The sequence below is a fragment of the Eschscholzia californica genome, unplaced genomic scaffold, assembly GCF_041429995.1.
Source record: "Eschscholzia californica isolate CP2 unplaced genomic scaffold, dmEscCali1.0.p SCAF_6, whole genome shotgun sequence".
NCBI classification, from domain to species: Eukaryota; Viridiplantae; Streptophyta; class Magnoliopsida; order Ranunculales; family Papaveraceae; genus Eschscholzia; species Eschscholzia californica.
Window position 1 is genome coordinate 6,209,127 of NW_028238483.1, and position 141,804 is coordinate 6,350,930.

Sequence of the window (141,804 nt, forward strand, 5' to 3'; positions counted from 1 at the left end):
AACTTACTGCGTGTTTGGATTTGGGATATCCAAAGCAGGATCTGTGAAAAAAAAAGTAGGATTTGTTTATTTTGCAACTTTAAATTCACAGATTCTTAAATTCTATAGATTTTTAAATTGTACAGATCCATGAATCTAAATTTTGTATAAAATCAAAATCTTAGTCTACTTTGTTAGATTTCCAAAATTTTGGATTGTTTTTTTTAGGGAACCCAAATACATACTCCCTCCGTCCCAAATTAATAGTCCCACTTTGAAAATACAATTGTTTTCACAAGTTTTGCTTTTCCATTTTTACCCATATTAATTTAGTAAATCCTTTTTGGAATTCAAGGAATTATGGTAGGGTATTATTTCTCTCACTTCACTTACCATAAGTGACCAACTATTGAAAATAAAATGAAGCACTAAATTAGAAACACAATAAAATGTGATAATCTTAAAATTTAAAATTAGTAGCAAATGTTGGCAGTATTTTTTTTTCTTAATTAATCTCATACCCAAATAATGTTGATTTTAAGCCATTATGGAAAGTCAGATACTTTATTAGGGAATGAGCTAGATTTTGGTGTTATTCTATTAAGAAATATTCTAATTAGCTAATAATAACTCTAAAATCCAATACAAGGGTATACTTGGAAAAGGTAGGGATTAAATATGATATAAAAAGAAATGAGACTCTTAATTTGGGACGGACCAAAAAGGAATACGGGATTCTTAATTTGGGACGGAGGGAGTATAAAACTTAAGGATACAAAGTTTAGTACAAGAAAGACTAAAAGGAAACCCTAATGTCCCACAAGGACTAACTAAGTAAAACAGTTAACATCAGGGGGTAAAAGTAAACACTTTCGCATTTGGAATGTTGACGCGGCCAAGTTATGTGCCACCGAGTTGCTTTCTCTGAGACAGTGTGAGAGTGTGATGTGAAAACAGGAGGCGAGTGCACGTGTCTATTCGAGATCTACCGATAGTTGCCAAGGGACCGTTGGATGTTCATCCTTAAGGTACGCAATTAGGGTTTTGGCATCCGACTCGAGTATAAGGAAACAAGTCCCCCTTTTCCTCAGCCAGAATTATCCCTAAATTTAAACCTTGTATTTCGTTGTGGAGCGGCGATTTAGGTGTGAAAGTTGAGATTTTTGAATGGATGATTGTACCAATTTCATCCCTTGCTACTGCTGCCGCCGAAGCCCCTTGAACTCGATATGAACCATCGTTGTTGATCTTGATTTGATTACTTGGAGGAGGTAACCAAACTCTGACCTGCATGTTAGTGGAAGTAGAAGAAGAGTTAAGTGGTTCAGAGACATACCTGAGCTCATTGGAAGTTGTCCACCAACATCTCCTTAGATCGAGCTTTTGGCCGTTGGTGATGTAGTTATTGTGAGTCTTCCACCATTCCCGGAGAAGGCAAGAGTATCTAAACCAGATTTTATTTGCTCGTTCTCCTTTCTTAAGCAACATTGAAAGATTTGTGACTGGATTTGGACCTAGCTGTTGCAGATCTGTATCTCCAGTGATTCTTATGAGGTCTTTGAAACATTTGCATTCTCCAAATAAGTGTTGAGTCGTTTCTAACTCACTGGTGTGACAAAGTCGACATGTCTGAGTTATGTGAGGGATTCATCTTCCAATGTTAGTTAAAGTCGCATTTCCATAATGTATAAGCTTCCAAATAAATAATTGGATTTTGGGACACATGGTGTTTTTCTGCCAAAAATTTTTCCATCAGAATTCTGTTAGAATATTTAACCTTATACGTGCATATAGTCAAATAGAAAACCACCATATAGTATGCCATGTATAATATAAATTAGAAATATTCTCCACAAGATTCAAAAAGATTAAACTTAATCACGGAAGCATACCTTGATCCATTGCTTGTATTTGGTGTGATGGGTTGATCTTCCACTTGGTTCTTCTTCTCTTTAGAATCTCTCTTGTGATGGAGGGATTTCACACTTAACCAAAATTGTAGAGATTCGGGAAGCAGCCCAAATGGGGACCATAACCCCTATTTATAGACTTTTATTTCTAATTTGGCCCCTCATCAAATTAGAAATCACTTTATGGTCTCTACACGTTTATTACATGACACTTTGATACCTACTGGTCAAGTCAATCCATATTAGACCACTTTACGACTTGACAATTTACTGAGATAGCCATACACATGTCTATACATATGTGAGCCCACATATGTTGAAATTTCTTCCAACAATCTCCCACTTGGGCCACATATGCTATTTAGAAATGTGTACATCCTTATGAGCTCAAAATGTGCTATCAATGATTAGGTATCCCAAACAATCTGGTCCATCAGTTGTGCTGCTACGAGATCAATCGTCACTAAATCCATCAGTAGTCACACATACCAACATAACCAAATGACATAGATCAATCATGAACACGTAGCATGGAAATTACATGCCATGTGATCTTACCATTCCTATTTCCATTTGGTCCACCCTTACCTTTAGCGAGATCGACCTTAACATAATATCACAGAGTGTAAAATAACTGAATACCTTATTTCTGCAGAAAATATTCAAAATATAGAGCAATGTCTAAATAACACCAAACCATATGTGTACAAACTCCCACTAAACCTTATTACCATATAGTGATATAACACCAATAAGAACAATGTTCTCATTAAACACCTTCGGTGTTAATCCCTCAGTTAGCGGATCCACAATAATGGAGTTTGTCTTAATATGCTCTATAAGAAACCCACTCTATGTTCTTTTATTCACAACCGAGAACTTTATATTTTAGTTCTCATTGTTGTTCATATGAAACAGATGCAAAATAATTGTCACAATATGACTTTAATGGTATTTTAATACCCTTAGAATGGCATTTTTAGTGAAAAAATACTGCAATCCTAATCCAAAATTGGATGTCTTAAAACTGCTACAAGTTCTATTACATGATTCAAAAGAAGCTATGAATGTTTAAGTAACACTCTTCCTAACATAGATCTTTTAGTAAATAGACGAATGTAGTCTTATACTGATTTTGTAATTATTTGCATCCACTATAGTCAGAATCAAATGCTTTATGATCTCCCAGAGGATCCGACTTCTTGTATGTGAGCATATAATCTTTATTTCTCTGTTAGTATCTGAAAACTCTTTTGGCTGCTTTCCAGTGATCCATTCCAGGATTACTCAAACATTTTCCTAACATACCGACAATGAATACTATATCTGGACGTGTACAAACTTGAGCATACATCAGACTCCCAACTGCTGAAACTTGAGGAATCTGTTGCATTTCTTTAATTTCTAAATTGGGTTGAGGGCACTGATTTAGACTAAATTTGTCTCCTTAAGCGATTGGGGTGTCTCCTGGTTTCGACATACAAAACCAGGAATACAAAACTACTCCCACTGAACATGTGATACACACAATCCTCAACAATATTTGTCTCAAAACCAAATGAGACTACAACTTGATGAAATTTGTAGTACCACTGATGGGAAGCCTGCTTGAGCCCATAGATGGATTTCTTTAATTTGCAAACTATATTCTTTGGATCACCATATACAAAGTTTTCGGGTTGCACCATATATATTGTTTCATCTATGTCTCCATTGAGAAACACCGTTTTGACATCCATTTGATGTAGCTCAAGATCAAAATGTGCTAGAAGTGCCATAATTATCCTAAAAGAGTCTTTTGAAGAAACTGAAGAGAAAGTCTCTTTATAGTCCACGCCTTCCTTTTGAGTGAAACCTTTAACCACAAGACGAGCCTTATATCTCCCCACATTACCTTTCGAATCTGTTTTGGTTTTAAAAATCCATTTGCAACCAATGGGTTTCTTACCTTCAGGTAATGGGACAAGATCCCAAACTTGATTGTCTTGCATTGAGTATACTACGTAATCATCTGAAATAACACTTCTCCTCTCTCTGTTGGATCTCCATAATGACACTTCCTCTTGAGGTTGTTGTGTTTGTCCTTCAGGAACAACTTCCTGAAGTGGAGTGGGGAGTTGTTCAACATTGTCTTTTAAGGGTTCCAAATCTCCTTCTTCGACAATCGCACGCATAAAAATTGGTACATTGTCAGAAGTAGTAGTAGGGATCACAATTGATTCCTCCTCAAAGACAATGTCTCTAACCTTATTTCTCCCCCCAAACTCAACATCCTCAAAAAATACTGCAGTTCCCGTCTAAAAAAAATAGACTTTCTTGTGGGATCGTAAAGTTTGTAGCCCCTAGATCGCTCTGAGTATCCAATAAAATAGCTGCTTATTGTTTTGGAGTCTAACTTCTTTGTCGTTTGACCTATAAAGCCTTGCCTCAGATGGACATCCCCAAATATGTAGATGCTTTAGACTTGGCTTTCGCCCTGTCGAAAGTTCATAAGGTGTTTTAGCTACTACTTTAGATTGTACTCTATTAAGGATGTAAGTTGTTGTCTTTAATGCTTCTCCCCAGAGTGACTCTGGTAAGGTGGAATGACTGATCATACTCCTTACCATATCTTTAAAAGTGTGATTTCACCGTTCAGCTACACCATTCATGCTAGGACATGGTGTATTGTGGGACGATTCCGCATTCCTCTAGGAAGTTAGCAAATGGCTCTTGACGTTGTTCTCCTGAACCGTCATATCTGTCATAGTATTCACCACCATGATCAGATCTAACGACTTTTATTTTTGCATTGAGTTGATTTTCAACTTCAGCTTTAAAAGCTCTGAACACATCTAAGGACTCAAATTTTTCATGAATGAGATATAAGTACCCATATCGAGAGAAATCGTCTATGAAGGATATGAAATATCGTTGACCATTCCAAGAAGCCGAAGGGAATGGTCCACATATATCAGTATGAATCAATTCTAAGACGCTTGAAGTCTGAGAAGTCAAGTAAATCCAAAATACCTTCTGACACCAGTTCTTTGAGTCTATTTTTGGATATATGACCTAAACGTTTATGCCATAATTTTGCAGAATTCACTTCAGTAATTTTCTTTTTCGTTCCCCGTGTTTCCACGTGCAAGGTTTCATCATAGGATTCAATAGTGTCAAGCAAGTATGGGTTATCATAAGCACTTAGCAAACCAGTACCACACTTATTTGAACTTAAAGAAACACTAAATTGATTGTTTCCAAATGAATAATGATAACCAGATTTGTCCAAAACTGAAACTGAAACCAAATTCCGTCTGAATGACGGTACAACAAAAGTGTCTTTCAAATCCAAATCAAAACAAGTTCCTAATAATATCATGTGATGACCTATTGCCTCGACCTCTACCGCCTGCTCATCTGCCACATAGATGTATCTTTCACCATCAATTAGCTCTCGGTAGCTCAGACAATCCTGCGTAGAAACACTAATGTAAGTAGATGCACCTGAATCTAATCACCACGTGTTTCTAGGTACTGAGATAAATTAACTTCAGAATAGACCAAAGTAAAGAACATACCCTTCTTGGCACGCCAAGTAGCATACTCGGTGCATTCTTTCTTCATATGCCCAGGTTTTCCACAAAAGAAACAACAGTTTTCTTCCTTAGGTTTCTTTTGCTCTGGACCCTTAGCAACTTCATTATCCTTATTCCTTTTCTTGCCTCTCCCTTTTGAGATACTGGCCAAATGAGCACTTTCAGAATTCTCATGCTTCACTTTTTCCTCTTCTTGCACACAGTTTGAAATGAGCTCATTAAGAGTCCACTTCTCCTTCTGACAGTTGTAACTGACCTTAAATTGACCAAATTGTGCAGGAAGAGAGTTCATTACCAAATACACGAGTAAGTCCTCAGACAGCTCGAGCTTTAGTGCCTTAAGTTTGGAAGCTATATGAGACATCTTCATGATGTACTCCCTTATGTTTCCCTTGCCTTTATACCTCATAGAAGTCAGGTTCGCCAAAAGCGTTCCTGTTTCTGCCTTATCGTTCTTTTCATACCTTTTTTCAATTTCGACAAGGTAATCAATGGCCTTAGTTACCTCATCAGAGATTGCGCCTCGAAAAGCTTCTGGAATGCCGTGCTTAATGATCATGAGACTCTTGCGATTGAAGCGATCCCACCTCTCATAGTGTCTCCTTTCATCAGGAGAACTATCATCCGTAAGAGGGGGCAGGTTGCTCCACCCTAAGTGCAAGATCCAGATCCATGCAACCATAACGAACAAAATGCTCTCTTTCCAGTCCTTAAAGTTATTCCCATTGAGAATGGGAATGTTGTAGCATTCATTGGTATATTTGCAGCAACTACACAGAAAATAGATATAATAAATTTACATGTTCACATCATAGCTATACTAAAGTGAGATTTAAAATTTAAACAATAACGAGATACGTAGCAGAATACCGAGCACAACATTAATATCAAGTCTTTGGACAGTAATACTAATTTGTAAGTGGTATCTCTGTTGCAGTAATCAAACATAGACGATAAATCCTGTCAAACAATAAGTCTATCTTTGGACCAACTCATTATTCACATGGACACCTTACAATCATCTCACATTTATCACCACATGTGTATATGTAGTTCGGCCAAATATTAAACTACCTTTGGGTCGACTTAATACCCGCATGAATTTACATACATACGACCTACTCCAACATTGTCATTGAACTAATCTACATAAAAGAGATGTCTGATATTATTTGAGGGATGTATCAGTTATTCATTGTTTAAATTTTATAAAGTAAATGTCAAAAGAAAAAACCTTTAATTTGGTATGTAATTGACCCAGTCAGATCAATCTGACTCAATAAGTCTGATCGGTCTGATTCAATAAGTCAGACGGATCTAACACACTAAATGATCTGTCTGACTCGACCGAGTTAGATCTGAGTCAGAACTGTCTGACTTGGTCGAGTCAGATCTGAGTCAGAACTGTCTGACTCGATCGAGTCAGATGTGACTGACTCGTCCGAGTCAGATTTCAGGCTGACCAGTCAGTTGGTCTGGTCAGACCAACTGACTGGACTGCCCACGTTCCAATTAATAAGGAACGTGGGCACTCCCCATCCCCACTTTAAAGTAGGGCGTTACAACAGTAACCCCACTTTAAAGTTAACGTAATGTGGGATGATGTTTCATTCCCCACATTAAGTGGGGAATTAAAAACTAACTCCTGTTTTTTTTCTTTTTTTTTTTCTTAAAATAAAAAAAACAGGAACTTGACCCATATATAAAAAAAATTTGATCCATATATAAAAAAAAACTTTATCCCCAATTTTGACAAATAATTTGTTTGAATAAATAGGTTTCTACAAAATTTTGATAACTTAAAGATTTAACTCAATATCAAAATTTTAATCACATAAGTTTATACTCAGTTCAAAAAACTAATTTTACCTAAGATTAATATGACTCAATTTATATCAAAACTTTGATTCTTAAATATTGAAATGGAACCGAATCACATGATATAAATATTTATATGTCAAGATAACCTATCTACAAGTTATCCGAACTTAATTTTTATGGAAGATCATGATAACCCCAAGTTTTAGACATAACAAATCCTTCATATATGTTCATAAGATAAATTAAATACCATAGACTTCTAAATTTCTCAATGAATCTTAAAATTGGAGTGACTCTTGATACCAATTGTTAGAATATTTAACCTTATACATGCATATAGTCAAATATATAACCACCATATAATATGCCATGTATAATATAAACTAGACATGCTCTCCACAAGATTCAAATAGATTAAACTTAATCACGGAAACGTACCTTGATCCATAGCTTGTATTTGGTGTGACGGGTTAATCTTTCACTTGGTTTTTTTTCTCTTTACAAACTCTCTTATGATGAAGGGATTTCACACTTAACCAAAATTGTAGAGATTCGGGAAGCAGCCCAAATGCGGACCATAACCCATATTTATAGACTTTTAGTTCTAATTTGACCCCTCATCAAATTAGAAATCACTCAATGGTCTCTACACATTTATTCCATGACACTTTGATACCTATTGGTCAAGTCAATCCATATTAGACCACTTTACGACTTGACAATTTACTGAGATAACCATACACATGTCTATACATATGTGAGCCCACATATGTTGGAATTTCTTCCAATAAATTCATGGGTTGTTTCAGAGAAACTCCCATGCTCAGTAGGTAGCCACCTTAACTTATTTTGAATTGAGCTTTGATGTAGCCTTATTTCCATTATTGCTTGTAGTGTTGTGTCATCAAAATAATTTCTGGTCACTTTTATATTCCATATAGTTGGGTTTTGCAAAATAAGATTTGGTACCCAATAGATATTATGTGGAAGAGGTGAAGTTATGATTGGTAAATGTCCATTGATGTTAGTTATCCTGGGGTTGCAGGTGATCTTAATTTTTGAGCCCTCTCCCACTTGCCAAACTACATTTGGGAGTATAACCGATCTTGTCTTTAGAATAGATCCACAAAGAAGAAGAGCCTTGCTTTGCTGGAGTTGTCCAAAAATTATCATCGTTGAAATATTTTGACTTGAGTAACCCGACCCAGATAACGTTTGGGGTAATTAACATTCTCCATGTTAGTTTCACCATTAAAGCCTCATAAACTTCTTTCAGGGATCTTATTCCCAGACCAGCACTTTTATTTTGGGATGTAAATTATCTCTCAGTTGACGAAGTGTATTTTGTGTTCTGTTTGTACATGCCCCCGCTCAAATTTTTGTTACACTAACTTTCAAACTTAAAATAACTCCAAAATATCGCTTAACAACATATTTGTCCACAAAATGATTATTTTGAAAAGAATGTATTTTTTTATGAATCTTTTTTCCAAATAAGCGTTTTCACAGTGCTTTCGAGTATCGTTTTTTTCAAATGGTTTTTTTGTCAGAGATCGGTATTTACAAATTGTTATTTTCAAAACTGTTATTTTCGGAAACCCCTTTTAAAAAATGTCATTTTCAAAAACTTTTATATAAAAAAGACTGTTATTTTCAGAAACTGTTATAAAAAAAATGTTGTTTTCAAAAACCATTATTAAAAAAAACGTATGTTCCAATAAACAACTATTTTTTTTAAGAAACTGTAATGTTCATAAGGTGTTATTTAAGAAATACCATTTCGGAAGTTGTTATTGGAAAAAATCGTAATCTTTTTTTCAAAGACGGCTTTTTCCAAAAAACTTTTGTTTAACTATTTTTCCAAAAATCAATATTCTCGAAAAACAAAATTTAAATAACCATGAATCTTAGGATTTTGCTTGGTTACCAAATAGACCAAACAAAATCCTATGGGTTCACGAACATAGAATTAAGAGTTCATGATTTTTTTCATCCAAACATATAATTAGTTTTTTTCGACCAAACCCGGCAAAGATAATCGAAACAGAACTTGATGAACCCACGATCACAAAAACATAAGTGAAGGGGAACTGAGGTACGCATTGTACGCACTGTCCTGAAGACAAAAACGCCTTAAATACCGTGTTGAAATCGCTATGACGTGATGCCCAATGTCTCCTAAGATTTAATGATTCTAACGAAATATGAGTAGCACTCTCAATTCTTGACCGGGCAGATTCGGAAAGTTACAGAAGATAGAGGGCAAAAAAAGAAAAATAATCTTATTTCCTTGTGTGCGTTTTGTTGTGAAATGAAGTTCTATTTTTTTTTTTTTTTTGGTGTATGAAGGTCGCCATAGAAGAGAGGTGAGGTGGAGAGAGGGAGAGAAAAAAAAACTTTTGTTTAACTGTTATTCCAAAAATCAATTTTTTCGAAAAACAAAATTTAAATAACCATGAATTTTAGGATCTTGCTTGGTTACCAAATAGACCAAACAAAATCCCATGGGTTCACGAACATAGAATTAAGAGTCCATACAATTCATGAATCCTATGCATTCATGATTTTTTTCATCCAAACATATAATTAGTTTTTTTTCGACCAAAACCGATAAAGATAATCAAAACAGAACTTGATGAACCATGATCACAAAAACAGAAGTGAAGGGGAACCGAGGTACGTGTTGCACGCACTGTCCTGAAAACAAAAACGCCTTAAATACCGTGTTGAAATCGCTACGGCGTGAGGCCCACTGTCTCCTAAGATTTAATGATTCTAACGAAATATGAGTAGCAACCTCAATTCTTGATCGGGCAGATTTCGAAAGTTACAGAAGATAGAGGACAAAGAAGATAAATAATCTTATTTCCTTGTGTGTTTTTTGTTGCGAAATTAATGGAGTTCTATTTTTTTGGTGTTTGAAGGTCGCCAGAGAAGAGAGAGGTGAGGTGGAGAGAGAGAAAAAAAACTTAAGGATGAAGGTCGCCGAAAATTTTGACCGACCGACAACCTTATCAGAGAAGATGATGAGGTGGCGAGAGATGACGTGGCAGAGAGAGGTGACGAGAAGGAGGAGAGAGAGAGTTAACAAACATTTAACAACAACGAAAAAGGGGGCCATCTGGGTATTTTTGATAAAGTAGGGGGCTACACGTGAAGCTGGTCACAAAGTAGGGGCCCTTTCGGAAAACAACCCTTTTTTTCAGACTTGTTTTGAAGTCTGAAATTTATGGGGTCTTTTTCAGCCTGTTCAGGCAAAAATCAAATTTAGCCAAATTTTCAGATTGTCTTAAATAAAAAAAACAAACATTTAAAATTTGAATTAAAACTCAGTTTCAGATGTCAAACCTGAAAAAAAACAAACAACACCTTAGTTAACAACAAAACAAGGTATAAAATATACAATATTACTTAGAACAACATAACAAAAAAGAGTTGGAAAAGTCATTATTTAAATTACTTATTTTGAAAGGGAGGTTTTATAAGCAATGCCCAAGGTTGTTAAAGACAATTCCTAAAATATTTAAAAGCAATGTCTTGTAAAAGAGACAATGCCCCAACTAATGTTTGACCTAAAGGCACAATTAACACCGTTAGGTCTTCTCTGATCGGCGTCCTTAATAAAAAAAATATTCTCTCTTCCTCCATCTTCTTTCCTCTTTCCTTCTTCCCTCTCTAATATATCTCTCTATAACTTCAAGTCTAGTTCTCCAAAACTTCAAGTCTGGAAAATCAGACCTCCGGTGAAGGGGAGCCCTTCCGCAAGAGAGTAATAGAGAGAGTAGAGAGAAGAAGAAGAAGAAGAAGAAGAAGAAGAAGAAGAAGAAGAAGAAGAAGAAGAAAAAGGAAGAAGAATAAGGAAAAAGGAAGAAGGAAAAAAAAAGTGGGTAATAAACATCCTCAAGTTTACACATTGCCTTTAACCATACTTTCCCAACTTGTTTTGACCAAGTCATCGGTGAAAAATACATTTTCTTTAACAAGTTTGAACATTGCCCATAAAAGTTATTTATTTGAATTGAGTCGACGATTCGGGATGTTACCCCTTTGTGCAAGTAAAATTCAAGCAACGACGTTTCCAAAATAAAACAAATCACAAAATCTCTATCTCGATTAGTTTTTGCGTAAAAAAGTCTGAGAGAAAAGCTGATTACATTAATGTTGTCTTGCTTCTCTTTTCACATTCATCTCAATTTATAGTTTTTAGCCTATTGAATTGAGGGAGATATTATAGCAAAAATAAATTGTAATTAAAACTAATTAAAAATGTTTAATACAATATACTGTCTTTAACACAACATTAATAACTAATAACGACCCTTTTTTGTTGACTTTCTTTTGTGTAACAAAGTGTGAGAAAAGACATTTAAAACAAATATTTGTGCTCTTAGTGAAAAACTGAAAATTATTTTATTATCGATTCTTTTAGATATATATAATTTTCAACAATTCCCACTTATATTTAAAATAAAGAATTATTTCGAGCAAGACGGACTCGAATGGTGCACAAGCAAAGGTGTCCTTTGACTTGAACTTTTTTGCATAGCGTTAAACTCTCAGAATATAGAGTAACTAACGTCTTGAACTCTACTTCTAAGATATACCAAGATAACATAATGCACACAGTTGATACACAATTATAGATACACAATTATAGATACTATCCATGCATGAACCAACGACCCACTTTCCATGCATGAACCTTCAGATGTCAAAGGATTTGTCAGTGATAGAAGATACACAATTATAGATACTATCCTCCTAATGGCTATGAACACGTGGCTCCCATAAAAAATGGTGCCTTACCACTGCATCATCCTAATTGAGCATCACGACCAATCATACAATCTCATAGAATCATATCGGGTTTGCCCTAAAAGGGAGAGGGTTCCAATTCTAAACTCGGCGTGACAAACGCAACGGCGAGTATCTTTCTGAGTTTGAAGATGAAAACTGATCCAAAATCGGTTCCATGAGATAATAAAAATATGTCTGGATATTGTGTGGGTATATTGTTTTTCTTTGAAATGTCAACTACTTTAAGGGGTATGAGTCCATTCTCGAACTCTTGACCTAGAATGTGGAAACTATTGTTTCTCTGGTTAGAAATCGATAAGTCGATCTCTCTCTATCTTGTCTTGATTAAGACAAAGTTTTCTTTCTCTAATCTATTGAGAGATAAACAATAAGCGAATAATGATTAATCAATATTCCTTCTTTCAGATTAACCGAGTTAGACTAAAATTACTTGAGTCGATGCGAGAATAAATTCTCTTTCCTTAAGAAAATTTACACCACCGTAACAGTACCAACAGTTAGGGTGTATGCCTTCGGGATACAACAACTATCCTTTCAGAATTTAAGATGATACTTCTATATTCTGAAAGCAAACGAACCTACGTAAATAATATGAGCTCTTGGACTGAGGCGAATGGATCTTCTAGACGATTGAATGTTATAAATTCACTCGGTACTTCTCTTTTCAGAATTCCAGACACATACTAGATTACTTCTAAAATCAGATTTATATTCCAGACACATACCAGAATACTGATTTTTGAAGAGAAGACGAGAATGACTTGAATGATTTTTGGGATGAATTTGAGTTGTTTATATAGGAATCGAATCCACATTTAATTAGGGACACATCCATTGGTTTTTAGGACATAACTCTGAAAATGAGTTGCTTAAATAATTGGGAATTTCGGCTGCCTTCTGGGACGTTGGATTTTGCTAAAAATCTCTGAGAGAACGTGATCCATTGGATCAGTCCCGAGGTTAGCCCAACACCTGCAACAAAAGTCGTTAGATGAGATCTAGCGGTATCCCGAACACAACCCACCGCGTAGAGGACGCACACCGTTGGATCTCGCAGATACAACGCGTCTCGCAACGTCCCAACTCTATCCCGGAGCTTCTAATCGTGCCACACTTGGTTCTTTTCAAATCCCGCGGAGTGAACACGGACCGTCCAGATCTGGGCGTGTCCTCTTCGCTCAAATGGCCCTCGATATAACTTTGTCCATTTTGATGTTTTAGTCCCTAACTTAACTGATCTTCGTCCAAACTTTAAACTTGAATTTCTCATTCATCCGGAATTATATTTGAGTGATTCTTAGCTCTAAATTCAAGAGCTCGACGAGACGAACACAATGGTTCATTCCACAATTTGACTAGTCGGGTCGAGCCAAAATTGACTCCGACCAACAATTTCCCACATGAATGAAAATTCGAGGTTTACTATGATATATGCAGACATACTATATTGACAGACTGATACTAGCAGAGCTCATATACGTAACTTCGTTGCATCGGAAGAAGGTAGTCTTTTGACTTTGAACCTTTCTTAGTGAGTAACTGCAAGGTCTATAGGGACGGTAGTGAACTTTTCGTCTTGGGAATTGAAAACCAAAATAACTATCACACAACTAATCCCTTACTTACTTAGGTTCTCTGTTGTGTTCATTTCGGCCATGAACAATCCCAATTTGGTGTGCTTTACAGAAATTGGCCTAGACGACTTTCTCATAGAACCGACACCAGTTCACACACATATAAGGCTATCCGTAATAAGGTATCCTATTATACCTCACGTTAGAATCAAGTTCTAATTTTTCAGATTTATTTAAAGCTTTACGCTTAACCTCTCAATACAGGCAACACTGATTCATCCGAGGAATGGGTCAGGGATAAAAATCTCTCACAGTGTTACTATCGAGTCAAAATATAGCTTCAGCTGCCCATTGAACCTAGATCGTGGGATCTCCAGTCATCTAAGTAGGTTTTTATCATGCCTTTACTCATTTACTTTAGGAATTAGCCCCATTCCCCTTGATGATGGAACTGCTAACTCCTAGATAACCCTTTTGTAAATGGATTTGCTAGGTTATCTTTGGATCTTACATAGTTTATAGTTGTGACCCCTTTAGAGAGAATTTGTTTCACGGTATTATATGTTCGACGAATGTGTCGAGACTTACTGTTGTACGTCTTGCTATGTGCCTGTGCAATCGCTGCTTGGCTATCGCAGTGAATACTGATTACAAACACCGAATTTGCCCATATTGGAGTATCTTCAAGGAATTGTCGCAGCCATTCTGCCTCTTCCCCTACTTTATCTAGAGCAATGAATTCAGAGTCCATCACCGATCGAGCAATGCACGTTTGCTTCGAAGATTTCCAAGATATGGCAGCCCCTCCTAGTGTAAACACATATCCACTGGTAGACTTAGTGCCATCGGTATCATATATCCAATTTGCATCTGCATATCCCTCTAATAGTGCGGGATATGTGGTATAATGGAGTCTGTCTCCTTCGTCTTCCTTAGATACCGTAACACTCTCGTTATGGCGTTCCAATGTGTGTTATTCGAGTTACTCGTAAATCTACTTAGATTATTAACTGAGTAGGCTATGTCTGGTGGAGTACAGTTCATTAGGTGCACCAGACTTCGGATAATCCGGGAGTACTCTAATTGTCTTACTCCTTTACCTGTTTTCTTCATTAAGTGAATACTTGTATCTATCAGAGTATTCGCCACTTTTAGGTCATCTTTGTTGAATTTCTCTAAGATCTTCTCAATGTAATGCGTTTGGGATTAACTTATCCCTTCAGCTGTTTTGGTAACCTTAATTCCAAGAATGACCTCTACTTTCTCCAAATATTTCATGTCGAAAGTTTTCGAAAGCATCTTTTTAGTTGTATTAATGACATCTAAGTTATTTCCCATAATTAGCATGTCATCCACATACAAACATAAAATAAAATATCCTTTAGCAGTGGGTTTTGCATAGACACATTTATCACATTCGTTGATCTTGAATCTGTTTGATATTAATGTGTTATCAAACTTTAAGTGTCGCTGCTTTAGAGCGGTTCTCACATCCATCTGTTTTCAATTTTTTCTTCGAGTTGTCCGTTTAAGAAAACGATTTTCACATCCATCTGGTGAATCTGCAGATTATATAAGGATGTTATAGCTAACACTCTTATTAAGGTGATTCGACTAACTGGAGAATAGGTGTCAAAATAATCTAACCCTTCTTTTTGTATGAATCCCTTTTCGACAAGTCTCGCTTTATACTTGTCTATAGATCCATCTGTTTTCAATTTCTTTTTGAAAATTCATTTGCAGTCTAGAGGCTTACAACCCGGTGGGAGGTCTACTAGCTCCCATGTGTGATTTTGCATGATGGGTTCTATTTCACCATTGACAGCTTCTTTCCAGAATGGAGCTTCTGGAGTAGCCATTGTTTAGTGAAAGTCTGAGGTTCATTTTCTACCATATAGGTTAGAAAATCAGGACCAAAAATTCTTAGCTATCCTTATCCTTTTGCCTCTTCGAGGTTCAAGTGTTGTTTCCTCGGTTTTCATATCATCTCCTTTAGATGTTTCTGTATTTTACTCCTCCTCATCTCTTACACGTATTTTACTTTCATATGATACTTCTCAATTTTGTTTGAAAGGAAAAATGTGTTCAAAGAACTTAGCATATCTCGATTCCAGAATGGTATTTACGTGTACATTTTTCTATTTCAGGCTTATGTACTAAAAATCTATAGGCGCCCCTATTTATTGCAGGCCCTATGTATACACAACCCACAGTCATAGTTCCTATCTTTACCCGTTTAGGAGGAGAAACTAATACCTTCGCTAGGCACCCCTAATCTTTCGTGTATTTAAAGGATGGCATCCTCCTTTCCATAGTCCATATGATGGGGTAACTTATTTAATAAGTGACTAGCCGATAGTATTGCCCCCCTCCCCCCCACAAGTTTTGAGGTAAACCAGAACTAATTAATAGAGTGTTCATCATTTCTATTAACGTTCTGCTTTTCCACTCTGCTACACCATTTTGTTGAGGTGTATAAGGAGTTGTTGTTTGATGAACTATGCCATTCTTGACACATATCTCGACAAAATGAGATTCATGCTCTCCTCCTCGATCACTTCTCAAAGCCTTAATCTTTTTATTAAGTTGAGTTTCAACTCTGGTTTTACAAAACTCGAACTTTTCGATTGCTTCATCCTACTCCTTAGTAAGTAAACATAACAAAACCGAGTGGAGTCATCGATAAAGGTGATGAAGTATTTTTTACCACCCCTGATTTGAACCATCTTTAAGTCACAAAGATCGTTTTGCATTAAGTCTAGAGGTTTTGTGTCTCGTTCTATTGATTTGAACGACGCCTTAGTCATTTTTTACTCTACACATGTTTGACATGCTCGTCTTGAGTCAATTTTGAATTTCGCAATTAACTCCAAGGTCATTAATTTCTTTAATGACCTATTATTCACATGTCCTAGTCTTTCATGTCAAGTATTAGAGGGCTCAACAACATAAACATAATTATTAGTTTTATTAGTAATAATAGACGCCTTTGGCGTTACAGAGGTGACATTTAGTTTAAATAACGCCCCACATAAGTATCCTTCCCAACATACATCCCATTCTTAGACATGACAAAGTTATTTGACTCAAAGACTAGTTTGAACCCGTTCTAGCTTAGAAGAGAACCATAAACCAAATTCTTTTGGATGTCTAGAGCATGGAGTACATCATTCAAACTCACTTCCTTTCTGATGTGACACGAAAATGTCACATTTGGAGAGCCTAACTAAGCCTATTTAGTTCGTTTTGAGTATTATAAATAATATTTTATGTGTTTTTAATGTTAGGTACCTATTTTGGAGTTAAACATGTAAATCGGAATAAAGGGAACGAATTCTCACTATCATTTCATGTGTCGAAAACGAGAGAAAAAGACTTCAAACAAATCAAAATACAAGTGGAGGCAATGGCGAGTCCAACGGTGAAGACGGAAGTCAATTCCGAGTTCGGACGAGAAAGTTGTGAAAGATAGAAGCCAAGGTCTTTCCATTAAGGCACCCCCCTTTGGTTGTAATTGTAGAGGCTAGATTAAGGCACTCCCTTGGTCTTTAATTCAAAGCCCAACATCTAAGCCCAAGTTCAAGAATACCCAAAGAAGAAGGAAGGTGAAGAGATTTTATGAGCACCCACTTTTGGGCCCAAGTCAAAGTAGTCTAAAGACTTAGTCAAGTTGACTAAGTCTAGGTTTGAATCAAGTTAGGTTACTATTCATCTTCTTCTTCATTCATCAACTAAGCAACCAAGAAGGAGGAGAGAGAAGGAGGCTAGGGCTTGAAGTTTCTAGGGTTTATTGTTCTTGAACCTTTAGGGTTTTGGAAAGAGCTAGAGAGAAAAAGAGAGCAAGAAGGAGGAGTGCCGGCCAAAGCAAGGCTGACCAAGCTCAAGGTCGACCTAGCCTTGGCCGGCAGCAGCTCGGGCTGCACGGCAGCAGCTCGGGAAGGCCGCAGTTGCAGCTGTTCTGCCCGGAACAGCAAAAAGCTTGCAGCAGCTCGGGTTTACTAGAGATGCTGCTCAGGGACGCGCAAGGGAGCAAGGGAAGCACGAACCTTGCATGGGATGTGCGGTTGCGGCTCGGATTAGCTACTTTGGCCGGGAACTCCATGATTTCGGCCGGATCTTGAAGCTTCTTTGGCCGGATTTGTTATGGTGTTTCGGCCACTTTCTTGGCCGGAAACCTTAGGGCTTTTACTCCTCATGTCCTTGGCTAACTTTCCATATGGTTTGATTTGATTTTGGGTTAGAAATTGCTAGAGAGAGAAAGCTAGGGTTAGCTTTAATGGAGTTTGAGTAAAAATGGAGAAGATGATGGTGGTCGCTATGGGGAACCCAAAAAATTGCTAAGGGGAGATCGGCTGCAACTAAAAACTTATATTTTCCGACGATCTTAGCCTCGAACCACATCGAAAAAGGGGGATTCTCTCATCATTTTCCTTCCATTTCTTATTCAATCACCATGTTTAGCTAACTTTAGTATGTCGATTATATGAGATGAAATGTGATGAATTCGTGATTATGTTTAACATGATTTGATGTTTTGATTACAAATTGATGTTTTTTTTTTTTCGATTATCGTTTCGATCGTATTTTCATGTGTCTTGTTAATCACTTCGCATAGTTAATAGACGAAACGAAGTATTCGATATCGATCGTAGTCTAAGTCATAATTTCATGTGTCTTGTCATGCACTTCACATAGTTAGGCGACTAGACGACACTTTCGATGACTCGGGATTAACCGAATTAGGAGTCGAACATCGATTATACTTCGACACATTAGATTGGATCATACGTAGTCGTAGGTTTATCATTATGGATTCCCGGACTTCGACACCTCTCTCGCTTATTTGTTGCCCGAATCGAGTCTTACCGTCTCCCGACTCTTGTTCCTCTGACACTTCTCTCGAATCTCTCTCGCCCATTTACATTAGATTATCTAGTTAGCTTTACTTGTTTTCTTCTCTTATTACTTATTCATACTAAAACCCCCCATTTACCATTGTTCTTTTCTTTTTAGTCTAAGTTAGCTTTTAATATCTAGACTGAGGGATAAGACCCTTCGATATCCAAACTACCTTCCTATCCTTGGATCGATCCTGGCTTTACCGGATTACTACTTGATACCTCCGCTTGGCTGTGCAACCTTTTCGGGTGCATCACTTTCTTGGAGTGAATTTTTGTATGATCTTCCCCTTTCCTTTGACCTTAGTGGTTGAGTCATTTCCCATGAACAGGGTCTCTCTTTCGGCAAGTTCCTTATAGGAATGGAAGAGGTTTTGTTACCACAGATGTGACGAGTTGCTCCGGTGTCGACCCACCACTCTCTCTGGTTGTTAACCATGCTAACTTCAGATACCACTGCACAGACTGCACATAGGTTCATATTCTGAAGTTTCTCATACACTTCTTTGACTTTAGTACGTAATCATAGCATATAGATTCTGTTTTCAGTGTCTTTTACTAGCGAGGCTTGGTCATTCGCATTTTTATGTCGTTTGCCGGTTTTGGAGCGGCAATCTTTAGCTAGATGGCCCCGTTTTCCACAGTTGTATCATTGGTTGTCGAACTTGTTCCTTTTCTCCGGCTTTCCTCCGTTCTTAGACGGATGCTTACGCTTCGAATTTTTACTTGGACCGGTATCTACGACATTCACATTAGAGAGCTTTTTAGATTTCTGCTCGGCAATGTGACTGTCTTCTTCAATTCGAAGCTTAAGGATGAGTTCTTCAAGACTCATATCCTTATTCTTGTGGCGGAGATAATTTTTGAAGTCTTTCCACCCGTGGGTAAGTTTTCGGTCAAAGCTCGGACTTGGGAAGCTTCATTAGTTATTATATTCTTTGCTTGTAGTTCTTGCAGGAGATTCTGCAACCCTTAGACTTGGGACATTATTGGTTTTGAATCAATCATCTTGTAGCCTAAGAATCATCCTACGACAAAGTTTTTGACACCCGCCTTCTCAATTTTGTATTTATTAATTAGAGTGTCTCACAGTTATGTAGACGTTTCTATAACCGAATATAGATTATAGAGTTCGTCATCTATACTGTTCAACTAATAGTTCTTGCACAAGAAATCTTCTTGTTCTCTACATCTATTGCAGTGGTACGTTGCGCTTCATCTTCTTGATTAGGTGTCTTTTGCAGAGTTAAGTGTAAAAACGGTAAAAAAAAAAAAATGAGAAAACAATGCATGAAGGGTATTTTGGTCATTTGGAGTCAAGGACATTCTGATAATTTGGTCAAGGTCAGTGCATGGATGAAAAGCAGAGTCCGAGACGAGCCCGTAGGAGATAATTGAAGTCAATTCGAAGTCTGGACGAGGAAATTATGCAAAGTCAAAGGTTAAGTCAAACAAAGTTGACTATCGGGATAACGTCGGGCATGGTTCTGGCGCGCGGTATAAAAGAAGAAACGTGGCGCGTTGTGGAGGCCGGCGTATCCAAATCCCGCACTTGCGCTAAGCATTGAAATGAACCCTGAGTGCATGATCCTGTACAACACGTCCCAGCTTAGTTCGGTGGTCCCAATCCCACGTTTTAATCATAGTCGTTCTGTGTTTTCAAGATCGTGCGGCCGGCGTGCGTCTCCTTTATTCCTGTTCCGTGTTACCCGAAGCTGCTTATTAAGGTAGTCCCGATAACGTGTATTTCTACTGACCGTCCAGTTCCGTGCGCTCTCCATCCAATGGTTGTTGATTGCTGCTTCACATTAACTCATTAGTCGAGAAGCACCTAAGTGTCCGAACTTCCAAACCTAACGGCCAGATTGCTTTCACTCTCTTCTCATGCGACAAGTGTCCACCTCTTTCTCTCTTTTTGAAAGTGAGACAAACCCTAGCCGTCTGGGTACTCCCTTATTTTAGGGGTTTTATATTTTAAACCATATAATCCCACAAATATCCCCATATTCTCCCACTTTTTACCATTTAACGCAATAAAAACCCTAACCCCATCTGTAAGTAAATCTCTTTCTCCTCCATTAAGCTCTAGACTTGAACAACCCTCTCATTCTCATTCTATATCCATCTTTCTCTACTCCTCTTTTAGCCTCCCTTTCTCTCTACATCTTCTAAACTAAAAACCCTAACCTCCATTCTTTTCTTTTACTACCCATTCCACCATAATTTCTTTCCAATTTCTCTTCTTATCTTCCTTTCCAATCTCGCTCTTCTTTTCTAATTTCTTCACCTCTTCTCTACAATTTCTTTCTACTTCTAATTTCTTCATCTAAACTTCTAATTTCTCCATAACTTCTTGTCTAAATCTCTTCTTCTTCTATCATCAACTAAAGTGCTATTATTTGGATTTGGAGCATAACTTGGACCATACTTGGAAATCAATTGGAGCAAGGATTTGGGTGACTTCTTTTCTTTATCTTATTTATTTCCATGTATTTTGCTTTATCATGTATATGTCTCTAAATTTAATGAGTAGCTAATCTTGTATTTAGGGTGTAGAGGAAACCCATACTTGGGCTTATTTCAAGATATGTTATTAATTAGTAAATCGTTCTATTGAGCTTCAATGTTTATTAGTTGTCATTTCATATTGATTCTATGATCTTTTCATCATTCATGCGTTATAATTAGATATTTCATGCTTTTGTTAAGTTATTAGATGATATATGCTTTTTAGATAATGAATGATAGTTTAGGAATTTAGTTTTATATGATAGTCAATCAAATATATATGATTTTGAATTGAGTTATTATAGAATATCTTCCGAAATCTAAATAGTTTATTATGTTAGATTTTGAGTTATACATGAAAAAAGGGATTTGTTAATTTAATGCATGTTTTAAATAGTCCATTTATGTGGTGGAATCAAGAACCCTAGATTTCTTTCCCACCTTGATTTCTTCTTTGTTAGTCTATTAGTATTGTTTTATTTTTAAATTAGTTTTCAAAAACCAACCAAAATCAACGAAAGGGGTTTTAATTTGAGATTTAGGTGAAATTGCTTGTCCCTTGGAACGATTCTCGGACTTATTAGAAATACTATAACTTGATCCCTACAGTTGACCTTTATAGGCTTATCAGGTGGGACTCTCTTCGGTTAAGTATTTAACCAGACCCAATGTCATCAGGTAGAACATCATCTTCAACTTCCATCGGTTGAAGTTAGTTCCCTTGAACTTCTCTAGTTTTTCTCCGTTTGAGGTGTTAGGTGGATGAACCCGTAGAGTTGTTCTTGCTATTTTTCTAAAACACACAGAAAATAAACCAAATTAAAATCTTATAACTAAAGAAATAATCATTATACATAAAATGTCTTCAGATTGTTGTTTCTCTAGTTAGAAATCGATAAGTCGATCTGTCTCTGTCTTGTCTTGATTAAGACAGAGTCCTTTCTCTAATTTATAGAGGGATGGGACCATAAACGAATAATGATTTATCAATATTATTTCTTAACAGAGTTAGACTAAAAGTAATGGAGTCGATGCGAAAATAAATTTTCTTTCCTTAAGACATTTTACACACCCATAACAGTACCAACAGTTAGGGTGTATGCCTTTGGAATACAACGACTATCCTTTCAGAATTTAAGATGGTACCTCTATATTTTGAAAGTGAACGAACCTACGTAAATAATATGAGCTCTTGGACTGACGCGCAGTGGCGAGGCCAGAAAATTATACCAATGGGGGCACTTTTTAGTCATAGTTCTTCCGAAATAATCAAATATACTTACTCGAAAATATACATCTAGTGGTTCATCCAACCAATACATATTTACAATCGTACAAGACGAATCTACATCATTATAATAGTTATCAAATTATTATATCATTCTCATCATAAGCGCAAGTTAGCATTCATCTATACATTTATTATTCAATACCGTAGTTAGTTTTTGACAATGTTCATATCTGGTGGATCTATGATATATAAATATGAAATACCTAGAGTAACAAATAAATACTTTTATTTATACCACATCAACGTAGCTGAAGCGCAAACTAAATTTGAAAGAAAGGCGACCGACACACAGATATTTAAACAAAAGAGTAGGTACGGTAGAAAATTTGAAATAAATATTTTACGCTAAATTGTTAATAAGCACTAAAAGCCTAAGTGGATCATTTTAAGTTAAGTTAAGAATTATGAAGAAAGAAGGGAAAAAGTTTTGAAGGGCCGAGTTTCGAACCTTGATGTATCATTTTAGGTTAACAAAAAGAACTTAAAAAAAAACAAGGTTAACAAAAAAGAAAAATTGAGGTCTCAGGTTTTGAACCCAAGACCTAGTGTTCTAAATATACCAGGTCCTCCCATCCTACCAACTAAGTTGCAGTGCTCATTTGAATTGAAAGTTGCGCCAATAAGTATATATTCAGTGTATCTGGGTAAATAAACAGTAAAAGCCACAGGGGTTGTGGGGGCACGCGCCCCCACATGCCCCTATGTGGCATCGCCCCTGCTGACGCGTATGGATTTTCTAGACGCTTGAATGTTATAACTTCAATCGCTACTTCTCTCTTCAGAATTCCAGATACATGCCTGAATACTTCTAAAATCAGATTTATATTCCAGACATACACCAGAAAACTGATTTTAAAAGAGAAGTGAAGTGAAGAAGAGAATGAATCGAATGATTTTTGGAAGGAATTTGGTTATTTATAGAGGGATCCAATGGCATTTAATTAGGAACACATCCATTGGTTTTTGGGTCACAACTCTTTGAAAATGAGTTGGTTAAATAACTGGGAATTTCGGCTGCCTTCTGAGACATTGGATTTTGCTTCTCAGAGCGAACGTGATTTATTGGATCAGTCCCGAGGTTGGCCCAACCCGTGCAACAGAAGCCGTCAGATGAGATCTAACAGAATCCCGAACATAGCCCACCGCGTAAAGGACGCGCACCGTTGGATCTCGCAGATCCAACGCGTCTCGCAATGTCCTAACTCTATCCCGAAGCTCCAAATCGTGCCACCGTTAGATCTTTTCAAATCCTGCGGAGTGAATGCAAATCGTCCAGATCCGGACGTGTTCTCTTCGCTCAAATGACCGTCGATATAACTTTGTCCATTTTGATGTTTTAGTCCCCTAACCTAGTTGATCTTCGTTCAAACTTTAAACTTGAATTTCTCATTTATCCGCAACCAGATTTGAGTGATTCTTGGCTGTAAATTCAAGCGCTCGACGAGACGAATGCAATGGTGCATTCCGTTTCTAAGTTTGACGAGTCGGGTCGAGCCAAAATCGGCTCCGATTCCAACAGAAACCAACTCAGTAACCACCCTAACCAAAAGGTTGTCGACATGTGGGTATAATCTTGTCTGTCACTCTGAGGATGTAAGGTCTTAACAACTGGGCTATAAGGCCCATGTATAAACTCCTCATCTGTGTACAGGATTTAATGGGTAAAACTGATATTTGAGTTGCTCACGTCACTATTTTGGGTGTTTCAGTCAATATCTCAATTGTGTTCTTATGGGTACTATGGAGCTTATCAATCATTTTATTTTGAGTTGCAGTTAAGAAAGAAACAGAGCTAAAGAAATACACAATCCAAATGAAAAAGAAGAGTTTAAGAAGAAGGTATTCATGAGAATGCAAATCAAAGGAAATCACACCACAATATTGGTCTCAATAGTCTGAAACATGAAGGAAGAAAAATGAAATACCGTAAATGTAAGAATAGCACCATTCGGAGCTAGAAGAAAATGGTGGTGAATGTGTACTGGTGGAAAACAACAAGCAATCGTACAACTTATGTCAACGAGTCTACTAGGTCCTCTTGGCGAATGCCCTGAAATAAGGAAAGGAAACAAAAGGGTTACAATATCCAAACAATAGATGCATAGTTGATAAAAGAACATTATGACAAGAAAGAAAAAGATTGCAACTTTTTATCAGTATATGAGCAAGAAAATAGACCATTGCAAGCCCAAACATATCTAGTCTACCTCATCAATCAATATATTGGATAGTATTAAGTTTGTATGCTTCCAACTAAGGAATAATTCACTATCGGACTGATCTCAACAGATATGAAGGAATCTGATCTGTTGACGCGATGGAAAACAGAAGTGCCGTTGTAGACTAGTAAGATGATAGAAGTTTAAGTGGCTGTTTATCTTTTTACATTTATTCCAGGCTAACGTTGAAGTGAAAGAAACCCAAAGAGCTTGATGTGATCTAAACCTCGAACAATATAAGAAAGATAAATCTGCATCTTTTAAAGTAAAAAAGATAACAAAAATGTTGTTACTTCAAACGAAAAAAAAAAAATTAGAAATCCGACCCAACCATGGGCTAGTGATTTCTCATTGTTGGTCTTGTTTAATCTCTGGGAGCGTTAAGAAATTATTTTGATTATAGTTGTTTTGTGCATTAAGGATAGTCACTAGAGGAATAATCACATAGCAGCATACCGCATAGCAGTACCTGTACCATGTACTGAGCGATCGGCTTCCCAGGTAACATTGGTTCAGAATGGAATTAAGTACTTGATTTAATATAAAAGAGTGGTTACGCTATCTTTTTTCTTCTGTGTAGTTTATGCTCTTCTTTATCGTTTGAGGGAATACATATGCGACGTTGTTATTCTATTCTACTACTTGAGGGGGTAATAGAGCAACTCTTGGCGAATATGTAATATATCAGTTTGAACGTGAGATAAGTGCTAGAATAAGTTCGGACTGCCTATGAACCTATCCTAGTCAACGAAGATCTGTTCAAAGAGGTTTGAGGAAACAGAGATTATATTAGTTGATAATACAACAAAGTTGCGGTGAAATGGTTGGGTCCATCAGAGCATAAGTGCTAAAAAATAATCGCTCCAAGTGAGTTTCAGGTAAGTGCTATGCGATCTTAACCGCTCTTACTTTCTTTTTTTTTTCCTCGTGCGAGGATCTGCATATTATATCCATTTTTATATCACCATTCTACATCAGAATGGAAGTTAATTTGGCTAATAATTTGGTTCAACTTTAACTCATCCTTCGTACTTGTAGAAGAAATGAAATTCTTACACGAAGTCAAGATGACTCTGATTACAGGAATGGTGGAATGCTTTTATGAAACATTAGTTCTAGGAAAATCAAAAATGATTTACGGGAGGACTCTACCTCAATAATGATGATTACTGCATGGTTTCTATGTTTGTTTTCTTTTTTTGAAACTTCGAAAGAATATATTGATTAAAAAATATTGGTTATTGGTCATAGAACATGTTACGACACCCATGCCTCCCAATTAACCACTACATGTATTAAAAATACATGTTTGTTTAATGATCCTGATTGTGAATCATCTATGACATTGGAGAAGCATAACCAACTCAGATTGCTTTAGAACTGCTCACTAGCAATTAGGTCCCAGGTTTTGCCATTCAACAATTTTAAAAACCTTCGACAGTGGTATCATGGAGAACATCAATTCATGCAAAGGTCTAGACCAAACAATTATTAAATTAAAATGCCAGAAAAACTTACCTCTCTTCATGATCTTTTGCGCTTCGGCGTCAAATGCAATTGCTCCAGTATATACGCGATGACCTCCTTCAGTGTAGCTTTTCTCCCTTCTCCGAAATTCCATATCTCTGGAACTATATACCGCCCGCTAGGGTTGTACTCATTCATCTCCTTCAAGGCTGTCGTAACAGCCTCGTAAACCTCATTTCCATACTCTTTCTTTAGATCTCGTAATTTATCATCTTCTTCATCTATTATTTCCTAGACAACCCACAGAATTGCATCGACTAATTTATCAATGTGGCAACAAGTAATTTAGCGAGAAAATGTATGTTATCCTTTACATGACTAACATATAGGAGGATCTGAATGGTTTTCAGTAACCCAAGTGTTAATTTTCCAATATAAACTTCAACTATTTTGAAAACAGTAAATATTGGCGTACAACTGATGTACTTATAAGGATGGCATATATATATATATATGTGCTTATAAGGATGGCATATATATATGTGTGTGTGTGTGTGTGTGTGTGTGTGTGTGTGTGTGTGTGTGTGTGTGTGTGTGTGTGTGTGCGTGCATATATATGTGTGTGTGTGTGTGTGTGCGTGCATATATATGTGTGTGCGTGCATATATGTGTGTGTGTGTGCGTGCATATATGTGTGTGTGTGTGTGTGTGTGTGTGTGTGTGTGTGTGTCTGTGTGTGTCTGTGTGTCTGTGTGTCTGTGTGTGCATATATATGTGTGTGTGTGTGCGTGCATATGTGTGTGTGTGTGTGCATGTGTGTGTGTGCGCGTGTGTGTGCGTCTATATGTGTGTGTGCGTATATATGTGTGTGTGCGTATATATATATATATATGTGTGTATGTGCATATATATGTGTGTGTGCATATATATGTGTGTTTTCCTACCTAACATGAATCAGGCGCCCTGTTACTGATATCTGTATCCGACACCAGTAAGGCAGTGTACATATTTTCTTGTCGTAGATATTATGTCATCGATTATCCTTGGAACTTTTAAAGCCAATCAAACAAGACATTAACCTAGAGCGCTTATGGTCCTAAAATGAAAGTTTGAAGTACAAGATGCTATATAAATTCTCATACTATACCCACTTATCTGTGTTATCCTACAAGTTTATCCAAGTATCCGACATGACAAAGAACCCCCAAAAGGAGTATCCATGTAAACATGTTATCCATATTCAGCTATTCAAGGCCACCAATGTACTTGTGCAGATAGAGATATTCAAGTCCTTAGTCCTGATTGTTAAAGAAAACTCGGGACAACAGATAAACAATGAGAATAGATACTACAAAACAGAAAGAGAAGAAGAATACTAAACGTACTTCAGATACTTCATCTTCAACTTTAACTTTAAATGGATGCCAATCTGGTCTCTTAAGATACTCTTCCCACAAGGAACACAACTGAGCAGCTCTATATGATGCTTCCACAGTTGAAAATCTTTCCTTGCATGCATTTAGAAATGGTTTTTCATCAAGCTCTCCCATTCTCTTTATTCCAATCACTGTACGACCGCTCAACATGTCAGATAAACCCTGCAATCAAGTAGTAATCTCTGATCAGTTACCGTCAACGCGTTTAAATATGTATTATAAATCGTCATTAGTAGATAATAAGGTGTTCTGAGTCTCATTAAAGCTCTAAACCAGAACGCTTCTAAGGGTTAACCAAATTACTCTGACTTTTTTATCTTAATTGAAAAGTTAAATCTGAGGTCTAAATGTGCCGAATCCAATGTTATATAGTAAACGATAAGAAATACATCTACAGAGGAACTGCATTTCCAACATTTGGTGGCTCTACAGGCTAGCAAGAAACACATTGATATAGTGATCCCAAATCCACATCTATGTTATTCAAGAGATAGAGAAAAACAAGTTTTAAGGAATCTAAAAGAAAGAACTACATATCTCCCACATCCCGCATAAAAAATTATCAATTTCTCGTCTAGGGAAATTTGAGTAGGACCATTAAGTGGGGAACATCCTTGGGATTAGGCCTTTCATGTGTCTGTGGGTCTTACACGAAGAACCATTTTCTTTAAAGACAATTACTCGGTCTGTGGAACATATACACGTGTAAGTTTTAAGGGCGAATTTGTTAAGGAAGATATAGATTAAAACGGAGAAAAAAATCCGTACGACAATTAGTTCTTTGCGAGCTTCCTGTAGCTCATCATTGCTCTGCCGCTCTTTGTTTATAAGAGTTTGATTAAGAGACTGCATATCATTCATTTCATCCTTTTTTTCATCCAATTCTTTAAGCATCTCTAGTATCTTTTGCTTAACTGCTGCATCATCTTCTCCTCCCATATGCTTCAGCACCTGTATTGTCCCTTTCAGCTCCTCGATTTCCAACTCCAATTTCTGCTTCACATCCAATTGCTTCTCAAGTTGAAGAATTTTATTTAGAGCGTCCTCTTTCTCCCTCTGTGTAGTTTATATCAAAATTAGACAAGTTCAAAGTTAATGAGCTGAAAGTTATTGTGGAAGAACAATGCTTGATCAAGGAACAAAAAGTAGCAGACCTTCTGCACTTCAATCAGCCTCAAGACATTTTCATCAGCTTTCTTCTGCTCCAGAGATGCCATGTTTAGCGAATTGTTTTTGACATCGTTCTGAGAGGGCATGGTACAATATTAATATCTAGAATCATTGATAGTGGTTCACATGAGGCAAGGGCATCATAGAAAAAAGCTAAAAAGAACAGCTTTGTGGATAGGTTTGACACTGAACTGTAGTTGTATCAGTTGATTTATAATGGGAAACAAGATGAGATATTAAATATATAAAAAGGTATTGTCTGTTGACATGTCCTGAAAGAGAAGGCTAGATCGCCTTCCACCTGAAGAAAAAGTTTCTTAAGAACGTTCCCTACTAATTATTTAGAGCAGTTAAAAGCTTTCTCACAAGTGTAGTTCATATCTGGACATCGAACTGTATCACCTTACTCTTCGCCTCGTCAAGTTTCCTTCTCTCGATCTCAGTTAATGCTTCTTGTTTGTTGAGTTCCTTGGAACGCCGCTCAAGTTCTTTTCTCTGAGAGTCTAAATCATCTTTCAGTTTGTCATTCTCACCTAGAACCCTTCTAGTATGTTCTCGTGCAGTACGTTGCATTTTCCTCATCTCTGGTGAAGAAATGAAGATGCAAGCATTATAAGCAACATCATGCAAATAAAAACAAGTGTATATTTCTTAAATATATAGGGAAAGATTCCAACATTTTCTACATTTAAAGCTTTAAAGTAACACATGATAGTTGAGCTGATAGTTGAGCCAACAGACCACAGAGATTTACCCTGGCTCGTCCCAGATGCTAATCTCAACATATCACTTCTGGAGATCATAATATCCAGGCTGTTCACTTTTTATTAGTTGTGACCTTTAGGACAAAAACCAATGTGCCGGTCTTGGTTAAAATACATGTCAATACTTATTTAGGCTTGGGCTCCATGTTCAATATTTTTTAGGCTTAAGCTCCCTCTGCAAACATGTGCATACCTACGCAAACCCGAGCTAATCTTACCTTCTTGAGAAAAGAAAATTTGGCCTAGTGACCAACTTTCCCCAAACAGAAACAAAATATGACTAGCATATAGAATTTAGTAGAGTTAATTGATTATGTTTGATGGTTTAGGTACATGAAATCCACAATTATGAGCTTATCTTCATCAATAATTAGCTTTTGGAGTTAATTTCATGCGGTTATGAGATCAATTCCAACTTTAGATGTCACAAACAAACCAAAACTTCGGTTAACAAAACTTTATGCTTTAGGATAAGGGAAATTTGGTCAAAACTCCATATAAATTTTTTGTTTTGGTGAAAAAGGATTAATCAATCTTTTTTAGTCTTCAGCTCCCAAGTTACTTTTTTAATTTGCAACAGCTTTGCAACACCTTACGACAGTTTTGCAACAGCATCGCGACACCTTGCGATAGCTTTGCAATATCTTGCGACAGCTTTGCAACAACTTGCTACAACTTTGCAAAAAATATTGGGTTTTTGACCAAACAAAATACAAATATTTGGGTTTTTTACCAAAAAAAATACAAATGTTGGGTTTTTAACCAAAAAAATACAAATGTTGGGTTTTTAACCAAAAAATATAACTTGTCTTTTTAATTTATAAAAGTTTAAAAATGGGTCTTCGGCCCAATTTCCTGTTAGGATAATCTCCATACCATTTAATTCATCTTCATAAGAATCCAACCAGTTCTAAGGCTAAATGTGGATCACATGGTAATCTATTTCGTCTAAGTTTCACTTAAACCTGTTAATAGCGAGACCGAAACTGGAAGCCGGCCGTGTAGTGCCAATATAAAAACGTTCTACCAAAGAAGAGTCCTTTGCAGTGTGAAGATTAACTTCTCATGGAAGTTACCGTCCTCCTAAAAGTCAAACCACTCTGAAATTTCTACCATTTAGCTTCTACGATAATGGTGAGTGGAGAACGTGGAAGGTCAGAACTTTAATCCCAGTTTTAGCCAAGTTAGAGATTTAAGAATGGCTGCTTTTCATCAATCAGGTTGATCTTCATAATGAGACGTTTAACTTGGGAAAAATAAGAAACAGACCAAACCAAGATGTGGGCCCAATTATTACAGTACAGTGTGAATGGTCTAAAAGGTCCCACGTAGTGCCTTGCTGCATAAACAAGATATGCGGGGAAAGAGGCCACGTCCACGAATTTTAACCCAGGCAGTACTAAATAAGATGATAAGGTTTGGTTTGGTAACGCTGTGAGTTTTTAAAATCTTTGCTTCTTCAGCTTTGAAATAAAGCAGTACTTAGAATAAAACCTAACATGTTTCCTGGAATCTACTTTGAAACGTGCTGCCTTACAAAAAAAAAAAGCACTTTCTTACACTTAACCGAGCATTTGACATGAAAAATCATGAAAAGAAAACTTAACAACAAAAAAAAAAAAAAAATCAATTGAGTTCTAACTGAATTATATGCTGTAACCAATACATGCACAAGCACATGATAGGAGAAGTAAAAAGTATATATATAAGGAAGTTAAGTAAGTACCTTCATTGTAAGCAAACTGGAGTCTGTCCTTATCCTCAATCATTCTATTTAATGATCTACTTATTTCGTTGTACTTAATTTCCCGTTCATTCAAATCTTCATTTTTAACATCAATTGCATTGGTTAAGTCCTCCACGATGTTTTGTTTTTCCTGTCTAGCTTCCTCCACTATATCAGATATGGTTTTTAAGTTTCCATTCTTGCGGAGATAATCCCCAATTAGTCCTTCAGAATTATAATCACCGGAGCGTGCACACCACCCATAAACACTTGAAATGGAACTCTGCCCACGTTCATTCCAATCCTTTTTACCCCGTCGATCAGCTTCAAAAGATGTCTCAAATGCCATCGCATCTTTGAAACCTGTCCAATCTCTACTAAAATCAATTATGGCATATTCAGTATCATCTCCTTCATTCCATAAATTATGAACTTCTTGAGGTCTATATTTTGAATACTCTTTCATAAGAAATCGTACATTTTCATCCTTTGACTTGGCAGGAAGATTGACAATGATGCCTTTCCAAGGCCAAACAAACAGATCATCTTGCTCAGGTGGCTTATTATTTGGTTCTGCCTGAACCATTGGCTGTGTCTGCTCTACCACAGTACCCAAATCTATTTCCAAGTATTTTGCCAAGGCAAGATGGTTTGCCTTTTGGAGAGCGCTTCTATTTGCTGAACCCTTACCAACTCCAGAGGAATGCTGCAGGAGATCCTTGTATTTGTAATCTTGTTTTTTCTTACCTTTACAAAAAGGGCATCTGAAGATCTCATTTGGGTAGCTTACTCTGTGCCTTCCAGCCTTCAGTTCTCCGTACGGCTTTTCTACGTAATTGTCGATCTCAGAATCACTAATATCTGAATCTTCATCTGAGCTGCGATCCATGGAACCTGCAACCAAGTGAACTGGAGCAAACAAAGAGATCCATTATCATATAAGTCAAGTATTTATGGTAATGCAGCACTAAAAGAATGCTCATTTTTAAGCCCTAAATAAAATGGATAGGGTTACGATGATCTGTTTCAGATGATGAAGAACATAGTAACTTATTTCTTGGTCAGTATGAACATTAACTTACTTCTTGAAGTTTCTTATGTGGTTTCGACATAATTACGACAGAGAAGCTCTGACACCGGTGAATAGTCCGGCGAAATCCCGCTGAAATAGGAAGTTTTTCGCGAGACCACAAGAAACCTAACCACAGCTAAGGCTAAGGCCATTTCACAGAAATTGCCTTCCGGTATAGCTTGATTAGGTGACTTGAAAGCTTGTTTGCGAGAACAAAATCTGTATAACTGGATAAGCCTTAGTTTTGAAAACTCAAACAGTGCTGCAACTAAGTTTCGGCTTGGTCTTAGCGCTGCTGAGCAGACTACAACTGAGGCTTGCGTATTCGCCAGACTGATTAACCCTACGGGTGGGATGATTCTGTGAAAAACAAAAAATACTACCTAGTCAACTTAAGGAGTGGCCGGTATATCATTTTGGAAAAGGATTATTACCAGGAATGGGCTGCAAATCTTCCTCAGGAGCCTATACGTACTTAGCCAACTTCCTGGCAAAATGGTCATAGATTGAAACAAAAACGACAAAGGAAGGAAAATGAACAGATACAGAGATGGCAACAGTCTGTGGTTATTGGAAAGTACGGAAAATGATCAAGGTGAATATATCTGGGGCACAGGGTCGGAGAAGGGGACAACTACAAAGAATCCATTTGCTTTCCGGCGAGAAAGGCATACAAGGGTTGGACAAGAATGGCACCTATTTTGGACAACTTTTCTTTAGGCACGCTGGATAAAAGGAATCAACAGGAGTGAAAGAATTGAAACTAATGCACGGGGGAAGAGCATTAATGAAGATCAACACCACTCAAAACACTCAGCCGTCACCTACCCCTCACCCCATCACCAAACAGACTAGACCCCCGTACCAGTCAAATCTAGGGGTTGGGCCCAAAAAATACGGCTTCTACCCACCCAAGCTGCATATTTATATGCCTCAAACAGCAAAAGAAGGACAATCTTCTTCAAGCTCTTCTATGACAGTTTCAGCTTTGCGTGTGATAAACTGGGAGAAAATGGTGGTCTTTGAAATGACTCCACCTTCTAATAACTGGCATGGATGGAGGCAGGGGCGGAGCCAGGATTTTATTCGAGGCAGGGCTGGCTTAAGTGAATTTTTTATATAAATTTTTTATCTAACAAATTATTTGCATATGATGAGGATATTTTTTGCTCGATTACAATTGATTCATATTTTTATCATTTTAGTAATAAAATTTACTTTTCTACCATCCGACATACTTAAATTTGCGTAGAGAGAAGAAAAATACTAAGATTGGAGGGTCAATCGACAACTTTTACAAACAATTGACGACATTCTAATAAATAATAACGAGATTATCGAGTGGAGGAAAGATAAACCAATAAGACAAGAAAAAGAAAAAAAATGTGCTCACAAAATAATTGAAGTACAACATATAAAAAAAATTATTGAAAAACAAAACACAATGAATGGGAAAACAACATGAAATAGAGGAAAGAAGTTTGGACACTATTGGGTGGAAAAAAGAAACAAGAGAAAACTTAATTAGTTGGGCACTTGGGTGTCACAACTTCTTTAGTACTTTGATATCCAAGATTAATAGCTGAAATAAAAAGGTTGGCAGAGGATTTGAACCCATGATCTAAGGCTGCTTAATCAAGGGATGCAACCATCTGGGCTATGACTTCATACTGATTATACTTTTATCTAAAACTATGTGAAGCTACCCCAGGCTATAGCCTGGGGTAGTCTTCACATAGCTCCGCCCCTGGATGGAGGGAAGCAATAGCAGCCGTCTTTAACTCAGAGAAAATGGACACCCTCCCTCTCAAAACAGGTCTAGCTATCTTGCGAACCACTGCCCGTACTGGACATCCTCTGGAAGACAGAATCAATAAGTTGGGGGGGGGGGGGGGGGGGGGGATGGGGATGAAACGATTGTGATTAATCCTCTTGAAATCTCAGTCAAACTGTTTGGTGTTCCTTTCCACTTATGGAATGACAAAATCATTGACAGCCTAGTGGAAGACGCGGGAGAAATGTTTGAAATTCGTGAAAATACTGTAGAAAAGACCAATTTGAGGTATGCTCTGGCACATGTCCAATGCAAGCCGGACGGATAAAAGCAAAATTCTCGCCCTCATAGAGATGATGGGATCAAGTTGAATAGTGAGGAAAACAAACAGAAAGAAGACAATAAGCCACTATTGGTTAAACCAATTTGAGGTATGCTATGGTGCATGTCCAATGCAAGCCGGACGGATAAAAGCAAAATTCTCGCCCTGATATAGATGAGGGGATCGAGTTGAATAGTGAGGAAAACAAACAGAAAGAAAACAACGAGCCACTATTGGTTGAACCACTAGCTATGATGGCACCTGGATTTTTCTTTTATTTCTCCATTGTACATACATTTGTTTCAATCAATATTATTTTAAACTTAAAAAAGAAAAACACCTGGATCAGTTAATATCTACTTTCCAGAGAAGCTTTGCTGCAGGGAGGCAAATACTCGATGGAGTCTTAGCGCCGAATTAACTTATAGATTCTAGAAGCAAACAAGGAACTAAAGGGCTTTTAATCAAAGCTGAGTTGGAAAAAGCTTATAATAGAGTCAGTTGGGACTTCATCTCCCAAACTACGGAAAAGATGGAATTTGGATAGAAGTGGAGATCTTGGATGTATGAACGCATTTCTTTAGCAACCTTCTCGGTCTTTATCACCGGGAGGCCCTCTCATGTCTTTTAAAGCTCAAGAGGGATACGCCGCCGAGGTGAAAAGGGTGAATCAGAGGCTTCAAGACGAATCCATCACGACCCCAGTCAATCATCTACAATTTGTTGATGTTTCACTTTTTTTATCGACGAAGATCCCAATTCCCAACCAACTTAGAAGGCTAAAGCACGTCTTAATCTGGTATGAGCAGGCCTTGGGCCTTACGGTAAACTACTCTAAATCCTTCTTTTTTGATGTTCGTAAGCACAATGCATTGAACCCGATCTAGCAAACATCAATGTCTTTGGTTGCCAGTGGGCGAGGCTTCCAACTACATATCTTGGTCTTCCCTTGGAAAAAGGGTACAGGAACAAAAGTTTATGTGACCAAGTGTTGGAAATGATTAACAGGAAACTCACAGCATGGAAAGCAAGAACCTTATCGAGAGGGGGAAGCTTACACTTATTAAGGTAGTATTTCAGCTATGCCATACTTATTACCTCTCTCTCTCTCTCTCTCCATGATATTCCCGTAGCAGTTTTAAGCAAGGAATGAAACTTCCCGAAATTTCACCGAAATTTCGCGAAGCGTTTCCTAAAATGAGATTAGGTGCACGAAATAACACTTACAACTATTTCCTGCATAGTTTCCACCGACATGATCGAAATTCCACCGAAGTTGTGGGAAATATCGAAATTCCACCGACATGATGGAAATTTCGACCGACATAGTAGAAATCTAGCAAAAAAACCGGAGAAACTAATACTAGAAACATATCCATTTCTTCGTCTTTTTCATCTTCATTTCTCTTAGATCTTTCTTGATTTTTATGTTATGTTTTCCATGGTCTTAAATCTATTTGAATGATTTACGCCTTGACTTAACTGCCTAAATTGATTTTATCTTAGTAACGCCTCTAATATAACTGTGTAATTGACGATACCTTCTCAAACTAACATAGTTTGTTAATTATTATCAGTAAGAATGTTATCTTTTGGGTGTTATAGCCAAAAAATTATTCACTTTACCCCCAGAAGTATCTGTGTAATTGTTAATACTCCCTCAAACTAATAGATAATGTTAAACATCATTTTTATGCTTCATTATGGTTTAATAATCTTGACCTTGTTATATATAATTGCATCATATTTCTATCATTTTTGTAGATTTGTAAGATTTCCACACTGACCGAAACATTTCCACGAAATGTTTCCACTTTTGGACCGACCGAAGTTTCCACCAAAACCGAAATTTCATTCCTTGGTTTTAAGACCATTGACAAAAAGATGTGTGATTTCCTGTGGAATGACGAGGAAGAAGGAAGGTGTGAGCATTGGGTGGCATGGGACATAATTTGTAAAGACCTGAGGCAAGGGGGCCTAGGTGTCAAAAATCTGAAAACCATGAACAAAGCTTTTATCTCGAAATGGATATGGAGATTTGCACAAGGAAGGACAACCTTATGGGAAAACACTATAGCAAGTAAGTATGGGGAGTCAAAAGCGAATTGGATTAGAGGCAAAAGCAGACAATCTAGAGTGGGTGTGGAGTTTGGGGAGGCATCCAAAATAAGGTGGTGGGTTTCATTAGGATCACCAAGTGGAAGCTAGGGAACGGCTAGAAGATAAAATTCTGGAATGATATTTGGTGCTCAACCATAAGCCTAAAGGATAGATACCCAGCTATCCACTTCCTCTCAAACTCTAAAGACCATTCATTGGTCAAATGTTTAACTCAAACCAGAGTTGTTGGGAACTTGAGCTTAGAAAGGAATGATCGGGAGATGCATATCTTCACTGAGCTAATGGAAGTGTTAGAAGGAAACAGACCAAATGAGAACGAAGACATAAGAGTGTGGAAAGAAGCGGAGGAGGACCATTTATTCGTCAAAAATCTGTATCAAAGAACAATCAGGGGTGATCCAGACAGTGAGCTTACTATGAACAATCGATTATGGAAAAAAAACCATTCCCCCAAGAGTGTGCTTTACCATTTTGGCAGCTTGTCTATAAAAATCCTAACAGTCAATCACCTGAACCCCAGGAGTTTCCAATTGGTTATCATATACATTATGTGTAAAAATGCAGCAGAATCAACAGGCCATCTCTTTATACACTGCAAAATTGCATCAGACATATGCAATTACTTTATTCACACCGGTAAGATCAGCTGATACGCTTCGAACTCCATCAATCAAACCGTAGAACAATGGGAGGCGTTAAAAAAACCGAAACAAGGAAAACCTATCTGGCATTTGATACCAAAAGCCATCATATGATGCATATGAATGGAAAGATAGGAATAACAAGATTCTCAAAGAGAATAACTATGAGAGGAATTTAGTCAGAAACGACGTTAAAGGAATTATGTTCACTTGGAGCAGAAATATAAAACAACATTAATTCAAATTCTCAAAAAGAAAATTACCAAAAAGAACTTAAACCATTAACAAACTCTCTTTCAAGTTTCAAGCTAACACATCTATGTACTTATCTTAGATCTTCCATATTTGAACAATTATAAGAAAATAAAAATCAATTAAATGCCACAAATAGAAGCTCAAATGGGAGGGTTTCATCATGAATCTCTATTTTTTCATTTTCATACATCTATAAATAAGAACTTAATAATCAAAACAAAACAACCTAAAATGTAAAATGTATATAGCTCATTTAGAGACGAAATTAAATCTAAAAAATTAAAGATTACCTCGACCAAAAAGAGAGAGAGAGAGAGAGAGAGAGAGAGAGAGAGAGAGAGAAATAGATCACAAAGAAAACCCTGAAAAGGTAATTAGGGAAAGAGAAAGAAAATACCTTATGGAGCTTATACAACAAGAGCTGATTATTGATGAGAGAGATCAAAGAATTGGTTTATGTAAGACTAAGAAATTAGAGAGAGAAACAGCTCTAGAGGAGGAGCTGCTGCTGCTGCATGTTGGGGGAACAGAGGGGTTGAAGAAGTAAAGAGGAGGAGGAGAACATCGAAACATCCGTCAAATTCATACACGGAAATCGTGCAATTTCTTTAAGGCATTAATTCCACATCTTATTTTTTGAGTCCTCTTTTGACTGACTCTCACTCTCTCTCTCTCTAAAAACGAGAATGAAGACTGTAAATATCTTTTACTTTCCTTTTTTACTGTGAGATTTATTACAAGCAGTTTTAATTAGGTAGTAGATATTTTTTACAGTTTCAGTCTTCTGAAAATAGTACACCAATTATAAGTCTACGGACTCTGACTGTGTCTAGATAAGATTCCGTTACTTTACTTTCCTCCTCTTGTACTATTACAGCTCACATGAAATTCTGGAGGCAACCCATTTGGGGAAACCAAAAACATTTGGGGACACAATGTTTCGTTCTCCCAAGTCTCTACCATGAGTCCATGAGAGTCCTGGGTAAGAGGGTGGAGTGGCACATGGGCCACTTTTAGCCAAGAGGCCCATTTTATTAACTAATGGTTAAAATGACAAAAAGTTATTAGGCATTGTCAATAGTTGTGTACGTGTGGTTCATAAGGAAGAGAGACATTTTAATTATCCACTAGTCATTACTCTCGAGAAAGTTGAAATAATGAAATGACATTTGAAATGTCAAATCTAGGAATCACCTTTTCGAAGAGCTCATTTTATTGACTACTAGTTAAAATGACAAAAAGATAAGGGGGTTAAACTCAAAAAACCCAAAGATAGTTAAGTATTGTCATTCTTGTGGTTCACTGGAAAGAGAGACATTTTAATTATCCAATAGTCATTACTCTTGAGAGAAATTGAAATATTGAAATGACATTTGAAATGCCTAATTGAGGGAGGTAGGTTTTTTTTTTTGTCTTCTTTCTCACTCTGTTTTTCAACTTCATAAATAAACAATTTTCTCTCTCTACTATTACATTATTAGGTGTTGTAATTTACAAAATTTCCATACTTATTCCACTACCAAATTTAAATTGAACCAAGTTAATAATTGTAGATTTTCAAATTCAATATATAGAAATAAATTAGAAGAGGACAAAATCATCCTCAACATTTCAAAGTTCTCCGTAAATTCTCTATTTATTTTTCCCCTAATTTCATTATTTTCTTTTTTCAAATTTGTGTGATTTATTATTCAGTTATCTAGTAATTTTTGTTATTTATTTCAATATATATCGAGTTTGGGTGGATTAACAATTTAATATCATTGTTGCCTATCAGTTACGCCCCTGATAGGCACCGGACCCACAGAATTCAGTCACGACCCTATCTACCATCACTTGTGTTCGAGCAGGTTTAACCGTTTTAGGTTAAAGCTAAAAGTTTCTAATAAGACATTGACACAAAATACAATCAAACAAATACATTTGACATGACACAATGTTTGGCGTAGTTGTTGAAGAGAATATCAAGAGCGACCCTGACCCAAAACAACCAAAACTTCCCCTACATGATAAATATGCGCATATTTTGGATTTTGTATTTTAATTATGAAATAATAATTATATTCAAAACAAACTTGTAACATAAGTTAAGGTGTAGCTTAGTCGTTAAGTGTTTAAATCATAAGCAAGAGGAGAAAAGTTCAAATTTGCCCGTAAGCATCATTGGAAAGTTTATTAAATTTTTTTTCTAACATCACTATATAACGTGCCAATTTTTAATTTCGCTTAGAGCCTCTTAAATATTTTGGCCGACCCTGTAGGGTGTACATGCCTTGCTGGACAGAGGGTCGCGTCCCTTCACACAATCTTTATTGTATTCTAAAATTTTTAGTAGTTTGCTTTGGCCCGTTTTTTATTTTGGGAAATTTTATGCCCTTCTGTTTGCCTATATTTTCTAGTAAATTTTCTTTTGGCCTCTTTTTGTGGCAAATATATGGACAATCATGTGGACAACAATTTTATGTGGACAAATCATAAAATTAAAAATCATATATGAACAATTTTTAAGGGGACATAACTCTTATATATTTCTCTTATGCACTCTAAAACTTAGAATTTATAATTTAGATCCTCCCGCTTTTCTACCTTCTTCTTTCATAAATCCAGGCACCTTCTTCTTCATCACCGACAACTAAATTTCTAGATTGAAAAATTAATCATCTTCCACTACTCATTAATAGAAACTTCAGCTATGTAACATTGGCCACATCCTCAATTAACTTTATTCTTCTTTTTCTTCTTCTGAGATTAATCCAAACTTCTAATAACTCTAATCAACCTCCTTCCACGTAATGATTCCTCTTCATCTTTAGGGCACTTGATGGTGCAAAAAAGTTTGAAAGGCCATAGGATAATACAAAAAGTATACTCAACTCGCCTCTTGGTGCTGATGTCAAAAATTGCCCTTCTGTTAGATCAGCATGAAAAAGGGAATTGATGCATGATAGCCTCTGCTACGTATGAATCCTCCGTTATGTAGGGGGTTGATTAGCCCGACGTTCCTGCTTTTCAACTCTGCTTCCTGCTCTGCTTCTCTTTATTCCAACTTCTGGCTCCTGCTCCTTGCTCCCTGCTTCAGCTCCTTGCGCCTGTTCGTCTGTTCCCGAGTGGGGAAAACCTGCAAAGGGTTCGAAAACCGCTCCGACGCTCAAGCCAGTCAGGATGCTCTTTGCAGTAAAAGAATGAATATTGATTGATCCTTTTGAGGGGCGAGTTATGAGAACTCTGAGTTTCTTCCGATCTTTTTGGGGTAAAGAGATCGTGTCATGTGAAGGACGATGTCGGGGGCCTTTTATAGGCGATGTTAGGCCGACTGTGATTAGTGGCGGTGGTGAGGCGGTTGCCGTCAAACCGAAGGGGAAGTTTCCTCTTTTGAGTATCTAGGGTTTCTCTTAGAGTCTATCCCGGATCTTTGATAAGTGGAAGTTTCAAAGTTTAAGGATCGCTTGGCGCTGCTGCTTCCCCAGTTTTGGGCGTAAGACACTGGTCGAACTTGTGCGGACCCTCCTTTATTCCTTTGCAGACCCCAGGGATGATCTGTCCATGTCAAGGGCATCATAGATCTTTTCTAGAAAGAGAGAGAAAAGAAAAAAATAGAGAGAGAGAGAGAAAAAAAGTTTATGTTTGAAGGTCGCCGGCCGGAAAATTGGTCGGCCGACGACTTTCGCCGGAGAAGATGATGAGGTGTCGAGAAGATGAAGTGGCAGACAGAGGTGATGAGATGGAGGAGCCTTTTTTATAGCATCTTCTAAAATTAAAAGCCCCTTAGCAATAAAAAGAAACATAAAAAGTCAATCTTATTTGACTAGTTTTAAGAAAAGTCTTTATTCCCCGGAGAATTTTCTTTATTCCCCAAAGTCGCGGCCATTCCGAAACTCTAGGTTGTTTCGTCTACAAATTTCTTGATTATTTACTTACTCATTGTTTAAGTAGTTTAGTTACTTTATTATTTCATCACAAAATCAAAATCGAAAAAAATCCAAGTTAGTTTTAGGTTTAAGAGTGAGTTTAACTTAGTCTCTGTGGATCGACTCCGGTCTTACCGGGTTTTGCTACTTGACACCCGTATACTTGCGGGTATAGACCTTTTAGGGTAACGAACCCCTCTCCAAAATCTTAATCTAAACTGGTTGGTAATCAATCCCTACGAAAGAAAACGAATCTAAATCTAAACGGGTCCAAGTCTTGAAGAAATTTTTGATCAGTGCAGTTGCGTTCTTGAAGAAAACCTAAACCCCTAAAATCAAGATCTAAACAGTTGTGTTTCTTGAGTCTGGAAAGTTAAAGTAGAGAGAGAGAGAAAAGGGAGAGAATTGAGGAGAAATAAAGGCGTAAAGTGAGAAGTGGGTAGATAAACAAGCTTGAAGGGTGTTTAGAGTATAATACAAATTTAATTATCATGTTCCACATAATATAGAATACATCATGAGTTGAATGAGCACAATAACCACCAAATTAAAACATCTTGTGCTCTTTTTAAAAGCCATATAAAAATGCTTAAGACCAGCATCAGAAGGCCTCAAAGCCCATCTATTCCTCTATTATATATGTTGTCTTAAAAATCATATTTAACCATATTGAATATCATTCGACTTCTTAAAAACATTATTTTGCCCATTTAAAACACTATGTTTCCCACTGTAGATTGTATCCTTATATATTATTTTGTGACCAATCGAAGAATAGTTGGAGATTTTAATTTTTCAAAAAAAAAACTCGTCCTATTACTGAATGGGCCTGATCTCGGGCATGATATTTTATATAAGCATATTAATGGATATCAAAATATTCGACATTCGATCCGTATCTGTATTCGAATTTAAAAAAAAATCTGAAATTTCAGATATGATTTAGATATTCCTTATCGGATACGGAGACACCAATATCCAATCCGATAAATATCTGTATCTGCTAAATAATATAAAAAATAATAAAAATATAAATTTTATTAGTAATAATATATAAAACAGGACAATTCTAAAAGCACTCCCATTTCTAATGTCGAAGTTGCCCTTAGAATCTTAGCTTGTGAAGCTTTGCAAACTAGTTTGCACTGCTTTGCAATCTGATTTACAGAGCTTTGCAAACTGGTTTGCACTGCTTTGCAATCTGGTTTACAGAGCTTTGCAAACTGGTTTGCACTGCTTTGCAATCTGGTTTGCAGAGCTTTGCAATCCCGTTTCCATTGCTTTGCAATCTGGTTTTGCCTTGCAATGACTTTGCACACACTTTGCAATCTGGTTTGCAGAGCTTTGCAAACTAGTTTGCACTACTTTGCAATTTGATTTGTCTTGCAAAGCTTTGCGATCTGATTTGCAGAGCTTTACAAACTAGTTTGCAATCTCGTTTGCAAACTGGTTTGCAATCTGGTTTGCAATAAGGTCAGTTTCGTCTTTTCCGTATATTAAATTATTTACAAAAATGCCATAGGGAGCTAAGCCTATAAAAAGTTGATAAATCATTTTTAACCAAAACTCAAATGTTTTAGGGAGTTTTGGCCAAATTCCCCTATATTGGTTGAGATTTATTATTTAGATCTAATGGTTAAGAACTTCATCTTAAAATATAAAATTTTGTTTTTGGTTCAGATATCGGAAATTATTCGATATCTATTAATATTATCGTAGTTGAATTCAGATATTGAATAATTACCAGATATCAGATAATTTATCACATATCGGATACAGAAATGTTTATATTTGATAAGCTATCGTTTACAAGCCTAATTTCCTATACTACGCGGGGCACTTGTGTTTGGGGGGCAGGCCGCTCAGCCCCCTAGTTGACACCACTATCAATTCGTCATGTAATTATTGATTAGTGAATCAATTGTGAAGCATCAGCGTTAGTAGTGTGAAAATCAATAACAATAATCATAGAGAAGAAGGAAGAGGAGAAACATTGTGGAGGCTATGAATCTCATTCCTATTTAAACTAGGGTTACAACTTAACAAATATATACTAATGATAAAAGACTAAAAGCCCTTAAAGGGCAAATTACTAAACAACCCATAACTATTATATATATTATTCTAACACCCTCCCTCAAACTCACGATGCGATTTTGAAAAGTATCGAGAGTTTGCTAACTAAGCAACGAAAGCGTGGAACCGAGTGTGACTTGGTGAACAAGTCACTGCTAAACCAAATACTGCTAAACTGCTAAACCAAAATCCAATATCCGATACTGCCAACCAAAGTCCAAAAACTCGATGTTGCCAACCAAAATCCAATATCCAATACCCAATACTGCAAACCAAAATCTAATACTGCTAAACCAAAATCCGATACTACGAACCAAAATTCAATACTGCAAATTACTGCCAAACTGCAAACGGAGAAGATGCAATCGTTGGACAGAAGAAGATGCAAATGCAATATTGCCCAAAGGAGGAAGAAGATTCAAATGCAATATTGCCCAAAGAGGAGAAGAAGATGCAAATGCAATATTGCCGACATTCAAATGCAATATTGCCAAAGGAGGAGGAGAAGATTCAAATGCAATATTGCTCAAAGAGGATAAGAAGATGCAAATGCAATATTGCCCAAAGGAAGAGGAAGAAGATGCAAATGCAATATTGCCCAAAGGAAGAGGAAGAAGATGCAAATGCAATATTGCTAAACATTCCAAATGCAATACTGCCAACATTCAAATGCAGTATTGCCCAAAATTCAAATGCCATTTTCAAATATTTCAATACCACCACCTCCTCCAAATTCCAAAACCAACTTACCCAAAAACCACTCAAATCAAATCTCAGCCAAAACTATCATTCAATACCTCTTAAACCATTCAATACTACCATTCAATGCCCACTCAAAACTACCAATCAAATCAAAACTCCCACTCAATACCATTCCACCTTCTCTTATATTCAAAAATTTTGTGAAGAGTAACGAAACTAAGCAAACCAACCACCTTTTTTTTTACACCAAAGATCAAAACAATACCAAACAAACTAGCTAAAGAAATACGAAGAAAAAGTGCGAAGTAACAATACCACATCTGCAACGAGAAAATAACTTTTCTGCGGAAGCCAAACGATCCCTTGAGAAAAAATAATCCTCCAGCTAACGAAACAACTCCAAACACATCCTTCTTCTCCAACAATGAAACTACCCAAAACAAAACCTCTTTTCAAACTCTCTAAAACCGCCTCCTTATCCCCATGAAAACAACCAACAAATCCCACTTTATAAACCACCATCAAATCCCCTTCTTCCTGATTTTTCAAAACCTCTTTCAAAACTACTTTCTCTTACCTCCAACAGAACAAAACTATTACCTAAATCAAATCCCAAACTAGGCTTCCAACAAAACTACCCATCTACTTTAAAATCCCAAAGAAAACAACTCAGACATACTACCCGATAAATCAAAACCACCTCCTTTAATACCAAACTAAATCAAAACTACTACTTTACCAAACCGCCTAAATCACCTTACCATTGATTAAAACCAGATTCTTTAAAATCCCACCAAAATCACCTTACCAAACCGCCCAAATTACCTTGAGATTAACCAGTTCCTTTTAAAAACCCAAACCAAATTTTCAAAACTACCAACAAATCAAACTCTTGAAAAAAAAAACACCAACAAAAATCAAAACTACTAAACCTTCTTCAAATCTGAAACGAGGCCAACAAATTCACTAATAAGACCAAACCAAAACCACCTTCATCTTCTAACTCAAACCATAGAAAAACTCCATTAACCATGCTCTGATGCCATGTGAAAATCAATAACAATAATCATAGAGAAGAAGGAAGAGGAGAAACATTGTGGAGGCTATGAATCTCATTCCTATTTAAACTAGAGTTGCAACTTAACAAATATATACTAATGATAAAAGACTAAAAGCCCTTAAAGGGCAAATTACTAAACAACCCATAACTATTAGGGAGATTTTATATATATTATTCTAACAAGTAGAAGAGGGAGAGGGGAAATTAGGAGAGGCACCGGAAACAACCATGTCAGTAGAAGAGGTAGTAAGGGTTAAAACAGCAACCCTTCCTACTGCCGTTCATCGACTTCAATCAATCTTAACCAGTACTTGCTACAAGGTGACTTTCCAATTAACTTCATTCTTTCCCCCTTTTATTCGTTTAATCTCATTTATTTAAATTTTATTTTTTCTAGATTGAAACTGGAGATTTTCATCAATCCGAAACTGCACCTATTGAACTCATCGAATTCCTTAATTCTGTCTTCGAAGATGTTGTTTCGAATCCAGACAATGAAACTTCAAAGAAAAACGCATTTTTGGTTCTTGCAGAGCTTCATAAATTTCTTTCTTCAACTTGTTTGGATCATCAGGTACATTTTAAAGATTCAACTGCAAACCCTAATTTTCTTCCTTTTTTTTGAACTTCAATTGAACTCATTTTGTTGTTATTTTTTTTTTCTGGTTATGGCAGAATGTACTAGATGTTCTTTCGTTTGAGCTTCCAAAGACAGTAGCAAAGTTAGCAATTGTTTCAGATGAATGTAGAGAGACTGTGGAAAATATTATAACTCACATTATATCAAACTGTAATCCGCGGGATATGCTTTCAGTTCTATGTGAGGTAAATTTTGAAATTAACTAATTGATATTTGTTAGCTAGCAGATTTGAACCTTTATGCACTAGTACTTTCACTTATGCACACAATACATTGTCGCGTACAACTTGTTCTTGAAAAAGAAAATGTGCCTTAAGAGTATGTTGTTTGTGACACCCACATCCTCAATCTCAATCTCAAGCCTGTCGTCTTGAAATCCAAGATTGAGACATCCAAACTGGATTTTTCGCATCGCCCACCACAAAAACCAACTACAAGGTTGCCTTTCCAGCTTGCAATGGCTTGGAAAAAAGTAGATATATAGGTTAATACCTAACAGAAATATTTTCACGAATCTAAGGCATGGGTAGGCAAGCTCAATTTATAACTTTAAAAGGTAGGAGATTTTCCAAAACTACTACAGTATTAGCAATTGACAAAGCAATTAGAATTGATGCTAAGGAAGTAACAATAATAGCAAATTATGCAACTTGTACATCACCCTATGTTCTTTAATATATAGGTTTTCGAGTCTCATAACTCTGTCCTTCAAAACTAGCCCCTATGTGGTCCATGGATTGTCTTATCTGAAGAATGACAACACAATAACAATTGTCTTCACATAATCACATTTCATTAACCAGTACCACATCTTTTTTATAACAACGAAAAAAATAGAATATTGATGTTCAAGTGTACTATATTATAAAGTGGAATCCGAATATGGAATTTGAGTACCAAAAGATAATATGAATAATATGATTTTGTTATGCCAAATTCTTGTTTGGTCACCAAGGACTAATTGTCCAACTGAAAATACCTCTAACAAAAATGTCCAACTGAAAGAAAACTGTGAACAAATGAAAATACCTCTAACTTACGTCTAACATGCTATGCCTTGGATAGCCAGAAAGTATGTTTTCCTTGCATTTATTTGCTTATTCCTATATAAGATTTACACTAGTATATCTATCGGAGCCCAACACGGGTGATAGGCCATCCACGAGACCAATACACTTGATGTCTTAGTTATCATGTATTTATGTGCTTGCGTTCTATTCGTGATTCTTTTTTTTTTCTTTCTTTTGGATCTACCGTTGTTACATATTTTAACAAGCCATCAACGAAATATAGTTTAATGGTCTAAAATATTTAGTACACGAGATATACACACAAAAATTTAGTACCTTTAGAAGTTCGCAAGGGTCGGAATCGTGTGTCCTGCGCTAAGTCAGCAAAACACGAAGACAAAGTCCCTATGTTATATCATAGCCTATTTCTGTAATTCCTTGTTCGACTCTCTCATTTGGGGTGCTATTCTTTCATTGATTCTGATGATATTGCTAACAACTGGAACAGGCACTAGACTCTCCTGTTACAATGTTTGAGAAACCTGCTTATTTTGCTCCACTTTTGAGTGGGCTTGAAAAAGGTATAATTATCAATAAGGTGCAGAACAGTTTTGCTATTGTATACATTTGAATCTGATGGACCTAGATACATGTACTCATTGCTTGTGTTTTTTTGGGGGCTAGATATGGTGAAAGTTCTTTTTGAATGTTCACTAGGTGCATCAGAATTTTCATTCAATTGGGATAGAAGGCGAGACAATGAGATTATTTTAGTGCACATTTCAGTTTTATACTTTTATGTTTATATATCGAAATTTTAGTTAAGAATCTATATGGAAGACAAAAATACCATTCTCTGAAGCAGTTCAAAATTTCCAATTCTTTGGTAGAATGAATGTTTTGGGTTTCCTGCAAAAACTCCGTTAGCTTTTTTGCAATGATTTTTGGGAAACAAGAAAATTTTCCGTGGTACGAAATTTCATTTGGAAAATTTTGGCGAATTTTTTGTTTCCTCGAAGCCCCCCACCACCATTTCTTCTCCACGTCGGTAAGGGTCACCGACAATCTACCATTTCTAATGACCTTCAGTTTTTTGTCTTCTGATCTTTTTCTCTCATCTCTCTTGTCTCCCCCCTCTTTCTCACTTTTTCCTCCCTCTCTTTCTTTCTCTCTGTTAATTCTCTCTCTCTATGAAACCTTAACTCTCTTTTCTCTCTAGCTTTACTGCCTCGGCGAAGGAAAGGGGTTCCCTTCCCCGAAAGCCCCTGCTTCTTAGATGAAGGGGAATCAGGCGAAACCCTAAAACTCTCGAGAAAGGTTTCCACCCCTCTTCCTCGAGGGTATCAGACCCTCGATCGAAGGTTTCGTGGCAGGTTAACAATTAAATCAGCCAGAAACATCTTGTGGCCGACCAACCACGCCACATCTCGTGCTCACCTGAAACGGTACCTCTTCGTCTAAGAAGAAAGGTGTTCTGGTGAAGGGAACCCTTGCCTTCGCTGATATAGTGAGAATAAAAACAGAGAGTTAAAGTATTTTTGAGAGAGATGAGAGAGATTTAGCAGAGTAAAAAGCGGAGGAAAAGCAGAGAGAAAGAGAAAGAGGATGGTGGTGGTGGTCGTCGGAGGTGGTGGGAGGAGATGAGGAAGAAGGAAATGTTTTTGTTACTCTGGAGAATTTGATAAGACCCACACTTTCCCTTCAAATTTTATTTAGAAAGTTTTCTTGTTTCACCCAAGCGGCGGCCTTTTTTAGAAAAAAATTAAAGTAGTGCTTTAGTTTTATTTTATTATCCAGTATAACTGGTCAGAGTATCTGCTGATAATGCTGACTGGTTTCTTTTTCATTTGTCCTGCAGGTACTTGTTTCTATATTCCATGATTAAGATAATGTCTTATTAGCAAGGAGTAATTGTCATACATGTTTTTTTTCTTTTTAGTATTTCTTTCCCTACAGAGACGTCAATTCGAACAAATAAAAGAAGCAATACCTGCCGTTCTGCATGTGCTAAAGTTTGTATGTGCTGAGACAAATGACGAAGTTAAAAGTTCTATTAAGGACTTGATCGCCAGAACAGTAAGCATTGCAGCTTCCATCCGAGAAGTTTGCCAAAAGTTGGTTCGTGTCTCTTTTCATTCTTTCTGTTTCAGTTTTTTTGTTTTTTTGAAACTTCGAATCCATATGTTAGAAAGAGGATAGTTACAAACTGAGGAAAAAAAAGGATAAAAATTAAGAGGCTACTTTACATGTTGCGCATTCAAGCCTCCCAATTGTACACAAAATCTTTATAAGATAACGTTTGGTAGGTTTCTAGACCAATGAACATCACTCCTTTGACATCTTCCTCTGCCGAGTTGCTATTGCTATTTTCCTCCTTGAGTGTTTTGTTGTTTCTCTCTTTTCAGTTGCTCCAGATTATAGCTTTTGGGATCGTGTTCCAGATTTCTTTACCCCATCTGTTCTTCTTGAAGCCTTGCCATTGTTTTAAAGGTTGACTAACTGTCTTAGGCCTACACCAACTAACCTTGAGTGAGCTTATGAAGTAATTCCATATGTTTAAGGCTACATGATAAAGGATGAATATATGATTCCTTGAACGCCCTCGACCTCTAGATCACTATTAGCATTGCCCTCCTTGAAAGTTCTAATATTCCTAAATTTCCAAATGGACCAAATGAAAGGGACCAGAGATCTTTCCTATGCTTCTTGGCTCCCAGCCTATTCCATTGCTCCAAAATATCCTTGTGAGATCTCGAAGTGCACCACTGAATCCCAGAAGCCTTGGCAAAATAGTACCACAACTTGGTGGCTGTGCGCAGTGGATTAAAAGGTGGTCTGCTAATTTCCTCTTGACTTTAACAACAGATAAAGCTGCTCGGAATGATCATACCACCATCTGAGGTTGTTGAGGTTTACCTATCGAGGCCACCCATACACCAAAGCCAACTCTCGGGGGTATGGAGGGAGACAAAATGAGTTTGGCTATATATTTGCAATGTCGTTCCGGCTCTTTTGAGTTTAGTCTCTTGTAACATTGACTAACCGAGAGGCTGTCCTTTTCTTCTTGCGACCAAACCTTGCTATCCTCTTCATCTAAAGAAGGCTTGAAGGCATCCAGTAGCTAAAGGAGATTCCAGTAGATGGGTATCTCCCAGTCATTTAAGTGTCTCCTGCACACCAACTCCCAAACTTGGTGCTGCCAGTTGAAATTGTCAAGGACAGAAGCTTCTTTGTTCGAGGAAATATAGTAGATTGCTGGGAAATGATCCTTAAGGGTGATTGGATGGCACCAACTATCTTTCCAGAAGCTTAAGCGCCTGCCACTTCCTAGTTTCCACTTGGTAATATTGTTGAGTTCCTTTGCTTTTGTCGCGATGCCTTTCCAGACTGCAACCATAAGGCTCCTTGATTGTTTTTTTGGCTCCAACCTCCTTGTTCCACTCCATACTTGTGAGTGATGATCTACCTCCAAAGAGATGATCTGTCGTTCATATGTTTTAAGTTCTTAATACCCAACCCTCCTTCATTCAGATCTCTGCGTATGAACAGGCGACCCTCCATAATTACTCTTTGAGAATGAACTGAGGCATACTAAAGAGAGAAAGAAAGTACACTAGAAGAGCTAATAGATTTGCTTTGATTAGATTGAGCTTACCCCCTCTAGACAACGTTTTTGCCTTCCAAGCCGAAAGTTTCCTGTTCACCCTCTCTATCTGGGTCTCAAAGAAACTTGCATTTGTAAGATTACCCCGAGGGGAGGCCCAGATAGTTAGTTGGAAGAGCACCCTCTGAGCAGCCTAGAACCTCTAGATTAGCTTGCACTCCTTCATGAGTTCTATTTAGGACTGGAGAGACTGTAGACTTGGAGTAATTCACCTTCAGCCCTGATGAAAGTTCAAACAAAATGAGATATCTTTGAGCTTGCTGAGCTGATCAGTGGAGTCCTGTAAGAAGAATAAAGAGTGATTAGTAAACTGAAGATGGTTCACTTGGCTCCCATGATCTCGCATTTTGAACCCTTGAATCCAATTCTCCTCCTCAGCCTTGCACGTACTTACGTTTGCTTAAGACCTAGGCAACTAGCAGGAATAAGAGGGGTGACAGAGGATCACCTTGTCTGATCCCTCTAGAGCTCTGGAACGGTTTAGTGGGATTACCATTGAGCTCTGGAACGGTTCGATATCTTATCCTTCAAGAAAGTGAATATAGTCCCTTAAATTGATTATTTTCAATTTATTTCTTTAACAATTTGGACGGGCGCCTTTAGAATCAATAAAAACTGATTATTTTTTTTGTTTCTTTAACATTATTTTTTTAATTAACACCTAAACAATTTCTTAAGTGAATATAGTCCCTCAAACTAACAGAATGGTTAAAAATTAATCCAATTTACCCCCTGAACTAACTGTTATACTGCAGATTAGCTCCTAGCCTAACTGTTTTAGGGTAATTAGGGGTGAATAACTCAATTTAGTCCCTAACTTAACTATTTGATTGCATATTAGGCCACTAAGATACTAGCCTATCATACTAAACAGACGTTAATAAGGATACCAACATTTCTGCGGATTGGTAAAATTTCCACGGACGAAAATGTTTCCACGAAAAGTTTCCTCTTTTGGACCGACCGAGATTTCAATCGAAACCGAAATTCATTCCTTGAGTAACGCTCATGATCTAACTGTGTGCGAATACCATCACAAACTAACACAGTTTGTTAACTAATAACTATCATGAGTAGGAATGTTATCTTTTGGTTGATATTGCCAAAAAGTTATTCAACTTACCCCCGTAAGTGACTGTGTAATTGTTAATACCTCCTCAAACTAATAGATTGCTTTAATCTGTTTTATACATCATTTTATGCTTCATTATGGTTTAATAATCTTGTTATATACAATGGCATCGTAATTCGATTATTTCCATGGATTTGTAAAGAGCCAGATTAAGTAGTCCATTGCACAGAGTCTGTAGACTCTGGTAAAGAGCCAGATAAAGTCTTCCATTTTTGTTTTTCAGAACTAGAGATATACTCCCTCCATGGAAGCTTCCACAAATGGGATAGCCTCCTACTCACTAAAAGAGTTCCCTCAGACCCTTTAACTAAAGCAGCAGACGTTACTTCTGTTTTCGTCTCATGAAGGCATAACAAAGAACCACAAAAGTCCTTAACAACTTTTCTGACCGTAGCTGCTTGGTTGGACTGCGAAGACCTCTTACATTCCATAACAAAGAAACACAAAAGTCCTTAACAACGTTACTTTTGTTTCAGTAGCTTATTAAATTGTGTGTCTATACACACACACACACACACACACATATATATATATATATATATATATTTATATATGATCTTGAACCCTGGTTAATTTGATATCTTTTTAATGCTACAGGATGGCAAAAGAAAAGAACAGCTCCAAGCTCTACTTAGCTTATTTGTCCTAGAAACAATGGTTGGTATTATTTTGTGTTAAATATTTAAGTGGGTGTTCTCATTGTTATTGGGTTTGCAATTTTGTCATTGCCTGTCCATCTTCTTCTTTAATCTTTCGAATATCTTATTTTGTGGTAGCCTTTCACTACATGGTTCACTATTGATGTGCAGGTTCATATTTCATGTTATCTGGCAAATGAAATTTTAATCTGTAATTCTTTGCTGGTAGAAATGTCACGCTTCCTTCCATTTTGTGGTTTGTCATATCTTGGATTGATAACTGGAGGTGAAGTTGATACAGCTATCAATATCATCTCTGGAGGTATTAACACATGTTCTTATTCTTACCTAATGACCAACACTTAAAATTCTTTTCTGAAGTCAAAATAGTTATTCAACTGACTCTCAACATTCCAATGTAGAGGATGACGGCGATTACGTAAGCTGTTTTTCTTTTGTCAAGCAAGGAGCATGTATTGCAGGTTAGTCGGGACCTGTTTTTGTTTGATGTATACCTTTAGTTTCCACCATTACGGTTGGAACCCTGAACAGACTGTCGGTGATAATTCGCAGGAAGGTGAGGATGATGTCAAGCCATCATCCCCTTTTACACCCAAAAGAATCCTGTATTTGTTTGATGTAAACCTTAGTTTCCACCATTACGGTTGGAACCCTTAACAGACTGTTGGTGATAAGTCGCAGGAAGGCGAGGATGAAGTCAAACCATCATTCCCATTTATGCCTAAAACAACACACGTGTTATCTGCAATTCATTACTTTCTTCTATCAGCTCCTTTGCTATAGTGACGCCCAAATCCATAATATCAAGATTGCCCCCATGATCTAAGATACCTCCAATTATAATCAGGAGGAGCACATACCATGAACGCCTCAAAACTCAGAACAGATGATTCCCTGTACCTAAGATCTTGAAAAACTAATAACTAGTTGGGTTAAAAGCCAAGTAGATTCCTAGACCCTAAGACATTGGTAGCTAACCGAAAATTCAGTCACATGAGATGCAATATATAACAAAGTACGAAAAAGGCAAAAATTATATTTTACATGGACAGAACGTCCTCAAATGTGTTATTGGACCACTAAACCATTTTAATGGTTAGTATCTGTCAGGAATGATCCCTACGGGTACAGGCAGCTTACAAGATAAGGTTCCTCATATTACAAGTCTGATCTTGTTTTGAATAATTTGAATTAATATTAAGAGAAAAAAAGGGGAACTACAAGGACAGGACAAAAACTTAGAGCATAATCAACGCCACTGTCACAAAAATTACATCAAGACATCCTCCCATTTGGAGATGAAATCAAAACAAGAATTGTCTCTCGCCCAAGCTAATTGCCTACTCCAATGAAATAGAATGATAAGGACATCCTCAATCTCCAGACTAGAAACGCCATGGGATTCTTTGAAGGTTTGGTTGTTCCTATCCGTCCAAACAGCCCAAACTATAGCGAAAGGAACAAGTGCCCAAAGGTCCCTCATGATCCGGTTAGCACACAATCCATTCCATTGCTCCAAAATCTGGTCGATAGACTTTGGACTGCACCAGTTGCTACCGCAAGACGAGACAAAGAAATCCCAAATAGGATTGGCTTTCGGACAATGAATGAGTAGGTGGTCCACTGTTTCGCTATCCTCCTTGCATCGGATACATCTATTTGGCCACGGCATACCTCTCTTTTGGAGCTGCTCGATCATTGGAAGCTTTCCCAAGACAGCAGCCCACACCACGAAGCTAACTCTAGGAGGCACTCTAGGCGACCACAGCGATATGAACTTGAAAGAGTAGGAGTAGGGGGCTGGACCCTTGATTCTTGTGTAGCACTGCTTAACTGATAGGGGGTCTTTCTCATTTCTGCACCAAATCTTATAATCATCCCCATCCTCTAAAAGCCGAAACCCTTGAAGGTGATCCATCAGGTGGATGAAAATTTGGATTTCCCAATCATTTAAATTCCTTCTAAGAGTGATATCCCAGACTTGGAGCTCTCGAGAATAAAATTGATGAACTGAACCCTCTTTAAGGACTGCAATGTGATAGATAGCCGGAAATCTGTCCTTGAGAGCTATCGGAAGGCACCAAATATCCTCCCAAAAGTGAATGGTCTTGCCATTTCCTAAGCTCCATTTTGTGATGCCATTAAGTACATCTGCCTTGGAAGCTATACCTCTCCAAACGCTACAGACATAAGGTTGCTTAACTTTCTCCTGACACCACCCACCTTTCACCATCCCACGCTACAGCCATAAGGTTGCTTAGCTATACCTCTCCAAGTCTGATCTAAGTAAAGCTTGGTGTCTAATTAAGATACAGATTATTTGTGTCTATTCGAATAACAAGCCTCTGTCCTCCCAAATCGGCGACATTACCAGAGCTATGGGTTGTTCAAACCATATGAAAATATGACCTACGATCATGCTCTATCATGAGCAATGTTGTACTAAGTCAAGCTATAGAAAGTAATAAAAAATCATAACAATTGAAAATTCAATTAATTGTGCAAATTAGGTTAATGCGACTACAAAATACTAAACTACGATCAAATTAGTTATTAAAAATTATCAGTCAACCATCTACTTTTCAAAATACTAAACAGTCAACCATCGTCATAAAACTTTCGTTAAGCGCGCGCGCACACACACACACACACACTAGGTATAACCTGTGCCATCATCACAAATGCTTTCGTTAAGCAATTTACCCATTAGATTTACCCATGAGAAGAGCTGGGTAACATATCTATATCTGGGTCTCCCCCTTGGTGCGTAGGGGAAGACTTAAATGTCATTAGATTCACCCATGAGAAGAGAAACGGGAGGAAAGTAACAACCAACATGAGAAACTTTGAGGGGGTGGATCTCAAGGAAGTATATTCTGGATCTACCACGTCGAAATTCATGAAGTCTTGCCTGATAGTTTTCCAAGTTCTGAGATAAAAACTGATAGGGAGTTTGTTCGGCCTCGGCGCCTTATCACCTGCCAGACCAGTGTTTACCCCTAAAGCCTTCTCTTTAAAAAGGGGCTTCAAGTATGTTAGAGGTTCCCGACACAATTAGACGTAGATTAATGCTGTTAATGTTTGGAATCCAGCTACACGGTCCCTCTTACAGGTTGCTGTAATAGTCAGTGATAGCCTTCTGTGTCAGGTTATCGTCTTCCGATCTGGTGTTGTTCACCGCAGTAAGCTTGATTTTGCTGCACCTGGCTCTGTAGTTTATGACCTCAAGGAATTTTTTTGAGTTTTTGTCCCCTGCCTGAAGCCACTGGAAGCTTGATTTCTGCCTCGGGCTAATTTCATTTGGACTCAATAACGATTCGAATGAGTTTTTTGCTGTTTTTCTCCTATCAATCTCCTCCTTATTAAGACTCTTTGTTCGTCCAGAAATTCTAGGTCATGAATCTCCATTTGATGTTTTCTCATGTTAAGGGTGAACGTTTAAACTTTTCGGCAGACCCCTCCTTCAAATGTTTCTGAATGAATGTAGTTTGTTCCGAAGTTTTCTTCCTTCCGTCTCCCCAGGGCTATATTGATCCCACCACTGCGAATTTTTGGGAGGAAATCAGAATGAAGTATCCATTTTTCCTCTAGCCGAAAAGGAGGCAGTTTGGTTTTAACATTCTCCGTGGTAAGCCAGACAGGGTTATGGTCGGAGGATGGCTTTGGCAGAATGGTCTGAGTAGCACCCGGGAAATTGAGCTCCCATTCTAAATTTATTCGGAAGGGGTCCAATTTACTCATTACCATTTACCAGAGAATCCTGGTGGTTTGACCAGGAGAACTCCATGCCGTTATTAGGCTGGTCAATTATATGATTTCTATTGACCCAATCATCGAAAGCCTTCATAATTGGAGAAATCTTAGTGTTGTTTCTAGTCTCATGGGAAAATCTGATGGCATTAGAGTCACCACAGATGCCCATAGATTCCTCCATTTGTCTGCTATATCATCGAGCTCACGCTGAAAATCAGTCTCAAATATCATCATGTGTAAACCTCTGTAATTGCTTCAGTGTACACTTTAACATAACTATGTTTTTCTTTCTCTCCCTAAGAAATCTGGGTTTCTCTCTACAACGAGATATGCATTAATTAGTTTTAAAGATCTATCCAAATTTGGTTTGGTTTAGGAAACCTAAGCAAAAGCTATTTAAGAAACTCTTTACACTTACGTAACACTTTAAAAAGTGCGCATCGTTGTAGGCTTGTAGCTATTTTTTACATCGCACTTTATTTCTTCATCTTCTATCCTCTTTTTATTTGCAGTCATTTGCGGCTATATGTACAATGAGGTTACAGTTGCTGCTAGGGAGGATTTCGCTGTCGTCCAGCATAAACTTCGGGGTGGTAGAAACAAGAGGTGGCAAGCCATAGGCATGTTAAAGTATGTACTTTCGTCCACTGATCAGCCATGGGTACTGAAGAAACAGGCGATCAAGTTCTTATTAAGCATGCTTGATGAAAATATCCATCAAACATGTGATGATGAAAAAGTCGATTGCTCGTTATACATGCCTACTCTTTTCGTTGCTCTGCAGGTACTCTTTTGCATATGCTTGTTTTTTTGAGTCATTATTGTTCCTTTTTTTTGCGTATGGACAAAAGGAAGCTTAGTCCAAAAGTAATGCAAAATGAGAACGCAAACCCGTAAATGAGGAAGAGGCCCCACTAATTTAATGTTACAATCGTACTAGGAGCTCTTTATAGAGAAGACAAAAAAGATCTTAGTTTAATTAAGTGAAAATCGTAATAAGAGCTTTTTATAAAGAAAACTTCATAAAAAAACTCCTAAACATGCTAAACTTTCGAAAACTTGTAACTTAGATTACATAAAAGTCATTTTAAATGTTAAATCGGGTTAATTCTTTTTGACCCCGAATTTGGGACCACCCGTTTTGGCCCCCAATTTTCCCCTCTTTTCCAATTTCTTCCTTCCATTATGTCATTAGTTTCTCTTATTATTTTCTAAGTCCGTTTTTCTTTCCCTCTCTTCCACTTCATCTCCCTCTCTTCCACTTCATCTCCTTCTCTTCCACTTCATTTCATTCATCTCCACTTTAGTCATTGCCTGCAGAGGGTCATCTGTTCGCCGGCATTCTGTCGGCGACTCTCTCTCTCTCCTATTACTCTCTCGACCATCACTCCCATCTTAATCCTTGAAATTTTCATAAAATTTGTCGAAAAACCCTCTCGACGCACAGAAGAAGCCAAGTCTAGTGGGTTCATTAGGTATCGTAATGGGGAATTAAATGGGTGGAGGGAGAAGGATAATACAGGTAAGTTGTGGCATATGGCACAATCTGAACTCTTTGTTTTTTGACGCCTTTGAACTTCAATGGTTCCATTGTAATGTCATGTGATGACTCTTAGAGCTTACTTCTTTGCACTCCTCAGGTGTAGGAGGTGCAATATGCATCTCAGTAGGAGGTTTCAAATATATATTATTTGATTATTGGGCAAAACTGTTACTTTGACCATTAGTTGTCTGATCTTAACCTTCACTGCCATAGTGCCATGAAATGACTCTTGTCATCAATTTGTCAAAATTTTTGGCCATACCAGATTGATCTAAACATTATGCTCAAACTTCAATAGAGGTTTACTCTTTAAAACAAAGATGCCTACGACCAGAGTTGTCTACATCAGAGTTGTCTACATCGTAGGCGAAACTCTTAAGTTCAGAACTCTTTAAATATGTAGTCGTTGAATTTAAGTTCAGAACTCTTTATATAAGATAGCTCTGTAAAAGAGACTCTAAGCACACTAAAACTCCCAAAACTTGCTACTGTGGATATCTTATAAGGTTATATCCTTGCGACTCTTTTTTGATATATAAGACACCCAATACAATAATTTATGACCTCTGAAAAGCTCTCTAAGACCTGTATTAAATTTATTGAATTAGAAACTTATCTAAATGGACACGTAATAAAGAAAATAGAAACGATTAATAAACGATCTACTGGGTTGGGGTCTTGGGGATCCCCTTAAAGGATCTTGATTCACATTATTATTTGTGTGTCTATAATTCAATACCCTTGAAACCTAAGTCGTCGAAGTAGAAAACTTTTAGGAGTTATAGCGCATGAGAAGAACGCTAACTTTATTTGATCAAGAAATCCTGAAGAGTGATTTTTATGACTTCGGAAATTGTTGTTTTCATATTCCGAATCGCCCAAATGTTTACCATAAGATTATCCTAAATGATTTTCTGACCAGAAAGAGCCCTCTAATCCCTGTCTCGACAACAGTTTCAAGTGACTTTTTCTTTCCACTGAATGCAATATTTCAGGCCATTGAGAAGGTGATTATATATGCTTCAAGTGCAGAGTTGCGTAAGAATGCCTTTTCAGCGTTGAAAAAGGTGAGTATCTGAAGTATATTCAAATATTTTGATGTGACTAATGCCCATTAGTATTTGGACAGTGGTACTTGTGTTTCTCTGTCTTTTTCTTTACTAAAATCCAATATTTCTTCTACTTTTGTTATTCATACCATACTGTACACTGTAGACAACTGAGCTGTAAATGATCTTTAATTATTGCTTTTAGCAAGTTTTATCTACATTCATCCATGTTCACGTGTGCTTTCGGGAGGATATTGTGGTTAAAATCATATATTTGCGTTGGTGTACTATTTTCCTTTGTCTATTGTTGCTTCATGGATTTTCTAATGTATTCAACAATTTGACAAGGTACTTGGCGACATTCCATATCACGAAAGGTTTGACATCTTTAAGGCTTTGATAACAAATAGCAGTTCCCCTTCCATGGTAATCCTGTTTATCCAGAACTGGTGTACATGTTCCTAGCATAATTATGTTTATAAATCATTATAATGAAGGGTTCCATTTGCATGGTTGTAAAAAGTGGAGTTGTTTTTGTACAGATTGCACTTCTTTTAGATCTTGTTAGAGGGGAACTAGTCGTGGAAAATTCTAGAAGAATAATCAACTCACGGGACGCTTCTCCTAGTTCACTGTTTTGGAGCTCCAGTGTCCTTGACTTGGTGGAGTTTGTTTTGAGGCCTCCAGACGGAGGGGCCCCGTGCCTTCCCGATCAGACAGACGCTGTATCTTCTATCTCCCGTCTTACTTCTATATGCTTTTGATTGTTCACATCTAAAAAAATGTTCAAGAGATTAATTGACTCCTAGCAGGCGGACGAGTTAATTCATGATGAGCTTTGTAGAAGAAAAATATAGAGAAGGAACTTTTTAAAGAACGTACAGAGCATTAGAAGTTACAATTAAGTAGCGAGATATTTTTAGGGGGCCATTTTAGGAAGCTGGTCATTTTTGGATGGCCATTCGGTGAAACTGGTCATATTTAGGGGGTGAAACGATTTGCCGAAGTTAATGAATTTGTTTAGGTCCCTACAATTTGCGTCTAATATCTCCCCCAGCCCTCTTCCATCTATCTTCTATTTTTATCTCCATGAAAATAAGTTGAGAAGAAAGTATTGCACCCGTTTGTTATATAGATATATCTTAACCACTTAACGTCTTTGCTTAAATCAAATCTGAACTGCTTAGTCAGGAAAGATAAAAAAAACCAAGCTATTTTATTATGTCGATTATATCTATAGTTCACGTAAAGACACTTGTGATAAGTTTTTGCGTCTCCACTTGTCACCTAACGTTTCTGCTACTTGCTGATATTCCTGCTTCCAGTATCTACTGGCGCATAATAACGTTTCATGCTTCTCTATTTTTATTTACAGTGCTTGGACTTCAGTGTGTCAAAACATATCTTGCGCACATTAATAATTTTTACATTATGGGGACCTGGAAGAAACACCTTTAAAACTAGAGATACTAGTTTCTGCACATTATCGTAGGGAAAGTCTGACATGTCTGAGCGCGAAAAACTTCTAAGACAGCTCTTGAGCTAATTCACTGTCTGACCTTAATATTGACATAAAATGAGTGAATGTTTTTTCCTATTAAACTGTGGTTGCCACTCTTTTATTTTTGATATAAAGATCAAAAGAGAGACACCTTTACTGCTTAAAAATTATAACTTGTCATTATTAATATAATAGTGTTAGTTAATTTTCGTACTCAATTGACATGTATCACATTATGTGCAGGTTTTATCTGCTCTCAATTTGTACAGATTTCTTCTCCTAACTGAATCAACAGGTAATCATTGTCGTTGAAGAAAGTAAAAAATTAGCAGGCTATTGACGTTCTTAAAACTCTGATATCTTTTGGTGCACATAATTCATTTCTTTCATTATTAACTCTTGTGTCTTCGTTATGATAAAAAGTTCTCAGTTGTTCGATGTAGCAACCTTTCGACTGTATGGATATAATGATTTTAGTTGACTTGTTGATTGATTCTCAATTTTGCAAACATGGCATATATACTGAAAGTGAATATTTAGTTTCGTGGGTTTTATTCTGACCACCCACCTCGCACCACTCAGCTCCCTTATAATAAATTATGTTGAGTGAGAGTATGTTTAATTACCCAATAATGGGTGCCTAAGCCCGACCTAGTCCAGCACAGCCATGAAGATGTCGTGTCTAAAGACTGTATGGCCTACCAGAAAAAGAAAAGATTGAAACTAGTGGTGGTATAATTTGGTCAGAGACTACTATGTGGTTAGTCGTCTTCTACATTTTTACATGATTACTGATTGCAGGGAAAACAAATTACACGGGAGTTTTGTCGAAAGGAACATTGCAGAAAGTTCATACAGAGTGGCTTCTGCCTCTTAGAACCCTAGTAACAAGGATGATGGTGGAAAACAAAGAAGATAGCAGTGAGATGGCAATGGACATAAATTGTTCCTTCAATCCAGTTGAGATGGTTTTGTACAGATGTATAGAACTTGTGGAAGACAAGTTAAGAAGTTTTTCATAGTTTCTCATCTTATGCTTTTGAAATTATGTTTACCTTTTTCAGGCTAGGTTCATAAATACAACAACAATGACTTGTTTTGAGTTCAGGCTCTTTACCAACTATCAGTGACAGGAAGATGAGCCTTATATTAGAGCTGCTGCTAGTGTTTGTTTTATTGTTGTATTCCCGAGATTTCTCTGCTAAATACTTGATAAACCCCAAAGGTTTGGTGGGTTTGAATGAGTTTTGGACATTAGAATTTTAAAAGTAACCCGTCAATAATCTTAATGGACATAGAATACCAAAGCTCGAACAACCCGACTTGACAAGGGAAGAAGACCATGAACAACTCATTCGGTCCGGTCCCCGGACCTAGTTTTAATCTTGATAACAAAAGCTATAGATAATAGAAGTGAAATTCTTGCTTCATTATAGAATATTAGTGGAGTTTTGGACTACAAACAAAGTTGCCCCTTAAATCAAATCTAATTAAACAGAGTGTTGAGGCAGTAGCTGGTCATGTTTGAGCAACTCAAGGTGTCAATAGATTGACTTGAGGGGCCTATGCCAGCTTAACCTGCACGTAAAAAGAACGAGCCTTTGATAAAGCTAGCAAAAAGGTGGACCCGTAACGTACCACTTAAGTCTTACTCTAACCAGAGAAACTGTAGGGAGTCCGATAGGATTCTCCTAGGCATCTTGAACTCTGTTATACTCTGGAGGCAAACAGAGCGGTAGATCAGAGTAAGCTTTGCCCTTGAATCCTCTCTGACCAGAGACAAAGCAGAGGGGCCTACGGAACACATGGTTCGTCGAAGGTGATCAATCGCTACCTCACAAACTTGTAAACATAACACACGAGAAAGGGATGGGAATCCAATCTTTACAATTCTATTGATTTCTCCATACCTTTACACTAAAAATGACTTGAGCGTCGAAGTGCCGTTACAAGTACCTGTCCCCCATGTCAAGTCTCTATTTCCACAAGAACAACAAATCAATCAAGGTTATAAGGTTATTATCCTATTGAAAATCGGGAAGCCGCTTTTTGATATTATCAGTTTGGCGCCAGAAAAAAGTGTTGACACTTCACCAGTCACCAATGTTTGTCGAAGAACCCTCAACATATACGTCATCATCATGTGTGGAAGCGATGCTCGATCAAGAAAAGGTGGGTATTGTCGTATTGACATGATACAACTCTCTGAGGTTACGGGAAGAGCTAGGCCAGATGACGAGACAGAAAAACCGAAGCAAGAAAAGAACCTCTCTAATATCTCATGAGGAATCTGTCCAGCACACCTAGTGTTCCTTCTTCTACTCCCTTCATTACTACGGACAGGGACTCAGGGAGCTAGAAGTAATATAAAAACTCGAAGTAGAAATAAAAAGAAACAACAAGAAAGAAGAGGAAAGACGAAATATAGCAAGAATTAGAAAGGCTTCAGAAGGAGCATAGTGTTGCAGAGATAGAAAGGCGAAGAACACCATCTGACCATCCATCATGTCTTGGAGGTAGAGCTTGGGAGGAAGAAGGACCCACATTCAACTCCTTGATGGTATAGCAGTTTTTTTTTTTTTTTTTTTTTGTTGAACTTTGATGGTATAGCAGTTGGTATGGATAAAGAAGAAGTTAGTTGAGAAGGAAACTGCAAAGCTACACAGATTGACACCGCCGCCGCCTTTCAGTAAAATATTATTTAATGGAAATAGTTCTCTGGCCTTCTAGTGCCTTGCTCTAGAGGCGTATGACGGGTCTGCTGACCCTTAGATATTTTTTAATGAATACATTACAATAATGAGTTTGACAACGACTGGTGAGCCTACTGTGTCCCGAGTCTTCTCTACTATTAAGAAGGTCATGAATGCGTTACCAGAGTCAGGCTCTTTCAGATCTTTCAAAGAACTATTCACAACTTTCTACACCGGTAAGATGTAAGAAATACCCACTATATCTTAGAGATGGCGAAGGAGAAGTTCATACCTTAGAAGACCTGGTGACCAGGGTCAGATCAGTAATAGTGGCAGAAGAAAAACTTTCAACGGTGGACAAGAGAGAAAGATACAAAAAGTCTTGCCCTGATTTCAAAAAATACAAGCCTCTGAATCTCACACGAAAAGAGATATGGGCTTAACAGACTGCCTTATTCTTGGGTTTTTGAGGTACCCTAATGCTATTAGCGGAACTTCAAATATCTAATTCCTAACACTACTTAAGACCACATGCACAAATTTAATATGAATTAAGTTAGAGGTTGTAGAAACATAAACTGTTAACGCTTTCCTTAATATGTTTCTTAGAATAGGAATATGAAAGCTCCTTTGAATTGAGATGTGATATTTCCAATAACAAGAGGTCCAATTGTATTTCCTTTACTTGAGACACACTAGCTAGAACGAGGGTCACCTCCGATTAGTTAGCTAGAACTTCAAGCGAGTCAAACTCATCTTTCGGTAGAAATGATTTCAACTTTATGTCATGGTCCTTGCTCGGGCCATGCCTTGACTGGACTTGGGTCCAACCCAAGTTTAATCCCACAGGTCTAGGTCTGATGACCCGGGTATGTTGCCTCTATCTGTTATCTTTATCCCCTTATTTAATTTGTTCAATCATTTGAGACACACTCGATCCTATTTAATTTGTTCAATCATTTGAGACACACTCGATCGTATCAAGCACAATGACTGTGTAACTTGGTGTAGGATTCAGTAGTTGTGAGAGGCGGTTTTGGGGTGTAGACGGTTTTGTGTTATGGCTATAGGCGGTTTGTTTATGGTCATTGGCGGTTTATTGCAATTGGCATAGGCGGTTTGTTTTTTGGTCATTGGCGGTTTGAATTGTCGGATGCAATTGACACCAAATATTTAGAAACCAAAGGCTTGTTAAGGTCGGTGGCTATGATATATAAATAAGGGGGTTTGGATGCTTGTATTACATCAACAACAACACAACACAGCAACAACTCAATCAAGAGTTAGAGAGTGTGAGCAAGTGACAGAAATTTTATTCATAGTTTTGAGCGGTGTTTAATTTCTCGGTCGTCGAAGATTTAGTATAGAAGGTTAATTTCTATACGGTACAATCTCGGGACGAACTTGCGGGCTGTGTGAGTCGTCTTCATCTATACTTCAATAAAGATTTCTTGTTCGCCCCGTGGACGTAGGCTTTAGGCAGAACCTCGTTAATTTTGTTCGCATATTTAGTTTTGGCAAGGCTTTTAGATTAATCTTCATAATCGGATCAATTTCTAGGATAGGTTCGATAGCTTCCGCGACTTTTAGTACAAACAATTGGTATCAGAGCCTTGTTGAGATTGAACGAAGAGAAGATGGGATCGAGAAGTGGTACGGTCAAATCAGGGAAATATGAGATAGAGAAGTTCAATGGGAAAAACGATTTTTCTTATTGGCGGATGCAGATGAAGAATTTGCTAATCTCGCAGAAATTACACAAGACGTTAACGGGAAAAAAACCAGGAGATATGTCAGATGAGGATTGGGAGGAGTTAGATCTCGAAGCACGGGCTACCATTATGTTGTGTCTTGAGAGGGACGTGGCGTTCCTAGTAGACGAAGAAAAAACGGCGGCGAGTGTGTGGTTAAAGTTAGAAAGTAGTTTCATGATGAAAACTTTAACGAATCGGGTCTACTTAAAATCCAAATTATTCACATGTAGAATGGAAGAGGGTTCTTCTATTCAGGAATATGTAAATAGGTTTGACAGGATTATCTCAGATTTGAAGGATATTGATGTTAAGGTTGAGGATGAGGACCAAGCCCTCATATTGTTACTTTCATTGCCTAAATCCTATGAAAACCTTGTTCAAACTTTGATGCTTGTTGGTGATAGTCTAAGCATGGAAGAGACGAGAAATTCGTTATTAGCGGATGACCTTCGTAAGCTTGCTACTAGCAGTATGACGTCCGGTGGAGTAGACAAGGATCAAGCACAAGGGTTGTTTGTAGCGAGGGGGAGGAATAATGAAAGGGGAAAGGGAAATGGCGGGAAATCTAGATCCAAATCTAGAGGCTCTTTCAAGAAAACGTGCTTTAGTTGTGGTGAGCTTGGCCACTTTAAAGCGGTTTGTCCAAAGAGAAAATTGAAGCAAAAGAACGAAGACTAGAAAGGGAAACAAGAGATGCAAGAGGCGGGATATGTGTCAGAAGACCCTGACGAATGTTTCTCGGTGACAGAGGTGTCTGAGAAGATCTCCGATAAGTGGATGCTTGATTCAGGGGCGTCACACCATATGTGTCCAAATAGGGAGTGGTTTACTACCTATAGGAGTATAGATGGTGGTACAGTTATACTGGGTGATGATAGTATATGTAAAACTGTGGGAGTCGGAACAATACGTATCAAGATGCAGGATGGAGTGGTGAGAACATTGACGGACGTAAGACACATACTCGAGTTGCGGAAAAATCTAATTTCCCTTGGTGTATTAGAGCGGAACGGCTGTAAGATAATTATAGATAATGGCTCCATAAAAATCGTTAAGGGTTCTTTGGTGGTAATGAGAGGTACTCATTACGGTAATTTACAAACTTTTGGGGACAACAATTATTGGAGATGTAGTGATGTGGCGTGAAAATGCCACATTTAGGTCACTTAACTTTGATGAGTCAGTTCTTTTCGAGTTTTATTTCTAATTATTTATGTGTTTTTATTGCTAGGTAGTTTATTTGGGGTTTGGCGTGTAATTCGGAATAAAGAGAGCGAATTATCACATTTTCATCTTATGCGGCAAAAAGGAATAAAAGAACACCAGGGGTATTTGGTCATTTTGGTCAAAGTCAGAAGTCAAACAACAAGTGAAGTCAATGACGAGTCCGACAGTGAAAACGGAAGTCGATTCGGAGTTCGAACGGAGAAGTTGTGAATGAAAAAAGCCGAGGTTCGGTCTTGAACCAAGGATTCTATGAAGGCACCCCCCTTGGTTCTAAATGTAGAGACACGATGAAGGCACTCCCCTGTTTTAGAAAGAAGCCCAACCCAAGAGCCCAAAGAAGAAGAGAATAATAGAGATTTTATAGGCATCCTTTTTGGTCCAAGTCAAGAGTCTTTAATGATGGACAAAGTCAAGGGTTTGAAGTAGTCTAAAGGGATCCTATTCTACTGTTCATCTTCATCACCAAGCTACCAAGCAAGAGAGAAAAAAGAGGCAAGAGGGTTTCAAGTGTTTGAGTTTTTGTTCAAGAGGTTGAAAGGGTTTGAAGAGAAGGGAAAAGAGAGAAGAGGAGCCGGCCAAGCTAGGCCGGCCAACACTAAGGCCGGCCAATACTAAGGCCGGCCGACACTAAGGCCGGCCATAGCTTGGCCGGAAAAATCGCGGAAGCAGCTGCTGCAAGAACCAGCAGCCACTCGGGAAAGCTGCTGCTAGAGCGGGAGCGGCCAGGGACGTGCACAGCAGCAGCTCCGGCACGGGCATAGACGTGCACAGCAGCAGCTCCGGCACAGGCTGAAGTCTTCACGGGACGCGTCTGCAGCCTTCACGGGATGCATCTGCAGCAGCACGGGCCGGAATCTCCATGCTCTCTTGGCCGGATTTCATGCTTTTTGGCCGGATTTGTTCTTATCTTTGGTCGGATTTTCAAGGGTTTTCCGGCTACCTTCTTAGCACGAAAACTTAGGGCTTTTACTCCCCTCATTAGTTGCTAGCTATCCCTTGTGTTTGATTTGGTTTTGGTGGTGAAATCTTATAGAGATAAACCTTGAGTTGAGCTTTAATGGTGGTGGGTTCTAAATGAAGAAGATGAGTCAGGTCTCTATGGGGAACCCAAAATTTTCTAAGGGGAGATCGGCTGCACCTTAAAGGCTTATTTTTTCCGACGATCTTAGCCTCGAACCACATCGAAAAAGGGAGATTTTCTCATCATTTTCTTTCCATTTCTTATTCAATCACCATGATTAGCTAACTTTAGTGTGTCGTTTATATGAGATGAAATGTGATGAATTCGAGATTATGTTCAATATGATTTGATGTTTTGATTATAAATTGATGTTCATTTATTTCGATTATCGTTTCGATCGTATTTTCATGTGTCTTGTCAAGCACTTCGCATAGTTAATAGACGAAACGAAGTATTCGATATCGATCGTAGTCTAAGTCATAATTTCATGTGTCTTGTCCTGCACTTCACATAGTTAGGCGACTAGACAACACCCTCGATGACTCGGGTTTAATCGTTTAGGAAGTTTGTTTGACTAAGTATTATCTCCGGACATACGTAGTGCTTATAAACGTCCACCTTAGGAATCGAGACTAGATTTACATCAATCCATTCGATTGGACCGTACATAGTTGTTAGTCCACCACATCGGATTCTCGGACTTCGACACCTATTGTTCCTCCGAACTCGTTGTTAGTCCACCACATCGGATTCCTAAGGTGGACGTTCATGAGCACTACGTATGTCCGGAGATAATACTTAGTCAAACAAACTTCCTAAACGATTAAACCCGAGTCATCGAGGGTGTTGTCTAGTCGCCTAACTATGTGAAGTGCATGACAAGACACATGAAATTATGACTGAGACTACGATCGATATCGAATACTTCGTTTCGTCTATTAACTACGCGAAGTGTTTGACAAGACACATGAAAATACGATCGAAACGATAATCGAAATAAATGAAGATCAATTTATAATCAAAACATCAAATCATATTAAACATAATCTCGAATTCATCACATTTCATCTCAAATAAACGACACACTAAAGTTAGCTAATCATGGTGATTGAATAAGAAATGGAAAGAAAATGATGAGAAAATCCCCCTTTTTCGATGTGGTTCGAGGCTAAGATCGTCGAAAAAATGAGCCTTTAAGGTGCAGCCGATCTCCCCTTAGCAAATTCTGGGTTCCCCATAGCGACTCGACTCATCTTCTTCATTTAGAACCCACCACCATTAAAGCTCAACTCAAGGTTTCTCTCTCTAAGATTTCACCACCAAAACCAAATCAAACACAAGGGATAGCTAGCAACTAGTGAGGGGAGTAAAAGCCCTAAGTTTTCGTGCCAAGAAGGTAGCCGGAAAACCCTTGAAAATCCGGCCAAAGATAAGAACAAATCCGGCCAAAAAGCATGAAATCCGGCCAAGAGAGCATGGAGATTCCGGCCCGTGCTGCTGCAGATGCATCCCGTGAAGGCTGCAGACGCGTCCCGTGAAGACTTCAGCCCATGCCGGCAGCTGCTGCTGTGGACGTCTCTGCCCGTGCCGGAGCTGCTGTTGTGCACGTCCCTGGCCGCTCCCGCTCTAGCAGCAGCTTTCCCGAGTGGCTGCTGGTTCTTGCAGCAGCTGCTTCCGCGATTTTTCCGGCCAAGCTATGGCCGGCCTTAGTGTTGGTCGGCCTAGCTTGGCCGGCCTTAGTGTTGGCCGGCCTAGCTTGGCCGGCTTCTCTTCTCTCTTTTCCCTTCTCTTCAAACCCTTTCAACCTCTCGAAAAAAAACTCAAACCCTAGAAACCCTCTTGCCTCTTTTTTTCTCTCTTGCTTGGTAGCTTGGTGATGAAGATGAATAGTAGAATAGGATCCCTTTAGACTACTTCAAATCCTTGACTTTGTCCATCATTAAAGACTCTTGACTTGGACCAAAAAGGGTGCCCATAAAATCTCTATTATTCTCTTCTTCTTTGGGCTCTTGGGTTGGGCTTATTTCTAAAGCAAGGGAGTGCCTTCATCTTGTCTCTACATTTAGAACCAAGGGGGGTGCCTTCATAGAATCCTTGTTTCAAGACCGAACCTCGGCTTCTTTCATTCACAACTTCTCCGTCTGAACTCCGAATCGACTTCCGTTTTCACTGTCGGACTCGTCATTGACTTCACTTGTTGTTTGACTTCTGACTTTGACCAAAATGACCAAAATACCCCTGGTGTTCTTTTCTTCCTTTTTGCCGCATAAGATGAAAATGTGATATTTCACTCTCTTTATTCCGAATTACACGCCAAACCCCAAATAAACTACCTAGCTATAAAAACACATAAATAATTAAAAATAAAACTCGAAAAGAACTGACTCATCAAAGTTAAGTGACCTAACTGTGGCATTTTCACGCCACATCATGTAGCAGTAGGAATCAGTGGAAGGGATCCAACGGCTAGTACGAGGCTTTGGCATATGCGCCTTGGGCATATGTCAGAAAAGGGTCTATCTTTGATGTGCGGGAAAGGCTTGTTGAAGGACATGAAGAAGCCTTGCATGGAGTTTTGTGAGCATTGTGTGTGTTCGGGAAGGCACACAGGGTGACGTTCTCTACAAGCAAGCACAGGAGCAAAGAGGTATTAGACTAGGTACATACCGATGTCTGGGGACCGGCAAAGTTACCTTCCAAGGGTGGTTCCAGGTATTTGTTACATTCGTTGATGATCATTCGAGATTTGTCTGGCTTTATTTTCTGAAGCATAAGAATGAGGTATTCAACACGTTCCTGGTGTGGAAAGCAATGGTTGAGAACAAAACTGGTCGAAAGCGGAAGACGTTAAGATCGGATAATGGGACCGAGTACACGAATGGGGCATTCAAGGAGTTTTGTAATCAGGAAGGCATTGTGAGGCACTGGACAGTAGTAAACACACCTCAGCAGAATGAAGGCGCAGAGAGATTGAACCGTACACTACTTGAAAAGGCTAGATGTATGCGCTCCAATTCGGGATTAGGCGTAGAATGGTGGGCAGAATCTGTTGCTATAGCTTGTTATATTGTGCACAGGTCTCCACATTCTTCTTTAGATGGCGGCATACCTTACGAGGTGTGGTCAGGTGAACATGAAGATTACGGGAGACTTAGGGTTTTCGGTTGTACGGCCTATTACCATGTTAAAGGTAACAAACTTGATAATAGAGCAAAGAAGACAATTTTCTTAGGATATGCTACAGGAGTCAAGGGTTATCGACTATGGTGTATGGAAGACAAGAAGTTTGTATTCAGCAAAGATGTGGTGTTTGATGAGTCATCTATTGTAGCTATGGTGAAAGCTACGGTGCCTAGTTGTGGTGATGTTGGGTCTACTAAAGCTTAAGTAGTGGAAGTAGAAGCCAAAGACCACCGGGTTTCTAGGAATCATGATCAGGTGGAGCATCAGGATAGTACTCAGGATGAGGAAATTGATGAACCCGGTCATGAGGAGGTTCAAGGGGAAGGTACACAAGTTTTACAACAGCAACAACAGGATGTTTCGGTACACACTAGGCCGAAACGGTTATATAAGCCGGTACAGAGGTTAGGTTCAAACAAACCTCTTAGGCATTACGGGCAAGCAAATGTGGTTGAATATGCACTCTCGGTTGAAGACGACGAGCCGGTCACCTTCAAACAAGCTATTACCGCGGAGGAAAGAGAGAGTTGGTTGGTCGCTATGCAAGAAGAGATGAAGTCTCTTCACAAGAACAAGACATGGGAGGTTGTCCCATTGCCCGAAGGTAAGTCTGTAATTGGTTGTAAATGGGTGTACAAGAAGAAAGAGGATTCTTCCGAAATCAAGGGTACTATGTATAAGGCAAGACTAGTGGCCAAGGGTTATGCACAGAAAGAAGGGGTCGACTACAATGAGATTTTCTCACCGGTCGTGAAACATACTTCTATTCGGGTGCTATTGAGTATTGTTGCTCACGATGATCTTGAGTTGGAACAACTCGATGTTAAAACTGCCTTCTTGCACGGTGATTTGGAAGAAGAAATGTATATGGCTCAACCTAAGGGATACAAGGTTGAGGGCAAAGAAAATCAAGTATGTCGTTTGAGGAAGTCTCTTTACGGATTGAAACAATCCCCTCGCCAATGGTACAAACGATTTGATTTTTTCATGCTAAAGCATGGTTTTCGCAGAAATGACTATGATTGTTGTGTATACATCAAGAAGCTTCGCGAAGGTGACTTTATTTATCTCCTTTTATATGTGGATGACATGCTTATTGCTTCTCGAAGCATGGTGGAGATAGATAAGTTGAAATCTCAACTCAGTCAGGAGTTTGAGATGAAAGACATGGGCGCTGCAAAGAAGATACTGAGAATGGAGATTAAGAGAAAGCGGTCAAGTAAGAAACTGTACTTGAATCAGAAAGGTTACATCGAACGAGTAGTTTCTCGATTTGGGATGTAGAATGCGAAGGCGGTATCAACACCTTTGGCACCACACTTCAGGCTCTCGGAAAAACAATCTCCCACTACTACGGTGGAGAAGGATCACATGGATCGTGTACCGTATGCTAGTGCAGTTGGCAGTATGATGTACGCTATGGTGTGTACTCGTCCGGATATTTCACAGGCGGTCAGTGTGGTTAGTAGGTTTATGGCAAACCCAGGGAAGACACATTGGGAAGCTGTGAAGTGGGTCTTGAGGTACTTGAAGGGTAATGTTAACACGGGTTTGTGCTTTGGTGGAGACACATGTCAAGTAAGCGGTTATGTTGACTCGGATTATGCTGGCGATCTAGATAGAAGACGATCTACTATTGGTTATGTATTTAGGGTACATGGTGCTCCAGTTAGTTGGCGATCGATGTTACAATCTACAGTTGCGTTATCTACTACGGAGGCCGAGTATATGGCTACGGCCGAGGGTGTGAAGGAAGCATTGTGGTTGTGGGGTCTTCTGGATGATTTAGGGATTAAGCAGGAGTGCGTAGATGTATGGTGTGATAGTCAAAGTGTAATCCACTTGGCGAAGAATTGAGTACATCATGCTCGTACTAAGCATATCGATGTCAGGTATCACTTTGTACGAGATGTCATAGAGGAAGGTGATGTTTCTCTCATGAAGGTACACACAGATGAGAATCCCGCGGACATGTTGACTAAAGTGGTGACGTGTAGCAAGTTTTAGCATTGCTTGGAATTCCTACAAATCGGCTCGTGTTAAGTTGCCCGAAAGGGTGACAAGGTTATCTTTATGTGAAGGATTGGTAGAACTACGGTAGGCTTGATCCTGTAAAAGGGTACGTAGGCAGCCAAGGTCATATGGCGCAGTCGGATGAAATTACAAGAAGCAGATATATCTTACAAGGAGTATCCTGGTGTTCGTCCAAAATTTGAAGAGTATCAAATTGTGTACGAGGTGGAGAATTGTGAGAGGCGGTTTTGGGATGTAGACGGTTTTGTGTTATGGCTATAGGCAGTTTGTTTATGGTCATTGGCGGTTTATCGCAATTGGCATAGGCGGTTTGTTTTTTGGTCATTGGCGGTTTGAATTATCGGTGGATGCAATTGGCACCAAATATTTAGAAACCAAAGGCTTGTAAAGGTCGGTGGCTATGATATATAAATAGGGGGGTTTGGATGCTTGTATTACATCAACAACAACACAACACAACAAAAACTCAATCAAGAGTTAGAGAGTGTGAGCAAGTGAGAGAAATTTTGTTCATAGTTTTGAGCGGTGTTTAATTTCTCGGTCGTCGAAGATTTTGTATAGAAGGTTAATTTCTATACGGTACAATCTTGGGACGAACTTGCGGGTTGTGTCAGTCGTCTTTATCTATCTTTCAATAAAGATTTCTTGTTCGCCCGAGGACGTAGGCTTTAGGCCGAACCTCGTTAATTCTGTTCGCATATTTAGTTTTGGCAAATCTTCATAATCGGATCAATTTCTAGGATAGGTTCGATAGCTTACGCGACTTTTAGTACTAACAGTAGTCTTTACTTGCGAGTCATACGATATGTCTCCATGATTGTAGTCGATTTCTAGCTAAACACTAGGACCCCTAAAGCGACTGAACCTGATGATCTTTATCATTCAGTTCTTCTGAAATTTTGATAGCATTCCCGCCTTGATCAAATGACATCTCCTTCAATCTCCGACTTGTCTTTGAACAAGTGTGGAATACTCCATTCGCCTATCACTTAATGTATAGAATCCTGATTAGGTAGATGGAACGTCATCCTCTTCCTTTAAGATATTTTCTATTCTGAGCTCAATTTTGAAACCAAATGTTTAGTTTCCTGGTTTCGATTTGTTTTAATTAGCAAGTCTTGGGTTATATATATTGTTGAGACATTCAAGAATACGTTATCAAATCAAAGTTGTAATTACTTCAAGTTCTTATTATGTTACTGTCTTCTTAGTTATTTATCTCCTTAATTCGTATATGATTACATCATATGGTATTAAGAGCTATCTTTCAGTTTGATTTTTTTATGATTCAATTCTTCTTATTTAGTTATTTATTTCGTGTATGTTTCCTATGTCGAACTAGTTCTTAGTTCTACATTACGGTAAAAAATTTTCCACTTCAGCGGGAGTTGTATGTATGAATTTTATACATGGATGCAAAACGAAATCACCTGTCTACAGTGAGATCCTAGTCGTGATGTAACTCAAATTTATGTAGAACGAAAAGATGATTGAAAAATCCATAAAATTTTTGAAATTCTGTTTTTCAGAGGACATTTCAATATAGTTTTTGGCTTTCAACATATAGAAGGTTTGATGAAAAATTAAAAGACAATGTGAAGAAGATAAAGCTTTTATTGTTGAACAACATCTATTAGAGGATAAAGCGGTTTCCAACTTACTTGGTCGTCTTTTCCCATGTTATCTTCTACACTCCTCCATATCAAGGATCGAGATGAATCAGCTTTTAGGTGTAACATTCAAGAATATGTTAGTTATTTCCAATAGGTTCGGGGGATCATGTTGTTTTTCTCATATAATTGATACACTGCAATCCCATAAAATACGATCTTCGACGCAATCATGTTTTCAATGGAAAGGAATATAATGCTCTTTGCTCCCTTACTTAGAAGGCCTATTAGAAGATGTAAAGGAGTTCTTCGACGCAATCATGTCTTCATCCTTTCTCTCGAGTTAACTCGCAAATGGCAAACTTTCTCATTATCCCAATGCATAATTCTAGGGCAGCTCATCTAGAGTACAATTGTTTATCAAACGGAAATAAAAACGAGTTAGATTCCCTTACAACTTGGTTCTCTTTTATAACGTTCCTAAGACAGGGCAGCTGATATAGCCCAATCGAGTGAACCTGATGGGACACATCTAATTGACCCACGCGGCCATTCTATGCCACAACCTTCTACAGGCACTCAAATAGGTAATTTATAATACTTTTAAAAAAGGCACTCCCCAATTTTTCAACAATTCTAGCAAAAGTTAAAAGTTTAATTTCTCATCAGGAAAAATGACTTTCTTTTCCATCAGAAAAAGTTGACTTTCTTTACCATCATTTCTCACATATCAAACGGACCCTTAATTTCACGGTTTCTATTTCCTTGTTCTATAGATATTTAGTTTCCTAGTTGTTTTTTTTTTTTAATTTGCTAGTCTTAGACTCTTAGGCTATAAACATGAGGGTTTAACTCATTGTAGAGCTATCTAAGAATGAATTATCAATCAAAGCTTGAATTGCTTCAAGTTCTTATTATTTAAAATCGTCTTCTTCGTTATTTAACTTCTTAATTCTTCTGCGACTACATCAAGAAATCTCCCAAGTTAGTTGGCAGGCACAAGAAGCGATCAATACCATAAAGGAACTCAAGAACACTTTGTCATGTATTACTTTTAGTTGGATTCCAAGGTGATGCAGACGCATAACATGTGGGCCCACGTCCACGCGTGCCCACATCCTATTCGGCCATAATAGTAGTCCTAGTTAGTATAGGATTAGGAAGTTACTTTAATTTGATATTTCGTTATTTTGAAGTTTCTATGTTTTGAGTATTTTATTATTTTAGGAATCCTAGTTTGAGTCTATCTAGGAAAGTTTGTTATCCTATAAAAGGAGGACTAGTCTATTTTATTATGGAGATTGAAGAGAAAAAACCTTTGAAGTTAATTAAGTTTTAGTTTATTTATCGTTTTCTTTACAGTTCTTCGTTTATTTTATTGTTCTTATTTTAATTCCGTTGCGTCTACATCAAGTGGTATTCAAAGCCATCAAAATTCTGGATTTTTTTGTACAAAAAAAAAATATCTATGGATACATCTCCTCTTGAATGTTGGAAATTTTTTCCACGTTTATCTTGGGATCCTATTCGAGATACAACTCAATTTTATATTGATCGAGAAGATGAAAGAAAAATTCATCAAATTTCTAAAATTCCACTCTTCGAAGGTCAATTTCATATAAATTTCTGGATTCAACACATGGAAGATTGGTTCAGAAATCAAGACGTTCCCGACGAAGATAAGGTTTTTTTGGTTGAGCAACATATGTCCGAAAGAATCTATGAACAATATAATGCCCTGCAATGGAGACTTATTGATCAAGGAAAATCGATCATTGATGATTGGGATACATTGAAAAGTATTTTCAGGTATGATTTTCTTCCTCTCGATGAATATTTTTCATATACAGAAACAAAGATTGAATCTGGAAGACAGTTCTCCGAAGTTACTTCAATCACTAAGATTGATAATATTGAAGGAGAGGTTCTTGATAAAAAAAATCATAGTTTTTCAATAATGGAGGAAGAAAATTTTGATGAGACAAATAAGGAAGAAGAGATCCAATTGGATAACACAATCTCCGACAATTTATTTGATCCGTATATAATTCCGGGAGAAGAATTAGTTGTTTCGAATCATAAAAATTTTCCGAATCAATTATGTCCCACATCGCCGCTTTCTCTATCAAATCTCTTCCTACAAAATGTTCTTCAAACAATTAAGAAAAAGAGGATCAATTTCCCAATTCTTACAATGAACCTATACTCAATGGTCAAAGATCACATACCAATTGAACAACTTCCATCTAGGTTTCACATATCAATTGAAGAAAACAAACAGTGGGCTCCAGGTATTGATCACGTTAGAGTACATAAACTACATGAAGATGAACTTGGAAAAGTCAATTTTGTGTGGCATATCTACACTACATGGTTCCATATCGATATCTTAGTTAGCGATGGTTATGCTTATACTTTGGCTATTGATGAAGTATTTTGGAAATTTGTTACAGTTACTCTTACTTCACACTTGCTCATAGTACTTCACACTTTCTTGAAGATTAAGTGGTTGAGCCTACCGTGGGAAGATGGCGAGATGAACATTATTTATTCACTAAGGTTAATTTTGCGAGAATCATTGGCATATGAGTTTGGGTACGAGGTTGATGATTACTTGCACATTAGTATCCTTCCATTCCAGTGCAAACTTCGTTCGAAGTGGGAATTACGGATCGCCATGACAAAGTTCATCGTCTGCGGGTGCATCAACTTGTTTTCTTCATCGAAATCGGTTCGCGAACCTTCTGGGGAACAGGGTGCTGATGCAGGCGCATAACATGTGGGCCCACGTCCACGCGTGCCCACATCCTATTCGGCCATAATAGTAGTCCTAGTTAGTATATGATTAGGAAGTTACTTTAATTTGATATTTCTTTATTTTGAAGTTTCTATGTTTTGAGTATTTTATTATTTTAGGAATCCTAGTTTGAGTCTATCTAGGAAAGTTTGTTATCCTATAAAAGGAGGTCTAGTCTATTTTATTATGGAGATTGAAGAGAAAAAACCTTTGAAGTTAATTAAGTTTTAATTTATTTATCGTTTTCTTTACAGTTCTTCGTTTATTTTATTGTTCTTATTTTAATTCCGCTGCGTCTACATCAAGTATGATGGAGACCATCTTCCTATTGGGCCTCACGGCCATGGTGATAGTGGGCCTCACGGTCAAGAAGCTACATTAGCGTAGTTTCTATAATTAAGTATTTAGGGTTTCCATAATTATGAGTCTTAGCAATCAAGGAAAGTATTATTAGTAGTTATCTTATTTCCTTATTTGAGTCTATCTAGGAAAGTACAATCTCTATATAAGAGAAGTCTAGTCTGTCTTTGTTAACCAGATCAGAGAATATTATCAACCAAATTTATTGTTTATCGTTATTTTATCAGTTTTATTTCGTTAGTTTAGTTTATTAATAATGGTGGATTCCATTACTTTTACGCTTCCGCAACAATCTACATCACAAGGAAATGTAATAGAGTCAGACGATTTCACCCACTTTCTTCCCTTTTTTTTTCTCCACCTTCAATGGAATTATTTCTCTGTTATCAAACACAACGTAAATGGATTACTTCCAACTTAACTATAGAGAAAGTAAGAAATGGAAAAATTAAGAATGAAAGAAAAAAGTAATCCATATATTTAATTGGCAGTTTTTACATATAGACTGAGAAAGTACTATTGCAAATTTATACATTCAATTTATACTCAACAACATGAGGTGCTAAACAAGTTTCTAAAGGCTTTAAGCTTGGATGAAATGCAACAACCTCCTGTGACTCCTTCTCCATGATCTTTCAAGTTCTCTGTTCGATACAGACATACTCGCAGCGTAAATGGAAAAAGAGCTTCGTCCCAAATATAACTTAACAGATCTTTCTGAAGCAGAGAAATCTGAGTTATCATTACTTCCATGAATGTCCCGAAATCTTGAGAGGAAGATATAGTAAGTAAATTGTTTTAGTAAAAAGAAAAAGAAAGCAATTATCTCTTCCCAAATCTCAAGCACTTATTATGTCTTGATTCAGTGATGGTTGAGTCTGAAGGAGGATTTTGTTTCGGTTGTTTGACTATTGAGAGCTTCTCCATTGCGTTCATGAACTTACGTAAATGTTTGATGAACTCGGGGTAAGTTTCTAAGTTGCAATGTCCACCGCCTTTGATCCATAGTGGCTCGTACTTTTCCTTTGACAGTTCCCATAATCGCTTCCCATGAGACCAATCCACAATATCATCACTTGTTCCCTGAAACCATTAGCGTAAAATTTCTTAAAAAAAAATTCAATCTTGAGTGAAGACAATGTAGGAGCAATAACTTCTTGTTTCTGGCAAAGAAATGTTTGCTCATTTTATTTTTATGATCCTCTTTGTATGGCCTTTCTATGATAATGAAGAGTGCAATCGTTTACAGTCAACAGACAGAAAGGAGACACCAATGGGTTACTATGGCTATAGGAGAACCATGTTGGTTTTATCAGCCGCTTAACCTTAAGAATTCTCATTTGCATGAGCAATGAAACAAGAAAACCTTGAGCACGTCGTAGTTAAAATAAATGAAGGAAAATAAAGTTGAAGTAATAAATCGCTTACATGTATAACAAGCACCGGGCAGCTAACATGCCGTATTTTGTCAATGTTCTGCAAATGAAGAGAATACGATGTCTTAACCAAATAAGAAAAACTTGAGAATCCTCGGAGACATTTTCTTTTTTATAATATCATTCACATCTTCTCTTAGGGTTCAAGCCGAGATGATTTTGGAATTGATTTCAGCAGTAAATATACTACCTACTACGCATATCATGTTTATAAAAGATCACATCATTCTACAACGTATATCATGTTCGATTTTTATTAACACAACTTCTATCATATTGAATCATATCTAATCCTTAATACCATTTGAAACATTTTCTTTATTTGAATGATGTGATTTTTAGTGAAGATGATCAAAATTGTCAGAAGACCACTTTCACATCTTTCGATCACCTTCATGTGAGTCCCGCATAACTGTGTAAAGAACGATATCAAAGCATACATAATCAAAGGCAAAGTAGAATAAACCATTGAATTGAAAACTCACTTTAAAAATGTCAAACCAGAAAGTCATCTTGACTGGGTACAAAACCCTTATTCCTGAAAGGATTGCACTATGAAGGATAACAGCCCTGAGTTGGGGTAGGCGTGAAGCCAAGTGCAGAGTTGGGCCACTTCCAACAGACTGCCCATATAGTATAATATCCTCTTGTTTAATTTGGTAGTCTTTCTTCAAACAGTTATAAACTGCTTCTATGTCATGGTAAGTGTTGAACTCAGACGGCTGCACCATTACAATCAAAACAAGTTAGACGAATGCTAATGAATCTAAACCAAAATTATCTTTCTCTCGCTTTTATACTTCAAATTTTCTCAATGCTGCTATTGGGCCCTAGTCGACCAAGAGGAATCTGGTATGGTTCATTCTAGAGACATGGTCTTTGGCCCGAAAATTGGGGCCAACCACAGCCTGAAAGCTGATGTGGCTGGCTCCCATTGATGAGACCGGCCACATTTCGGACTGTGGGCGGCCCCCATTTTTGGGCCAAATAGCATTTCTGTTCAATCTCATGGCCCTTTTAGGTTCTTGCTTTTTGTGTATCTACTAAAACAGAGTACCACATTGGATTTCCAACCGCTATGTTTTGGGTATTCGAACCTGTGAGGTTCGAATGATTTGTTTGAAAAGAATTTTCAAGAAGGAAATTTTAGGTAATGACATTCATAAATGAATTAGTTTAAAGTCTGGAAATAATCCTATTTCGAACATGTGCCATTTTTGTTTTTCTAGGAGTTGTAATATTATTTCCGGCCCCTAAACTAGTCCAATAGGACTAAAATGCTTATTTACCAGTCTTAAAGAGGTTTCCTTATGTAATTTAGTGTAGTTTTGTTTGTTCGTTAGAAACCAAACTAATTTCGATCCACACATCATAATCGAATAATTCTCTCGAAATTAGGTTATTTATTATTGTTTAACTCACCATGAACTATAATCTCATATCTTCAGATCCATAATTAAATTCGAAAAAGAAAAAAAAAAATCCTAAATAGAAGCAATAAAATATGTAATTGCGCACCTTGCCAGAGGAAGCTCCATATCCTGAGTAGTCATAACTGTGATTAAACAAAAGATTCTCTGTTAGCTATGACAATCTTCTTCTGATCTTCTCTATAGTTTATTCTAATTCCATCAGACACCAAACAAACTAAAGAATTTTTGACACCAATCAATGAAATAAATAATATTTTAAGTTTGGAATAGAAGGGGAATGTCAAATATATAAACAACTCAATATGAGTAATCCGTATCAGAATGGCGAACAAAAACCAGGAAAAATGTCACGGAATAGGTAAAACTAGGCAGAAATCTTATGTGGGTTGTCGTGATTCCTATGATTCTGATCAACTTAAATGCGAATCACGACAAGCCACATAAGAATTCCGCCCAGAGTCTATCTAGTTTGTTGTGATTCGTGCTTCCAATGATTCTGATCAATGGAACTGCGAAGCACAACCAACCGCGTATGAATTGTGCCTAGAGTCTGTCTAGTTTTTCTTGTTCCCTAGCATCACTCATAAAACCAGATAAGAGAAAGAGAGAGAGAGAGAGAGAGGGAGCACCACCTCATGATGTTAACACGGAGATGAGCTCTGAGTTCAATGAAGAGCTCTTGCATCTGGCCTAAATCAGCAGCATTACCATGAGAATACAAAATGGTGAATCTGGCAAAAGGGTGTTTCCAAAATGTAGCTACAATTTTGTTTCCATCTTTGGTATCAAGTAAATGAGGTTCCATGTTCTTATCAGCTGATACCCCTGAAAACAAAACTTTACCTTCCCCATCTTTAAACACATCATATGTTGCTGGTTCTGGTGGAAAAAATGCAAATTTTGCAGCAACATTTGAGGTTACATTTCCCATTAAACCTCAACCAAAACAACAACAACAACAATAACTCTCTCTCTCTCTCTCTATACCTCTCTCTCTCTTCCCTTTTTGGGTTCTAGAGAATCAACAATAATACAACATTTCTCAAAACTTCTCCCTTCAAAAGATCCATCAAATTAATTAACCAGAAAAGAAAAGGAGAAAAAAGATAGATGAGTTTTCTTTTTCTTGTTTTTTTTTTATTTTTGGGACAGTGGGTATCCAAGTGGCGACAGGAAAAAAAAAAACTCACATGAAGAAAGTAAAGGGATGGTAAGAAATGGATCCGATCAAAGTGGGGGTAAGCTGGAATTTTTGTTGGACGAGCAAAACCTCTCTCTCTCTCTACCAAATTCTATATGAGCATTCCCAAAAAACTAAGCTATGGTATTTGCTATTTCCCATATCTTTAAGAGAGTGAAAACTTTCTCTCCCTCCCATACATCTCAGATCTCAACTTCCACTTTTCTTCTCTAATATTAGCGGGCAAATAAGTTTTATTTATTTATTAGACCTTTAAATAAAAGTGTTTTTAATAATTAATCTTATATTTTATAAAAATTAGAATACAACACTAGATAAGAAAAATTATTGTCTTTTTCATTTCGAAGAAAGTTTCCATTAAAACCAATAACAAATAATACAATAACTTATGGCAAATGTGCACAACAAATATTAAGGGTTTAAAAGTTGATCCGCTAACTCGTGGGGGACCTCGTTGCAAAATCTGTTGCAATGAGAAATGAACACGTTTATGCTCCTTACATTTAGTCGTAACCTCTCGAGATTGTGTATAAGGAGCCACAGGCATTCATCTGGACCGTCCAGCATTAGGACAATCATAATTTGAGAATCACCTTCTAACTCGTAGCTGTATAAATTCAACCTTTCTGCTAGGATCTGCTAGGATAAACCCTAGATCGAAAGCCCTAAGTTCACTATGAATCGCTGAGAGCGGTGAAAAGATTGTTGCTTCTGATGCAGTGATCTCTCCTCTCTAATTTCTAGCTAGTGCAACAGTCGCTGCTCCCGTTGATCGCAAAGCACCGTCAACTTTTATCTTTATCCTCCCTATTGTTGGTGGTATCCAATTATTTACCAAGAAAGAAAAAGAGTTAACAGAAAAATCCATTAGATCTGGGTATTTACCTAATTCTTGTTTCGTTAACCACTAAATTCTATGAAGATCTACAATTGTCGACTGGAAATGAAGTTCGCTTCGATGCTTCCACCAAATCCAGAAGAGATAAGTATATCTGAACCAAATACCTTTAGTTTCTTCTCCTTTGTCTAGTAATTCCTTTAAGTTAAGTATTGATCTGTAGATAGGCTGAGTAGGTCTTGTTCATTTGAGATAACGATCAGATCTCTTAATTTGGAACAATTTCCAAATAGATGGAAGCATGTTTCGATCTCTTCTGCTTCACACATCTTACAATATTGATTCACCACTGAAACTTTGTGACCAATGTTGGAAAGAGTAGCTAACCCGTAGCTAGTAACCTCCATATAAAGATTTGAACTTTCGGATCCATGTGAGTCTGTTTCCAAAGCTTAGACCATGGGAAATTTGTCAGTTGAGAGTCCAAAACTGGTCTAGCTTTGATAGCCGAATAATAAGACTTCGTTGTGAATTTTCCCAAGTTCGTTTTGACCCAAATAAGTTTGTACCCTTGTGGAGATGAAGGAATAGTAAGATTTCTTATTGCTACTATTGTTCAGAGCTCAAATATGTTTGCAAGAGTATTATGTTGGGTTATTTCCCAAATAGCCCCTAACTTTGTGACCAACTTCCTGCCTAGCCCCTAACTTTATCAAAAATACCCATATGACCCCTTTTTTGAGTTACCGTTATAACACCGTTAACTAGTCATCATTTCACTCTCCTACAACTCATCATCTCTCTCTGCCAACTCATCTTCTCGCCACCTCATCATCTTCACCCGCGAAGGTCGTCGGTCGACCAATTTTCCGACCGACGACCTTGAAACCTAAGAAAAAAAAGAAAAATTCTCTTCTTCTTCCTCTCTCTTCTTCTTCTCTCTATCTTCTTCTTCTTCTCTCTCTCTCTCTCTCTCTCTCTCTTCATGAACAGAACAGAGGTCTATTTTGTTCGTGGAACAGAACAAAGATCTGTTCTGTTCTTTAACAGAACAGACCTATTTTGTACTTTAACAGAACAAAGATCTCTGTTCTGTTCTTTAACAGAACAGACCTATTTTGTTCTTTAACAGAACAAAGATCTCTGTTCTGTTCTTTAAAGAGAAAGGGATGTGAGAGAGAAAGAAAGAAGAAGAAAGAGAGAAAGAGATAGAGAGAGAAGAATAAGAGAGAAGGAGAGAAGAAGAAGAAGAGAGAGAGAAGAAGAAGAAGAAGAAGAAGAAGAAGAAGAAGAAGAGAGAAGAAGAAGAGAAATATATATTTTTTGTTTAATGTTTGAAGGTCGCCGGCTAGAAAATTTGCCGGTCGGCGACCCTCGCCGGTGAAGACGATGAAGTGGCGAGAAGATGAGGTGGCAGAGAGAGAAGATGAGATGGAGGAGAGAAGGTGATGGCTAGTTAACGGTGTGCTAACGGTAACTGAAAAAAGGGGCCATATGGGAATATTTGATAAAGTTAGGGGCTAGGCAGGAAGCTGGTCACAAAGTTAGGGGCTATTTGGGAAATAACCCTATTATGTTTCAAGATTTTGTTTCTGAGTCCATCAAATCTGTCACCCAATGTATATTAGAGGGGAGATTTTATATTAAAACATGTCTTTTATTCGGCATTTCAGGTAACCAATCATCTTCCATTATGCGTGAACTTGTTCCACCTCCAATAAGCCATAATGTATTCTCCTTCATCATCTGTCGTGTATGGAGCAATGATTTCTAGAAAGGCGAGGATGGCTTCATGTCGTCTGCTATCCAGAATTCATCTGACCTCATGTACTTTGAAGTTAATAATTTAACCCAAGTTACCTGCTTATTTGTCAAGAACCTCCATGCCATCTTAGCTATCAGCGATTCATTTGTTTTGCTTAAAGTGTGACTGCCTAAGCCACCAAACTTTTTTGCGCTACTGATAATCTTGCCAATTTATGAAATAAAACTTATGTTCTTCAGTGGCCCGACCAAAAATATCGTTCGTCCTTCTCAAGTTCTCTGATAATTGTGGTAGGAATTGGTTGGTAACTAAAAGGATAGGGGCAAAATGACCCTAAAATCAATTTAATTAGAATTGTACGACAAGCTTGAGAGACTAGGTTTTGTTTAAAACCCGCTAAAGTCTTCTTGAATTTTTCTTTAAGTCAATCATAACTTTTGATCTTATTTCCCAATTTAAGTATGAGAGCTCCAAGATATTATTTAGTATCTGACGTAGTTGTTGCATGAAGGATTGTTTCAAAGTGTATTCTGATTTCAGGGGATACTCCAGAGCTGAAGAAGATAGATGATTTGTTGAAGTTCACCGTCTGTCAGGAAAAGCTGGAGTGCACATTCATAAAATCTAGTATAACATTTAAATTATCGTTTGTAGCTCTGTCGAATATAAGTAAATCATCGACAAATAAGAGATGGGAGACAAAGGGGCTGGTGCTATTTATTTTGTAGCCTGTAAAAAGACTCCTGGACTCACAGTGACAAATCAGTAGTGATAGCGGCTGTGGATTAAGGATGAAAAGGTAGGGTGACAAATGACACCCTTACCTCAATCCTCGTGTCCCTCGAAAGCTACCATTAAGTTGGATATTAAATGTTGGGGTAGTTATGCATGCCATGATCAATTTTAATAGCTGGCTAGAAAGGCCAATAACTTTGAAAATGACCTCTAAAAAAGACCATCTCACCATATCGTAAGTTTTAGCCATATCCAATTTTAATGCGGAACCCCCTCGCTTGGCCTTAGACCCTTTCATAGTACGTAAACCCTCTTGAGTAATTACTATGTTGTCTAGAATTTGTCTGTTAAGCACAAAAGCATTCTGGGTCCACATTATATTCTCTTATAGGAAAGGCTTAATACGATTAACAATAATTTTAGCGATGAATTTGTAAATGGAATTGTAAAGTGAAATAAGGCAGAAAATTTGAGGATACTCGGACTTTTGACCTTAAGAATTAATGCGAGAGTAATATAATTGAGAGATGAGTCGATGGAACCTGATCGAAAAATGTCATGAATGTATTGGATCAGATCAACACCGATGACCTCCCAGTGATGTTGAAAATATATAAATAACAAACCGTCAAGGCTCGAGCTTTTGCTACGTCCCATCTCCATAATTTCCTCTGTTGTTGGAATTCCTGGGATGTAGCAAACATTATCCTCCAATATCACTTTATAAGCATTTAATATTTCCATTGATGGGTGAATCACTGGTTCAGCCGTAAACAAATTCTGAAAAAAGTTTACGACATCTTCTCAATGTCTTTTTCACTTGTACTCATAATGCCTGTTTGAAGTTTTAGTTGGTGGATTCGTTTCTTCTGCCGTCAGGTTGACATTGCTACATGAAAAGCTTTCATACTTATGTCCTCGTTTTAAACCCATTTGAGTTTGGCACACTGTTCAGATTTAGTTCGTTAAACATCTTCGAGAATAAATGATCTCTTCTTGGATAACACTTTCAAAACTTGAAGTTTCTGTTGTCATATTGTGATAACAAAATAAATTTTTTAATTATGTGAATAAAATAAAATATCTTAACACAAAATTAAAATTGTAACTATTAGTATAAATATCAAAATGTAAAAAATAAAATTTTGCTGATTGTTGTGGTGATTTTTTTAGTATGGGTGGTGGCAAGAACGGTATCATTGTTCAGTTGGTAATAAGGACGCAGTAGTGGTGACGGGGGAGTTGTGGCAGGGATGGTGTTAGTGTTGGTGCAATTATTAGTAGAGTTTTAACGGTGGAATGATGTTAAAGAAGGTGTGGTGGAAGTGGTCATGTGGTGAAACTGGTATTGACGATAAAAAAAATGGTCGTCAGTTGACTAAGGTCAATAAGTCAAGAAAAAGCCAAAAAGTCCAAAGGGCAACCCGTTTCAAGTCACTAAGGAAGTTGAGTCCAAAAGAACTCAATCACTTAGGCTCAGAATTGGGGGTTGGTACGAGCGTCCTACGAACCTAAGCCCTACGTTGGCTCAAATACAACTAGGTCTACCCATGAGATTACGAAAAAGACATGGGGGTCCGCGTAAGTAGGGTTGATATCTCAATCCCGTATTTTGGGTGGGGGGGGGGGGGGGGGGTGTAAGCGTGTCTAATGCTTTAGTGACTTAATTTTAAATCCTATCTATAGATCCCAGTCAGTGAGGAACTTAAGTAGTTATTAAACTTAATATACAAGAGTCCCGCGAGAAAGAAACTTTCACCACATAATCTTCAAGATCGAAAACTTAATCTATCCTAAATTATGAGTATCCTTGAGTAATGAAACTTACAGTTATCAAATATACAGGATTTTACCTCTGTGTGTTGTCCTTTATTGAGTCAGTTCCCTAACTATTTGAACATTAGTAATGTTGTTTTTAATTTTACAATGTATCTCATACATGTAGGACAAAGCCAAACAGGGTTACTCCCACTTACCTTCTTGTAAAATACGATTTTCTTCTTCAGTCCTTTTAGGAAATCAAATCGATTGGAAGATTCTGACTTCTACTTGCATGCTTCAATCTATCAATGAAGTTTGCATTCTTTATTAGCTTCATGAGTAAATAATCTTTTAAATTTCGATCTCCATGTGCTAGTGTGATCTTCATGGACTTATGCTTTGTGATAGTGACAAGGATTTTATTCGTAGTACTTTACCTATGAATCCGTAATATTTTTCCTTTCACTGGCTTTGGGCAACATCAACATTTCCATCCCTGTCTGTTTTTGCATGATAATTCCATTTATATCCAATATGAATTACCCCATTAGGCAAATAGATCAAGTTCCAAACTTGATTTCAGACATGGATTACAGGTCTTGGCGTTGCCCGAGACTAAGTCACAGGCTCAGATCGAGAGGGTCTTGAGGCTTGACCAAGGCTTGTCCCGGGCCATTTCGATATTGGTCTCGGATTGTAGACTGAGATTTTCGGGCCTCGTCTCGACTGGGAGTTTTTTGTTTTTTTCTCGAATTTTCTCCTGGTTCCACTGATGGGCCTAAAAAGTTACCTAAATAGGTCTACACCCGCAAGTGCACGGGTGTCAAGTTGTAGTTTCCGGTAAGACCGGTTCGTTCCTCGGAGACTAAGTTAAACTAAATTCTAACCTTAAAACTATAGAGATTTAAAAATTCGATTTTTGATTTTTTTACGATTAAATAGCAAAGTATTAAAATAACGTAAATAAGTAATAACGGAGAACGGATGAATGGAGAAAAGTCTAGGGTTTTGAATCTATTTTAATCATGCATAAACATCGATTTAAATCTATTACCTTTTGGTGACTAAACTAATAATCAATTCTTAAGGATTCTAACTATTATTTATCAACTATCAAGTATCCAATATTAAAGAACCTAATATAAATATAATGGATCAAGACTAACGAAGTATAAATAATGAAAGACTTAAGAGGAAATTGAAATATATCTAAGCACCTAAGTTGTCGAAATAATCATAATAATCATGCATAACACAAAAATGTCATCAAAACCCTAAACTAGGTGTTTAGCTACTTATCATAATCATGATGGGAGAGATAAAAAATTAATAAAATAAAGGAGAGATAAGGAATCGGCAAAGAAACAACCTTTTTCTCGCAATTTTTCCTCTGCGCAGCCAAACAGACCCTTAGGGAAGGGATTTTCCTTCTGGTTTAGCTGAATTCTGCCAAACAGACCCTTAAGGAAAATAATTTTCTCGTCTTCCTGGAAACGATTTCCTGGTGAGAAAATTATTTTCCTCACCTGGTTTTTCTCTCTCTCTACTGTTTTCTCCTTCTTTCTTCCCCTAGACTTTCTCTTTCTCTTTCTTTAACAATAATAAACTCTCTCTTTCTCTCTATAATCGAACCAGCAAAGGGAGAAGAAGATAAAGAGATGTACAAATTGATTTTTATTAATAAGAAATCTCTCTCTCTCTCTTTACAGTATCTCTCCTAACTCTCTCTTTCTAATCTTATCTCTCTCACAAAGATAATAATCAGAAGAAGAAGAGGAAAAAGAAACAAAACTTCAACTCCCAAAAACTCTCTTTCTCTCTCTAGCTCTAGCTCTCGGTTTCTCCCTCTAAACTTCACTCTCTGTTATGTTTTAGCCGTGGAGAGATGCTTCTCTGTTCCTTCCTCTTTAGTTTTTGTAGAGAGAAACCGACACCCCATTGATTTCTTTCCTTATCTCCCTTTCCTTTCTTTTAAAAACATTCCATTTCTATCAGTCTCTCTCTCTTCAACAGCTCCCGGTCTTTATCTCTCCTAACTTTCCTTTTCTCTCTCGGTTTCTATAGAGAAACTTTCTCTGTTTAATTTCTTTCTCTTTCTTTTTTTTTTTTTTTTTTTTTTTTTTGAATAGAGAGAATATACGGGAGAAAGGAGACGTTAAGTTGCTGATGTGTTGGCTGGAACTGATTACGTGCTTCGCGGCAAGATAGACATAAGATATAGCTGTACTCACGATGAGGCCACGTGGTCTGGAAGACTTTCGGTCGTTGGATTCACACGGTTCCACGGTGGTAAGTTGCGCTCAGGTGCGTGGAGTGAAAGACTCTTGAAAATCCCGAGCTCTCTTCCTGCTTATCCCACCAGTATACCGAAAAATCCTCATCTCACCATTCTGTTTGCGCCACGCGTTCCTTGGGAAATTCGTGTTAACTGATTTGGTCAACTAGTTTTGACCCAAACTTTGACTTTGTCTAATTCTTCCATCCGGACTCCGATTTGACTTCCGTCTTCGCCGTTCGACTCGTCTTGTACTCTACTTTCACATGAGCACTAATATTGACCAGAATACCTTTGTTATTAAAATGACCAAAATGCCCCTCAAGTATGTCTTTATCACAATGTTTTCGCATCGAACTCCGTAAATGAGACCTGAGAAAGAAAATCAAACAAATAATCAGAGTAACCGCTCGAACTAGACTAACTAACCCGAGTTAAGAGGTTCAAATGAGACTGTTACATGTCTCATCAAACATCCCCAAACTTATATTTTGCTAGTCCTCGAGCAAAACAGAAAAATAAAACTAAGCCATTTCACCACTTTCGTAGGGAATCACGATTGCACTTAGCACGTGCAACAAGCCGTTAAACCTCTAGGTTTCCCTAGAGGACGAGTTTTGTCTCGTGAGGGTTTGCTGTGAATTTACCCACAAAATTCATAAATCTCAAAAATGCAGAAGGGTCTAAACATGACATGGACTAAAAATGTTTATCCGGTAGATTTTCAAAAGTTAATAGCAATTAGATCCAAGTCAATCAAATCATACAAACGCTAAAAATCTTTTCACTAGTGATCAAGACTCGAAGTGCACGTGACCAGCCAATATGAGTATCATTTCGGTTCTGAAAAGACAAGACCTCGATTACCGTCTCGATACATTTCGCCTCGACTACTGCCTCACGGTCATACACTCAAAAATTAAAGTCACTCAGAAGTGGCTCACTCAATGTGAGAGTATGAGTATGAAAGAAAACTCAACACATTACAAAAGATGGACTAAATTTTTCGGACGACTGATCTCAAAGAAGGAAACAACCACTAATACTGAATGGGGAAGCTAACTAACTCTTCTCACCTGATCTACTGTCTAACCATGCTTCCTAGAGGTCAATAGACACTAAGGATGGACTAGAACTCCTGAGAACTCGACGTCTTCAAATCTTCAAGAACTAATTTAAGGGATAAACATTTAAACAAAACTAATCAGACACCTTCTTCTTCTTTTTTTTTTTTTTTTTTTTTTTTTTCTACTTCTATTTTTTTTTTTTGTTTTTTTTTTTCTTAGTACTTTTCTGGTAATCAAACTCAAATACACAAAGAACTTTCTTGACATTATTCTTTCCTTGGGTATAATTCTCTTCATTTTGCTTCATGCCTTATTCTCAGGGTTTTAACAAATGGATTTCTATCTTCCTCTAGTTGACACTGTTTTCAAGTTTCTCAGACTACAAGAGAAAGGTTTACTTCCTGATGACATCCCTAGTGGTTGTAAAATTCGAACTCAAGAGATCAACTGAGCTCTAATGAATGTTGCGAGGTTGAGTAGCTCTTCATTCTACTCAGAATTAGCTCAGAAGAGATCACTCAAAACAACAAGAAAGGCTCAGAATCTCACATAGGTTAAGTCTCCACTAATGATCGATTAAGTTCTCTCAGAAAAGTCAACTCTTCACCTATCTAACACTCACATGGCTAGTGCACAAACAACTTCAAGACTCGAAATTCGTGGAAAAACCTTTAGCAAACGGATAGTATGACAAACTAGACTCTATAACTATTAACAAGCAAAAACAACTAGACTCACATTTTCAATCCAAAAATTTAAAAATTTTGAAAAATTTTGAACCCTTTTGAATTTTTTGAAATAAGGACTTAGCAAAAAAATTCATTCCCCTATCCCCAAACTTAAACCGAACATTGTCCTCAATGTTCTGAAAACTATGCAAAAATAACAGGGGGAAGGGAGAGATATTACCCGGTTCAGCGTCCTCTGCATGGGTTGCCTCCCAGAAAGCGCTAGGTTTAACGTCTTCAGCCAGACGATACAGATGATTCAACAATCCTTAAGTAACATCTCCATAAACCAATAGGCGAAACATCTGAGGATCTATCCAGGACACGAAGTGATTAGTGAATGATAGTCTCACACTTGTGTAAATATGTTGCAGTACCCGTGAGACTATCGTGATCAGGTAAGAATCCCCAAACTTAGACGATAATAAAGTCGTTAAGTTTGGCAATGGACTAGCAGAACTATAGTCCTCATAGAAAGGGTCTCTGTAGGGAGGAGAAACCAAGTGAGAGATTGCACAAACTTCCCAACATGCTCCCGATGGACACAATGCAAGAGGATCTTGAGGACTATCAAAGACGTCTATACTTAGACTAGCGGTTTCCAAAACAGGTATGTTGGGTACTTCCAAAGGAATACCCGACTTCCCGACTCAAACTCCCTAGAAATTGGTTCAGATAAACCTTCAGTGATCTCTTTTATCATGATGTAATCAGGGTCATTGAAGAATTCTGGATCTTCACCCAAGTCGAACGAGTCATCACTCTCATTTAATAGATTGAGCACCCATGACTCGTCATCTTCGTTTCTGGGAAGACTTTCGTGTTTATCAATAAGATTATCGATAAAACGAGGTGTTGATACCGAATTTGACATGACCTTGACATCTCCCTCCTCTGGAAGTGGCTCGAAAGTTTCGTCAGAACTAACAATTGACTCATACGATGGAAGTGGTGACTCTAAGGTGTGCAAACTAATCGACTCAAATACTAATAAGGAAGTAGACTCTGATATGTTTTCAATCTCATTAATGCTAGCTTCCTCATCTAAGCATAAAAGTGCCAATAGAGTTTCTAAAGGATCTTTCGATTGAGTTGTTGGTAATGCATCTTGAACTAATAACTCCACCAAGTTCAACCCACTGAAATCATCTATGTCATCAGGGTGAAGTCCCGCATTAAAAATATTCATCTCCACCGTCATATTTCCAAATGACAATCTTAAAAGACCACTTCTACAGTATATGACAGCATTTGATGTAGCTAAAAATGGTCGACCCAAAATGACAGGGATTTGACTTTGGGTATCATGAACTGGTTCAGTATCTAGGATGATGAAATCTATAGGAAAGATAAACTCACCAACTTTTATCAGAACATCCTCTACTATGCCACGTGGTCGTCTGACAGACCGATCTGCCAGCTGAAGAACTACAGAAGTAGGTTTTATTTCTCCTAAACCTAATTGTAAGTACACGGAGTAAGGAAGAAGGTTAACACTGGCACCTAGATCTAACAAAGCTCGCTCGATCTTATGGTCCCCTATAGTGCAAGGTAATGTAGGACTTCCTGGATCTTTGTACTTAGGTGGAAGGTTTTGCTGGATGATAGAACTCACTTGTTGAGTTAAGAAGACCTTCTTATGCACATTCATCTTACGCTTTCTAGTGCATAGGTCCTTAAGGAACTTAGCGTAAGCTGGGATCTGTTTAATTGCATCTAGTAATGGAATATTAATGTTGACTTGTTTAAATATTTCCATTATCTCCTCGAACTGAGACTTCTTCTTTGGCTCTACGAGACGCTGAGGATACGGGGTTCTAGGAATGTAAGGCTCAGGCACAACAGGTGGTTCCTCAGACTCAGGAGCCTTCTCGGGCTCTTCACTAGAGACTCTGGTTGGCATAGAAGACGGTTCATGATCTCTTTCACTATCTTCAGGAACTCCTACCTTATTATCAACTACCCTACCACTTCTAAGGGTGGTTACTGCATTGGCTTGACCCATTGGTTGTTTATCTAGTGTACCTTTTGGGTTTTGCTCCGTTTGACTAGGAAACATACCCTTTTCCCTCTGGCTAAGGGCTTCTGAAAGTTGACCTACCTGGATTTTCAGACTATTCAAGGATTGGTTGGTCTCTACTTGGCTATTAGCTAGTTTTATGAAGGCCTCCTCTAGAGAGTTCTTGTTCTCCGGAGGATGTTGTGCACTAGGCTGAGTATAGGGATTCCTAGAGGCATTAAACTCAGGAGGGTTTATTGAACTGCTAGGTTGACTCTGGTTTTGACCCTTGTACCAAGAGAAATTGGGATGATTTCTCCAACCTGGATTGTACGTGTTGGAATAAGGATCATACTTCTGACGATTGTCTGGCCTAGAGGTTTGATAAAGAAAATTGGCCTGTTCTTTTTTCATCATAACCAAATAACAAGGTACACTTGTTCCCTGTATGAGAAGGGTCTCCACAGACGGAGCACGGATAAGAGGTGGATTCATTTACAACACTCATGATGTGAGTGGGATCCTCCCTGAATGCTTTAGGCTGACCAAGCTCTAGGGCTTCTATTCTTCTAGCCATGGCGGCGAGTTTAAGTTCTGACTCATCAACTCTATATATGCCACCTTTATTTGGAGTAATATTTGCCCTAGTAGGAGGTCCTCTGGAAGTTTCCCATTGGTGGGATTTCTCAGCCAATTCTTCTAGAAATGTCATGCAATCATCAGCACTCTTACCGATAAACCCGCCATTACAGAATGACTCTACCATGGATGTAGTTGAATAATTTAGTCCATCATAAAGAATCTGGACTAGTCTCATTTTTTCAAAACCATGATGTGGACACTGCAGTTCAAGTTCTTTGAACCTCTCAAGATAGTTATAGAGAGACTCTCCTTCTTGTTGCACAAAACTGTTAAGAATTTGCCTTAAAGTGATAGTTTTGTGTTTAGGGAAGAATTTCAGAAGGAACAAATTGCTTAATTCTTCCCATTTAGTAATGGAATGAGGTTGTAAGGCATACAACCAAGATTTTGCTTTCTCTTTTAAAGAGAAAGGGAACAACCTAAGTCTCAAAATTTCATCAGGCATATTGGGGAGATTGATAGTCCCACAGATTTTTTCAAAATCCCTAACATGGTGGTAGGGGTTCTCGTTCTCAACCCCACGGAAGGTAGGGAGCATTTGAATAATGCTCGGCTTCAACTCGAAGTGAGTCGTGGAGTGGGGTAACCTTATGCTTGATGGTTGACTTTTTCTAGTAGGATTCATGTAATCCCTGAGTGTCATAGGTGGGTTTCCGCCCCTGGCTTGGTCTGGATTTTCACCCATAGTGTCACTCAAAGAGAGATTCGCTAAAAGATTACTTAAATGTGTTTCTCTACTGATGAAACGACCTCTCTTATCACGATATCTATCAGGCATAAACTAGAGCCCAATGACCAAGGATATTCTCAACAAAACTTTTTTTTTTTTTTTTTAAATCGAAAACCGAGGAATCACTACGAAGACCCTAGAGGAAAGCAAACACAATCAGTCTGACTCCACCAAGCAACCTAAACAGAATCTAGACAGACAAGTTGGTCAGATTCACCCTAAAAATCTAGACAGCTCCTACTTCGTTACAAAGCTTGAACTATAATTGTTATGAGGGTTACTCCGTCCAAGTACTACGATCAAACGACTCTTGGAGACGACCAACGATAAACGTTGTGATAGCCGTCCAACCTGGTAACGTTTCCTCTTCTCGAGGCGACCTTAAAAAGAGTTGAGTGAACTTTCCCTTTAGGAATGCCCAAATAAAAATCAAGTCCCTGAATTGTTCCAAAGATCCTATGAGCTCGTCACCTTAGGGGCTGATGTCTAAATCAAATTTTAGTTTTTAGGTGAGGTTTAGGATCGTGAATGTTGTTACCTATTTGGGCAAGAGAACGGTGATGAAATTCGTCTCCTATCTTTCAATTGGGTTATTGCCCTTACTAAAATGCTTATACTAAACAATTCGATCAAGCAATTAGGCACACAAAACACACAATTACCCACTGACAGGGGCTTCGTGGGTGATTAGAGAAATTACCTCCCGTTCAAGACGGGCGATGACCCTTGCAGACGACCCGGGCCACTCTCCCGTGAGTGTTCCAACCCGAGGCTTCGTTTTGGTTTTCGGTTACAATTTATAAAGCCCTCCAATTTAGGGTCAAAACTTTAAAACCATAATAAAACTAGAAAGTCTAAAAGTCTCTCTCACCAAAAATAAAAAAAAATACTAAAAATAAAATGTAAATTTTCCTTCTTGAGCTCCTCTCCTTGTTGCGCCTTTTCCTTCGCTCCTTAGCGTTCTACACACCAAAAATGGAAAAGCAAGTCAAAGTGTCCAAAAATAAAAACTTACCAAAAATAAAATTTTCCAAATATAGAAATAAGATAAGACAAATTCAAACTTAGTCCCCGGCAGCGGCGCCAAAAACTTGATGGGCCTAAAAAGTTACCTAAATAGGTCTACACCCGCAAGTGCACGGGTGTCAAGTTGTAGTTTCCGGTAAGACCGGTTCGTTCCTCAGAGACTAAGTTAAACTAAATTCTAACCTTAAAACTATAGAGATTTAAAAATTCGATTTTTGATTTTTTTACGATTAAATAGCAAAGTATTAAAATAACGTAAATAAGTAATAACGGAGAACGGATGAATGGAGAAAGGTCTAGGGTTTTGAATCTATTTTAATCATGCATAAACATCGATTTAAATCTATTACCTTTTGGTGACTAAACTAATAATCAATTCTTAAGGATTCTAACTATTATTTATCAACTATCAAGTATCCAATATTAAAGAACCTAATATAAATATAATGGATCAAGACTAACGAAGTATAAATAATGAAAGACTTAAGAGGAAATTGAAATATATCTAAGCACCTAAGTTGTCGAAATAATCATAATAATCATGCATAACACAAAAATGTCATCAAAACCCTAAACTAGGTGTTTAGCTACTTATCATAATCATGATGGGAGAGATAAAAAATTAATAAAATAAAGGAGAGATAAGGAATCGGCAAAGAAACAACCTTTTTCTCGCAATTTTTCCTCTGCGCAGCCAAACAGACCCTTAGGGAAGGGATTTTCCTTCTGGTTTAGCTGAATTCTGCCAAACAGACCCTTAAGGAAAATAATTTTCTCGTCTTCCTGGAAACGATTTCCTGGTGAGAAAATTATTTTCCTCACCTGGTTTTTCTCTCTCTCTACTGTTTTCTCCTTCTTTCTTCCCCTAGACTTTCTCTTTCTCTTTCTTTAACAATAATAAACTCTCTCTTTCTCTCTATAATCGAACCAGCAAAGGGAGAAGAAGATAAAGAGATGTACAAATTGATTTTTATTAATAAGAAATCTCTCTCTCTCTCTTTACAGTATCTCTCCTAACTCTCTCTTTCTAATCTTATCTCTCTCACAAAGATAATAATCAGAAGAAGAAGAGGAAAAAGAAACAAAACTTCAACTCCCAAAAACTCTCTTTCTCTCTCTAGCTCTAGCTCTCGGTTTCTCCCTCTAAACTTCACTCTCTGTTATGTTTTAGCCGTGGAGAGATGCTTCTCTGTTCCTTCCTCTTTAGTTTTTGTAGAGAGAAACCGACACCCCATTGATTTCTTTCCTTATCTCCCTTTCCTTTCTTTTAAAAACATTCCATTTCTATCAGTCTCTCTCTCTTCAACAGCTCCCGGTCTTTATCTCTCCTAACTTTCCTTTTCTCTCTCGGTTTCTATAGAGAAACTTTCTCTGTTTAATTTCTTTCTCTTTCTTTTTTTTTTTTTTTTTTTTTTTTTTTGAATAGAGAGAATATACGGGAGAAAGGAGACGTTAAGTTGCTGATGTGTTGGCTGGAACTGATTACGTGCTTCGCGGCAAGATAGACATAAGATATAGCTGTACTCACGATGAGGCCACGTGGTCTGGAAGACTTTCGGTCGTTGGATTCACACGGTTCCACGGTGGTAAGTTGCGCTCAGGTGCGTGGAGTGAAAGACTCTTGAAAATCCCGAGCTCTCTTCCTGCTTATCCCACCAGTATACCGAAAAATCCTCATCTCACCATTCTGTTTGCGCCACGCGTTCCTTGGGAAATTCGTGTTAACTGATTTGGTCAACTAGTTTTGACCCAAACTTTGACTTTGTCTAATTCTTCCATCCGGACTCCGATTTGACTTCCGTCTTCGCCGTTCGACTCGTCTTGTACTCTACTTTCACATGAGCACTAATATTGACCAGAATACCTTTGTTATTAAAATGACCAAAATGCCCCTCAAGTATGTCTTTATCACAATGTTTTCGCATCGAACTCCGTAAATGAGACCTGAGAAAGAAAATCAAACAAATAATCAGAGTAACCGCTCGAACTGGACTAACTAACCCGAGTTAAGAGGTTCAAATGAGACTGTTACATGTCTCATCATCCACATACACAATTTTTCCCGAAATTGACCCGGATAATATGTAGACCTAAATAATTTTTCCTAAAACTGAAATGGAACCGAGCCATTAAACATATTGCACGAAAATAGACTTACGGTCTCCGTTTGGCATATAAATGTCAATCTTTTTCTCCCAAACTTTGTTTTACATGCATATTGAGTTATGAATGTCATATTATTGCGTGTGATGGATGTGAATATGGAAATAGGAAATTGGGCCGAAGACCCAATTTTAAACTTTTTTTAGTTAAAAAGACAAGTTACATTTTTTTTAAACCCAAATTTTGTATTTTTTTGGTTAAAACCCCATATATTCGTTTTTTATTTGGTTAAAAACCCCAATATTTTTTGTAAAGGTGTTGCAAGGGTGACAAGGTGTTATAAGGCGTTGCAAAGCTGTTGTAAGGTGTCGCAAGGCTTTGCAAAGTTGTTGTAAGGTATTTCACAACGCTCCAAAGCTATTGTAAAGCGGTTGCAAAGTTGTTGCAAAGCGATTGCAAAGCTGTTGTAAAGCGGTTGCAAACTTGATAGGCCTAAAACAGGTCTATTCCGGCAAGTGTACGGGATCAAGTTATAGTAAGTTATAAGTCCGAATATCGTTCCACGGGATAAGTAACTTCACCTTAAATCTTAAATTAACACCCCATTCATTAATATTGGTTGATTTTTGAAAACTAATTTAAAAAAGAAAAGGATAATAGACCAAAGAAGAATGAAATCAAGATGGGAAAGAAATCTAGAGTTTTGATTCCACCACATAAATCGACTATCTAAAACATGCATTCAATTAACAAATTCCTTTTTTCATATATAACTCAAAATCTAACATAATAAACTATTTAGATTTCGGAAGATATTCTTTAATAACACATTTCAAAATCAAGTATTTTTAATTGATTATCATGTAAAGGTTATATTCCTTAACAATCAGTCATCATCTAAAAAGCATATCCCATTTAATAACTTGCCAAAACCATGAAATATTTAATTATGAAGCATGAACAATGACAAGATTATAAAATCTATATGAAATGACAATTAATAGACATTAAAGCTCAATAGAAGGATTTATTAATTAATAACATACCTCAAAATAAGCCAAAGTATGGGTTTCCTCTACCACCCTAGATACAAGATTAGCTACTCATTGAATTTAGAGGCATATACATTGATAACATAAAATACATGGAAATAAATGAGACAAAGAAAAGAAATCACCCAATTCCTTGCTCCAATGGTTCCCAAGTATGATCCAAATTATGCTCCAAATCTAACTAATAGCACTTTGAGAGTAGGTGGAAGTAAGAAGATTTAGAAAAGAAATTAGAAAGGAATGATTGTAGAAAAGAAATGAGTGAAGAAAATGGGATAGAATTAGAAAGTAGATCTAGAAATTAGAAGATAAAGAAATTAAGTAGAAGAGGTGATGGAGGCTTGAGAAAGGAGATGGAGATGGTTTTAAGACTTTACTACTACAAGGAGGGAGAGAGAGAGAGAGAGGCAAGATGAATAGATAAGAGAAAGAGAATAAGTAAGGAATGAGAGGGTTGTTGAAATCTAGTAGAGAAATTAGGAGAAAGGACCTTTTACAAGGCTAGGGTTTGATTATGGTTAAAATGGTAGAAAGTGAGAAATAGTGGGGTTGTTTTCGAAATTGGAGGGCTTAAAATACACCAACATTTTGGACAAATGTCTGGCGGCTAGGGTTGTGGTAAGGAGTTTTAGATGCTAAGGTGTAGTTGGGTGTAGAGAGATAGGCTAAAACGAGGCAGAAGTCGTTGGATCTAGGTGAACACGAAGATGGATGCTTTAGATTAGGTCGCGTGTGTAGAGTGCATGGAAGGTAAGTTAGTCCGTGTAACACAGGAACGTAACAAGGGACCGAGACTCGGCAGCCCTCAGATCTGGAAAACGCAAATGGGGACGGCATAGATTAAAAGGTAGGATCTCGGACTACCGAAGCTATCTGCAACGCGCTATACCAGATCATCTGCTTCAGGGCCACTTCAATGCTGAGCGGGAGTTAGGAACTTCGATAGGACAGCCTCCGAGATGCGACACGTGACTGTTGGTATACCGTGCGTCAGAACCATGCCCGACAGTGCCCCGATAGTCAACTTTATTTGACTCGACCCTTTTTTTAAACCAAATGAAACCATATTTCATTCATAAGTGATAAAATCACAATGTTACATGGATGATAATTCTTATTTCTCTGAGAACTTCATGAGAGTTACATACTTTTAAATGTAAAGTGCCTCATGAAGAGAAAGAAACTGACTAGACACAGACTCAATGAATACCCTAAAGGTCGAAAGATGAAAGGATCCTTAAGATCAAGAATGAAAAGACCCTAAAGGTCAACAAAAATGAAAATAACCAAACAATAACAAAATTACATAAATAATAATTAAACTAATAAAAGTGAAATCTTGATCGGTCTTTTCTCTTGTGTTGAAAATTCATCTTCAATCTTCTTGAGATGTTCATCGTAGAAATCGGCAACATTAACTCTTCTTTTCTCACTAACCTCCATATCCATTCTTTCATTCTATAACCATTTAAAATCACCCAAAAGTGGATTATATCCTTCATCGAAATTTAATTGTTGTAAGGCGATCCATGTTGGAGAGAGAAGAACAAGAAGAAAGGAAGAATACAAAAATAAGAGAAAATTGACGATCTTGATAATGATATTACTAGAGTTAAGAGAAAAAGAGAAACACTGTGTAAGATGGATTTAGATTTCATATTTTCTCTCTTTAAAAACCTACAAAATCTTATTATAGATCTAATAGAACCTATAAACTAAAAGAGGAAGATCCGGAGGAGGGATCACTCCTCTAGAGAAAACCAAGATCTGGAAAAAAGTTTGAGAGTCACTGTGTAAGATGGACTTAGATTTCAATTTTAATTTGGGCAGTTTTCAATTGGAGGCGGTTTACAATGCTAGTAACATATTGTGGTATTTGACTCGACCTTTGACTTCACATAATTCCCTCGTCCAGACTCCGATTTGAATTCCGTTTTCTCCTACGGGTTCGTCTTGGACACTAATTTTCACCCATGCACTGACCTTGGCCAAAATACCAGAATGTCCTCGATTCCAAATGACCAAAATACCCTTAGTGTCTCTTTTTCTCATTTTTAACCGGTTTCACACCTAACTCTGCAAAAGACACCTAATCAAGAAAACAAACCATTTTATTATAATAAATACTCGAAATAGAAACTCAACTAAATTAAACGACTCAGATGGGACATTTTCATGACCCGTCATAATGTATGTACGACAAAAATATATAGGTTCCTAAAAATAATTTTGAATAAAAGCCTACCCATGTCTAAAGGATTAGTATCATACTAAACCAATCTCCCCTGTAGCAGAAGAGACATCATATGGATATGGTTTTAAAAAGGTTCTAAAATTGTCTTTTCGTAACGTCTGAGAATGCGAAAACCATTTCATGAAAATGAGTCAAGATTTCATGAAATTGTTTCTTTATGATTAGTCAAAAGAAATAATGGGGTTATTCACAACCTATCAGAGAAGAATATGCTTGTTACTCGTGATGGTGTCTTCCTCAAAAAGATGTTATTTGAAGAAGACAAGTGGGAGAAATATATCGAAGAAGTTCATTGAGCAACAAATTGACAATGGTATCCCAACATCAGTTACTACGATCTGAGTCTCCTAAGAGACAACAAGCAAGCAGAGAAAGAGTTGGGAACTCAAATTACCTCCCGCCTAAGACGAATTAGATTCGCAAGAGAAAACCCTTACGAAGTTAAGAGTGTCTCATCAGAAAACTTTTATAAAGTTAAGAAGATTTCATAAGTTGTTTAAAACTTCGTGTGAGTCTCAAAAGCTTATATCTGTTTTACATGGTTGGTATTTACCTAGACGTCTCAAATACTTAGAATATGTACAGTTGTCACCAATCAACTGAAGACAAGATACGTGGGACTGCAACTAGAATATCATCCCATAGTACTGAAAAGTACCAAGGATAGACTCTAGAAAAGTCAGGAAATAAAACAAGTCGAAGCAAGTCATATGATGTAATCTTCTAAACTAAGACATGACTAGAAAGAACAACAAGCTGAAAAAGTCTTCGAGCTGAAAGCTGTTGTAAACTCTACAAATAAAAAAAAAGGAATTAGAACTTTTGAAGCACTAGTTTTAGTATCGAGAAACTGGAGTTTATCACAAAAAAAAAATTGAAGGAAGCGTCCCTCAAAATGATAATCAACAAAGTTTACACAGATCAGATCCAAGAACTAAACTGCCACTGTAGATCCAATATGATAAGTCATACGAGGATCTGAAACATTAGGATCGTACAAGAATGACCTAGACTCGTAAATTGAGTGCGCAAAGGATTCTACGCAGAGAACTCAAATTTAAAAACTTGTTATCAGAAATACAATAGTTTATTTCGTCAGCTAATTTTGGTTCAATATTTGAACGATAGTCCAAAAAATAGAATATTCCAAATAAGCTAATTAGATCCGTGATCTTATAAATGAAACCCTATTAAGTTAACCAGGAACTATTTTATTATCCGCTCCCTCATGCAGGTCATGAAATGGACAATAATGACTAGCATGTGAGATTGACTGATAGTGTTGTTTCTTGGGCTATAGAATAAGAATATTCAAGTCAAACTGCAAGGGTGTATGGTACATTGAAAAACCCACTTATAATGGTACTTCAAATGTTGAACGTCAAAACTTTCATTGACAAAATTGGAGGGATTCCTATAACATGAGTGCTCCAGTCATCTAATGTAAAGAATTCAGAGCTTTGATCCCGTCAAACGCCGCGACGTAAAAGGAGGTTATAAAGGCAGAAACCGGGTAAGGCATGATAGACATGAAGCTAGGAGTACAAGATTGGATTATTGCCACTTGAAGAGTGCAACTGAAAATTCATAGTCGTGCTTAAATGGAATAAGAGTTAATCATTTGCTCGACAGTTGTGCTATAGATCAAGAAAGTCTGAAAGGTATGACGTATGAGATGAGATACGAAGTGACATAGGAATCTATTATTGCTATTGTTCTAGGTACAATATGGGGACTGAAGAAGATATCCTTCAGCTTGAAGAAGATGTCATTCCGAAAGAAGTGTCCTTCAACCAAGATATCAGTGCGCTCAATTTTTCAGATAGGATAATGATGACTTTATCCAGAAGATCATCTAGTCTGGTCAATTTAGGGATCGTAATGCTTAGTTAGAAGCCAACTACGATCGTCGGATATAAGCCAACTACGATCGTCAGATCACTTCAATGATTCGCGACTAATATCGACTGTATCCTACAACAGGTTACACCAAAGAGTGATGGCTTGATCGGAGTGAGTTGACTAGAGGGAACAAGGAAAAAGGTTGGATTAGATCCAACTTGATAAGCCCAAAAGGTTTTGATAGGATCTAAAGAAAAATAGGAAGAACCGGGCCCGACAGGGAAGGCCTGATAAAAAAAGAGGGGTCGACCATGTTATGGCCACCCATAGCTATGGACGTCTAGGCCCAACCCAGTAAAGGGCTGCCCTGGCCGGCCACATTAGAGGTGTCCCAGATGGGGTAAAACTCCCATATGGGAATCCTATTCAAGTTAGGACTTTGAGTCATATCTTTTATGTGGCTATTATTGAATCCTATTTCCGATGGGATTCTAACTTTAAGGTCTTTATATGAGAGATACATTAAACAAAAAAGGTGGAATTTTCTCTAGAGAAAATCTATCTCTACAACCATCAAGTGGAGAGAGAGATTTTAGAGAAAAAACTCCCAACCTGTCTATCTAGTCAAAGAAGAAGGTTTTTTTATCTCAACCTCTGAATAAGGTCCTAACTGACTCTAAAGGCGGGAGATCAAGTCGTTTGCTCAGGTGTCTCAAGTAGAGGAGCTGCAATTTAGATTTCTGCTCTTTAGGAAAAGGCATCGTATTAAGTTTGAGCGAAAGCGATTTACGTAAAATATCTATCCTGCTCTAGTTCATCTTTAGTTCTTCCATGTGATCCTAGTAGCTAATGTTAGAAGTATTAGACGTCTGAGATTCTATTTAGACCTTTAGGTGACTACGAAACCTTACTGTATGTCCTATTTTCAAATCTATTTTGGTTCAATTTTTTTTTCGATCCTACAAATAGATTGATGAAGAAAGCGATTAAGAGTATTTGGAGCAATAGACAGAAGATGAATAAGGGTTGCAAACGAAGTTTGCATTCCGCAAATCGAGTTTGCAAGATCTTCAATTCGAGTTTGCAAGATCTGCCATTTGAGTTTGCAAGATCTGCCATTCGAGTTTGCATTCTGCACACCAGATTTACAAATTCTGCAAATCGAGTTGCAAGTTCTGCACACCGAGATCGCATTCTAAAAATCGAGATTGTATTCTGCAAATCGAGCTTGCAAGATCTACAAATTAAGTTTGCAAGTTGCATTCTGAGTTTGCAAAATTTACAAACATTGTGCAGAAAAACAAATAAAAAGATGTTTTTTCCTTAGTTTTTTTTTGAAGAAAATATATTGAAAGTAGACCAGCTCGTAAATTTTAAAGGAAAAATAAAGGGCACTGCTAAAAGTACCAGCTCGTAATGCTATAAGCAGGGGGCCCAAAACTTCAAGAAAAATAGCTCCCCCGCCATGACTCAGTGTACCCTATATAATATTGTCATGGCCTAAAGGAAAGACCGAAAAGTAGCAAGGAGACTTCTTTTCTATTATTCTAGACATGACTGAAATCTTTTTTATGTATGTTGTGGAGAAATATTTGAAGTTGAGTAATGGATTAGAGCTTCTGCATATGTGGGTGAGACTTTGTTGCATGATGTAGAATAAGGTGAGCATGTTGTTTTTGATTTTTTCGAAAATCGATCATTTGTTAACTATAAGGTGGGCTTTGTTTATAATAACATGATCTTAAGATGAATATGAGAAGAAAACCTGTAAAGAAACCAAGAAGTAGATGTTTAAGGTTAACTTGGTAACAAGGGTTCGATGGTTTCCTCATATTCTTTGATCTGTTTTATGTTTGAAATAGAATGATATTCCATTGGTATATTAAGAGTTATGTTACAGTAGGTATTTATACAAAGTGAGGCAATATACAAGAATGGAAACTACCAATTTATATTATTTTATACTCTAATTATAAAGATATTATATAATAATTGATATTTTGGGTTTTTTTTTTGTTCAACCTATGAATGATTAGAAGACAACGCAGAGAAGATTTGGCGTTAAAGCTGAGTATGTTAGTTTTTTGTGAGAGATAGAGTATGGGAAATCTGAGAAAGAAGATGATAACAAGAGTACAGTGCTAAAGTTTTGGGCCGCGTGCGAATAGTCCACCCGCTTATAGAATCTTCAAACTCCAATCAAAGTGACTACGCCACATCTTGGTCCTTATTTTTTCTGGTCGCAGTCAACAAAGATTTGTTATGGTAATCACACAAGAGGGTAAGATTTTTTGTTCATCTATTGGTGGAGCTATGTAGTTTTTTTTTATGAAAGAGCTATGTAGTTTCAATGTGTTAGAAATTTTGTTTTTTTTTTTGAAAGAAATTTTGTTCTTAGTAATAGTATTAGAAAGACAAAAAGTGAGAAATTAGAGAGAGAAAGTGATAATTGTTTCATTTTTTTCTTTTAGTGTTAATTACTATTAGTTATACATTTTTATTTACTTGCTTGTTGATTTGATTAACGTTTTTTTGTTCATGAGTGATTAATAAAACTAGATATATAGACACTTAAGCAAAATTTTGAGAAACTGTATTGGCTTATGAATTAGGATCAATGGGCATACTTGATCTAGATTTCTAATTATGATGCTTGAGTGTTAACATTCCATTGTTAAATTTATTTATGTACTTTTGTTTGTTTGTCTTATTTTATTTGCTCCTCTTAATTCACCATTAAGAGTTGGATTCACTTTTTCTTTCACATGTTAATTTCATAAATATCTTCTCTAAAGTGGAATACCTTTTCTATATCCGAAATCAATTTTTATGGATATTTGATAGTGAATTCTTCTTTCAACAAAAAAAGAAAAAGAAAAGAAAAGATAGTGAATTCTTTATAAATTGCATACTTTGTAGCTTTAATAGTTTAATTAATAGAATATTTTCTTTTGTAATTTATTATTTTTTGGCATCTTTGGTTATTAACTTTTTTTTTGTCCTTTGCCGAATAGATGGCTACTCAAGAGAAAATCAATGAGACGACGACTACTCCAAAAACAGGAAACACACCAAATCAAACAACTATTGGGCAAACACAATTTACTCAAGAACCACTAGAGCAAGCTCAAAAAACTACTGAACAAGCACTAACTACTCAACAACCACCGAAGCAAGCTCAAAAAAGTACTCTTGGTAAAAAAAAACCTTCTCGAACCCCGTCTGAGGCTTGGAAACACTTTGTTAGAATAGAAGGTAACTTAGCAAAGTGTAATTATTGCGGAAAACAATATGCTAGTGACCCGAAAAAAAATGGAATATCAAACTTGAACAATCATACTGCATTGCAATGTGTAAAATTTTCCGGTAGAGTGTCTAACCAAACACTCTTGTCTGTCGAGCCTAAGAAAATGGGAGAAGAAAAGGGTAAGCTCGCCCTCTCTTCTTTCAACCAAGAGACTTGCAGAGAAGCACTTGCTAGGAATATCTTCTTAGATGAGTTACCATTTAGTCATGTAGAGAGGACTTAGAGACCTTATAAGGCTTCTTGAGCCAAGGTTTATCATCCCATCTAGGTGGACGGTATGTAGAAATTGTTACAAACTTTATGAAAAAGAGAAACTTAGGTTGAGGGAAATTTTGGGTGGTGATCACCAAAGACTTTGTCTCACTACAGACACATGGACGTCTCTCCAAAATCTTAATTACATGTGTGTCACAGCTCACTTCATTGATAGTGATTGGAAATTACAAAAAAGATAATCTTAACCTTTTGTCAAATTGTAGATCATAAAAGGGTGAGACTATTGGCGAGGCCATTGGGACATGCTTGCTAGAATGGAACATTGATAGCATTCACAGTTACTGTTGATAATGCAAGCTCTAATGATACTACTGTTGCATATTTAGGAAAAGTAGTAAACGAGTGTAAAGGCTGTATTATGAGGAGTCAATTTATCAACAAGAGATGTGGTGCACATATCTTAAACTTAATTGTTTCTGATGGACTAAAAGAATATGATCAATCAGTCGCTAGGATTCGTGAGGTTGTTAAGTATGTTAGGTCTTCTCCTGCAAGGCAACAAAAGTTTAAATCCTATTGTGAGCTTGCTAGGATTGAATCGAAACAAGGATTGTGTCTCGATGTTCCAACTAGATGGAATTCTACCTACTTGATGTTAAAGTCAGCAATAATTTTTCAAAAGAGATTTCATAGAATGGAAATGGAAGATGGTTTATTTGTGCAGGAGTATTGTGGGAGACACATTCCTCCAAATGATGTGGATTGGGAACATTCACATATTTTTGTTAAATTTTTGAAAGTTTTCTATGAAGTTACTTTGAACTTTTCTGGTACACTTTATGTCACTTCAAATTGTTTTTTGTGGCAATTGTGTATGATTCGTGCTCAACTAAATGCTTGGTGTAATAGTGAGGATAGTATTATGGTGATAATGACAAATAGTATGAAGAAAAAGTATGACAAATATTGGGCGAATTATGCAAAGATGGATGTTTTTCTTTTTATTGTTGTAATTCTTGATCCAAGACACAAAGAAGAAGGACTTGCTCTTTGTTTGGAAGTTTTATTTGGTGAAGATGAAGCAGTTGAACTCTCTAATCGAGTTAAAAGAACCCTCATTCAAATGTATGGGGAATACAAATCAATTTACTCTGCAGAAGAGCGAACAAGTCGAAGTGAGAATTTAGAAGTTACTACTAACATAGATGAAAGTACTCCATCAGTTGGATGGGACATGTTGAGAGCACTTCGGTGTAAAAGAAAGAAGGTGAGTGATGGTAGTGACAGTAAGACTGAAGTTGATCGTTACTTAATGGAGGAGTGTGAAGATCATGATGACCCCAAAGACACTAGTTTTGACATTTTATTTTGGTGGAAGGTAAATTCTTCGAAATACAAGACTTTATCTTACATTGCACGAGATGTTTTGGCTATTCCTATTTCTAATGTAGCATCTGAGTCTGCTTTTAGTACTGGTGGCCGTGTACTTGATCAATTTCGTAGTAGTTTATCTCCTACCACGGTAGAGGCACTTATTTGTGCTCAAAATTGGTTACGGAAAAACTCAAAGCTTGATCTTCAAGAATATATAAATAGAGTGGAAGATATTGAATCAGGTAAACTTACTTTTATGTTTCATATTATATTGTTATCTTTACATTTATCTTTGTTGTAAACTTGTAATTGGTGGCATTGTGTATTGAATTATCTTTTTAATTTTGTAGAATTATGAGCATGAATACTACTTCTTAGTTTATGATGATATAAGAAGCTAGAAGTTAACAAATCAGGTATGTTAGCTTATATGTATTTTTTTGGATTGGTTGTTGGTATTTTTGTTTCATAATAGTCTTGTTTATATGTGGTTAGGTTTCGGAGAATATGCGTATTAATTTTGTGGGAGCATTACTTGGAGCTGGAGATTCGAAAAATATATTTTGCTACATTTTTGTGGATAAATGCACTTCTTTTGAAGTTTTACATACTTGTCTGAACTATGTTTTTGAAGTCTTATCTTTTTAAATTTATTATGTGTCTATGAGACTATGACAGTTACAAGACAATTGAACTTGAATATATGGTTGTTGAACGATTTTAGTAATTTTTGTGCGTAGTATGTTATCTCCTCACATATTGATTGGAATTACATTGTTAAAACTATCCTTTTTAGTATTATTTTCATTTTTCTCACGTTTTATTTGGTTGATTTAGATCGGCCCGACCGACCAACCGAACTCAATCGAACCAAACCGAACCGAACCGAACGAAGTCGGCTGGCGATTTGATCGGCTCGGCTTCGGCCGATGTTTTAGCCAAACCGCCATTGATTGGTTCGGCTTCGGCCGGACCCTAAATGGTCGGCAACCGACCGCTGCTCAGCCCTAATTAATGAAGTCTCTTGACCACCAAGTTCCTCCATTAATGTACCTTCCTCATTGTTAGGTTCTTCCACTACTAATGTTTCTAGTAGGTGATTGTGAGTTGATTATTCATAGTTGCGGTGGTGATTGTTGGGGTGGTGGTGGGGTTTAGGAATGAAGGAAATAAAATATCTTCTAGTCTGTAATTAATAATTTTTTTTCAGTTTGATCCTTATCAAATTTTGATTTTAGTCCCTATGTGCTCTGTAAATAGCAAAACTTTATTTACAGAGAAAGTGAAAAGACTTCAACTTTTGGATTTTGTAAATAGCCAAAGTAGCTCTGTAAATAGTTTTGACCAATAAAATGATTAGTTAAAAGAAAACGCATTAGTCCTTATATATATTTTCACCTGAAACGCTTGTTGTTATTTTACTATTTTGAATATTATTTGGGTTATTTCCCTAATGGCCCCCTACTTTGTGACCAGCTTCCCGCCTGGCCCCCTACTTTATGAGAAATACCCATATGGCCCCCTTCCGTTATAACATCGTCACTCTCTCTCCTCCATCATGTTTTCTCTCTCTGCCAACTCACTCCACATCATTTGTTACGCCACCTCATCACCTTCTCCGGCAGAGGTCGCCGGCCGGCCAAATTTCCGGCCGGCGACCTTCAAATTAAAAAAAAAAAAAAAAAAAAAAATTTTTCTCTCTTCCTCTCTCTCTCTCTAAAATTACTCCGGCGAAGGTCTCCCTTCGCCAGAGTGGTCTGTTCTTCAAGGAACAGACCAGATCTGTTCAGTGAAAAAGAACAGACCCGAGTCTGTTCTTGAAGAACAGACCCGAGTCTGTTCAGTGAAGAACAGACTCGGTCTGTTCAGTGAAGAACAGACCGAGATCTGTTCTTCACTGAACAGATCTGGTCTGTTCTTCAAGAACAGACCACTCCGGCGAAGGGAGACCTTCGCCGGAGTAATTTTAGAGAGAGAGAGGAAGAGAGAAAAAAAAAAAACATTTTTTTAGTTTGAAGGTCGCCGGCTGGAAATTTGGCCGGCCGGCGACCTCTGCCGGAGAAGGTGATGAGGTGGCGTAACAAATGATGTGGAGTGAGTTGGCAGAGAGAGAAAACATGATGGAGGAGAGAGAGTGACGGTGTTATAACGGAAGGGGGCCATATGGGTATTTCTCGTAAAGTAGGGGGCCAGGCGGGAAGCTGGTCACAAAGTAGGGGGCCATTAGGGAAATAACCCATATTATTTTGGTATATACATCATGGAAAAGGTCAATCAGAACCATCCATTTAATTTAGTTCTGTGGGTGACTTTCTTATAGTTATAGGTGATAGCTGCATAGATTGACGTGAGATTATGTTGGGATATTGCCTCCCATGTACTGAGTAAGAGACCTCAAAACAATATTTTATATATTGGTTGTGATGGTATCAACATATCCCAAGTTAAGTTACTTTGGTATCTAATGATGTTAGCCCTGAAACTAACCAGCATACATGAGAAAATATCAAAACTGATTACAAAAAGAACACTTACCAAGAAGAACATCTCCCCTGATTTGATGAGTTTTGAGAACTAAAACAATCTTACCAAACAAACCGGTTCCTTAATTACTATGACGAAATCAAGAAACCAAGGAAGCAAAGTAAATAATCAAACATAATATTAGAGAATTACGTGATTCGATTTGTAAAATTTACTTCACGGTGAACAACAGCGCGATGATTTCTACTATGATAAGAAAACAAGTTACACAAAGGATTATTGAGAATGAATAAGAGGTCCCTATGGTTTTTGTTTATATAGTCACAGGAAACCCTAATCCCACCGACCCACCGACTCTCTCTTTCGAATTTCCGAGATATGCATAGATACCCTTTACATTTCTGACTGCCTTACATAAGCACCTGCTTCGCATACAAGCTCTGCTTTGCGTACTAGCTCTGCTAACCGGTCCAGACTTTCGTTCCTGTAAGCGGGTGGCGGGTCACAAACTGGGTTAGATATCGACCCATATTCAAGACACTTTCAACACAACCCTCAAGTATGACTTACCCAAGTTGCCCATAAAAGCTTTCTCTAGTCGATGCTAACATTCTCCGGATATTAATTGCTTCATCCATTACTGATGTAAAAAATGAAAAAACTCTTATCTGTCGAACTTCAATTATAAGGTAGCACCATATCATATAATTTGGCTGCGTCCGTTGGGTTGATTTGGCGCCTAACCTGGTCTAGTGAAAACCTATGATATTCTTTGGCAGGGCCATGGAGGTGCTTGTGTTCTATCTCGTTTCATATATAAATAATTCGTTCACAGCTTCAAGAACAAAAACAGTTTCTTAAAGAACGCATGACTACATAACTTTCTCTATCTGTTTATATTTTCACAAACTGTATCACAACAAAGGTATATCGTATATATAATCAAATTTAAGTGACTAAATAAGACGGTGATCATTTCGAAGGAGCTCGACTTACAGAAGAATAACCAAAAACGTACGATGCGAATCCCCAGAACGTAATAACCAATGATAGAATTTTAAACCCACTCATCTTATCTTTGAATAAGATAACAGCAGCTATGCTAGTGAGAGGAACTCTAACTGCATTTAGAACACCTGCTAAAACAGTTGAAGCCAAATAAAGAACTGCAGTTCCTCCTAGGGTTCCCAACTGAAAAGTAATTGCAGCCCAAATCAGAACCAAATAATAAGAAGCTTCTCCATTCTTGAAACTTTTAGCTTCATAATTCATCCCTTTAAAATCCTTATTCACAATTACACCAATTGTCGTAAAAATAAAAGCAAATATAGAAACCATTACTTGTTGTTCCATTACAACAAGGAAAGATCTTCGACCTAATAACTTCACAAAAACCAACTCTGACAGAGCAAAAATCAATCCATGAAGGGCTGATCCCAAAATATCGAAAATGAATCCAATGTTATATTGACTATTAGTGACAGTACTAAACCTGTCTGAGTCGGAATCTAAGCCAATAAGAACAACTGCAGCAGTAATGATCACAATAGCGTTTATGGTGGATGCATTTAAATTGTTTTTTACAATGAAATAACCAAAAATTGCGGAAAATATTAACGAAGATGATGCTAAAAGAGAAGCACTTGATGCTGGTAGATATGCATAAGCCCAAGCATACATAAGATTGTCGGCAGCACTTAGAAAACCCAAAACAGTATACGAAATAGTGAGTTTTAAGGTAAGAGGAGTTGGTGTCATTTTGAGGATAACATACGAAGGGAGTAAGAATAAAGCGGTTAGAGGCCACCCGGCAACTGCAACCCATGAGATGATCCATTTACTTTTTCCGCCATTAGCAAAATATAGACGAGACAGGAGACTTGAAGCAGGAAAAGCTACAAGCATTGATCCAGAGCTTAGAATTAGTAGAATCCAGTAAGAGATTGGTTTCATTTTATATGTTTCCCATGTTTCCTTTTTAAATCTCGAAAGCTTTTCCGATATTGAAACCGGAGGTTCCAATGGCTCACCCTCTGCAATTTGTCAAAACTGAGTCAAAGATTACAAAATATATGTAAGAATCAATAACGCAGATATATGCCCGAATTCTGAACTAACATATCCTATTCAGTTTCACCATAAAACACATATACCATTAATTAAAAATCTAAAATGTAGGAGTATATGAAACGGAATGAGATGTCAATAACTTGTTGTTCTTTGGTAGTTTTCCTTCTTATATACACCTTTCACTTTGCTTGTTCATCCCCCATTCATCTCTAAATCCAAAGAAATCCAGATATTTTCGTTGTGGGTTCTCACAATATTTTATTGGGTTTTAGTGTTCTTCAGTTATGGATTTGAAAAATGTTCCGTGTTTCAGAGAAATTGTCAATGTGGTGTTATTTTTCTCATTTTATGTTATTCTTCTTCTCTGTCATCTATTTTTGTAGAGGAAGAGAATAAGTAGAACTAAAACAGAACAAGTCAGTGAAGAAATACTCGAGGAGTCTAAAAGCATTTTTTTTAACTCTTACTAAGGTAGATTTCGCGTAGATCAGTGTAGATTGCACATAAATTTTTGTTGATCTCTAACACAAACACTTATGTATATTGATCATGTTTTTTTAATGTGTTAAAAGTTGATGAAAATCTATATTTACTAATTAAACCTTTTAACTCTTTTGGTGATTATGTTCTCATGTTTATTGCTGAGTCTGGAATAACTAGACGGACTATTAGCCCATCTGGCGCAGTTCATGCTTTCCAGGCTAGCCAGGGTTAGGCTCCGATCCTGACTCCGCCCCGGGCTGGCGTGGAGGCTTTTTGGGTGGGCTCGTGAAGCCTTCGCAAATAACAAAAACCCTATGCTAGTTGGGCTTGGACCTAGGGCGTCAAATTAGAGATATAGATTAGAGAATGAGGCCTAGCAAAGAGTTACTGTTCCCGTTTCTAGAAGTGAAATCTGAATTTTTAAAATTTAAGTTCTAGGGTTTTGTCACTAACCTTTGCCCTTGATTAAATCCCAGTCATTCATCATTGTTTATTTACAATATCTAATTTCTATTGTATTATGTATTAGTTACCATCTGATACAAATAGACCAATAACCGTATTCGTGTACTACAATGTGAAATTTCTGAATTTATTGATATTTTATAATTTGATAGTAATATAATAAAAACAGTAAACTCTTGGTGTATTGTTGGTCATAATAAGTGGAGAAAATCTGAAAGAACTCATTATAAAATTAACCTGCTCTTACTAAAACCCTACTCGAATAACCCACTGAACAGAAGTAAGCAATTAACCTAAAACCCTAAATGAAATTAGCTCTAATTATAAAATTCAAGTATCTAGAAGAATTAAACCTCATGAATCATAGAGAAGACAAATTTTCATCAGTTCTTGTTTAGGGAATTAGCCAAACAAAACAACCAAATAATAATTGAAGTTGTATTTAACTGCATACTTAAACAACTCAAAACCTAAGAAGAAAAAACAAACCTCTTATGAAACTGAGAAAGATGGACGGAAAGAAGATAGGTAGAGGTTACCTTCTCTGTGTGGGGAGTCGATCTCCATGAATTGAAGTCCGACAAGAAAGACTTCTTTTCCTTCACCGATTCGTTTGTAAGGAAAACTTCTGCCTCAAAAATAAAGAAATAAAATCAGGATTGGAGTTGAAGAATGGGGTCGATCACTAGCCAAAAATGGGGTCGATCACTGGCCGAAAGCTGATGTGCCCTGCTCATATTAGTCCAGGAATTCAGAGAGAAACTTGGGGCCACGGGAGTCGACTTAGGGGTGGGAAAAAGATCCGGAAGACCGCTATCCGACCCGTTCGACCGAGATAAAAAGTGTCCATGGACACCCGATGGTCATAACGGTCAGTGTCCGACCGGCCCGAAAGAATTGGCGGACGGTCACGGTCAAAATTCTATGTCGAAGGACCGACCGCTGACCGACCGGTACGAGTGACCGAATAGGTTGACCGACTAAACTGTCCTCATTTTTAGAAGTTGACCGTTGAATTTTATAGACATATGAATATATGATGATCGTTGGCTATAGTCATATAGTCCTCTGGAAGACCAAACATTGGTGCATGGCTTAATTATATCTTGTCAAATGATGATCCACTGTGTCTTTTCTTTTTTATATTTACTTTTGATTTCTTGGCTAAACATCTTCATTTGTAAGTAATTTTGTTTGTGGTAATAAAAATAAAGTTCTGAATTAAGTAAATTTATTGGAAAGTCCGGACCGAGACCGTCCGGTGTCCGACTGGACCGGTAAAATAAACGGTCTTGGACGGTCAATGGACAAAGAATTCTTGAGAGTGACCGTCCGAGTCCACCCGAGTAAATAGGTGGTCACCAACAGTTTATGTCCGAGTCGACCGGTTCGATGAAGTTAGAGTCTGATACCGACCGGTCCGGACCGATTTCCACCCCTAAGTCGACTACATCAGCATTCTAGCTGTGATTGGGCCCATTTTTGGGCCAAATATCATTTCCCTTATTCTTAATCCTTTATACGACTAAGTTCTATGTCAATTTAGTCTGGTGCGCTTCGGTTGGGAAGTTCTACGCTTCGGAAAAAAGTCCCAGAACCCTAAACCAGTCATGGTCGCCATAGTCAGTTGGAGTTCGTAGACACTCAAAACCCAAAGGTTGGTCCAATCTGACCGACCAGATGAAATAAAGAGCTTGGGTTCGAATTTTAATTGTCACCCCATGCCCACTCGACCCATAGTATTTGTCTAACATTACTTGCATTTTGTTATATACCCATTCAAGAACAGAGAGAGAATAGAAATGGTTTAATCTCACATAGTAAAGAAACACACATGTTTGGATGACCTTCATTTATAATGGTCGGAGTTTCTCAAAATTTCATTAAGCTAATGTGACCTACTAGGCAAAGCATTGATGCATTCATGTCGATAGCATCTGAAGGTGTCGCTCTCTTGTCAGAGATGATTTATACAGGAGCTCCTCTAACTGTTCCAATCGGCAGGGCGATTCTATGACGAATTTTCATTAAACACCTCCGACAATAAATTTATCGCGGAGAGTGTCACTACTGTTGAAGGGTGTGGAGGTGGGATGACTCTTAAATAATGGGCCAAAGAGTGACCCGGCGGTAATGTAACGCCCCAAATCCTAAATCTCAAGCCGCCTTGAAATCGAAGATTTGAGACCTTCAAACTGGATCCACGAGCGACGCCTACCATGAGTGCACAAACAATACCTGAAAAATCAAATAGCTGGGTTAAAACCCAACTGCAGTAGATTTCCTCAAACCTAAGTCTCGGGTAGGCAAGCTCAATCCCCAATCAAGGAAGTATTTCATTCATATTCATTATTAGCGTTATCTGAAATTTAACGTGACAACTAACATAATACAACGAGATTTACCACACGCATGTAGAAATTAGTAACTTATGTTCTTGGTTATTAGGCTTTCAACGTCCTCGTATTCTAATCCAATATTAACTCTCGTGATAATAATCTTTCTCCTTTTCAATAGATATAAACAGATCACACTATTCACCAAGCTAGACCTTTATAAAACCCTAACTTGACAATTAAGTCGACAAAACATTATGCCAAAAGACACAATCATCCAACTCTCGTCGAATGATATGACAAGTTGGTGTCCACGTTGTATGGGAGTGTGGTCCACAAGGTCATCCATTGTGTTAGCGCCGACCCCATACGCTCCATACCTCGATCACATCCGGTAGAGAGGGTCGAACCAACCACATAAACTCATACAACCCTCCATCACATCACACACATAATAGCATCATACAACAAACATAAGTCGAATGAGAGTGTGGCCCACAAGGTCATCCATTGTGTTAGCGCCGACCCCATACGCTCCATACCTACATCACCTCCGGTAGAGAGGGTCGAACCAACCACATAAACTCATACAACCCTCCATCACGTCACACACATAATAGCATCATACAACAAACATAAGTCGAATGAGAGTGTGGCCCACAAGGTCATCCATTGTGTTAGCGCCGACCCCATACGCTCCATACCTACATCACTTCCGGTAGAGAGGGTCGAACCAACCACATAAACTCATTCAACCCTCCATCACATCATAGCATCATACAACAAACATAAGTCGAATGAGAGTGTGGCCCACAAGGTCATCCATTGTGTTAGCGCCGACCCCATACGCTCCATACCTACATCACTTCCGGTAGAGAGGGTCGAACCAACCACATAAACTCATTCAACCCTCCATCACATCCATCGCATCACACACATAATAGCATCATACAATCATAATAACATCACACCACAAATATTGGCTCTAATAAAGAATTACAAACCAGTTCACCAAACCATTCAAGCCAACAACACATGACAAATCAAAATGGATGATACTCATAATAGATCTCCACGTGGATCACAACCTTAAACAAACAAATAACAATAATAGTTAACAAATATAGACTCACCAATATAAGGTATCATATACCTAGGAAATACATTGCTTAAAGAATAGAAACCATGTGAATTATCTCAATCAATTCGTTCATTGGAGATTGTAGCGACACCTAGTACAAAAACCATTATAACTCCTCACTCGGAACTTCAATTAACTCACCGTTTGACCACTAGAAAGTAGACAAACAAACCTTTCCAATCATATAAGATACACATCGAGATTCATTACCAATCAATACCAGATCTAATTTTAATCTACACCGAAATACAGTAGGGACTGCTGTGACACCTCGTACGAAAACTATTATAACTCCTCGCTCGGAACTCCAATTAACTATCCGTTTGAACCACTAGAAAGTAGACAAACAGACCTTTCCAACCATATAAGATACACATCGAGATTCATTATCAATCAGTACCAGATTTACTTTTAATCTAGACAAAAATACAATAGGGACTGCTCTGACACCTCGTACGAAAACTATCGTAACTTTTCGCTCGGAACTCCAATTAACTCACCGTTTGAACCAATAGAAAGTAGACAAACAGACCTTTCTAACCATATAAGATAGACACCTAGATTCATTACCAATCAATCCAGATCTAATTTTGAAGTTAGATCAAAACATTGTCCTATATAGATATTTTATGGAATTCAAGATAGAACTAATATCTAAATCATTCAATCATTCTTTATAGAACTTTATGTGATTAACAATACTAAACCTATCATGGAATCAATTGAAAAAGCCTACAAAAGAATTAGGAGATAAGAAATCTACCTCTTTTGCCTTAGATGACATCAAGACCACAATCATGCCTCTTTCTCTCTCTAGAGAACTCCATCTCTACCTCTTTTCTTCTTTATCCATTCTTCATTCACTAAGAGTGGCTTGTTGAAGATATACTAACCATAACATAAACAATACATAGATTTCTTCAATTTATTCATCAAAATCTTCTCCAAAGAATACCATTTCTCTTTCTCTCTCTAAGTTTTGTTTTAGATCTACAAAAAGAGCTCTAGACCCTTTTTTATATAATTAACTCAAGCAGCCCTAGTTTTCCTTCTAACCCACTTCTATTTTTATGATGCTTAAGCCCACACTAACTTACTCTTCATATTAGGCCCAACCCCAAATTGACCTAGAGTTTTTGTTATTTCCACCTAATTTGACATATATAGAGAATAGGGGTGTTACAGGTAAACTATTAGAGCAACTCCAATCGTAAGGGGCGAAGGCCCAAATTCAAATTTTAGGCTTCCTCAACCCCTTACTCCAACCGACTCCTCTTGGGGCTGAGCTGAGGCTCAACCCCGATAAGGAGCTAAGTCAACCCTACTTGTAGACTCAATTGAGTCTTTTAGAATTGGTTCCCACATGACCGTAGGGTCTCCCATACTTCACTCCCACGCTCATTTTTTCTCTTATTTTCTTTCTATCTGTTATATAATTATCTCTCACTTTATCTATTTTTTTCATACTATATATACCTCGTGTCTAAAGGGCACAGACAGTTTGGATATGATAAATTTCCTCAGAAAAAAAAATATAAACCTATATCTCATAAGGTCGATATCTATTAGGTATGATGTAAACCTAAAAATGTGAACTTATCTAATAATAATTAAGATATTCGAACCATATAAAATTCCAGAAAATCCAAATTTTGGTAAATATATATTTTAAAATATAAGGCAGTATAATTCATATTTTGAAAATGAAAATCTCAAAAAGAAAAATCACGCAGCGATAAATTTCAGTAAATATCTCGATAAATTGCGCATCAATTTTTATCAATCGAGTTATTTCCTTTTTAGCTCCTACTTTGTGACCAACTTCCTTTTTGGCCTCTTGTTTTTCGTAAATTCAAATTCGAATTTACGAAAGATAGGGGGTCATAAAGGAAGTTGGTCATAAAGTAGGGGGCCAAAAAGATAATAACTCTTATTAATTATGTTTCATAACATTCGGTTCATTAAATTCTATTGTAATTCTTGTGAAGACAGTAATAAGAGAAACAAATATAACTAAATAAATACAAACCTTCAAAATAACATTTCAAATATCTATTTTTACATTTATCTTTTTAATTTTGTCATCATCGATCGTTAAGACATAAAATTGTAACACCCGCTGAGAATATTACTTGTATAAAAACAAAATCAAATAAGAAAACGCCGCCATATTCACTGTAGCACATAACACATTTCATTATATAAACACACAAACCTACCAAAAACCCAAGCCCAAACTCCGGGTATGACCAATAAACACACAAACCTACCAAAATCCGAAGCTCAAACTCCGGATATGACCAAATATATTATAGCATTTCAAACATGTAAGTAGATTTAACAAAATTAAATAAATTTAAAACTCCAAAAATACAAAAGCTCGGTGTGGATCTACTACAAAAAATCTAATACTAAAACATAGAGCACACTACAGTTACACCTAAAATGAACATAAATATTAAAGCTCATAAGATCATATATACTGAAACACAAAAAAATTATTAACAATTGCAAAATAAAGAGAACCCAATAGGAATTTTAGACTGACAAAAAGAAATAGAGAATTAAGAGAGAAAAATACATGAGAATATGTTGGGTTGTAAATGGAGAAAAACAGGCAGGTGAGATTGCTTTATACAGGGGAAAGAGGAGCTACATAGGAGGAAGTTGGGAAGACATATTTATGTGTATTAATGTATATATAAGGGGTGTTAAAGATAATTCATATTAATGTATGGAAGAGTGTATACACAGATGATTGGTATAAAGGTCAAAACGTTACAGAAAAAGAAAGAACGGGTAAGATTTATAATAAAAAGAATGGTGTTTAGACAATATTCGTAATTAAAGAAAGATGTTGTCCCAGTCAGCATAAATTCCTTTTGTTTTACAATATAGACTAGGTATAACCCGTGCCTCCAGCACGTATATATATCTCAATAGAACACTTTACCCAAATAAGTATACTACCAAAGTGATAAATTAAAGAAAGAAATTCAGAGAAGAGGTGTGTAAATCTGTCACACCATATTTCTGGAAACAAATCTTTTTAAAGTTTATTAGATTGAAAAGTTAAGTTTTTATTAAGGTCTCAATATGTCATTCTGACAAAACAATTGTATTCATTTTCACTTTAATTGCTGCGTAAGATTTGTTGGAATGTCAGAGAAGTTAAATTTGACATGATACAAGATGCATATTTTTTTCGTTTAAGTACTCTGCTTAAAACTCTTAAACAAGTCAACAAATTCATGTGAATGAGATTCAAATGCCAAACAAGTTTTTGTTGAAACTATTTCTCCACAAAAAAACTTGAGGTAGCAAGCATTTTCATTCATTTTGTGCAACTAAAGATACTTTAGCCCTGAAGTGCGTAACTTATCAGGATTGAGCCACTTAGATATCATAAAATTGGGGATAAACTAATAATCTAACATAACATTTTCATTCGTTTATCATCTTGTTTACCAATTTTGTATAGTGGATTAGGAAACCACACAATCATGTCCTCCAACTTTTATAATATCGAGGCATTTTGAAATTAAGCCCTTTAAATATCATAAAATTGCGAATAAACTAATCTCGTCCAACATAACATTTGTACTATTCCAATGTTCACATTTATATTAGACTCAACATTACTTTTTATAAACTAACTAGGTATAACCCGTGCCCATAGGGCACAGACAATTATAAGCACTATACCAAGATACGAAAATTCAAAGAACAAATAAATTTTGTTTGATATTATTTTGCTAAAGAAAAAAAGTTGAATTTGAGATTGCATACATAGAAATATGGCTTCATAAGTTTCTTGCACTTGTGGTTGAAAGATTTGATCAATTTTTAATAGTTTGAGTTAGTTGGGTTATTTGTCTGTGAGATTCACCAGTGTCAACTTAAGTAAAAGACTCTTTATGGACCTTTTTTGCCCGATTTTGAGGATCTTAGAATAAAGATTTTGAATACACTGAAAATGAACAACAAATTGTAGACAATATTACTAATCTTTCCCCTCGTGTTGCTACCAAGGATAATGTAAAAAGGTACAATTCAAGATGTAACAACTATTGATGAAGGAGACATCTATCCCAATTGAACTTGCGTATCGAAGATTTTGGTAACTTAAAGCTAGAACAATTGAAAACGATTTTGTTTTCTGAACTGTTTCATTGATTTAAATTATTAATCACATTATTATTAAATAAAAAGATAATTGAATATCTTCACCCAACAAACCCAAAACAATATGTTTATTAATTTAACAAGAGATAAAGGTTTTAAAATTTAACTTCGAAATCTTCCACTGTCGAGCAAATCTGAAGAAGAGCTTAGTTTGTAAGAATTTTTAGGTACGTCTGAAATGGTGGAGTTGCAGAGCTTGAATATAAAAAATGACTTGTTTTTTAGTTTTTTTTTTTTTTTTTTGTTAAAAGACTTGTTTTTTAGTTGGTTCATACAAAAAACAAAAAAAAACTATCTTAGCATTGCTTACTGTCTCTCTCTCTCTCTAAATGGCCAATTGGCCATCTTTAAGAGATAATGGTGCTTTGATTTTCTTTTTTTTTGATGAGAATAATGGTGCTTTGATTACTAATTGTTCTTTTGGTATCAAGCTCTGTGATTACTTTTATTCTTCTTCATCACCACTTTCACGCCTGACCACCATTTTCATTGGCGACCATCACCTTTATGAACACCGACCATCATCACCACCATAAGCAACCACCATAAGCAACCACCATCTCTTGAATTGAAGCACATTAATAATCATCAAACCCTATAATCATTTACATCGCTGACATAAAAAAATGAAGGGTTCTTGGATTTGATATGACAATCTTCGGAACTATCTTGGATTTGAACAAATAGATCGATATTGAGCACGCACATTACCACAATTTGAACCTATCAATAACCTTATTGTGTTACATATGTTTTGATCTGGAGAAGGCCATTAATGGATGAAGTGAAGGTTACAATAGACAAATAGCTTTTAGATTAATCTACTTTGTAGACTTCTCCTTGAATATAAGAGTAGTGAAAATGAATCAGACTTAAAATAAAGTAACATATCTGAAAACATAAATTAGTTCATTACCTAAATAAACAAACAGAAAACCTAGAGACAATTATCAACATTATATGTAATCTATCTTCACATACAGACATCTACATCTCAACAACATAAACCAATAAAATAGAGAGTAAAAAAAGTTTGCACAAAAGATAATGAAGTCTTCGGTTCACGATTTGGAACTACTTTGTTCCAAGGATCAATGAAACAGGAGATTGTTCAGTAGCTAAGAGATCTCCAGAAAAATAAGATGGAAAAGAGGATGATACAAATAATTAGTGGTGGTGGCCTGATGGGTACTCGTGAAGGTGGTAGTCACCGGTAACGGTTGTGGTCAATGAATATGGTGATGACAGATTAAGAAAAAGTTGGTTTATATAGGATTAGAGATTGTAATTTTTTTTTTGATGAAGATAGAGATTGTAACTGCTGGATTGTGGTATTTAAGAATGAAGAAGGAGACGTCAGTGAATATAGAGGGATATAAATTGTAACCGATGGATTGAGGAATTTTAAGAACCTTCAAACTGATATCTTAATGGTTAATTTAAGATTTCAGAAATTGCAAGATAGATGGATAGAATTGTAACTGACCTATTGACAAAATTTCAGTTTAATAAACCACATTTTATGTGTGGATTGAATTGATTAGCAAGGGAGATGAAGCAAACCGTTAAACTCAAAATGGTGGGCCATGCATTTGTAATAAAACACCTTAAAATTTGATTAGAGATTTCATGAGGAATAACTACAATTGATGAGAGTTGGATGGATAATAGAAGGGATCTAAAGGTTGATGAAGGTTTACCATATAATTACGTTTATATAATAGATTTAAGGGTTACTTTTTTTATGGTGAGATTTGAAGTTATTTTTAACGTTTAGATTTTTTAGCGGTTAGATTTAAGATGGACGGCCAGATTTATCTCAGGATTTGTCTTTGGTTTCTCCAAATTTTGTCCCAGTCATCACTCTTCATTCTATTTTATATAATAGATTAACTCTAACAAACATAACATTCGTGATTCATTTATGTACATAAAACTCAAAGAAAATGGTTATTTGACATACAATTAAATTGAACATGAGTAAAACATAGATGCTCACTTCTTCTTTGACATCCGGAGTCGTTATCCTTCGTAATAGATCTCTCACTTGACCCTTTTTTCGTTTTAGTTACAAATTCATTTGTTGCATTTGGTGCCTATTTAATAAAAGGCTTAGGTTTAGCGTCCTACATATACACATTATGTTTAAATACAATACATTTAATCTTCGTAATAAAACTAACCTCTTCGAAGACGGACGAATCATCAGAACTACTGGTTTTTATTTTCTTTCTTTATTGAAGCAAAATTGACATTGACAGCTATTGCGGGTTCCTATGCCGGAACATCAAGTTCCTACATTAAATACACAGATACAGTAAATTTGATTAATCGTTGTCAAGTCGATAACAAAAACATCTATATAATAAAACAGGTTGAAAAGTGCTGACTGGGACAAACATTGGAGATAAATCCGTCCGTCCGTCCCATATCAACACCGATATCAACCGTTAGATAACTTCCATTATAATGAACGTTATTGTTAGTATTAATATCACTTTTCAAATAAACCGTTGGATCAACCATTATAACAACCGTTGGATTAGCCGTTCAGCGTAATTGTTAGTATTAATATCACGTTTTAAATCAACCGTTGGATCATATCAGGGCGCCTTGAGTGGAATTTGACGATGCCCAGAGACAAACAATGAGATAAATCTGGTCGTCCATCTTAAATCATCCTTATTAACATTTAACAATCTGACGGTTAAAAATAACCCACCATTTTTCGTTAAATCTCGCCCTTAAAAATCTCCTCACATCAAATATTGATCGTGCAGATCTGGCCGTAAAAAAATCTTCTCAACAAATCGTGGGTATGGAATCATTTATGTCCGTTCGTCAGTTTCAACAAATCGTGGGTAACACATCAAGTGGAGAATCATTTATCTTCTAATTCCTAACGCCAATTTATCTTAACTCCAAAATAATGATTCCTAACGCCCAAAGATACTATTTTTCCCTTGATTTCATCCTTCAAGATGATGATTTCTCACTATAAAATTCTTGCATCACACCCATAAATCATTCTGTAGTTTTTTGAAATTGGTAAGTTCCTTACATTTTGATTATTGAGTGCTTTATTGATTTTTTTTAGTTTGATTATTGAGCTTCTTATTCATATTTTTTCATTATCACAGAGAGAAGGTGATTATTGAGTTTCTTAAAGCGATCACTAACGGTAAGTTTCTTATTCTGATTTTGATATTATTTTTCCTGTTCTATAGAGTTTGATCATATGATTTTTAGACTTTCGTTTTATTGATGAATACCTAAAATACCTAGATTCTATAGTTCTTAGAATTGTTTACTTGAATACCTAAAATACTTAGATTCTGTAGTTCATTGTTAGATCATTTTTAGTTTATCTTAATACCTAGATCAAAGAATTCTTTTGATTAAGTTATTTTGTGGAGTTCAGTTTCGTTCATTGTCAAGGAAAAACTATTTGTAGTTCATTGATAGTTCATTTTAGTTTACTTGAATAACTAGATCAAGGATTCTAATGTGCACACAACATGTTCGATAGAACTCCCCCGATAGCGTACACCCTTGAACGTTGTTAACTTTCTTGGCTAAAACAATGTTATTATTTGGCTAAAACATTAAACATAGTTTGATTTTTCATAATTGTTTAATTGACACTCATAAGTGTTTACTTGAAAAAATATATAACAATCTCCTGAATAAGAATTCAACAGAGTATGTATATACAAATGTTCACATGAAAAATCCCCATGAAAACCTCAAAGCTTTAATTGACTCTGGCAGTGTTGTTGCAATCAACCTCACCGAAGAGACGATTATTAAATTCATTTTAATCTAAATCCCCAAAAATAGCCAAAAGGAGTGATTTGCTGCAACTGAAAACCTTTATATGATAATTGTTCAAACATTCCAATTTGTAAAGAAAGAAACTAAAGTTTGGTCTTAGATTTGCAATATTAATTGTCATGCTAACCTTGGAGCACATCCTTTGTGGGGATGGAGTGACAGTAAATACCTATTAGCATATAAATTGAATCTTAAAATGATGGTGATACTAACCTTGTAGTCATTGTTGAAACCTGCTTGCAAGAAGTAGATCATAGGTTGCCCATTTACTTGAAACTCATAAGTGTTTACTTGAAACTTGATTCCTTATGCTTACGGCACAAACACAACCATGTCTTACATTGAGGTCACCTTGGGGCACCTGCGATTCTCCTGATAAATCTTGGTCTTTTTTTTATCTCATGATAAATCATGACCTTCCATTATCTATACGTAACTCTAATTTATTGGTAATGAGATAGGCTCTTTAATTGGTTGTAATAAAATCATTGACCAATCTAAGTCGTTGATCAAACAGATTGACCAATCTCAATCGTTCAATCAACTCAAAGCTCAAGAGGTTATCACTAAGAAGAGGAAGAGAAAAAGAGTTTCAGTTACAGATCAAATGTTTTCCATGTAGCAATTCATTAATATCCATTCACATGCACCCAGATGACCACGACCCATAACCAAGCATCACCAAACGCCACCCTTTTCTTTCCCCTTAAAAATCATCCGTAGTTCGAGAGAATTTGTGAATTTGATCTTCTTCTTTGATCATTCTAAGATTCAGGGTTTTATTTTTTCGTTCATTTTAATCTTCACTTACAAAGGACTGCCATCCCATATTAAGATGGTTTATTCTTTGAATGAACAGGAAACTCAACGGATCCTCATCAAACCAGGTCTTTCTCTTTCTCTCTCTATCAAAACTCCATCTTCTTATCGAGTTTTATGATTTGAGCTGATGGACTCAGTTTATTTAAATAACTCTTTGTTTAATCTGTTTATTGGTTTTCTACTTGACGTTCCTTTATGTGAGTTACTCTAAATTAACTATTTGACGATTCTTGCTCTCCTTCTCTTCATCGAATCTTCAAATGCATTTGTTAAATCTCTTCAAACCCTAAATCGATTTGCTATTTCGTTTTCAGTCTCTTGATTTTAATAACCTTTTTATTTAGGAATTCTTTTTGTGCAGTTTGGAGAAATTGGAGTTTGATTGATTGGAGATTTTTGTATGATCTATACAGTGAAAAGTTTGAATTATAGTTTACTTGTAAATTTCATCTCTCTCTGACTCTCCTTCTTCTCTCTCATTTTGATGAAAACCCCCTTTTTTATGAACATTGAAAACACCTCAATAGATAATCACATAATAGTAATTCAATGGCTATTATAGTGTAAGATTTTGAATGTACATCTTCCTTTTAGTAGCACACACTTAGGGACTATGAGACAACATTCTAGTATATCTATATTACAAATTAGGTCAATGTGACTAAGATATAATAATTACATAAAAGCTGACTAGGACAAAATCATAGTCTAATTAGGATATAATAATCTGATTAGGACATTAATCTAATGACTCCTCCATTATGAAATTGATTCAAAACTCTCTCATTGTCAAATTGTTTCAACTTCCTTCACTACTCAAGTACTTTCCAATATCTATCCATCCTCTCTTTCATCTGATTAGGATATTAATTTAATTACTCCATCATGAAATTGATTCAAAACTCTAGCTGTGAAATTGTAATTGTTTGAGCTTCCTTCGCTCTCCATCCTCTCTTTCTTGCTGGTTGGTTTGGGTTTAGGGATTAGAGTTTAGATTTTTCTGATTTAATATTGTTGAATTATGGTTTGATGCTTGAAATTAAATTAGTTATTGTTAAATTATTGTATGGTCTCTATGATTCCAAATGGGTGAAGTAGTATCTACAATTCTAAGTGAGTTCTTGGTTTTTTCTTTTTTGACGAACTTTTTTTTCTTATCAATTAATCTTCTTCGTATTTCCTGGTTTATTTATCTTATTATTTTGGTTCAGTTTTCGATATCTCTGTACCATCCATCCTCCATCTATGTCTTACTAATTATACATAGAAATGATTACTTCAGTTTTTTGGTTCAAATTTCCATCATATCGTCTATCTTATTTGTTTCATTTTATTTCCCTATATAATTATTTTACCAAGTGTTGAATCATTCATCTGAAACAGTCGCCATTTCAACTTCCTTGACTCACACATATAAATAAAACTGTAATTTCTCACCAGACCTTCTTTTTTTACCTAAAACAATTTTTTTTGTCTTTTGAAATTTTTGTTTTCTACAAATTGAAGGTGATTGACTCTAAATTTTCATTTTCGGCTAATTCAGGTATTCTTCTACTTTTCACACAATCAAAATGGTAAAATTCCTCAATTAATTGTATTGAATAGATATGAATTGTTACAGTTTTCATTGTCCTTAATTTTGCTTTCTATTACTCATTCTCTTACACTTTTTATGTTCTATTGGTAAGTGCCACAACATTCACTATTTAGATGAGCTGCACACGTTTGGTCAAATTCCCCGATGAATTGTACTGATTGCATATAAATTAAGGTAGTTAAGATCATTAAAGTTGTGCGCATTGCCCGTGTACATCCATTATAACTCATATTCAGGGTTGTTGATTTAGCGCAGATTTATATATGTGTATACCCCTCTGTCTCATATTAAGAGTCTCACTTTCCTTTTAGAGATGTGTCTCATATTAAGAGTCTCACTTTCCTTTTAGAGATGTCTCATATTAAGAGTCTAACTATTTTTTTTTATCATATAAAATCCATCTACTTTCCCACAATGCCCTTACCTTGAGTCAACTATAAATTGTTGGAATTTGTTTTTGTAATCGAAGCACTTTAATGTTTAGTGAGGTGTAAAAATGAGTCTCTCTTGAGTTTTAGTCTTTTTTCTACAATAAATAAGGGTATAAATAGAAGAACAAAATATATTAAAAAAGTTGGAGTTCCAAAGTGGGACTCTTAATATGAGACGGAAGAAGTATTATTTTATTTTTAAATGTCTCAAAAGCCATAATGTAATGTATGCCCATTAAATGCTTCATTATATATCATGTGGATTGTAGCATAATGGAATAGCAAAGGGTGATTGTGGTGTAGGTGTAAATGAAGTTGCATCATGGTCAATTGAGTTGAACTTAGTTTGGAACAAACTTAAAACACAATGTAAGGGGTACTATCCCCCCATTACTCAATCATTAAGTTCACAGTAATCATCAAATTATTGATATCAAACATTGAGATAACCTTCTACTGGATGGAGTTTGTTAGTAATTGATGGGCTATGTACCAAATGTGACATATACCTTCCACTTTTCAATATCAGTGTACGTTGTTGTATAGACATCAGTTGTAATTGTGGTTATGAATCTTGTGACTAACTACTTAGTCCTTAATTCCTTATCATTCATGTTATATTTTGTACTATAATCTCTAAAATCTTTTTCTTTAACTATATAAAGTTGTCTAGAGGATATTATTAAAACTTTATTAGATCAACACATTGGAAGACAGACTTATTTTGTCTAAATCCGTTCACATGATTTATAGACATGGTGTCATCTTCGTTCCAAACCTAGAGAAGATTTTTATATAACTATGTTATATTTCTTAACCTGCAAGGCAAACTTGTTTTTAGAATCGCAAAGGGTCTAAGACACAAAAATTCAAGACATCGCAGATTCCCATAGTTTTCTATTGACATTGAAAGATGTTCGCATCAAGTTGGTATTGTTGTTCAATCTTCTTTATATGACCTACTTTGTACTGATATAAGTTAATAATCATGGAATCATTACGTCATTGTTTTGTAGCTAAAGAGGCAAAATGCGTTGAAACCTTTAAAGACACTGAGTCACTAAAAACAAACTTTACAATCCTCCAAATAAACCCTCTGTGATGTGAATCATTGTATAATATTGCGATGCATTTAGGGGTTATCTACACCAGTATTATACTTTTTATCTTTTGGAAGCATGTGTTAATGTTGTTCCCATTGCTTGTCCAGCAGGAGCAGCTCCGAGAATTCGTTCTGTTTGTGTTACCTATTTTAGTTTACTTATTAAGTGTTACTATAGTTGACTTATCTTCAGATACATTCCAATGACTTAAGAACTTCACGTGCTACTCATTTAGACTTTATTTTACTTAGTTATCACTACATTTGTCTAGCCAATTAGTCTACCTTTAGTCTTCCGGTTGTATCGATCCATTACTTATTTCTTAATTGTTTTATTTTCGACTTTAGTTTACTTAGTTATCGCGGATGGGACTTCATATGTGCTGAATATGTGATGACCGCTAGATACCACCATCGCTCAATAGTTTGGCAGGTGCTTGAACGTTTACTTCTCAAAAAGAAAAGAAGGTGAGTACGGATTGAGAAGTAGAATAAAATGGACCATATGATCTGACGTTATTAGTTAAGTGACATTTCGGACATGGATGTATATAATAATATATATCAGGATTTCATCAATAATCTTATATTTGTCTTGTCCCTTACTAACTCATCTCTCTAATTGTTAGCTTCAATTGCTCGTCCAGTTCAGACATTTCGGACATGGATGTATATAATAATATCAGGACTTCGTCAATAATCTTACAGTTCATGTGTTAATTTCTTTAGGGTGGCGATCTTCTCTTCGATTTATCCCCTTACATTGTAATTGAAAATGAAATACTCTAGTAAGTTGAGAGAAAGGTTGTTAGTTTATCCTCACCACTTCTTTTGGCATATTTAGAGTATATAAATATTTAATATATCTCATGTTTTTGTTAAATAAAAATGAGTTCTTAATTGATTAGTTTATCGACGAATCAGGTACAGAAGATAGACATCATGCAGAAAAACTAATAAAATACCAGGTATTACAAAATTTATTGTTTATGGTTTTTCGAATTCCTATTATAGTTTACTCTTGTTAAAGATCCTATTTTTTCTTACTTTGAATTGGTGGTACGGAGTTTCTTTGATAATCCTCTAAACAAAAGAGGAGGAAAAAGTGAAGTTACACCACCTTCTTAATGGATTATTCTGATAATGGTGATGCCTTCTATAGTTAGCTTGTGTAGCAAACTTTTTGTATGTTCAAATACTATGTAGGTAGAGTCGCACAATTCAATCTTTCATTATTTTTTTGTACACTTCAGGAAGACGTAGTAACTTGGCGCAAGAGTCTTTGCATCAATGCTCAGACCTATATGAAAGTCAAGGTCTGCTAATTCGTCAAATTTTACTAATACTAATTATGTCAAAGTTATACTTCGCTTCAGTGTCTAGAATCTTACAATTGAATTTCCATTTTTTTTGTATACTCTCAAAGACGTAGTAGCTTGGCACGAGATCCTATTCGTTAATGCTCAGGCCTAAATCAACATATACTCTAGCGCAATATACTTCTCCTATTACGAAATAGGGGTCCACAAAGTAATCTGTCAAAGTTTGCTAATATTTATGCGCAAGTTATGCTTCAATTCAGTGTCATATTTTTCAGCTATAATTACATAAATCTGCATTTAGTTAGTCCAAATAAATTTGATAGAAAAGTAATTTGACTATTTGTTGTTGTCACGCCCTATTTTCATGTATTCATTTAGGTAGATTAAGAATTCGTTCATATTATAGCTAACACTTAAGTATAACCGAAATCAGAATAATTAAATGTTTGGAAACTATTGCTCAAACTGTATGAGATACCAATGAATGAATATTTTTTGTTGTTTAGTTTGAATAGTACATATAACAGAGCAATAATAAGTTATTTGAGTTGTCCAAGTAACTGTTTTGTTGGGTCGAGCTTAACATATTTATTTTTTTGGTTTTGTTAAGGAACTTGTCTTGTCTTTAAAGAAGTAAACGAATGAAAAGCTTTTTAATCTGCAAAGTGTAATTGATTGACCCTTTCTCTCCCGTCTTTTGTTTATAATAACTTTTATCCTTTACACTCATAACTATGAATTAAGGTAGTCTTAATGGATGAACGAGATTGTGATTCTTTCGAAAATGACTTCTTTATAGGTTTAGGAAATAGTCTCTATCGATTATAGATAGCGAACAAAAGCAAGGATGTGCAGTTAATGATTTTGTGGAGATCGAGTATCTCATTTAACAAGTAAATTATGGTTGGTTGCTTGTTTGTAGGTGGGAATGAATTTGTCGATAATATGACGTCAGTTTCGCAATTATGTATTAGACTTTATCTCAATACTGTTTGTCTGCATTTATTTAAATATGCAGGTGGAATCATAAAACAGATTTCAAAATATGTTGCTCACATAAGAAGGGTTGCCAAATGACATGGTGAGAAATCATAATCAAACTCACATTTTTCATTATTAGTTTCTTCAATCGTTGTTTTTAATTGGTACTTTCTTTGTTTCTTTTTGTAGGAATAATATTTTTGTCAGATGTTTTTGCATGATGAAGTCGTTGCCCCTAGAGATAGAAAAGAATCATCATAGAACTTACGGGTTATTAGATAAAGATGTCCTTTTAACAATTTTTTAGTTATTAAATAAATAATTTAGACATGTATGTTCATGTTGTAGGATAAGTAAGATAAAATATATTTTTTCGGCAACTTTGTTATGTTCAATCCATCACTTAACCTCAATTTCAATGGTCACTATCCACATTTCGTAAGGGGCATTGCGGGGGTTATGCCTACTATATATATATATATATATATATATATATATATCCTATAATAAATTTAAAAGTCATGATTTTTGTCATATAATAGGACGTTTCTTTGACATCGCCTAGGAGTAAGACTGGCCACAAGATTTGTTGAGAACTTGAACCGTACGCTTAAAAACACGAAGTGTAGATGCAGAAATAAGTAAAAGAAAAATTCACAGTTTAAAGAATCACACATATGCCCTTATACTTTCAATGATTTAACGCAGATGGGGTATTTCATGAAAGTTATATAAGAATGAGCTGAAACATATCTTAAGCAAATCAAAGTGTTCACACGAGGAATTTTTTAGTTTCTTTTTTAGAATCTGCGTCACGATATTTCCACGAAGTTGAGTTGTAGAACTGCAGTATATTCTACTATTTTAAGAATGAAAAGAAAAAACCTTACTTGCATTTGCAATACGTTATGTCTTTCTCTATTGTCCATGAATATAAAGGAAGTTAAATAGTCAAAATTATCGCAACCTACAAGAGATATCAATAAAGTACAAAAATAAGATAGCAAACGATGAAGTTTACATCAGCTACAGTTCTTAGTTTGTGGTATATAAGTTTGCATTTCAAAAATAAACTATTAATCACATATGCACATTATTGATGCTATGAATAACCGAAAAAATTCAAAGGATCACCACATTTAAATAACTCCATTCATTCATCTTTGAAAATTTTTGATACATTCTTGTAAGTTGTAACTACAGGAGGTTTTCGCTTAAATTGAAGTTATTGCATTTTCTCCAACTTTCATTGTTGTTTTCACAATAGGATCATCATGTGTAGTGGTCGGATATCTAGGAGCACTCCGACATGCAATACAAGCCGAAAGAGTACCATTACTTAGTAAACTTTCAAGTTTTTTTTTAAAGTATACCTTAAAGTTGAATAGATTTTCTTCACAAAGGATAAATAAAACATTGTCCACAACTCAAACCGCACAAACTTGAGAGAATCCTCACCATCATCAAGTTCTTCATAATAGCTAAAAAAGAAACATCGAGAAAAAGAGATTAAGAAACCTCAATTAAACCACTCACAGAAATACAGAAAAAATAAATAAGAACTCCATAATCTAGCATAAAGAATTGATCAAGTATAAGATTAATGCATAACACTCGGATAAGAAATGATTTAGAAATGGTACCCATAATTTGGGCTATGAACTACATAATCCACAACCTGCAATCGATAAACTGATGTTAACAATGCATGAATCAACAAAATAAGGGCACGCAAAAATTATCAAATAAGAAGAAAGAATGTTTAGATAATTTGGAAATAATGAATCAGAAAAAGATAAATTAAAAAATTAAACTTACTCATTCACCGAGGGTTCAAACCATAAATGAATGAGGTCATATCCATACAGGTAACAAAGAATTCAAAAAGCTACCTTATCGGGCTTTCTCTTTTAAAATCCAAGAAGTATAAAAATTGTACCTGTTCATACTCAAAATTACAGCTACCCTGAAGCAATGATTGCTATACCAACATCTCCACGATAAATTGATGACCGTGAATTGAATTGGGATTACATAAATTAGTAGGGAGTACGAAGAAGACCATTCGAATGAAGAAAGATAAAATGGCCTTACCTTTGCAGAAGCATCAAGAAGAACAACTAATTTGGGATGTTTCAATGAATATAACCTTTAAACCTTTTGGAGGTTCAATCTTTTGACTTTTTAGAGAGGATGGGGAGGCTTACCTTTTGGAGTTTCAATCTTTTGAGTTTCGAGAGAGAGGATGGGGAGGCGTTTGGAAGTGAGAGAGGATGAAAGTTTTCTTATTCAGTCACGTGAATTACATTCATTCATTAATATTAAATCACATTCATTCACGTCTATCTAGAATAAAGTGAAATGTAGAAAGATATTCATGCTAAGATTAGAGTTGCTTTGAATACATGGCCAAGATTTATATATACTTAAATAGGAAGAAGTTAATGATTTTTTACTGTTAATCATAATTGAAACAATCTGAAGGTTGATATTGGTGCTGACCTGGGACGAACGGTTGGATTTATCTCTATCTTTGTCTCAATCAACACTCTTCAACCTGTTTTATATAATAGATGTTTGTCCATGTCAGCACTGTGCAACCTATTTTATATAATAGATAATGGATCCTCAAGATGTACGCAACAAATGTCTGACGAAAGGTTTGTGGAATTGATATCTCCTAATTTTGTCTGTTGAATTAGGGAATGATGATTGATTCTAAAGATTAAAATGGTGTGAACTTAATGATGATTGATTTTAGGACTATCGGTGAAGATGGTACACGAATGCTTAAGGCAACTAGAGATGTTTACATGATTGGTCTTCCACGAGACCCAAGAAACCCCTTATAGATCTTTAGTCAGGTTTAATCATTGTTGTTTAGTCGTACTTAATTAAATTCAATTTTTCAATCAAGTAATTATAGGTCATTGTTGTTTAATTGTAATTAAGGAGCAGATGGTTGAATTACTTTATCAAAATAACTCCTTCTTTAACATTCTTTAAAATTGGAGTATAAAGGCGTAAAAACGATACAAATTGTACATGCTTTCGACTAGTTGAAGAAGCAAAGAAGAAAGAAGAGAGAAAAAGATTGATAGATGTAATATCTTGAAATTGGTTGGGTAGAAAAGGCGAGGAATTCAAAATCTAAATTTTTTATTGAAAATAGTTAACACACGTGTTTCGCACATGCTCAAGATGATACATGTTTTTCGCACACCCACGAAATACCACACATGTGTTCGGCACATGCACAACTTTTAAGCCTAAGCCCCTTCAAGGTTGGAGTTGATTTTTGAGGTACTGCTCTTTGATTTAATTATATTAAAGAAAAAATGGTTTTTGGGCCTAAGCCCCTCGAAGATTGGAGTTGTTCTTACTTCAGAGGTGAGTAAGCGGACAACAAATGGACTGCAAAGAAATTTGTGTCAAGCTCGAGCTCTACAAAGATCCACAACTAGCTTCCCATCTCCATGCGCACTTTATACACCTTCACTCTACAGGACAATCGGGGTGAGACTTTGAGGAAACGTCACTGTTAAGGCTCTGGCCTCAATGATCGTCAAGTAAAAGCTTCATGCTAGTGCATAGTCGAGGCTTAACAAGGATGATCGAGCTAAAGCTTCGCAAAGGAAGTTTACTACGGAGAGGGAAATGATGAGGTTCTGAGCAGTGGAGTATTTTAGTCCCGAACGAGATTATACATAATACAATGGGCCTCATTTGGGAAAGCTTAAATTTTCCACAACTGCTTTTATAAGAGCACTTTATTCGAAGTGCTTAAACAAGCTAATTTTGGTTGTTTGGTATTCTCTGTAGAAAGTGCTTTTTTATACGTAAAACTAGTAAAATACATTTGGTAACAATAAGTTGAATGTAGTTTTATCTAACCAATGATATAATGAACTAAATAAGTAACGAAAATACATATTATCAAAAATAAAATAAAAATATTGATCATACGTGTGAGACAACTTAATTCTTAGTTAATTTCCTAGTTTCTATTTTTTTTATTATGTTATACTACATTAATAACATAATCATAGTAAAAAAAATGAATGTTCGTTTGGAGTTACAGTTATGGATTACAGTAACGAACCCAATCGGATTTGTTACTGTATGAAATCAAAAAATTGAATTTATCCCATTCATCTTTATGTAAAGCACTAGTATTTAAAAAATGGTTGATGGGCCTAGAAAGGTTACCCTAAATAGGTCTACACCCGCAAGTGCACGGGTGTCAAGTTGTAATTTCCGGTAAGACCGGTTCGTTCCTCAGAGACTAAGTGAAATCTATTCTAAAACTAGGAAATATTAAGATTTTGAAAATGGTTTTGATTTTGAAACGAATAAAATTACGGAAATGAAAATGAACTCAAATGGGGAGAGGAGTCTAAGGTTTAGGATTCCACCACATAAAATCACTTTTAGAAACAAATACTTAAAATGGTTAATTCTCTTCTTTTTTATAACTCAGAATTTCGGATAATGAACTATCCTAATTCCGGGAGATGTTTTCGATAAAACCGGTTTTTAGATCATAAAATGGTATTTGTCTTCTTTTGAAAAATATATTTCTAAACTACTATTTATCAATTAATAAGTATGAACCGTCAAATGATTTAACATAAGCACGATGCATCAAATCGAAAAGTATAAATAGTGAAAAGATAACCGATTTAACAAATTAAAACAAATTAAACTTTATCGTTCAATCAAAAGAATTAATCAATTAAGAATATATCTAAAAGATCAAGAATTAGTTTCTTCATAAAATCCTAGAAGAGAGATTATTAGCTAATCATGATCGAGATTTAAAATAAATACGAAAAGTAAGAGAGAAAATGGAAGAAGAATCATAACTTTTCTTGCTGATTTCCTGCTTTTCAACCAAACAGACCCTAAGGGAAGAGTTTTCCTTCTGTTTTTACGATTTTCCCGGAAAACAGAACAAACAGACCCTAAGGGAAGTCGATTTTCTCATCTTCTTGGAATCGATTTCTCTGTTGGAAAATGATTTTCTCATCTTCTCCAACTCTTTTTCTCTCCTTCTATAACTCTCTGTTTCTTGATTTCTCTCACAAAAATTTCTCTTTTCTTTTATTTCAATCCAAACACAATTAACACCAACAATTTGAAGAAGATGATTGTATTAGATAAATACTTAGAAAACAATCTTCTGTTTCTCTACAAATCACTCTGTTTCTCTACTACTCTCTCTCTCTCTCTATTCTGTTTTATTTCTCTCTCTCACAAAAAGAATATACAGAAGAAGAAAGATATGAAGATGATGGTAACTCTCTGTTTTTTTCTCGAAATTTTTCTCCGTCTACTCTGTTTTCTTCTCTTCTCTCTAATCTTACATTAATGCCCCAAGAAGAAGAAGGAAAACAGAGCAGCTATGAAATCAAAATAATAAAACTGCTTCCCTCCCAAAACCGAGATGATCCTCAAGACAATCATCCTCTCTGTTTTTAAAGAGAGCCAAACAAAAGTCCCAAATCCTCTCCCTAATTCGAATTTTTATTCTTTCCTTCTTCAGCTCATACCTTCCTGTTCTTGTTCTCTCTCTCTTTCTCTTTTCAATTCTTAGTTTTATGGAAATAATTTTAGAGAAGGAAAGAAGATGATGAGGAGTACCTGTCTTTCCTCTTTTCTTTTTTTGTTTCCTCTTTTCTTTTTTTTTGTAAATATCCCTCAAGGATAAAGACGAGAGAGGGAGATAATGAGTGGAAAGAACCACCAATAAGATTCTCAGGATTCGGTCAATCCCAGGCTGTTACGTAGCAGCAGCTACTGAGTACGCTCCTGTGCGACGCGGAGCAGCTGGGACGAGATGCAACTGGATCCAGATGATGCCACGTGTTGCTATCGTGAAAAGAATCGTTGGATTCTTGCGGGAGCACCGAAACAAGACCGCACGGGCGCACCAGATTATTCTCCACCTGCCATCCAACTTTATCCCAATGGATCCGAGGACCGTACCGAAGTGATACCGATAACGTCCAGATTACCCCTGGTACCCATTAAATTCGCGCCACGTGTCATCCGGTTGATCTGGTCAACCCTATTTCATTCCAATCTTTGACTTAAGTTAATTTTTCGCTCCAGACTCCGATTTAAGTTCCGCTTTCGCCGATGGGTTCGTGTTGAACTCTACTTTCACATGAGCACCAATATTGACCAGAATACCCTTGTTATTAAAATGACCAAAATGCCCCTCACGCGTGTCTTTATCACGATGTTTTCGCATCGAACTCCATAGATGAGACCTGAGAAAGAAAATCAAACAAATCATCAGAGTAACCGCTCGAACTGGACTAACTAACCCGAGTTAAGAGATTCAGATGGGACATTTTCATGTCTCATCAATGATCTACATAATTAAAAGAATTATAAAACGGTAACAAGTCTTGTATATATAATATTTAACCTAGAATGCAAAGGCATAAAGAGAAGTAGAGTAATGATTAGATTATTGATGGAAAGTACAATGAGTTGTTCCAGTTTTCTAGATAATGGAAAGAGAGAGTTTTAGTGAGAGGAAAGAAAAAGTCTAGAGAGATGTAGAGAGAATAGGAAGTGGTATTTTCAACAAAAATATAAAGTGACGTTTTGAAGAAAATTGGACAGAAAGGGTTTCGAACCCGTGTAGTGTATGTCCGACCTCAACATCGTGAGCGCGTCCCGAGAAAGCTAAATGTAGAAGCCACAATTTGTGGCTTCTGCTTTTTAGTTAATAAAGCGATTTTTGAGCTTTTAAAAAGCTGTAAATTATTTTGCCAAACATGACAAATTTCAAAAGCACTTAAAAATAAGTGAAAAGCTGCTTTTCCACAGCTTTTAAGCTACACCAAACGCGACCTCAATATAGCTACTTTCTACATGGGATTATACAATCAATAGAGCCACCTCTTACTTATAGTGGTAGGAGGGTTGTTGGCTTGCTAAGGACCAATTGGTTGATTGGAGCGTGGAACCATTATGTTTGTACAGATGGCGTAATGTAGCTGATTAGAAATAAGGAAGGTATCCTTCAATGAGTGGAAAAAACTCTACCCAAGCATTTGTTTTCAGATATGAGCATCAACATGGACCTCACTTGGTCTTGAATGGTGGTACGCTCATGAGCACTAGTATAAGTGAGCTACTGACCGATGTACGTATCTGAAAGAAAGGATTTTACAGTCCTCTCCACTGTGAGCTTATGAGTTACACGCATTGACAATTAGAGATCCACAATGGGTGTTGAGCGTGAGACGAGCTACTGATGAGACATGAAAATGTCTCCTCTGAGTCTTTAAATTTAATGTGTTAGTCTATTTCGAGATGTTACTTTAATAACTTGATTGTTTCTCTTGCTCAGGTGTCTTCTACGGAATTGAGCACGAAAAATGGATAAGAACAGGAAAAAGACGCACGAGGGGCATTTTGGTCATTTATTAATTTCGGGAATTTTGCACGATGTTGAAGTAGAACCCAAGATGAACACATAGGCGAAAAAATAAGTCAAATCAGATGAGAAAGTTATTCCAAGTCAAAGTTAGGGTCAAGACTAGTTGACTAAAGGTCAACATGGACACTTCAGCAACACGTGGATGCGAGAGGGAACTAAATCGCACGGCTGCAAAGCTATGTGGGTTAGATTCTGGCAGTTGAGGGCGTGTATCAAGATCCTTCAGGAGCCCAAAATTCCGTGTACCCGCATGCAGGACCCACTCATGCATCCTTTCAGATCTATCGGTCGATTTCACTTTAGGGACACGTGGCTTCACCCTGAAAGCGAGTCACATTTCTATTTCTTAAGCTATCGCGTGATGCACCGTAACTGATCCACCCTTCTACCATGTAAGGCATTGACTACTGCCCATATTTCTGAGAATTCTTTATCTCCTATTCTCGTTTTTTTGTTGAGTTAAACCAAAATTTTCATTCATATGTAGGAATTCAATCCAAAATATTACATGGTTTTGAGATTTTTTTACTCGTTTGAGTACAACATGAGATTTACAAAAGTAAATTACGACACAGAACTTACAAAAGTAAATTGGAACATGAGGGGAAAGGAGTATAACATTACAATAACTAAATGAAAAGACCCTAAAGGTCAGAAAATAAAAAGACCCTAAAGATCATGAATGACAAGACCGTAAAGGTCATAAACATTATTACACTAAAATATATGTGGGAATGATGAACCAAGTAGAGAAATGGAGAGCGTGCGAGTCTGTCAGACTGAAGTTATTGAGCGAAGATAAAAATTTTTTTGTTGTCCTTTCGTCTTCTCGATGTCTGTTGTGACGTCAAATCCCTAGATTGAAGCAACATTGTTTACAAGTCAAAACATCTATAATGTTGTTTGTCCAATCAAATCCTGTACGAAATGTGGATAATGACCAATGAAATTGAGGTTAAGTGATGAATTGAACATAACAAAGTTGCCGAAAAAATATATTTTATCTTACTTATCTTACAACATGAACATACATGTCTAAATTATTTATTTAATAACTAAAAAATTGTTTAAAGAACATCTTTATCTAATAACCCGTAAGTTCTATGTCTGTTGTAACGTCATAAAGTGTTCTTTAGTTGAATCGTTGAATTCGTCATCGCTTCAGAAACATAACATATGTTAGTTCCAATTTGTTAAGGTGAAGTATAATTTCAAATCATCTCCTTCACACCCCCCCCCCAACTCATAACAGGAACACCGAAGTTCATAAATCATAACCCCATAAGAAAACCACAAAAAAACATTCGACTTCCAAACCGTAATACGTTGGAATTTCATCTTGTAAAAATTACCAAGTGATAAATAACAAGTAGGAGATTCCCAAGCGATAAATAACAAGTAGGAGATGTCCTTTTGCCACTGTAGGGCCCCTAGAATTGACTTCCAAACCGTAATACATTGGAATTTCATCTTGTAAAAATTCCTATGTGATGAATAACAATTAGGAGATAGCCACTTATGTCAGTCAGTAAAACTCAATTAGAATGATGTCCTTTTGCCACTCTAGGGCCCCTAGAATTGATGGTGAATTCATGAATTTTCACGATGCGAATCCATCATATCGAACTACATAATTTCGAACAAGAACTAAATGATTTCGAACAAGGTGTTCCAAGGAGAAGATCTTAAAAAATAATAAGACATCTCATATTCTCTTGTTTGTTGTTCTAAGAGGGAAGGAGAAGATCTAGAATACAGAGAAAGCAAGAGATTTTCAGAGAGAAAGAAAGATAGAAGAATGACAGATTCGATTGGGTTAATTGAGGGGGAGATTTGGGAAGATAATTGCTTAAACAGAGATATGAAGATTCGATTAGAGATTATATTAAAAAAGGATTCGGTTGATTTTGAGAATATTCGAAATTGTAATGGAAGAAATCTTATAAAATCTAAAGAGAGATGAGATGACAAGGGAGTATATTTTACTTCTTCGCAGCTGAAAGAGGGGATTCGATTGAGAGAGATTGATTGAAGATTTAAGAATTTGTAGAGAAATAGCTCTTGGTCGGGCAGCAAATATTTCTATAGAGAAAGGAAGGAGTGACTAGTTTTAAGGTTTTTCTTCTATAAAAGAGTGAATAGAAGGAAGGCAGAGGCATCTCTCTTTAGGGGGACCTCGACTGGAAGAGAAATTAAAGGGTGCTCTGTCTCTCTTCCTCTCCCTAGAGCTTCCATGATATAAATTTTAGAGAAAGAGAGAGAAGGAGAAGTAACAAAGGTGCAAGGGCATGAAATAGGGTGTTCCTTATCAATTGACCATCATCATCTGATCTTTAGACAGAAAACAGAGCTTCACTTCTCATTCCTTTTCTTTTCTATTTGTTAGAAATTGTTTTTGAGATAGAGAGATTAGTGTCATTGTACAAAAGAGAAGCAGTTGATCATCTTTTCTTTAATTGATAAATAAAGAGTAGCCTTCATCATTGTTCATCATAGAAGAGACAATATCATCTCACTTGGAGCTATAAACAGAAACAAAAAAACTTATAGATTCATCATCTTCTTCATCTTGCATCTCTAATTGGTAAAGTCTTTATTTTGTTCTTCATCTGTTCTTAGTTTATGTAATAAAGTTTTTATCCTGCTTTAATGAAATTTATGAACATGAGTGACTAATTCTCTTGATTAGGGTTTTTGATGAAATTCATGATTGATCTTTTAGAGACATATTTTTGATTTATTAACTCATTTGATTGTGCTTCAAAGTTTAATTTATCTTAGTTTGTTAAATTGATTTTCTCTTCATTGTCTATACCTTTTAATTTGATGCATCATACTTAAGTTAAATTCTTTGATGATGTATGCTTATCGATTGATAGATAATAGTTTCGAGATATATTTTTGAAACAAAACAATTACATTTTTGTGGGTTATGGGTTTTAAACGTAAACATCTCCCAGAATTAAGGTAGTTCATTACCTGAAATTATGAGTTACTCCCTCCGTCCCAAAATGAATGACCTAATTTCCTTTTTGGGTTGTCCCATTTTAGTGTCCCATTTCTAAAAATAAAGAAACTTTTTTTCGTTTTTTCCAATAATACCCATTACTTTAAATTTAATGACAACTTTATTTAAAAGTAAGTTAAACTTTTTCGTTGTATTGTAAAAAAGTTAATGAGGGTACAATGGGAAAAGCCATGTTATTTTTGAAAGTCAAACTCTAATTAATAATGTTCCCTTAAAAAGTTAGGTTTTCAAAATAGGTCATTCATTTTGGGACAGAGGGAGTATAAAAAGAGATAGTTAGTCAATTAATTTTTTGCGTTTAAAAGTGATTTATGTGGTGGATTCCGAAACTCTAGGCCCCATCCCCACTTATCTATTTACCGTTATTATCTTTGTTATTTACTTTATTGTTTATCTCACCAATCAACTTTCAAAAATCTTACTAAATCTAGATTAAAAATAAATTTGACTAGTGTGTGCGGATCGACCCCGTCTTACCGGGTTATTACTTGAGGCCCGTATACTTGTAGGTGGAGACCTTTTATGGTCACCTATTTGGGACCCTCAGCTACTAGCTGTTACATGCAAAGTTACCATTGTGAGACCTCCCACCTACGATAACGTCCTGTAGGGTGAAGCTAATTTGTATGCTCATGAAAACAAGTACAAGTGATCGACTGACAAACATATCAAAAAGAAAGGATTCTACAATCCTCTTCACTGTGAGCTTATCAAAGACATGCATTGGCAATCGCAACAACCATGGGCGTTGAGCGTGAGATGAGCTACTAACGGTTAGATTCAAAGTTATCATTGTGAGACTCGCCACCTACGATAACGTCGTGTGGTGCAAAGCTTGTGGTACTTCCATGATCCACTAGCATATGTTTATCTCGAGTGCACACGTAGTCTCTACCATGTGCCTGTTGAAGTTATGACTTGTGTGTGTGTGTGTGTATGTGTGTGTGTGTGTGTGTGTAATATAGTTATATAAATTATTTGTATTTATCTAAGACTTTTTCTTGTAAGAACTGTGAGATAAAATAATCAATGAAAACTAGTTCAGGCAAGTTACACTTTTCTTCACTCTCTTCTCTACTCGAAATCTACAACATGTAGTAGATAAACAAATCAAATGAAGAGAAGTTTGTTCTTGGTAAATCTCTAAATGTTTTACCTTATAGATCCCTTTTCTAGTTGGATTTCTCTTGTTTCTTTCCTCCTAGAGCAAATCTGAACCCTAACTTTCTCCCTTTGAATTTCCATTAATTTTCTACCTTTCTTACTTAAGATTCAGCTTATTTGTGGTCATTGTGGTTGTTTGTAAGCATCCTTTACTCAAACTCCAACTTGTTGGTTGCTCATTTCTCGTCCAAACTCGAACTCTCAAACTCGAACGTGTTGTTAGTTACTGTCTAAACTACGACCTTTTAAGTCTGATTATTTAACAAAAATTTATGTGTGCAATACAGATTATTAAGTCTGATGTTTTAACAGAAACATCCAACATAACTAAATTGCTTCTAAAGTTTGTTACTCAAACTTGATATTGTTTACAACATCACTTGTCTACTTAGTGTTTATAATGGATGATAAATTATACTATGGTCGTGGTCGAGGGCAAGGTCTCAAATAATGTAC

The 141,804-nt window shown here is 36.7% G+C and overlaps 4 protein-coding genes and 2 long non-coding RNA genes across 18 annotated transcripts; 2 read left to right on the top strand and 4 right to left on the bottom strand.

Moving 5' to 3' along the window:
* Nucleotides 1-24,194: 24,194 nt before the first annotated feature.
* Nucleotides 24,195-38,122, bottom strand: LOC147530998 (factor of DNA methylation 1-like). Of its 3 annotated transcripts, none has more exons than XM_086645149.1 (9): nucleotides 37,742-38,019; nucleotides 32,666-32,718; nucleotides 31,160-32,068; nucleotides 29,072-29,253; nucleotides 28,654-28,743; nucleotides 28,268-28,555; nucleotides 27,449-27,661; nucleotides 26,115-26,354; nucleotides 24,195-24,427 (listed from the first exon to the last, which is right to left on the bottom strand). In XM_086645149.1, the coding sequence occupies exons 3-8, from the start codon at nucleotides 32,046-32,048 to the stop codon at nucleotides 26,121-26,123; spliced, it is 1,896 nt and encodes a 631-aa protein (XP_086501275.1). In that variant the 5' UTR covers nucleotides 32,049-32,068; nucleotides 32,666-32,718; nucleotides 37,742-38,019; the 3' UTR covers nucleotides 24,195-24,427; nucleotides 26,115-26,120. The 3 variants fall into 3 exon arrangements, with proteins under 3 accessions (XP_086501275.1, XP_086501276.1, XP_086501274.1); XM_086645150.1 differs by lacking the exon at nucleotides 37,742-38,019 and adding an exon at nucleotides 33,977-34,492 and having other exon boundaries at nucleotides 32,666-33,278; XM_086645148.1 differs by lacking the exon at nucleotides 32,666-32,718 and having other exon boundaries at nucleotides 37,742-38,122.
* Nucleotides 38,123-42,986: 4,864 nt separating this feature from the next.
* On the top strand, nucleotides 42,987-61,309 carry ALF4 (aberrant root formation protein). Its single transcript, XM_086648935.1, has 15 exons — nucleotides 42,987-43,197; nucleotides 45,278-45,411; nucleotides 45,488-45,664; nucleotides 45,766-45,915; nucleotides 47,249-47,321; nucleotides 48,680-48,858; nucleotides 52,134-52,193; nucleotides 52,346-52,496; nucleotides 52,597-52,656; nucleotides 56,461-56,732; nucleotides 58,487-58,558; nucleotides 58,889-58,966; nucleotides 59,083-59,265; nucleotides 60,285-60,336; nucleotides 60,843-61,309. Exons 2-15 carry the CDS (start codon nucleotides 45,319-45,321, stop codon nucleotides 61,061-61,063), a joined length of 1,821 nt encoding a protein of 606 aa, XP_086505061.1. The 5' UTR covers nucleotides 42,987-43,197; nucleotides 45,278-45,318; the 3' UTR covers nucleotides 61,064-61,309.
* Nucleotides 61,310-77,115: 15,806 nt separating this feature from the next.
* LOC147531000 (uncharacterized) lies at nucleotides 77,116-80,954 on the bottom strand. The gene is made up of 5 exons (XM_086649009.1): nucleotides 80,162-80,954; nucleotides 79,615-79,651; nucleotides 78,582-78,818; nucleotides 78,089-78,136; nucleotides 77,116-77,743 (listed from the first exon to the last, which is right to left on the bottom strand). Exons 1-5 carry the CDS (start codon nucleotides 80,458-80,460, stop codon nucleotides 77,483-77,485), a joined length of 882 nt encoding a protein of 293 aa, XP_086505135.1. The 5' UTR covers nucleotides 80,461-80,954; the 3' UTR covers nucleotides 77,116-77,482.
* A 28,816-nt stretch (nucleotides 80,955-109,770) lies between these two features.
* Nucleotides 109,771-112,653, bottom strand: PUP5 (purine permease 5). Of its 2 annotated transcripts, none has more exons than XM_086650638.1 (2): nucleotides 112,486-112,653; nucleotides 109,771-110,961 (listed from the first exon to the last, which is right to left on the bottom strand). In XM_086650638.1, exons 1-2 carry the CDS (start codon nucleotides 112,511-112,513, stop codon nucleotides 109,901-109,903), a joined length of 1,089 nt encoding a protein of 362 aa, XP_086506764.1. In that variant the 5' UTR covers nucleotides 112,514-112,653; the 3' UTR covers nucleotides 109,771-109,900. The 2 variants fall into 2 exon arrangements, with proteins under 2 accessions (XP_086506764.1, XP_086506765.1); XM_086650639.1 differs by having other exon boundaries at nucleotides 109,771-110,977; nucleotides 112,486-112,620.
* Nucleotides 112,654-122,459: 9,806 nt separating this feature from the next.
* On the top strand, nucleotides 122,460-130,078 carry LOC147531002 (uncharacterized). Of its 10 annotated transcripts, none has more exons than XR_015227764.1 (10): nucleotides 122,460-122,656; nucleotides 122,749-122,789; nucleotides 124,302-124,329; nucleotides 125,771-125,807; nucleotides 127,743-127,862; nucleotides 128,124-128,198; nucleotides 128,319-128,362; nucleotides 128,648-128,710; nucleotides 129,735-129,797; nucleotides 129,887-130,078. It is a non-coding gene; the product is annotated as an uncharacterized LOC147531002 (long non-coding RNA). The 10 variants fall into 10 exon arrangements; XR_015227766.1 differs by having other exon boundaries at nucleotides 128,124-128,182; XR_015227761.1 differs by having other exon boundaries at nucleotides 127,743-128,198.
* Nucleotides 130,079-131,007: 929 nt separating this feature from the next.
* On the bottom strand, nucleotides 131,008-131,776 carry LOC147531003 (uncharacterized). Its single transcript, XR_015227708.1, has 3 exons — nucleotides 131,637-131,776; nucleotides 131,341-131,375; nucleotides 131,008-131,178 (listed from the first exon to the last, which is right to left on the bottom strand). It is a non-coding gene; the product is annotated as an uncharacterized LOC147531003 (long non-coding RNA).
* Between the last annotated feature and the right edge of the window lie 10,028 nt (nucleotides 131,777-141,804).

Excerpts from the sequence above, each read along its gene's own strand:
- LOC147530998 (XM_086645148.1), bottom strand. The coding sequence starts at position 32,048 with ATGGATCGCAGCTCAGATGAAGATTCAGATATTAGTGATTCTGAGATC. Across the intron at positions 27,662-28,267 it reads CTCGCAAAGAACTAATTGTC|GGTTTATCTGACATGTTGAG; the intron begins GTACGGATTTTT and ends ACTTGATTGCAG. Across the intron at positions 26,355-27,448 it reads TTGAAGATGAAGTATCTGAA|GAAATAATAGATGAAGAAGA; the intron begins GTACGTTTAGTA and ends TGGGTTGTCTAG.
- ALF4 (XM_086648935.1), top strand. The coding sequence starts at position 45,319 with ATGTCAGTAGAAGAGGTAGTAAGGGTTAAAACAGCAACCCTTCCTACT. Across the intron at positions 45,412-45,487 it reads TAACCAGTACTTGCTACAAG|ATTGAAACTGGAGATTTTCA; the intron begins GTGACTTTCCAA and ends TATTTTTTCTAG. Across the intron at positions 48,859-52,133 it reads GAGAAGTTTGCCAAAAGTTG|GATGGCAAAAGAAAAGAACA; the intron begins GTTCGTGTCTCT and ends TTAATGCTACAG.
- LOC147531000 (XM_086649009.1), bottom strand. The coding sequence starts at position 80,460 with ATGGGAAATGTAACCTCAAATGTTGCTGCAAAATTTGCATTTTTTCCA. Across the intron at positions 78,819-79,614 it reads ATGGAGCTTCCTCTGGCAAG|CCGTCTGAGTTCAACACTTA; the intron begins GTGCGCAATTAC and ends GTAATGGTGCAG. Across the intron at positions 78,137-78,581 it reads TCTGGTTTGACATTTTTAAA|AACATTGACAAAATACGGCA; the intron begins GTGAGTTTTCAA and ends CTTCATTTGCAG.
- PUP5 (XM_086650638.1), bottom strand. The coding sequence starts at position 112,513 with ATGGAGATCGACTCCCCACACAGAGAAG. Across the intron at positions 110,962-112,485 it reads CGACTCCCCACACAGAGAAG|AGGGTGAGCCATTGGAACCT; the intron begins GTAACCTCTACC and ends GACAAATTGCAG.